This window comes from Ovis aries, chromosome 1, assembly GCF_016772045.2.
Source record: "Ovis aries strain OAR_USU_Benz2616 breed Rambouillet chromosome 1, ARS-UI_Ramb_v3.0, whole genome shotgun sequence".
NCBI lineage: Eukaryota > Metazoa > Chordata > Mammalia > Artiodactyla > Bovidae > Ovis > Ovis aries.
Window position 1 is genome coordinate 98,210,743 of NC_056054.1, and position 129,674 is coordinate 98,340,416.

At 41.1% G+C, this 129,674-nt stretch overlaps 1 protein-coding gene across 7 annotated transcripts; it reads left to right on the forward strand.

The window, feature by feature from the left end:
- The first annotated feature begins 38,101 nt into the window (after positions 1 to 38,101).
- On the forward strand, positions 38,102 to 110,037 carry CHD1L (chromodomain helicase DNA binding protein 1 like). 7 transcript variants are annotated; one of them, XM_012179755.4, is made up of 23 exons: positions 38,102 to 38,342; positions 61,040 to 61,152; positions 63,749 to 63,855; positions 64,427 to 64,541; positions 65,114 to 65,145; positions 69,780 to 69,861; positions 73,399 to 73,561; positions 74,823 to 74,978; positions 75,621 to 75,713; positions 78,725 to 78,821; positions 80,673 to 80,746; positions 81,018 to 81,128; positions 84,494 to 84,608; positions 85,230 to 85,383; positions 89,848 to 90,013; positions 97,366 to 97,514; positions 98,246 to 98,409; positions 98,960 to 99,156; positions 100,553 to 100,651; positions 107,654 to 107,724; positions 107,831 to 107,945; positions 108,683 to 108,791; positions 109,680 to 110,037. In XM_012179755.4, the coding sequence occupies exons 1-23, from the start codon at positions 38,210 to 38,212 to the stop codon at positions 109,744 to 109,746; spliced, it is 2,682 nt and encodes an 893-aa protein (XP_012035145.3). In that variant the 5' UTR covers positions 38,102 to 38,209; the 3' UTR covers positions 109,747 to 110,037. The 7 variants fall into 7 exon arrangements, with proteins under 7 accessions (XP_012035145.3, XP_060269619.1, XP_042109270.1 ...); XM_042253336.2 differs by lacking the exon at positions 38,102 to 38,342 and adding an exon at positions 38,514 to 38,705; XM_012179761.4 differs by lacking the exon at positions 38,102 to 38,342 and adding an exon at positions 60,810 to 60,925.
- Positions 110,038 to 129,674: the final 19,637 nt, after the last annotated feature.

Consider the following 129,674-nt stretch of genomic DNA (forward strand, 5'->3'; position numbering starts at 1 on the left):
TTGGTGATGCCATCCAACCATCTCACCCTCTGTCATCTCCTTCTCCTCTTTCCTTCAATCTTTCCCAGCATCAGGGTCTTTTCTGATGAGTTGGCTCTTTGCATCAGGTGACCAAAGTATTGGAGCTTCAGCTTCAGCATCAGTCCTTCCAAATTAATAATCAGGTTGATTTCCTTTAGGGCTAACTGATTTGATCTCCTTGCAGTCCACAGGACTCTCAAGAGTCTTCTCCAGCACCACAGTTCAAAAGCATCAATTCTTTGTGCCCACCCAGGGATGCCCCCTCTGCTATTTGGGCTTCCCTCATGGCTCAGCGGCTAAAGAATCTGCCTGCAATGCAGGAGACCTGGCTTCAATCCCTGGGTTGGGAAGATCCCCTGGAGAAGGAAATGGCAACCCACTCCAGTATCCTTACCCCTACCCCCCCCCCCCCCCCCGCTGCCCCACTCCAGTATTCTTGCCTGGAGAATCTCTTGGGCAGAGGAGCTTGGCCGGCTACAGTCCATCAATTTGTAAAGAGCCTGACACAACTGAGCAACTTTCACTTCACTTCAAATGGTTCTATGCTACTGATAGAAATTTTCTTTAAAATATCCATGCACTGACCTGGGTGCTGGGGTACAGTGAGGAGTGAGTGGATTGTTTTCTACTTAGAGGAGCTTAGAGTTTAGTAGTGGAGAAAGCAATGGCACCCCACTCCAGTACTCTTGCCTGGAAAATCCCATGGACAGAGGAGCCTGGTAGGCTGCAGTCCATGGGGTCGCAAAGAGTCAGACACGACTGAGCGATTTCACTTTCACTTTTCACTTTCATGCATTGGAGAAGGACATGGCAACCCACTCCAGTGTTCTTGCCTGGAGAATCCCAGGGATGGGGGAGCCTGGTGGGCTGCCATCTATGGGGTCGCGCAGAGTCGGACACGACTGAAGCGACTGAGCAGCAGCAGCAGCAGCAGCAGCAGCAGCAGCAGCAGCAGCAGCAGCAGCAGCAGCAGCAGCAGAGTTTAGTAGGGAGGACAATACACAAACATAATTTCAAAAAACTAAAAATACTTTTAAAAGGCTCTTTTTCTCACACAGTTACCTGTGCAATTAAAAACACAAAATATCCACTTTTAAAAAGTAACAGATTTTTTCAAATCATGCAGAAAAGACCAATGTAATGATATAGGACTTCACACAATGGGTCAGAATCAGGGTCCATTCAACCCAGGAGTCTGTTTTGACAGGTGTAAGGGGTTCTGGGAGAGGTAGGTTATGGCTGATACCATGCATCTTTGTGCACCCTGTACTACTGCCTGAGTCAACTTTACTGAAGATGATTTGATGCCAATAATACCAACACTGGGTTTTGACTTACCTCACCCCAAAAGTATCCTTCCCAGACCAATGGTTATTTTTCAAGGGTTTACCTTGTATGGTGCAACAGATGTAATTGGGAATGGACGCATGTAATCCTCTGAGCAACTTCATAATGTGTGTGTTTTGGAAGTGAAAATGCAGGGGAGTACACTGGCAGTCTGGCTTTGGGCCTAGGTGTCAATCACCATATATAATTCTCCTTTATGAGGATATTTTTTACTTCTAATTTAGTCACAAGTCCTTCCATTTCTCATCTCTCTTTTCTTTGCCTAAATCCTGCCTTTACAGTTTATACTTTCATTGAACTGCTTTTAGCTGATCATGCTGCTAAGTCACTCTAGTCGTGTCCAACTCTGTGCGAACCCATAGACAGCAGCCCACCAGCCTCTGCCGTCCCTGGGATTCTCCAGGCAAGAGTGCTGGAGTGGGTTGCCATTGCCTTCTTCAATGCATGAAAGTGAAAAACGAGAGTGAAGTCGCCCAGTCGTGTCCGACTCTTAGTGACCCCATGGACCGCAGCCTACCAGGCTCCTCTGTCCATGGGATTTTCCAGGCAAGAGTACTGGAATGGGTTGCCATTGCCTTCTCCTAGCTGATCATAGCTTGTCTTATTTTGACTACTTTAAAATATGTTTAAAAATAGACCTTTGGTTTGGGAAATCATTTGGCTTTGTCAGAAAGACTTCTGCCCACAATATGGTCTGAATTATATGAACACACAGACACATACATGCACAGTGGGAAACACATGGCATCAACATAGCCTAATGGGAGAATAAAGGGAAAGGAGTTTAAGGATAAAGTTTAAATTCTCAGTAATTTTAAAAAGTGGGTTTTTTTATGTGGTTCTGTCTTTTTTGATATGGTTCTTATTTATCAAAATACCATTTATCTCTCAAGAGTGATATTAAGATAAGCTAGTCAAAAATTTCTCATTTTTCTAAAAAAGCCACTATTAACTACTGTTCTGGATTCTTTTCTCACTTTGCTTCAGAAATCTTTTTTTTATCGTTTGTAGATTTTTTTTTTTTACTTTACAATATTGTATTTAACTAGTGTGCTCACCATCAAATACCACAAAATAGAATGCCTTTTGTCACCAAATATCTTTTCTTCTGTCTAACGCTACTTTCTCCTAGAAAGAAAAAGCAGGGTCTTTTATTTTTTTCAGTTACCTAAACGCATCTTCATTGAGATTTCAAAATATTAACCTCTCATCTTATCACTGCCCAAAATTTATGGTGGTGGAAGGGCCACTGAATACTAAAGAACAAGAAGTTCTGATATAATCATCCTGTCTCTTCTACTAGACCATGATTTATTGGGTATTGGAGAAGCAAGTGACTTCCTTTGCATCAGTGAGGTGCTCAACCACAAGACCAACCCATGTCTGAGGGAGGTAATTACAAGTTGCCCAGAGATCCCTGAATTTGAGATGGATTTGGCACCTGGATGGAATTTGGAGTTGTCTCCCTTGGGGTGGGGATGAGCAGAACAGAAGGAAGAAAGAATTTTAGTGACTAGAGGGGTGTCAGACTGCTAACTCTTCATTGAAATCTGTTTTTCTCGTATTATAGCATTATAGGACTGTAGGTGGGATGGGGCTACCCAAATAACAACTGTATTTCCCAGTTTCCCTTGCAGCTACTTGTCTAAGTATGACCAAGTCCTCACTTAGGAATGTGAAAAGAGGTGACTAGGCAAGTTCTGTCCAGCCTATTTAAAAGGCACTAGTTTGCCCTGGTTTGCCCTGAACTTCTGAGCTATTTTCTTACCTGTGGCCTAGAATATTGATAACTAGAGAGACCTTTGGAAACTATGTATTGAAGTAGGTCCATCATCAGATTGAGGCTCTAAATGACTGGATCTCCTAATTTGATCTATTAATCTTGGTCAGTTATATAAGAGATAAATAAATTGCTATTTTATTTGTGCTGTTGAATTTTCAATTTTGCTTTTTAAAACTGCTTTTACAACTTTTTACAACAATTAACTTTTACAGTTAATCTTAGCATCAATATTTTTTTGGACCTGTAGCTTTTTAAAGACTGATATCATTCATAAAAGTTTTCAGTTATAAATGTGAACTTACAATAGGTACTTTTAAACATAAAATTCTAAAAAGTGTTTTAATGCAACCATTTTATATACCGGGAGTGTAACCTAAAATTAACTTATTTATAAATTGGATAAATTTGAATTTACTAGAGATTTCTAGTTATAGGAAAACTGATGAATATGTTTATAAACTGAATGGTACTCTCTCCCTACTGAATCAGTTTTACCATTTCAGAATAATACAAGAATTACCTTTAAAAGTTGGTATTTTAAAATGTAATTTTATTTTAATGCTCTACTACTTTCACCATCTTGTAATTAATTACTTTCAAACTTGGCATGGATGTCGTTTTTAAATTCTTGTGAAACGTTTTAAACCTTAACTCAAATTTTCTCTCTATTTGGGCTAACTGCAAATTTGCAAGTGAGTATATACAAACTCAGATTTCCCTGGTAGCTCGGCTGGTAAAGAAGCTGCCTGCAATGCAGGAGACCCCGGTTCGATCTCTGGGTTGGGAAGATCTCCTGGAGGAGGTCATGATAAACCACTCCAGTATTCTTGCCTGAAGAATCCCCATGGACAGAGGAGCCTGGCAGGCTACAGTCCATGGCATCACAAAGAGTCCAACATGACTAAGCGACAGCACAGCACATATATATGCTCAGCTTTGACTAAAGTCTTTCTACAGGTGAAGGGCAGGCAGAGGACATGCTGGGGTGTCCTGTTTCAACTGTGTTTCCTATGCATCCAGTGCGGCATGCCATGCTCTTGTGCACAAAAACAAGCAGTGGAAGACCTTCCCTTTGTGATTTTCAGAGACGATTGGAAACACGGACTATAAACCCATCAAAAAGATTTAAAGATACTTAAAAATACCATTAAGAAAAAAGCAGGTGGAACGTCGCCAATGAAGAAATGGCTGGGTTCTGTAAAGTTAAGCAATTTTAATAAATTGTTGAAAATCGGAATACATTTCCCCATAGAAACAATATCTTTTCCCATGGTTAAGGCCCTGGAAATGTTGTGAAAACCAACTGAGGCACAAAAGAAAGTTAAAATTCTGGATCAGTAGGGAATGGAAATTTTGTGGTAATGGCTCATTCACATAGAGAAGAACAACAGTCGTATCAGATGAGCCTATGGGGCTCTTGTCTTTCCGTTCATTCCTCAGACACAGGGTCCTGCTGACCTGCACATCAGAGACTGTTGAGATGTGGTCTAGGGTAGGGACAGTGCAGATCATGAGAAGTAGATGATTCTAGGAACGGTTCAGAGGTAGAATGGCCGTCAAGATGGATGTGGAGCAGAGGAGTTGTACAGAGTTTTCTTGTGAATGTTCCCAGCCAATACCCACCTCTAGAAGCAGGCATTGTTTTCTTTTATCACCATAGATTCCTTTCATTTTTGTTTGTTTTTTTATTACTGAGGTGTAATAGACATATATTTAGTTTCTGGTGTACAGAATTTATACATCTGAATATATTTGTATATGGTGAAATGGTGAAATGATCACCACAATAAGTCTGGAGAACATCTGATACTTTAATTTGTTCTTGAACGTCATATAAATTGTACAATATATACTTTCTGTGCTTGGAATCATTACACAATGTAGTGTTTTTAAGTTTTATCCATTCTCTTATTGATGAATATTTGGATTATTTCCGCTTTTTGGTGTAATGAAAAAGGTGTTTTATTCTTAAACAAGTCTTTTTTTCTTTTTGAATTTCTAGTCTCAGTTTTCTTGTGTGCCCAAGTGGAATTGCTGAGTCATAGGTAGGAATAATGTTTAACTTTATAGGTAATAGGTAGGTATAATGTTTAACTTTAGTTGACACTGCCAAAAAGTTTTCCAAAAAGGTTGTGCCATTTACACACTCACTAGCAATATATAAAAATTCTAGTAGCTCCATAGCCTCTCAACACTTTGTACTGTTACCCATACTTGTGGGCATGTGGTATTATCTTATGGTGTTTTTAATTGGAATTTCCCTTATGACTGATAATATTGAACCTCTTTCCACTTAATTTCTTGGCCATTTATATATCTTCTTTGCAAAGTGTTTGTGAAAATCTTTTGCCCATTTTAAAAAAGCTCAGTGGTTTTAGAATTGAGTTGTAAGAATTCTTTGTGCAATCTGGTTTCAAATCCTTTGCAGATATATGTATTTCAAATTTTTTCTTCCAGTCTGTGACTTAACTTTTTACTTTCTTTTTAAAAATAGTCAATTATTATTTTTTTTTTTTTTTTGGCTGTGCTGAGTCTTCATTTCTGCACGTGGGCTTTCTCTTGTTTCCGTGAGTAGAGGTTACTCTCTAGTTGTGGCGCACAGGCTTCTCATAGCGGTGGCTTCTCTTGTTGTGGACAACACTCTAGGACATGCAGGCTTCAGTAGCTGTGATGCCCAGGCTCAGCAGTTGTGGTACATGGGCTTAGTTGCTCTGCAACATGTGGGCAGGGATGGAACTGACCAGGTTGCATTCCTGACAGGGATGGAACTCATATCCCATTGTAAATGGTATTATTTTTACATTTTCATATTTCAGTTGTTTGTTACAAGTATAAAGAAATACTATTAATATTTGTATATTGACTTTGTATCACATGGCCTTGCTAAATTCACTTATTCTAGTAGTTTGCATGTTCCTTGGATATTCTATGTACACGATCATGTCATTTATGAGTACAGTTTTACTATTTCCTTTGCAATTAAATTTTTTTCTCTCCTATTACACTGACAGGAATTCCAATACAGTGTTGAATAGAAGTGGTGATAACAGATAACCTTGTCTTGTTAGAGGGAAACATCCACTATTTCACCATTGTGATGTTATTTGTAAGTTTTAGGTAAATCATTTTTATCAAATTGAGAAAGTTTCCTTCTATTTTTAGTCAGCTAATAGTTTTTATTATGAATGGGTGTAAAATTTTATAAAATGCTTTTTCTTTATCATTTTTGGTTGTTGTTAAATTTTAACTAATTAATTTATTTTTATTTTGACTGCACTGGGTCTTCATTGCCATGTGGGCTTTCTCTAGTTTCATCCAGCAGGGGCTAATCTGATTGTGGTGCATGGGCTTCTCATTCTGGTGGCTTCTCTTGTTGCAGAGCACAGGCTCTAGGGTACAGGGGCTTCAAAAGTTGTGGCATGTGAGCAATGTGGTTATGGCACATGGACTTAGTTGCTCTGCAGCATGTGAACTCTTTCTGGACCAGGAGTCAAACCCATGTCCCCTTCATTGGCAGGCAGATTTTTAACCACTGGACCACCAGGAAAGTCCTTTTGCATATCTTTTAAGATGATCACATTGTTAAAATTATATTGAATGATTTTTTTAAGTGTTAAGCCAGTTATGTCTTTCTAGAATAAACTCACAAAACCATGATATGTATCATTCTTACATAACACTGTATTTGATTTGTTAGTATTTCATTTGGAATTTTTTTCCATCTATATTCTTTGTTTCTTTCTTTTTTAGTTTGGCCATGCTGGGTCTTCAGTGTGGTGCAAGGGCTTCTCTAGGTTTGGTGCTTGGGCTACAGAGTGCATGCTGGGTCGTATGAGTCAGTAGTTGCAGCTCACTGGCTTACTTGCCTCAAGACAGATGGGATTTTATTTCTCCTTGTGTGTGTGCTAAGTAGCTTCAGTCATGTCTGACTCTGTGTGACCCCATAGACAGCAGCCCACCAGGCTCCTCTGTCTATGGGATTCTCCAGGCGAGAATACTGAAGTGGGTTGCCAGTGCCTTTCTCCAGGGGATCTTCCTGACTGAGGGATACAACCCACATCTCTGATGTCTTCTGCATTGTAAGGCGGATTTTTAACTATTGAACCACCAGGAAGTCTCCAGGGATATTAGTCTGTAATTTTTTTCTTGTAATGTCTTTGGTAGGTCTTTGGCATTAAGGTTTGTTGGCTTCTCTGAAAGATTTTTTCTGGAATTGTTCATCACTTTCCTTAAAGTTTGGTAGCATTTACCAGTGTAACCATTTGGATCTGACATTTTTGTTAATGGAATGTTACAAATTATGGACTTAATTCATTAAAAGTTACAGGATTATTCAAAATTTTTGTAAGTTGTATTTTTCTAGAAAGTTTCCCATTTCATCTAGGTTGTCAGATTTATTAACATAAAGTTATTCATGAATCCTCATATAATTTTTTAATGTATGCAGCATCTATAGTGATATTGCCTCTGTCATTCCTTTTTAAAAGAAATTAATTAATTTACTTTAATTGGAGGCTAATTACTTTACAATATTGTGGTGGTTTTTGCCATACATTGACATGAATCAACCACAGGTGTACATGTGTCCCCCCTTCCTAACCCTCCTCCCACCTGTCTTCCCACCCCATCCTTCTGGGTTGTCCCAAAGCACTGGCTTTGGGTCCCTACTTCATGCATTGAACTTGCACTGGTCATCTATTTTACATATGATAATATACATGTTTCAGTGCTATTCTCTCAAGTCATCCCACCCTTGCCTTCTCCCACAGAGTCCAAAAGTTTGTTCTTTACATCTGTGTCTCTCTTGCTCTCTTGCATATAGGGTCATCATTACCATCTTTCTAAATTCCATATATATGCATTAATATACTGTATTGATGTTTCTCTTTCTGACTTACTTCAGTCTATATAATAGGCTCCAATTTCATACACCTCATCAGAACTGACTCAAACGAGTTCTTTTTTATAGCTGAATAAACCAGTCCATTCTGAAGGAGATCAACCCTGGGATTTCTTTGGAAGGAATGATGCTAAAGCTGAAACTTCAGTACTTTGGCCACCTTATGCGAAGAGTTGACTCATTGGAAAAGACTTTGATGCTGGGAGGGATTGGGGGCAGGAGGAGAAGGGGACGACCCAGGATGAGATGGCTGGATGGCATCGCTGACTCGATGGACGTGAGTCTGAGTGAACTCTGGGAGTTGGTGATGGACAGGGAGGCCTCGCATGCTGCGATTCATGGGGTCGCAAAGAGTCGGATACGACTGAGAGACTGAACTGAACTGAGCTGAACTGAATATTTCATTGGATATATGTACCACAACTTCCTCATCCATTCTTCTGCTGATGGACATCTAGATTGCTTCCATGTCCTAGCTATTGTAAACAGTGCTGCAATGAACACTGGGGTACATGTGTCTCTTTCAATTCTGGTTTCCTCAGGGTATATGCCCAGTAGTGGGATTGCTGGGTTGTATGGCAGTTCTATTTCAAGTTTTTTAAGGACTCTCCGCACTGTTCTCCATAGTGGTTGTACTAGTTTGTATTCCCACCAACAGTGTAAGAGGGTTGCCTTTTCTCCACACCCTCTCCAGCATTTATTGTTTGCTTTTTAATGGCAGCCATCCTGACCCGCGTGAGATGGTACCTCATTGTGGTTTTGATTTGCATTTATCTGATAATGAGTGATGTTGAGCATCTTTTCATGTGTTGATTAGCCACCTATATGTCTTCTTTGGAGAAATGTCTGTTTAGTTCTTTGGCCCACTCTTTGATGGGGTCGTTCATTTTTCTGGTATTGAGCTGCATGAGCTGCTTGTATATTTTGGAGATTAATTCTTCGTCAATTGTTTCATTTGCTATTATTTTCTCCCACTCTGATGGCTGCCTTTTCACCTTGCTTATAGTTTCCTTCATTGTGCAAAAGCTTTTAATTTAATTAGGTTCCAATTGTTTATTTTTGTTTTTATTTCCATTACTCTAGGAGGTGGGTCATGGCCTTGTCATTTTTGATATTAGGTATATCTGTTTTCCCTCTCACTCTTTTCCTTATTAATTCTGTCATTAAATCTTATTAATGTTTTTAAAGAACAATCTTTTGCCTTCATTGATTTTTTCTATTTTATATCTGTTTTCTGTTTCATTAATTTCTGATTTTCTTTTTATCCTCTTTTTGCTTGTTGAGATCATTAATTCATCAAGTTTCCATTAAAGAACTACTGCAGCCACATTTCACAAATTTTGATGTTGTATTTTCATTACTGTTACTTCCAAAATATTCTATAATTTCTATTGTAATTTCATCTTTGATGGATGAGTTATTTAGAAGTAAGTTACTTAATTTCCAGATGATTTGGGATTTTCTAGATATGTAACCAAGCAGGACCCTATGGGTCATTCTCCTGACAACCCCCTTCCTCATATCCTCTGTTTTAGCTCCTCTGAAGTATTTAGATAATTATATCTGACACACGTTTCCTAAGTTGCTTTACAGATGCTAAAACTCCCACCAAATGGAAGAAATTAACTTGATGACCATAAGCCTGTAACCTGTAGACCTACTGGGGCCTACGGATTGATAATGTTAACCCCTGTGACACCACCCTGTTATCTCACCATCAGCCAATCAGAGAATTCTGCAGGAGCTGGTCATTTACGATGGGTTGCCACTCCCTCACCTTGTCTTTAAAATTACATTGCTGAAACCCATCAGGGAGGTTAGGCTTTTTGAGCACTATTCCTGGGTTCCTTATATGCATGCATGCTAATTAGATTGCTTCAGTCATGTACAACTCTGTGACCCCATGGACTGTAGCCCGCCAGGCTCCTTTGTCTATGGGGATTCTCCAAGCAAGAATGCTGGAGTGGGTTGCCATTTCCTCCTCCAGGGTTCCTTATATGGCACCTTACAATACATGCTGCAATTTGCTTCATCACAACCTGGTGTCAGCAGACTGGCTTTCCTGTGTGTAGGCAAGTGGACCCAAATTTTGGTTCGGTAATAGATATCTTATTGTTGTTGATTTCCATTTTAACTTTTCTGTGGTTATTAAGAACACATTTCATGTGATTCTAATGCTTTGAAATTGGCTACTAGTTTTATGGCTCAGTATATGCTATATTTTGTTCATTGTTCCATACGCACTTGGAAAGATGATGCAGAAAGTTTCCTACAAGTATCAGTTAAGTTGCTTGGTATTGTTATTCAAGTGTTCTATATCCTTACTAATATTTTGTCTGTCTGTTCTATTGATTACTGGGGAGGTATGTTAAAATCTCCAACTCTAATTCTAGGTTTGTCTTTCCCATACAATTCTGTCAATTGTTTGCTTAATAAATTTTGAAGTTATATTATTAGGTGCATACACATTTAGGATTATGTATTTCTTCTATGGAATTTATCTTCTAATTATTATGAATTTCTTTTTTCCCCTCTGTTACTTCTTCCTTAACATCTTCTTTGACCATTAATAATATAACTGCTTCAGTTTTCACATGGTTGCTCTTTTCACAGAGTATCTTTTTCTGTGTTTTATTTGCAGTTACTTATATTTAAATCAATTATATTTAAAGTCTCTTGTACTCAGGATATTTTTGGGTCCTTTAAAAAAATAGTCTGAAATCTTTTTCTTTTAAAGAGCTATTATTGTTGTTTAGTCACTAAGTCGTGTCTGCTTCTTTTGTGACCCCATGGACTGTATTCCGCCAGACTTCTCTGTCCGTAGGATTTCCTAGGCAAGAATACTGAAGTGGGTTGGCATTTCCTTCTCCAGGGAGTCTCCCCGACCCAGGGATGAAACCCGTGTCTCTTGCACTGGCAGGCAGATTCTTTTACCACTGAGCCACTTGGGACGTCCTAAAGAGCTGCTGCTGCTAAGTTGCTTCAGTCATGTCCAACTCTGTGCGACTCCATAGACAGCAGCCCACTAGGCTCCTCTGTCCCTGGGATTCTCCAGGCAAGAACACTGGAGTGGCTTGCCATTTCCTTCTCCAATGCATGAAAGTGAAAAGTGAAAGTAAAGTCACTCAGTCGTGCCCGACTTAGCGACCCCATGGACTGCAGCCGACCAGGCTCCTCCATCCATGGGATTTTCCAAGCAAGAGCACTGGAGTGGGATGCCATTGCCTCTCCATCCTAAAGAGCAATTAGTCTATTTAAATTCACAATTACTGATATGGTTGGCTTAAAGTATACCATATTTGCCTTTTAATTTTTTCCATCTGTTACTTGTTTTTGTTGTTGTTGTTTCTCCTTTTCAGCTTGCTTTCAGGTTAGTCAAGTATGCTTTAGTTCTCCATTTTCCCTCTTTTATTGTCTTTTTACATATATACTGCTGCTGCTACTGCTAAGTCACTTCAGTCGTGTTCGACTCTGTGACCCCAGAGACGGCAGCCCACCAGGCTCCCCCGTCCCTGGGATTCTCCAGGCAAGAACACTGGAGTGGGTTGCCATTTCCTTCTCCAATGCATGAAAGTGAAAAGTGAAAGTGAAGTCGCTCAGTTGTGTCCAACTCCTAGCAACCCCACGGACTGCAGCCTACCAAGCTCCTCCGTCCATGGGATTTTCCAGGCAAGAGTACTGGAGTGGGTTGCCATTGCCTTCTCCAATATATACTTAGTATTACTCTAATGATTACAACATGCATCCTTTATTTATTACTTTCTATCTTGAAATGGTACTTAATCATTTGACAGTGTACTAAAGCCTTACAATAGTATAATCATAATTTTATTGATCTTTCCTGAATATTGTGTTATCAATGTCATATATGTTATGTCACCATGTTATGAACCTCATGATATATTGAAAGTATTGTTTTAAGCAGCAAATAGTCTTTTAAAAAGAGTTTGAAGTGAAAATTTTGAAATGTTACCATTTATACCATATAAAAATATCAAATTCTTGGGAATAAACCTAACAAAAGACATACAAATCCTCTATGTAGGAAGTGGAAAAAATATTGGAAGAAATTACAGAAACCTAAATTAGTGGCGTAGGATACCATGTTACAAGTCAATATTGCAAGGATGTCAGGTCACTGCAATTCAGTCTTCAGATTCAATGTAGTTCCAATCAGAATCTCAAGGTGTAGAAATGTGTGTGTGTGTCTGTAGCTGATTTTAAAAACTTAGCCTCAGTTCAGTTCAGTACAGTCACTCAGTCGTGTTTGACTCTTTGCGACCCCATGAATTGCAGCACACCAGGGCCTCCCTGTCCATCACCAACTCCCGGAGTTCACTCAGACTCACGTCCATCAAGTCAGTGATGCCATCCAGCTGTCTCATCCTCTGTCCTCCCCTTCTCCTCCTGCCCCCAATCCCTCCCAGCATCAAAGTCTTTTCCAGTGAGTCAATTCTTCTCATGAGGTGGCCAAAGTCCTGGAGTTTCAGCTTTAGCATCATTCCTTCCAAAGAAATCCCAGGGCTGATCTCCTTCAGAATGGACTGGTTGGATCTCCTTGCAGTCCAAGGGACTCGCAAGAGTCTTCTCCAACACCACAGCTCAAAAGCATCAATTCTTCGGCGCTCAGCTTTCTTCACAGTCCAACTCTCACATCCATACATGACTACTGGAAAAACCATAGCCTTGACTAGACGGACCTTTGTTGGCAAAGTAATGTCTCTGCTTTTGAATATGCTATCTAGGTTGGTCATAACTTTTCTTCCAAGGAGTAAGCATTTTTTAATTTCATGGCTGCAATCACCATCTGCAGTGATTTTGGAGCCCAGAAAAATAAAGTCTGACACTGTTTCCACTGTTTCCCCAACTATTTCCCATGAAGTGATGGGACCAGATGCCATGATCTTCGTTTTCTGAATGTTGAGCTTTAAGCCAACTTTTTCCACTCTCCTCTTTCACTTTCATCAAGAGGCTTTTTAGTTCCTCTTCACTTTCTGCCATAAGGGTGGTGTCATCTGCATATCTGAGGTTATTGATATTTCTCCCGGCAATCTTGATTCCAGTTTGTGTTTCTTCCAGGCCAGTGTTTCTCATGATGTACTCTGCATAGAAGTTAAATAAGCAGGGTGACAATATACAGCCTTGATGTACTCCCTATTTGGAACCAGTCTGTTGTTCCATGTCCAGTTCTAACTGTTGCTTCCTGACCTGCATACAGATTTCTCAAGAGGCAGGTCAGGTGGTCTGGTATTCCCAGCTCTTGAAGAATTTTCCACAGTTGATTGTGATCCACACAGTCAAAGGCTTTGGCATAGTCAATGAAGAAGTAATAGATGTTTTTCTGGAACTCTCTTGCTTTTTCATGATCCAGTGGATGTTGGCAATTTGATCTCTGGTTCCTCTGCCTTTTCTAAAACCCACTTGAACATCTGGAAATTCATGGTTCATGTATTGCTGAAGCCTGGCTTGGAGAATTTTGAGCATTACTTGACTAGCGTGTGAGATGAGTGCAATTGTGTGGTAGTTTGAGCATTCTTTGGCATTGCCTTTTTTTGGGATTGGAATGAAAACTGACCTTTTCCAGTCCTGTGGCCACTGCTGAGGTTTCCAAATTTGCTGGCATATTGAGTGCAGCACTTTCACAGTATCATCTTTCAGGATTTGAAATAGCTCTGCTGGAATTCCATATGTCATCAGGCAAATGCAAATTAAAATCACGATAAGATAATACTACGTATCTATGAGAATGGCTAAAAACCAAGAACATTCATGACACCAAATGCTGACAAGGCTACAGTGCTACAGATACTCTTTCATTGCTGATGGGAATGTAATATGGTACAACCACACTGCAGGTTTCCTACAAACTATGCATATTCTTACCATGTGTCTGGCAATTATGAGTGTCAGTATTTACTTGAAGGAAGTGAAAACTTTCATCCATACGTAAACTTGCACTCAGATTTCCATGCTGAGCCCCCAGCCTAAATGAGGTATGTGTGTGTGCTTAGTTGCTCAGTCATTTTGGACTCTTTGCCACCCAATGGACTGTAGCCCACCAGGCTTCTCTGTCCCTGGGGATTCTCCAGGCAAGACTACTGGAATGGGTTGCCATGCCCTCCTCCATGGGATCTTCCCAACCCAGGAATTGTACCCAGGTCTCCGGCATTGTGGGTGGATTCTTTACTGTCTGAGTCACCAAGCAATTGAGGTATAATTGACAAATATAAAATTATATATATTTAAAGTATATTCCATAATGATTTGCTGTATTTATACATTGTGAGATGATTACCACAATCAAGTTAATTAACACTTCCATCACCTGACATAGTTACTTTGTATGTGTGTGTGTGTGTGGTGAAGAATGCTTTACATTTACTTCCTTAGAAAATTTCAAGTATCCAATACAGAATTATTAATGATCACATATTATATACATATACCATGCTGTAAGTTAGATCCTCAGGACGTATTCATCTTATAATGGAATGTTTATACCCTTTGACCAACATCTTCACATTTCCTCTATGTTCTAGCCCCTGGTAACCACCATTCTATTCTATTTGTATGAGCTCAACTCTTTTTTTTTAGATTCCACATTCATGGTATGTGATAGCATACAATATTTATCTTTCCCTTCTGGTGTATTTCACCTAGCATAATGCCTTCTAGGTTCATCTGTGTTGTCAAAAATGACAGGATTCCCTTTTTATGGTTAAATAATACTCTATTGTTATGTGTATATAACATAGTTTCTCCATTTATATGTTGACAGACACTTAGGTTGTTTTCATACACAGCCTATGGTGAATAATGCTATAATGAATATGAGCATGCATGTCTCTTCCAGATACTGGTTTTACTTCCTTTGGATACACATGAAGAAGTGGAATTTCTGGATCTTATCATAGTTCTATTTTTAATTTCTTGAGGAGCTTCCATACTGTTTTCCATAATAGCAGTATGAATTTACATTCCCACCAACAATGTGCAAGAATTCCCTTTTCCCATAAAATTGCCAAAATTTTTTATTTCTTACATATATTTCTTTTGATAATAGCCATTATAACAGGTATGAGGTGATATCTCATTATGGTTTTGATTTGCATTTCCCTGATTGTTATTGGTTCAGTTCAGTTCAGTCACTCAGTCGTGTCCGACTCTTTGCGACCCCATGAATCGCAGCATGCCAGGCCTCCCTGTCCATCACCAACTCCCAGAGTTCACTCAGATTCATGCCCATCGAGTCAGTGATGCCATCCAGCCATCTCATCCTCTGTCATCCCCTTCTCCTCCTGCCCCCAATCCCTCCTAGCATCAAAGTCTTTTCCAATGAGTCAACCCTTCTCATGAGGTGGCCAAAGTACTGGAGTTTCAGCTTTAGCATCATTCCTTCCAAAGAAATCCTACGGCTGATCTCCTTCAGAATGGACTGGTTGGATCTCCTTGCAGTCCAAGGGACTCTCAAGAGTCTTCTCCAACACTACAGTTCAAAAGAATCAATTCTTCGGCACTCAGCCTTCTTCACAGTCCAACTCTCAAATCCATACATGACTAGTGGAAAAACCATAGCCTTGACTAGACGGACCTTAGTCAGCAAAGTAATGTCTCTGCTTTTGAATATGCTATCTAGGTTGGTCATAACTTTCCTTTCAAGGAGTAAGCGTCTTTTAATTTCTTTGGTAATGAGCACCTTTTTATATATCTGTGTGGTGTTGGAGAAGACTCTTGAGAGTCCCTTGGACTGCAAGGGGATCCAACCAGTCCATTCTGAAGGAGATCAGCCCTGGGATTTCTTTGGAGGGAATGATGCTAAAGCTGAAATTCCAGTACTTTGGCCACCTCATGCGAAGAGTTGACTCATTGGAAAAGACTCTGATGCTGGGAGGGATTGGGGGCAGGAGGAGAAGGGGACGACAGAGGATGAGACAGCTGGATGGCATCATGGACACGATGAACGTGAGTCTGAGTGAACTCCAGGAGTTGGTCATGGACAGGGAGGCCTGGCGTGTTGCAATTCATGGGGTCACTAAGAATTGGATATGACTGAGTGACTGAACTGAACTGAACTGACCATTTGCATATTTTCTTTGGAAAAAAGTCTATTTAGACTCTGCCTATTTTAAAAATCAGATTGTTTGTTTCCTTGCTATTGAGTTGCGTGAGTTTCTTATATATTTTAGATATCAACCCCTTATCAGATACATGGTTTGCAAATGTTTTCACCCATTCTGTAGGTTGTCTTCTCATTTCTTGGTTATTTCTTTGCTGTAGAGCTTTTTGGTGTGATGCCATCTTCCGGGAGCCAGTGTGAGGAACTGCACCTGTGGCAAAGGTCTTGAGGAAGGAGGCTTGGCATACACAAGTGCGGGATCGAGCCTCAGGAGACCCCCTGTTCCCAAGCATCTACCCCCAAAACCAGAGCCTGCCTACTTTACTGCTTTCTGCTCTCACCTACACCTCTGACTTTATGGGGGGCTATCCCCCACCACCTCTCTCTGTAAAGGAGTTAACTTAGGACTCCAGATAATAAATCTCCTGGGCATGACAAGAGTGTCTCAGGCCAAACCTCTCTGCTGGCAGACTAGCTTGTGTGACAGGATTATCCACACTCTTGCTACTACGTACATGATTATTTACAACCTATCAACCATAAACAGCACAGAGAGTTTGGAGTATTTTGAAAGTCTTAGTTAGCATTGGATTTTTCTAAAGATAAAACTCATGTTGGTGCAGGGTTTCATTGCTGAGTTAATGATTGCTGCCAGGCCTCCATATCCTTAGGCACCTGGGAGTATGTTAATCAATGTAATTGGAATGTAGAAAAGGAAATATAGTAGTTTTGATGTTAGCAATACTAGACTTTTTGAGTTAATGAATTTTCTCTTTTGTTATAGATCACTGTACTCCTCTTGCTTTGTTTTAAATCACTGTGTCCTTGCTATGTAAAAATGTAACTTTATCACTATCTTAAGACTAAATAGATCTTAAGGGGAACAAGTTTTCTGATCGATTAACCTTTATCAATGGAAAGAAAGGTGGGGCCATAAAAATGTTAATCGGTTTCCAGACCAGAAGATATTGTAAAACAAATGTAAGACCCTTGTAAGAACAAAGATATGCTGAGAACACATTTATCTCTATGTATAACTAAAAGTATAAAAGTGGATTTGGAAAATAAAGAAACGGACCAGTTCCTGGAAAGACTGGTTTCCCCCTTGTGGTCTTTTCTCATTCTCTTCTTTTCTGGCTGAATTCCCATCTGGAGCGTGGAGGCTCGCCATGTCTACTTACTTGCCCTGGCTTCTAAGACCCACGTGAGAGGGAGCCCAAGGCGGGGCACCCTCCGCTATTCAAGCAGGTGCGGGTGGCCTACATAGATGGTGCAAATGCCTTGTCTTGGAGTTTTACTGGTTTTTCATGTAAACCAAGTTATTCAGCCTCTTTTCTCCACTTATTTTCCTACTACACTATTTCTTTGTAATCTCCCTCCATATCCTTAATTAAGCAATTAATTCCTCAGATGCTGACTCCGTCCCTGCTTCAAATTCCTTGGATCCACCGGGGCTGTATCCCGGCAGTCATCCCAGTTGTTTATTTTTGCTTTTATTGCTTGCACTTTTGGATTATCTAAAAAATCATTGCCAAGACCAATGTCAAGGAGATTCTCCCTATATTTTTTTCAAAGAGTTTTATGATTTCAGGTCTTCTATTTCAGTCTTGAATCCATTTCAGGTTAGTTTTGTGAGTGATATAAGAGAGGAGTCCAATTTCATTTTTTTTGCAATGTGGATATCTAACTTTCCCAGCACCATTTATTGAAGAGAGTAACCATTTCCCATTTTATGTACTGGGCACCCATGTCAAAGATTAGTTAACTGTGTATATGTGAGCTTATTTCTGAGCTTTCTATGCTCTTCCACAGGTCTACGTGTCTCTTTTTATGCCACTACCATTGTGTTTTGATTACTGTAGGTTTTTAAATATAGTTTGAAATTGGGACGTGTAATTCCTCCAGCTTTGTTCTTTTTCCTCAAAGTTGTTTTGGCTATTTGGAGTCTTTTGTGAATACAAGTGTTTATAGCAGCTTTATTTGTAGTTGCTAAAACTTGGAAGCAATTTGGATGTCTTTCAGAAGGGAAATGGATAAATTGTAGTGCATCTGGACAGCAGAATATTGTTTAATTTTAAGAGGAAATTAAATACCAAGCCATAAAAAAGACATGGAGGAAACGGATATGCATCTTACTAAGTGAAACTAAAATGAAAAGACTACTGTGATGGTTAACTTTATGTCAACTTGACTGGGCTAAATAAGGTATACCCAGATAGCTGGTAAAACATTATTCCTGAGTGTGTCTGTGAGGGTGTTTCTTGATGGGTTTAGCATTTGAATTGGCAGATTGGGTAAAGAAGATCACCCTTACCCATGTGGGTGAGCATTATCCAATTCATTGAGGTCTTGAATAAAACATAAAGGTGAAGGAAGGGCAAATTTGCTCTCTCCTTGAGCTGGAATATCCATCTTTTCTTGCCCTTACACATGGGTGCTTCTTGTTCTTGGGCTCTTGGACTGCACTATGGCTTAAGTCACTAGGGCTTCCCTGGTTCTCAGGCTTTCAAATTTAGAACTATACCACTGGCTTTCCTATGCTCCAGCTTGCATATGGCAGACATTGGGATTTCTCAGATTCCATAGTCAATGAACCAATCCCTCATTATAAGTCTCTTACTCTCTCTCTCTCTCTTTATATATATACATATATATATATATATATGCACACATACATACATATATATGTATATTATATACATATGATTAGCTCTGTTTCTCTGGAGAATCCTGGCCAAAACAGCTACACACTATATGATTCTGACTATACAACATTCTGGGAAATGCAAAAGTATGAAGATACTTAAATGACCTGTGGTTGTCAGGGGTTTAAGGGAAAGAGGGATGAATGAGTGAAGCACAGAGGAGTTTTAGGGCAGTGAAAATACTCTGTGTGATACTGTAATGGTGTATCCATGTTATTATGTATTTCTTCAAACATATAGAATATACAACACCAAGAAGTGAGCCCTAATGTAAACTATGGACTTTGGGTGATAATGATGTGTCAATGTAGATTCTTTGATTGTAACAAATGTACCACTCTGGGGATAGTGATGATGAAGTAGGCTATGCTTGTGTGGGAGCTGGGAGTATAAAGGAAATCTCTATACCTCTTATCAATTTAGCTATGAAGTTAAAACTGCTCTAAAAAAGCAAAGTCTGAAAAAATGGAATCTTAAAAAAATTTTTTTCAGTAGTTCTCTTTGTTTAAAAAAAAAGAAGACATGCTGTACTAAACTACAATTATGTTGTGTTGGTGTAAGAATAGTCAAATAGTTGACTAGGACACCATAGAGAATCCAGAAACTGGTTCATGCACATAAAGACATTTGATTTATGATGAAGTTATCACTAGAAAGCAATTGGAAAAGTAGCTATCAATAAATGGTGCTGTGTGGAAAATACCCACAAAACTTGATTCTTATTTCATATTCTACAAAATATTGATTCCAATTTATAGACATAAATGTATTAGAAATCTTAGAAGGTGTAACCAAATAAGAAAAAGAAATGAGAGGTATTTAAACTGAAAGGAGGAAATGTCCCTACTTGCAGAGAATACATTCATCCATGTAGAGGATTCCAAGGAATCTACACAAAAAGCTACTAGAATCTACAAGTGATTAGCAAGGTCACAGTATTAAAAAGGTCAACATAAAAATATACAGAAATGCAGGTTGATTTTTGTTTATAAATGATTGAAATCCCAAAGTCAAAAACAGCACCAATAGCTCTTCATAAATGAAACAGGTATAATTATAATATAATATATAGGACCTTTATTTTGAAAATAAAAAAAAGAATGTTGATGAAATAAATCAGAAGACCTTAATGAATGGTGAGACATTGAGGCATACCATTTTCAATGACTGAAACATTCGGTATGGTTAAGATGTCAATTCTCCCTAAGTTGATATAATAATTTAATGCAATCCCAAATAAAATCCCAGCAGAATTCTTTGCAAATCTTTACAAAAGATAATTCTAAAGTTCATATGGAAATGTGAAGAAACTAAAGTAGTCAAAACAATTTTGAAAAGCAAGAACACAGTTGGAAGACTCACATTAAGATATATCATGAATCTAAATAGAGAAGACAGTGGTATTGGTAAAAGGAGAGACACATAGATGAGTGGAACAGAACAGATTCCAGAATTTGACCTTTTGTAGTGAGAATTTCTAATAATGTACTTTCACAGCTTTGAGAAATTTCATAGAAATAGCACCTGGAAAAACAGCATATATCAGGAAACTATATTGATGATTTTTTTCATGTTTTTCTTAGGATAATAACCTTGTTACAGAACCCAAGGCCAGACGCACAGGGAGTATGATGGGCATCATGAAAGCACGAAACTTGGAACACTGGGTCAGCGTTAGGTATGAACACTGCCTACACACTTGCTGATTGTTTCCGAGACTATCCCAAAAGAAAACAGCCTGGGGTAAAAACAAGGAGATCTGGACTATGTCAATGTAGCGTCTTGGGAAAGATGAATCAAAGAAAGTTTTGTAGTCTGCCATTAGGAATAAAAGCTGGACTCAGAGTGGACTCTGAACCTCAGTCCAATAGAGAATGCAGGTCCCCTGACCCATTGCACCAGATTTCATGTTCTGTTTTCATTCTCATTGCTCACTCCTGGACCTTTAGGGCAACAACCTTTGTAAATTCAGTCTATTGATTTTTAGTGAAGGCATAGAGGCAATTCAATGGAGAAAAGACAGTCTTTTGCACAAATGATCCTGGAAAAATGAGGCATCCATATGCAAAAAAAAAAAAAAAGTGACCCTTGACCTATGTCTCATAACTTATATAGAAAATGAATTCAAAATGGATAGTAGACCAGATATAAGATATAAAACTCTTAGAGAAAGTATTGAAGAAAATCTTCATGACCTTGGATAGGGTAAACATTTCTTGGATACAAAACCAAAAGCATGATCCATAGAAGAACAAATTGAAAAATTAGACTTTGTTAAAACTTTTTCTCCTCAAAAGACATTAAGTGAATGAAAAGCCATGGACTGGGAGAAAATGTACTGATCATTCATTTGACAAAGAACTTTTACTTGGAATATATAAAGAACTCTTAAAACTTGAAAAAAATATAATTTAGAAAAAGAGGGCAAAAGATTTGAACAGACACTTCCCGAGAGGGCTTCCCTGATAGCTCAGTTGGTTAAAAATCTGCCTGCAGTGCAGGAGACTCTGTTTCGATTCCTGGGTCAGGAAGATCTGCTGGAGAAGGGATAGGCTACCTACTCCAGTATTCTTGGGCTTCCCTTGTGGCTCAGCTGGTAAAGAATCTGCCTGCAATGCAGGAGACCTGGGTTCAATCCTGGGTTGGGAAGATCCCCTGCAAAAGGGAAAGGTTACCCACTTCAGTATTCTGGCCCGGAGAATTCCATAGACTGTATAGCCCATGGGGTTGCAAAGAGTTGGACATGACTGGGTGACTATAACTCATTCACTTTCACCAGAGGAGATACATGGATGGCAAAAAACACATGATGAACCCATTAATAATTACATAAATGAAAACTGAAACCAAATGGGAAACTCTTGCACACCTACTATAATGGCTAAAATTTTTTTTTAATGACAATACCCAGTGCTGGTGAGGATCTATAGCAACTTGAACTCTTCTGCCTAGCTTGTGAGAATGCAAAATAGAGTAATGATTCTGGAAAACAGAATCTGGTTGATAGTTTCTAAAAAACAAATACCTGCAATGTTACCCAGCAATCCTACTTCTATTAATAAGTATTTATTCTAGAGAAATGAAAACACATATCCACACAAAAATTTGTACACAGGTTCATAGCAGTACTATTCATAATGGCCAAAAACTGAAGACAACTCAAAATGTCCCTCAACAGATGAAAAGATAAACTGTGGAATTGTCATACAATGTAGTGGTACTCATCAGCAAAAAGAAATAAGCTATTAATACACAAACACCATGGATGAATCTGAAATGCATTATGCTAAGTGAAACAAGCCAGTCTCTAAAAGTAACTTAATGTATATTTCCATTTGCATGATATTTTGGAAAAGATAAACCTATAGTAATGACAAACAGATCAATAGTTTCTAAGGATTAGGGTTGGGTTAAGAAACTGATTAAGGAGTGTTAGAATTGTTCTTTATCCTGCTTGTGGTGGTGGTAGTTATAAGAATCTATATATTATTAAAACTCAAAAAACAGTAAACGAAAAAAAAATCTTTATCCATTCATCTGTTGGTGGATGTAAGTGGTAATTAAAAAAATCTAGAATAACCAACTGAATAACTATTTGTACTAAAATGAGTTCAATAAAGTGGCAAAATATATGATAACACAAACATATACAAACAAAAAGAGTGAATTTGCTATGTGTAAACTTTAAAACAATTAATAGATAAATAAGTTGAAATATACTAGAGGTTGGACTCTTCTTGGGTCAAACTGAAAGTCTACATAACCTACAGTTTAATGGGTGGTAGTGCAATAAAATAGGATAGTTGCTATTTATCCATATATTGTGCCCATATCTCTTATTTGTTATCTATAGTTCTGTTAGTCATAGCTGATGCATTCTTACTCTGAAAACAAACTTATTTTACCTTTTAAACCATATACTAAAGGTCACACTAACGTTATAATATTTTTATAAGTGGAATTTTAAACAATTCATTTTTAATTGAAGGATAATTGCTTTTCAATATTGTGTTGGTTTTTGCCATACATCAACATGAATCAGCCTTAGGTATACATAGGTCCCCTCTCTCTCAAACCTCCCTCACACCTCCTACCCCATCCTTCCCCTCTAGGTTGTCACAGAGCCTCAGTGTGAGTTCCTTGGGTCATACAGCAAATTCCCATTGGCTGTCTGTTTTACATAGGGGAGTGTATATGTTTCCATGCTACTCTCAGTTTGTCCCAACTTCTTCCTCTACTGTGTCCACAAGTCTGTTCTCCACATCTGTGTCTCCATTCAAGAAGTGAAGTTGCTCAGTCGTGTGCAACTCTTTGCAATCCGATGGACTGTAGCCTACCTGGCTCCTCTGCCCTGCCCTGCAAATAGGTTCATCAGTACCATCTTCTAGGTTCCTTATATATGCATTAATATATGATATTTGTTTTCCTCTTTCTGACTTACTTCACTCTGTATAACAGGCTCTAGGTTCATCCACCTCATTAAGACTGACTCAAATGTATTTTCTTTATGGCTGAGTAATAGTCCATTGTAGATTCATACCACAGCACAGCTTCTTTATCCATTCATCTGTTGATGGATGTAAATGGTAATTTTAAAAATCTAGAAGAACCAACTGAATAACTATTTGTACTAAAAAGAGTTCAATAAAGGGGCAAAATATACAAATTGGTATTTTTTCTATACATCAATTAAGAAAAGTAAGAGAATAAAAGATCCCATTAACAATAGCAAGAAAAACTAAACATCTCCTAAGAATAAACCAAAAAGTAATATGCAAGATCTATTTGAAGAAAACAGTAAACCTGACTAAAAGACATAAAATATGACTTGAATAAATATCTTGTTCCCAGAGAGGGAGTCTTAGTATTGTAAAAATTATTGTTTGCCTGTCAGCATTAATTGGTAATGTCAAGGCAACCCAGTCTAAATTTCAGTGGAATTTTTCATGGGCCATGATGAATTGATTCTCAAATTTATATTGAATACTAGAAATGAAAATATTTGAAAAAATTAAAAGAAATACAAAAACTGAAAAAAAATATTTAAAAACAAACTAACATTATAGTGGTTGAAGCAGTGTGGTATTACTTGTATAAAAAGATAGCCTCATGTATAAAAAGGAATTTAGTTTCAATAAAAATGCTATTTCTAATCAATGCAAGAAAAAATAAATTATCAATAAATAATGTTTATTATCTATTTGGGGAAAAAGTTAAAGTTAGGTCCTGATTTTGCACTGTATCAATTTCCAGAGATAGACATAAAACACAAAACTCTAGAAAAATAGGATAAAATATAGGAAAATATTTGTATAACCTGGGAGAAAAGAAAGGCATTCATAAATAAGACATAAAAATCTAAGAACAGTGAAGGAAAAGTCTTACACGTGCGAATTGAAAACTTCAGTATATAGATAATACTAAATAAGGAATTCAGGGATTTCCTAGTGGCCCAGTGGCTAAGATTCTGCATTCCCAATACAAGGGGCCCAGGTTGATCCCTGGTTTGGGAACTAGATTTCACCTGTCATAACTAAGAGTTCATATGCAGTTTTGAGGGGTGGGAGAGCTCCCTTGCATCAAGGTTACAACAGTGTCTCAGAATACAGATATGTGTGCAACACGTGTGCTTATTTTTCAAACCCAAGACCCAGCTTTGTTGGGTGAGGGCATGAGATGGCTTTGGGTTCTTGTCAACCACAGCAGAAGGTGGTTCTTAGGACTGTAGCTTCAGGTACCAAGTCCACTGTGTCTAAAGTTACTCATGTAGGCTGAGTCATGAGAAACATTTGACATCATGACTTTATTACTGAGATTTCCACATTTCTGTGGAAATGTGACAAAAGTTAAATTCCAGGGTTGGAAAACTTGAAAGACTTTGGGGATTAGCTATGCATAAACATTATACTGCTGGGTGAAGAACAGGAAGAGTGAAATCACATGTGACTAATTGTATGGCAAAGTATGACAAAGGACATTTATCAATAACTAAAAAAGAAAATAAACACAGTCCTGTCAACAAAAGATCTGTGGGCAAATTTTAGTGCATGGCTCCAGTTCACAACCTTTAGATTTTGTTCTCAAAGATTTCCTTAATAATAATTTCAGTGTTATTATGCCCTTACCCTTGATAGTAAAGGGTACCAACAATTTTCTGAAGTGACTGGGCAAGAGTCTTGTAAAGTAGACTTACTTTGTTGATATGCTAAAATGTGAAATGTCTTTATTTCTCCCCCTGGAATTCTGGATTTTATTTTTTTAATTTTATTTATTTAGTTTTTTAACTTTCTATTTTGTATTGGGGTATAGCCAATTAACAATGTTGTGATAGTTTCAGGTGAACAGGGAAGGGACTCATACATATATCCACTCTCCTCCAAATTCCCCTCCCATCCAGGCTGCCACAGAATAGTGAACAGAGTTCTGTGTGCTATACAGTAGGTCCTTGTTGGTTATCCACTTTAAGTATAGCTGTGCATACATATCCATCACAAACTCTCTAACTATCCCTTCCCTCCATCCTCCTCCCAGCAACCATAAGTTCATTCCATAAGTCTGTCAGTCTCTTTCTGTTTTGTAAGTTCATTGGTATCGTTTCTTTTTAGATTCCACATAAAAGGGATGTCACAGGATGTTTCTCCTTTTCTGTCTGACTTACCTCACTTAGTATGACACTCTCTAGGTCCATCCATGTTGCTGCAAATGGCATTACTTCATTCTTTTTAATGGCTGAGTAATATTCTGAATTTTTTGTTTACTATGTGTTATTTGCGTCCCTAGTGGCTCAGATGGTAAAGAATCTGCCTACAATGCGGGAAACCTGGGTTCAATCCCTGGGTTGGGAAGATCCCCTGGAGAAGGAATTGGCAACATGTTCCAGGATTCTTACCTGGAGAATTTCATGGACAGAGGAGCCTGGTGGGCACAGTCTGTGGAACTGCAAAGAGTTGAACATGACTGAGCCACTAACACACACACATTTGATCCCAAAGTTGTATAATTACATTGAAAGGCAAAATATGGTATTTCCTTTCAAGGGAGAAAGGAAACCCAATCTCTTTCATCCTAGTGCAGTGATTTTTATTTATTTTTTAGTTACTCACTGACCTAATCCTAATCTGGACCCAAAGGTCTAATTCCATGTGCTCAGGAAGAGATCTATCCAGATATTGACCCAGGATCACAGCTTTCACTCAGGCTCCATATCTGGCTCATTAGATGCTGCTAGCTGGTGTACTGCTGTGCTCCAACAGAGCAGGGACATATCAGACAGCAGACACAACTTTTTCATAACCTGTATTTGATCAAACATGTTTTGGTAGGGTTGGCATATGCCAAAATCCATCACTGGCATAGTTTGAATATCATTAATCTTTATTGGTTAGCTGTTACCAGAGGTTGTGCCTCCATGGTTTAAACAAAGCATTAATAAGAATACCATGTTTATAGAACCTGAACTTACATAACTTGAATGAAACAGAAACTGGGGTCACAGTTTATTCTGGAAGTCAACACTGACTCACTGGGAAACATTGCACAAGTTGCCCAAACTCTGTGTGCCTTAGTTTGGCCATTGTGAAAGATCCTCTCTATACCTCACAGTTGTAACAATCCCATGGACCGCAGCCCACCAGGCTCATGCCAGGGATTCTCTAGGCATGAATACTTGAGTGGGTTGCCATGCTCTTTTCCAGGGGATAACAATCCTAGGTCCTGGCTTTTAGAACAGGCACCTCATTCAAACATTCAATAATACTTTTTATGTAATAGACACTCTTCTAGGCACAGTCCAATTTTTAACATATCCAAAAGTGATATCATTTTCTTCTCTTCCTCAAACTAGCTTTTATCTCATCTATTTTCTGTCTCAGTGGTGGCACTGACATCCATCCAGTTGCCTGAGACAGAAACACCTGGGAGTCAGTCTCAGTGTTTCTCTTTCCCTCTCCTCTATCCAGTCAATGACAGTCCTCTCAAGTGTACCCTCACCAATTTAAAAAAATATTTTACTCCCTTGCTAACCCCACCTCAATGTTTTAGCCCTTGTGGTCTCTCTACCTTGAACTTGGCCCTTCATGATTTCACATAGCTGGCTTCTCATCATTCAGATCTTAGTGCAAATGCCATCTTGTTAGTGACATGTTCTTCAACTCTTTCTATACAGAGCTGCGCCTCAGCCCTGCTCTTAGTTGCATTACCTGTTTTCTTAACCATCTTATTAGCACTAGTACTACCTGATAACTCATTTGTAGCCCCAATTTTGTATGTCTCCATCACAGAATCTAAGCTCTCTAAGTGCAGGTACATTGTCTGCCTTTGCTGTTGTCGTTCAGTTGCTCAGTCGTGTCCAACTCTTTGTGACCCCATGGACTGCAGCATGCTAATATTGCCTGCCCTTCACTATTTCCCAGAGTTTGCTCAAACTCATGTCCATTGAGTCAATGATGCCATCCAACCATCTTGTCCTCTCGTCCCCTTCTCCTGCCATCAGTCTTTCCCAGCATCATGGTCATTTCCAATGAGTTCGCTCTTCCCATTAGGGGGCCAAAGTATTGGACCTACAGCTTTAGCATAAGTCATTCCAATGAATATTCAGGTATGATTTGGTTTAGGACCAACAAGTTTGATCTCTTTGCTGTACAAGGAACTCTCAAGAGTCTTCTCCAACACCACAGTTCAAAAACATAAATTTTTTTGTGCTCAGCCATCTTTATGGTCCAACTTGCACATACGTACATGACTACTGGAAAAATCATAGGTTTGACTATATGGATCTTTGTTGCCAAAGTAATGTCTCTGCTTTTTAATATGCTGTCTAGGTGTGTCATATCTTTTCTTCCAAGGAGCAAGCATTTTTCAATTTCATGGTGGCAGTCACCATCTGCAGTGATTTTGGAGCCCAAGAAAACTGAGATGCCGTGAGCTTAGTTTTTTTAATGTTGAATTTTAAGCCAGTTTTTTCACACTACTCTTTCACCTTCATCAAGCAGCTATTTATTTCCTCTTCGCCTTCTGCCATATAGGTGGTATTATCTGCATATCTGAGGTTATTGATATTTCTCCCTCAGTTCAGTTCAGTCACTCAGTGGTGTCCGACTCTTTGTGACCCCATGAATCACAGCACTCCAGGCGTCCTGTCCACCACCAACTCCCAGAGTTCACTCAGATTCACGTCCATCGAGTCAGTGATGCCATCCAGCCATCTCATCCTCTGTCGTCCCCTTTTCCTCCTGCCCCCAATCCCTCCCAGCATCAGGGTCTTTTCCAATGAGTCAACCCTTCTCATGAGGTGGCCAAAGTACTGGAGCTTCAGCTTTAGCATCATTCCTTCCAAAGAAATCCCAGGGTTGATCTCCTTCAGAATGGACTGGTTGGATCTCCTTGCAGTCCAAGGGACTCTCAAGAGTCTTCTCCAACACCACAGTTCAAAAGCATCAATTCTTCGGCACTCAGCCTCCTTCACAGTCCAACTCTCACATCCATACATGACCACTGGAAAAACCATAGCCTTGACTAGACAGACCTTAGTCAGCAAAGTAATGTCTCTGCTTTTCAAAATGCTGTCTAGGTTGGTCATAACTTTTCTTCCAAGGAGTAAGCGTCTTTTAATTTCATGGCTGCAATCACCATCTGCAATGATTTTGGAGCCCAGAAAAATAAAGTCTGACACTGTTGCCACCATTTCCCCATCTATTTCCCATGAAGTGATGGGACCAGATGCCATGATCTTCGTTTATGAATGTTGAGCTTTAAGCCAACTTTTTCACTCTCCACTTTCACCTTCACCAAGAGGCTTTTTAGTTCCTCTTCACTTTCTGCCATAAGGGTGGTGTCATCTGCATATCTGAGGTTATTGATATTTCTCCCGGCAACCTTGATTCCAGCTTGTGTTTCTTCCAGGCCAGCGTTTCTCATGATGTACTCTGCATAGAAGTTAAATAAGCAGGGTGACAATATACAGCCTTGATGTACTCCCTATTTGGAACCAGTCTGTTGTTCCATGTCCAGTTCTAACTGTTGCTTCCTGACCTGCATACAGATTTCTCAAGAGGCAGGTCAGGTGGTCTGGTATTCCCAGCTCTTGAAGAATTTTCCACAGTTGATTGTGATCCACACAGTCAAAGGCTTTGGCATAGTCAATAAAGCAGAAATAGATGTTTTTCTGGAACTCTCTTGCTTTTTCCATGATCCAGCGGATGTTGGCAATTTGATCTCTGGTTCCTCTGCCTTTTCTAAAACCAACTTGAGCATCTGGAAGTTCATAGTTCACGTATTGTTGAAGCCTGGCTTGGAGAATTTTGAGCATTACTTTACTAGCATGTGAGATGAGTGCAATTGTGCGGTAGTTTGAGCATTCTTTGGCATTTCCTTTCTTTGGGATTGGAATGAAAACTGACCTTTTCCAGTCCTGTGGCCACTGCTGAGTTTTCCCAATGTGCTGGCATATTGAGTGCATCACTTTCACAGCATCATCTTTCAGGATTTGAAATAACTCAACTGGAATGCCATCACCTCCACTAGCTTTGTTCGTAGTGATGCTTTCTAAGGCCCACTTAATTTCACATCCCAGGATGTCTGGCTCTAGATGAGTGATCACACCATAGTGATTATCTGGGTCGTGAATATCTGTTTGTACAGTTCTTCTGTGTATTCTTGCCACCTCTTCTTAATATTTTCTGCTTCTGTTAGGTCCATACCATTTCTGTCCTTTATCGAGCCCATCTTTGCATCAAATTTTCCCTTAGTATCTCTAATTTTCTTGAAGAGATCTCTAGTCTTCCCCATTCTGTTCTTTTCCTCTATTTCTTTGCATTGATCCCTGAAGAAGGCTTTCTTATCTCTTCTTGCTATTCTTTGGAACTCTGCATTCAGATGCTTATATCTTTCCTTTTCTCCTTTGTTTTTCACCTCTCTTCTTTTCACAGCTATTTGTAAGGCCTCCCCAGACAGCCATTTTGCTTTTTTGCATTTATTTTCCATGGGGATGGTCTTGATCCCTGTCTCCTGTACAATGTCATGAACCTCATTCCATATTTCATCAGGCACTCTATCTATCAGATCTGGTCCCGTAAATCTATTTCTCACTTCCACTGTATAATCATAAAGGATTTGATTTACATCATAATCTCAATTCCAGCTTAATCTTCATCCAGCTCAGCATTTCACAAGATGTACTCTGCATATAAGTTAAATAAACAGGGTGACAATATGCAGCTTGGCATATTCATTTCCAAGTTTTGAACTGTTGTTTGTTCCATGTCCAGTTCAAACTGTTGCTTCTTGACCTGCATACAGGTTTCTCAGCAGACAGGTCAGGTGTTCTGGTGTTTCCATATCTTGAAGAATTTTCCATTGTTTGTTGTGATCCACACAGTCAACGGCTTTAACATAGTCAATGAAGCAGAAGTAGATGTTTTCCTGAAATTCTGTTACTTTTTCTATGATCCAAAATATGTTGACAATTTAATCTCTGGTTCCTCTCCCTCTTCTAAATATAGCTTGTACATCTGGAATTTCTCAGTTCACATACTGTTGAAGCATAACTTGAAGGATTTTGAGCATTATCTTGCTAGCATGTGAAATGAGTGCAATTTTGTCATAGTGTAAACATTCTTTGGCATTGACCTTTGCTGAGGTCCAGCCTCAGCAGAGTCCAGGGATATCTTCAGGATGGACGACGTTGGCAAATGAAGAAAGATAGAGAAAGAGATAAGGCAAGAACGACACGGGGTGACCAAGCTTCAGTGAGCGAAGCCCATTTTACTTTATTTTTCTCGGGGCTTTTATACCCTGAGTTGTACATACAGCAAGGTGAAAAATGCAGAGTCAACTCAACATTCCATCAGTAATAACTTTTATAGATATCAGGTTCCTTCTTGTAAGAGTCTTATTTTTTGTACATCGTCTTCTGTTCCGGAGGCCTGTTGATATCCCATGACCTCTTCTTGATAAATGTTGGTCAGCCAGAACAATAATCTGTCCTTAAAGTGTTTCTTCTTAAATTTTTAGCCTGCGTCACCCTTAAAGTACGGAGGTACATTTTTATGGAACAAAGATTCAGCAGGTTTCAGCAAAGAAAGAACTTATTAACTCAAAGTCTGATGTTGCTAATGCTAAAGCTACTGCTTGTTATTTTTACATCTTGACTATATGCACTCCCAGGAACACAATGGATAAGGGATGTGAGAACTTGGCAGCAAGCATAGGCTCAACAGTGTTGCAAGAGTCTGGATAAACCTACCAAGTAAGCTAGAATGCTAACAGAGGGTTTGAAACACTCCTTTCATGCCCAGGAGATTTATTAACTAAAGCCCTAAGTTAACTCTTACCAGAGAAAGGTGGTCGGGGGATCGCCCCCTGCTAATGTCAGAAGAGCTGGTGAAAGACATAAAATAGTAAGACAGACAGATTCTTGTTTGGGGGTAGATGCTCGAGCAGGTCCAGGGGGTCCATCGAGTCCTGAGGCCTTGCTTATCAGGACTCTTCCGCATGACCTTGTCATGGGTCGGATGGCCCAGGGAGTCCCTCAAGTCCTGCGTGACCTTGTCATGGGTCGGCTCTCCCGTGCTGGCTCCCAGCAGTGGGTAATAAGCTGGAGGCGTTAAGGGGAGAGAAGGGGGAGAATGAGAGCTGAGGGCCGAGGAGAAAGGCATGTAGGACCTGTACCTTGGAAGGGGGAAGGGAGAGGAAAGCCTGATGTGATAGTAAGTCTCGGAAGGTGTGTGGAGAACAGACTGTTGAAGGGGCATGTCTAGAGAGTTTATTTGCTTTGGGTACGAGCTCTGCGATAGCAGCCATGGGCTGTATGCAGGGAGACCAGCCTTTGGTCACCATGTCAAGCTGTTTTGACAGATAGGCTCTGGGAGCCCAGGTGTCTCTGGCCCGCTGACATAGAAGTCCCGGGGCGGGTCCTTGGTTGCAATGGGCAAAGAGAAAGAATGGTCTGGTGTGATCTAGCAGGTGGAGAGTTGGCACTGAGAGGATGCTCTGGGTGAGCTGGTGAATAGGATTGGCCAGCGAGAATGGGTTAAAGAGGGGCTCATCCAGACATCATTTAGTTGCCTCATAGAGCAGCTTTGCAATGAGGGGGAAGTTAAGGATCCAGATATGGGAAAAGTTTTAGGAGGCCGAGGATAGACAGGAGTTCCCTTTTCGTTTTTGGAAGTGGAAAGTTAATTAAGGCCTGGATTCTATCTGGGGGAATAGTTCTCTGTTGGTGTGATATGGAGAGCCCCAGGTAGGTGACATTTGTCCATACTTCTTGGGCCTTGGATCAGGACACCCAATAACCCCAGGATCCCAGTCCCCCAAGGAGTTTGGCAGTATGTTGGAGGCAGAGTTTTCAGGCTGGGCTACAAAGGAGGAGGTCATTTATGTATTGGAGGAGATGGCTCAGGGCTAGGTCGAGGGTCTGTAGGTCTTTTTGTAAAGCCTTTCCAAAAAAGTGGGGGCTGTCTCTGAACCCCTGGGGGACAACTGTCCATGTTAGTTGTTGGGAAATGTGAGTCTCGGGGTCTTCCCAGGTGAAAGCGAAAAGGGGTTGGGGGAGAGGGTGGAGGGGGATGGTGAAAAAGGCATCTTTGAGATCTAATACCATGAAGTGGGTTGCAGTCAGGGGTATGGCAGACAGAAAGGTGTAAGGGTTAGGGACTACTGGGAATGTCAATGTGATGACCTCATTGATTTTTCTAAGATCCTGGTCCAGTCTCCAAGAGTTTGGTCCCTTACTTACTGCCAGAATAGGAGTGTTGTGTGGGGAATGGGTAGGAATTAAGATAGAGTCTTGAAGAAGATGGTCTATGATAGGCTTAAGTCCCTTGTGGGCCTCTGGGGTGAGAAAGTACTGTTGTTGGGTGACTATAGTCGAGGGGTCTTTTAGGGTAATGTGGACTGGGGGATGATGTTTGGCTATGGATGGGTGATCAGTGTCCCAGACTTGGAGGTCTAAGGCGGGTAGATCCAAGGGAGGGTCAGGGGTGAGGGATAGGGACAGTCTAGGTGCCATCTGCATGCAGAATATAGAGACTATATCGAGGGGGGATATGGTAATAAAGACCCCCAGTTTGGGTAACAAATCTCTCCCTAGGAGTGCCATCAGGCACTGAGGCATTATGAGGAATGAGTGTATGAGGGTTGATTTTCCAAATTGACAGAGTAATGGAGGGCTGATTTTTGACCTTAGGGGAACTCCAGAGACCCCCCTTGATTGTGAGTTCTGAGTCTTGAGTTGGGCCAGAGTAGGAAGTTAAGAGAGAGAAAGCTGTTCCAGTGTCTACTGTAAAGGAGGTCTTTTTCCCAGCCACTATCCCGTCCACCCTAAGTTCTGAGCTCGTGTCTGGGCCACAGGCCGGGCGCTGGAACTTGGGCCCCGTCATTGGAACAACTCTTGTAGGTCTGGACTGGGGTTCTGGGGAGAAGTGGAGATCCCCCCGGCATGCCAGGGTGTCCCTGTGGACACTCCACTCTCCAGGTCTGGGAGGTGGGGACCTCCCCAGGGGTGCCAGGGCATCCTTTGGGACAGTCCATCTTCCCGTGTCCCCTCTGGCCACAGGTCAGGCATGCTTTTGTCAGGGGCTGTGTGTGGGTTTGGGCATGTTTTGCCCAGTATCCTGACTGGTTGCATCGGAAGCAGGGTCTGGCAGGGGAGGGTCTTAAGCCCCGGTCTGGGGCTTGGGCGGGGGCTGATCTCTTCCTTTAATTGCTGCCGCCAAAAAGGGCATATTTAGCTTTTCTCTCACGGTCTTTTTCTCTCAGCCTCCTCCTCTCTATTATTGAACACCTTGAAGTCTACTTCTAGAAGACCTCTTTGGGGGGTCTCAGGGCCCTTCTCTAGCTGTCGAAGCTCGCGTCTAATGTCAGGGGTGGACTGGCTGATTAATTGAACATGAAGGTAGAGTAACCCAGCAGGAGTGGTGATATCTAGGTTGGTATACTTCTGGACTGCCTCTATGAGGTGTGCCAAGAATAAGGCTGGATTTTTGTCTGCCCCTTGGGTGATTTCCCTGACTTTATCATAATTGACATGAATATGAGTATTTTTCTGCATTCCTTCTAGAAGGCAGGTAATCATGTGATTGAATCTCCTGACATTGGGTCACCAGGCTGGTACATCCAGTGGGGATCTAATTGAGGCACCGCCTCATCAGCAACTGGGCTATCCCGGTCTTGGTTATGCAAGTGATGGGCATGGGCTTTCGCCACTTGCCAGATATGGTCTTTTTCATCTGGGGTGAGAGTGGCATTTAGGATATAATATACATCACTCCGTGTGAGGTTATAGGCCTGGGAGGGTCTCAGGAATTCTTTTCTGTATCTGGTAGGATTTCCAGAAAGAGATCCTAACTTTTCTTCTATCTGGCTCATGTCTGACAGTGAAAATGGCACATGGACTTGGGTGGGGCCCTCTGGTCCTGCCACCTCTCTCAGGGGAAACATGTGTTGGGTATGTGACCATGACCGTGTGGCAGGGAGGAAGGAAGGGAGGAGGGGGAGTCGGGGAGATGGGGTAGCAGGGTTGAGGGGGAGTCAAGAGAGGTTTCTGAGTCAGTAGGTGAGTTGCATGAGGGGGGAAGAGAGGGATGGCAGGGTGGCAGGTAGGGAGTAGAGCTCCAGGGATGCGAAAGGTCGAGATGGGCGGTTAGTTGAAGAAGAGCCCTTTTGCTTGGGAGGCAAAGTGCGTAGAAGGACCTCATAGGTGGAACAGGCCTTGCATAGGGAGGGCCCTCTCTGAAGGGCCCAAAAGGCTTGGGCATATTGGACCTCTAACCACTTGCCATTCTGTTTAAGGAAGTCGGTGAGATTTTGAAGAATGTTAAAGTCAAATGCCCCGAATTCAGGCAAGCGGTCTTGAGGCCAGATCTGTATACAGAGTTGTTTCAAGCAGTTAGCTTTGAGTTCAGTGAGTAAGAGTGATTTGAAACTTTCAAGAACACAGGCCAGAGGGGATATTTTGGGACAGATTGCCCAGACCCCATAACTGAAAGGCCAGCAGAGGCTCCTACTGAGAGTTTGGGTCGTCACTCGTAGTTGCAATAGGAGTTATGAGAAGAGAGCTCTGTGTTGAGGTGGAACGTTCCCCACCCTCACCTACAGAGTGGCCTTAGGCTGGGAATCCTGGGGACCCGGAGAGGACTGGGTTCTACAGCGGCTCTAGAACACTGTCCAGATCTTACCTTAATCTAGGGGCTGGCTTGAGTGGAGTGTTGCACGTAGAGCAGTCGAATGGCAAGACTTCCGTATTCCAGAGGTCGTCGGAGAGAGAGAGAGGGGACAGTGCTGGAGGCCTGGGGGTAGGCAAAGCACCAATAAAACCTTAGCACAAAGCTTGCACCGCTCACGAAGGCACTAGGTGTCCTCGAGGGGAATTTATGAGCCCTGGCAGAAAGTGAGCTCGGTGCGTGTTCCTGTTCCCAGACTCCAGGAAAAGGGAAAACAATGAGAGGGAGAAGGAGAGAGAGAGAGAAAGAGAAAGAGACAAGTGCCTCGCTCTCTCTGGGTTTCGGCACCAAGAATAAGAATAAGAATAAGGTATAGCTCCAGCAGAAAAGGAGAGATGACCTCAACAGAGGCAGGTTACCTTTATTCAGGCAAGGAGGGGTGACAGTCGGCCAAACGACCAGGCTGAGCACGAGAGGGATCAGGGAGGCATCATATTTAAAGGGAGGTTAAGCGATAAGGGAAACGTTAGTCAGGGTGGACGTTTTGGGTAATCTTTGGTTGAGATGGCATTTGTAATTGAACAGGGGGTGGGAGGTTTTGGGCAGGGGATGATAAGTCCCGGGTGGATGCAACAGGCCCAGAGCATCAGGGTGGGACTTAAAGTTCGGTTTTGTTTTCTCTGAAGTTAGATGATTCAGCAAGGGCCTTTGAGACCATTTTTTTTTTTCTAGGCCCAAAGGCTCCTTCAACTCTGTTTCTCTTTCAACTTAACATTTATCACTACCTGATTTTATTTGCTTATCACCAATCTCCTCCTTTTAAAACATAACCCCCAGTCATGTCCAACTCTTTGGGACCCTGTGGACTATAGCCCACCAGGCTCCTCTGTCTATGGGATTCTCCAGGCAGGAATACTAGAGTGGGTTGCCATTTCCTTCTCCAGGGGATCTTCTCGACCCAGGGATTGAACGCAGGTCTCCCGCATTGCAGGCAGACACTTTAGCCTCTGAGCCACCAGGGAAGCCCATTCACTTTCTCCTCCTTTTAAAACATAACCCTAATTTAAAATATAAACAATATAATTTACTTAATTGTTCTATAGATGGAATTAGTGGCCTTTGTCTCCAGGGCCAAAAGAGTTCTTGGCACAAAGATGTTCAGTCAAACATCTTTGAGACAGAATGACTCAAGACTCAACATTAGCTTTGCAATGCTTTGAGGATTTTTATGAATAAATCAACTGGAAGGCATGTCTTTTGTAGCAATTTTCACTCTTTAAAGGAGGTGGAGATGTGGGGAGTGCAACTTTAATCTGTATTTACTGACGGTGTTGAGTATTTTTATGAATAAATCAACTGAAAGGCATGTCTTTTGTAGCAATTTTCACCCTTTATTTATAGGGGGTGGAGATGTGGGGAGTACAACTTTCATCTGTGTTTGCTGAAGGTGGAAGCGCCAAGATTAACCTAAATGGGAATTTAGTATTTTTATATTACCCAGAGAATAGTATGTGGGTCCAGCTCTGCTGCTGCTGCTAAGTTACTTCAGTCGTGTCCGACTCTGTGTGACCCCACAGACAGAAGCCCACCAGGCTCCCCTATCCCTGGGATTCTCTGGGCGAGAACAATGGAGTGGATTGCCATTGCCTTCTCCTATGGGTCCTGCTTAGCTTTGTTCGATTACCATTCCAAGTCAGTTTCCTCAGCTGTCATGTAGGGACAATTATGGTACCTATTTATAGGATTATTGGGTGGGTTACATGAGAAAATCACAGAAAGCTCTTAAGGGAGTAACTCTAACTGCATCAATAAATGCAGCAATTTGTACACTACTAATCATTATGGGAAATAGATGGGGAAACAGTGGAAACAGTGCCAGCCTTTATTTTTGGGGGCTCCAAAATCACTGCAGATGGTGATTGCAACCATGAAATTAAAAGACGCTTACTCCTTGGAAGGAAAGTTATGACCAACCTAGATAGCATATTCAAAAGCAGAGACATTACTTTGCCAACTAAGGTCCGTCTAGTCAAGGCTATGGTTTTTCCTTGGTCATGTATGGATGCGAGTGTTGGACTGTGAAGAAAGCTGAGTGCCGAAGAATTGGTGCTTTTGAAGAGGACTCTTGCGAGTCCCTTGGACTGCAAGGAGATCCAACCAGTCCATTCTGAAGGAGATCAGCCATGGGATTTCTTTGGAAGGAATGATGCTAAAGCTGAAACTCCAGTACTTTGGCCACCTCATGCGAAGAGTTGACTCATTGGAAAAGACTCTGATGCTGGGAGGGATTAGGGGCAGGAGGAAAAGGGGACAACAGAGGATGAGATGGCTGGATGGCATCACCGACTTGATGGACCTGAGTTTGAGTGAACTCCGGGAGTTGGTGCTGGACAGGGAGGCCTGGCATGCTGCGATTCATGGGGTCGCAAAGAGTCGGACACGACTGAGCGGCTGAAGGGAACTGAAGTGAATCAAAATTACTACACCTTGCTGCTGCTGCTAAGTCGTGTCAGTCGTGTCCGGCTCTGTGCGACCCCATAGACGGCAGCTCACCAGGCTCCTCCGTCCCTGGGATTCTCCAGGCAAGAATACTGGAGTGAGTTACCATTTCCTTAACCAGTGCATTCAATCAAAGCTGATGCTGAGTCATGGTGACTTGCTGTCTAACACATAGCTTCAATTTGCTCTCTGTAATTCACTTGAGAAATCCATGGTGGCTATGACATTCTTCGTAAGTTTAATTTACTACCACTCAGAGGTTCTGGCCTACAGACTACAGGGAGTAAGTAAGGATTTCAGGGCCCAAACCAATTTATTAATACTGTAAACTGAACTCTACAATGTTGCCGAAAATCGCTGGAGGGCAGAGCTGTAACCCCAGAAGCCAACAGAGCACATTTAATGTTGTTTAAATAACAAGTGAATGACGAGCGTTTCAGGTGATCAGTCGTTTAGAACGGACATAAGCTCAGCCAGAGGCACACGTGTGAGCGGCCCCACGTGCACCCGGCTGCACACATTCAACAGCCGGTAGAGGGCCTTCGAGCACCCAGAACTCAGAGCAGGAGCGCCCTCTGGCGGCGGCGGCGTCCGGAGGTTCTGGCAGAGAGCGTCGGGAAGGAAGCTCGAGGGGCGGGGCGGCGGCGCGGGGCGGTGCAGGGCGGCGCTTCGCCCGGCTGGATGGAGCGTGCGGGCGCTGCGACCCCGGAGGGCGACATGCCCGACTTTCTTCTGGCTCTTCAGAGCGAGAGCCGAGCCGAGGCGCCGCGGGAGCGGGTGCAGGAGCAGGACTTGCGGCAGTGGGGCCTCACAGGTCAGTGGCTTCAGGCGCACTTTCGCCCACAGCGGCCGACTTGTTGGGACTCTCCTCGCCCGGGCCCCGGTGCCAGGAACGGTCCGGCGGCGCCGCGGGTGGACCTTCCCGTCGGTTTCAAACCTACGGACAGCAGGGCCTTCCCTTCCCGCCCTTGCGGCGGGGCTGGGCGGAGAGGAACCCCGCCTGGTGCCGGGTGGCCATTGCCCCGCCTGCGCTGCGCGCGCGGCCGGCGGACGCGGGAGAAATGGAACTCCCCGACCGCTGCTCCCGCTACCCGGCGCGCCGGCCCTGGGGAGGGGGAACTTGTTGAGGCCCCTGTCCCAGAGGTCTCAAGAAGCGGAGACCGTCCTGGCGCCCAAGGTTGTGGGTTTCAAGTTTGTGTTCCGGTGGTTTGGAGGCCTAGCTTGGGGCGTTTAATTAGTTGCTTCTGTGAAACGATCAGAACTCGTCTCCGAGCTTCAGTTCTCTTTTTCGTTTACCCGGCTCGCACAGTTCTTTCTCCACTGGTTAATTCTTCTCCAACGTGATAACTTGAAATATGCAACTAAGCAAAGTTCATCAGCGCTTTTTTGCGTGTAACTATTTTGTTTGTACTAGCCCTTTCCTAGAACCTTAAAAGCGCAAAGCTTGCATCCCCTTGAGGTCTTCAGGCAGGGAGGCGGAGCGCGTTTCTGGATGGAGACCACAGGATGGAGAGTTGTTTGTTGTTGTTTAGTCGCTAAGTCGTGCCTTATTCTTTTGCGACCCCCTGGACTGTACCGCGCCAGACTCCTCTGTCCGTGGGATTTCCCAGGCAAGAATACTAGAGTGGGTTGCCATTTTCTCTAGGGAACTCTCCCAACCCAGATATCGAACCCAATGTCTCTTGCGTCTCCTGCTTTGGTATCCGGTTGCTTTACTACTGAGCCACCCGGGAAGCTCGTAAGGAGTGTTATCCATTTAAATGTGAATTTATGGTCTGATGCTTGTGTGTTTGGTGTAAAGTTTATCTGTTTATAAAGCCAAAGTTTATACGTGCTTGTGTGTTTGCCTGTCCTTGCATGTGTTTTTGGGTATGTTATGATGTGTGAGAGAAGGCTAGATCAAATGTGCACATTGATACTGGACTGTTGATAATTCACCTGGAGAAATATACACATGGACCACATGTGTATACACATGTGCTGTTATAGTAAAATTGAGAAGATAGGTGCGAGATTGCAGGTTTACCTGAAAGAATTAGAGTGAGTGAATGAAGAGGTAAATAAACCAATACGAAAGTTTGGTGGTGCGCATGGATAAGTGCGTAGTGTGGAGAAAGGAAAAAGTAGAAAATAAGTATACTCAGAGGAATAACCATTCAATATTGTAACTTGAAATTCCTATTTCTGTTTGAATAAATTAATGTTCCGAGAAACTATTCTTTGGTTAAAAATGCTTACTGAATTTTCATTTTTATTTTTTGTATTTTTAAAAATTCTTTGTGTTTTTTTTTTTTTCTTCTGATTTTTTTCCTTTTTAACAGAATTAGTACATATTTTCTGTAAAACATTTAGGGTAATATTCTATGCATAAAGAAAAACAGTAATATACATAATTCTATGACATACTATCATGTTTCCTGCCAGTCCTTGGCATTTGCATGCATGCATATGTTTGTATATATAATTTCTTTTTCTCTCTCTTTTCCAGGGTGGGGCCAGGACTGAGGGAGAAGCGCAAAAATGGGCTTTCATTTTTATGAAACCATAAATTTTTTCCTTATTGTCATTTAGTCTTCTTCAGTATATTTAGTGCATACATGGTGCTAAGTCACTTCAGTCATATCCACCTCTTTGTGACCCTGTGGATTGTAGCCTGCCAGGCTCCTCTGTCTATGGGATTCTCCAGGCAAGAACACTGGAGTGGGTTGCATATTTAGTAGGTACAGGCTGATTTTTTCATTTTTTATTTTTATTTTGGAGATTAATCTCATTTATTTCATTTGCAAATATTTTCTTCAATTTTGAGGATTGTCGTTTCATCTCATTTATGGTTTTCTTTGCTGTACAAAAGCTTTTGAGTTTAATTAGGCCCCATTTGTTTATTTTTGTCCTTATTTTCATTACTGTAGAAGGTAGGTCAAAAAAGATCTTGCAGTGATTTATGTGAGTGTTCTTCCTGTGTTTTCCTCTAAGAGTTTTACAGTATCTGGTCTTTAATCCATTTTAAGTTTATTTTTGTGTATGGTGTTAGGGAGTGTTCTAATTCATTCTTTTACACGTAGCTGTCCAGTTTTCCCAGCATCACTTATTGAAGAGACTGTCTTTCCTCCATTGTATTTACATGCTTCCTTTGTCATAGATTAGGTGACCATAGGAATGTGGGTTTATCTCTGGGCTTTCTATCCTGTTGCATTGATCTAATATTTCTGTTCTGTGTCAGTACCATACTGTCTTGATTACTGTTGCTTTGTAGTATAATCTGAAGCCAGAGAGTCTGATTCTTCCTGCTCCATTTTGGTTTTCTCAAGATTGCTTTGGCTATTTGGGATCTTTTATGTTTCCATACAAACTGTAAAATTTTTTTTTTTTAATTCTGTGGAAAATGCCATTGGTAACTTGATAGGGATTGCATTGAAGCTGTAGGTTGCTTTGGGCAGTATTGATTCTTCCAAGAACATGGTATATCTCTCACCTGTTTGTGTCATCTTCGATTTCTTTCATCAGTTTCTTAATAGTTTTCTGAGTACCAGTCTTTTACCTCCTTAGGTAGGTTTATTCTTAAGTATTTTATATATTTTGTTGTAGTAAATGGGATTTTTTTTTAATTTCTCTTTCCTATCTTTTATCGTTAGTGTGTAGGAGTAACAGAAATTTCTGTGTATTAATTTTGTATACTGCAGCTTTACCAGATTCATTGATTGGCTCTAGTGGTTTTCTGCTGGCATCTCTAAGATTTTCTGTGTATAGTTTCATGTCATCTGCAGACAGTGACAGTTTTGCTTCTTTTTCTCCAGTTTGGATTCCTTTTCTTTTTCTTATCAGATTGCAATGGCTAGGGCTTCCAAAACTATGTTGAATAATAGTGGTGAGAGTGGACATCCTTGTCTTATTCCTGATCTTAGAGGAAATGCTTTTAGTTTTTCACCGTTGAGAATGATGTTTGTGGTGGGTTTTTCATATATGACCTTTATGTTGAGGAAGATTCCCTCTATGTCTACTTTCTGGAGGAGTTTTATCATAAATAGGTGTTGAATTTTGTCAAAAGCTTTTTCTGCATCTATTGAGGTGACCATATGGTTTTTATTCTTTAATTTATTAACATGGTATATCATATTGGTTTGCATTTGTTGAAGAATCCCTGCATCCCCAGGATAAAGCCGACTTGATCATGATGTATGATCCTTTTAATATGTTGTTGTATTCTGTTTGTTAGTATTTTGTTGAGGATTTTTGTGTCTGTGTTCATCAGTGATATAGTCTGTAATTTTCTTTTTTTGTGATATCTTTGTCTGATTTGGGTATTAGGGTGATGATGGCTTTGTAGCTTGAGCTTCGGAGTGTTCCTTCCTCTGCAATTTTTTGGAAGAGTTTGATAAGGATGAGTGTTAGCTTGTCTCTAAATGTTTGATAGAGTTTGCCTGTGAAGCCATTCTGGTCCTGGACTTTTGTTTGTTGTAAGATTTTTAATTATAGTTTCAATTTCATTACTGGTGATTGGTCTGTTTATATTTTCTATTGGTTTAGTCTTGTTTCAGTCATGGAAGATGGTACCTTTCTAAGAATTTGCCCATTTCTTCCATGTTGTCCATTTTATTGGCAAATAGTTGCTTTAAGTAGTCTCTTTTGATCCTCGGTATTTCTGTGGTGTCAGTTGTAATTTCTCCATTTTTCATTTCTAATTTTATTGATTTGAATCTTGTCCCTTTTTTCCTTGATGAGTCTGGCTAAAGGTTTATCAATAGCCAGCTGTAGTTTCATTGATTTTTGCTATTGTTTTGTTTCTACTGGGTTGGCGAAAAAGTTAATTCCGGTTTTTCCATAGTATCTTATGGACAGACTCAAAGGAATTCATTGGCCAACTCAGTATTTCATTTATTTCTGCTCTGATTTTTATGATTGGTTTAGGTATAAGGTTAGTTGTTTGAGTTTTTTCTTAGTTTCTTGAGGTAGGATTGAATTGCTATAAACTTCTTCTTAGAACTTCTTTTGCTTCATACATAGATTTTGGGTCATTGTATTTTCATTTGTTTCTATGTATTTTTAAATTTGCTCTTTGATTTCTTCAGTGATGTCTTGGTTATTTTGTATCATTGTTTAGCCTCCTTGTGTTTGTGTGGTGTTTTTTTTTTTTTACATCCAGTACTCTTGCCTGGAAAATCCCATGGACGGAGGAGCCTGGTAGGCTGCAGTCCATGAAGTCGCTAGGAGTTGGACACGACTGAGCTTTCACTTTCACTTTCATGCATTGGAGAAGGAAATGGCAACCCACGCCAGTATTCTTGCCTGGAGAATCCCAGGGACGGGGGAGCCTGGTGGGCTGCTGTCTCTGGGGTCGCACAGAGTCGGACGCGACTGAAGCGACTTAGCAGCAGCAGCAGCAGCCCCTGTTATTGACTTCTGGTCTCATAATGTTGTGGTCAGAAAAGATACTTGGTACGGTTTCAGTTTTTTTAAATTTACTGAGGCTTAATTTGTGACCCATGATGTTGTCTATCCTAGAGAATGTTCCATGTGCACTTGAGAAGAAAGTATAATATGCTGCTTTCAGGTAGAATGTCCTATAAATAGCAATTAAATCTGCCTGGTCTATATTGGCATTTAAAGCTGTATTTCCTTATTTTCTGTCTAGGTGATGTAAGTTGGGTGTTAAAGTCCCCTACTATTATTGTGTTCCTGTCAGTTTTCCTTTTTATGGCTGTTAGCATTTTCATTATGTATTGAGGTGCATAAATATTTTTGTGTTATATCTTCTTGGGTTTATCCCTTGATCATTATGTAGTGACCTTCCCTGTCTCTTGTAAGTCTTTTTAAGTCTGTTTTATCTAAGTATTGCTATTCCAGCTTTCTTTTGATTTCCATTTGCATGGCATGTCTTTTTCCACCCCCTCACTTTCAGCCTGTATGTGTCTTTAGGTCTGAAGTAAGTCTCTAGTGTGCTGTGTGCTTAGTTGATCCATCGTGTCCAACTCTTTACGATCACATGGACTGTAGCCTGCCAGGCTCCTCTGTCCATGGAATTCTCCAGGCAGGAGTACTGGAATGGGTTGCCATTTCCTTCTCCAGGGGATCTTCCCAACCCAGGGATCGAACCCAGGTCTCCAGCATTGCAGGCAGATTCTTTACTATCTGAGCCACCAGGGATGAACCATACATTCAGGTCTTGTTTTTGTGTCCATTCAGCCAGTCTGTTTCTTTTGGTTGGAGCATTTAATCCATTTACATTTAAGGTAATTATCAATATACATGTTCCTATTACCATTTTCTTTATTATTCTGGGTGTGTTTTTGTAGGTCTTTTTGTTCTCTTGTGTTTCCTGCCTAGAGAAGTTCCTTTAGCATTTGTTGTAAAGCTGATTTGGTAGTGCTGAATTCTCTTAGCTTTTGCTTGTCTGTAAAGCTTTTGATTTCTCCTTTGAATCTGGATGAGATCTTTGCTAGGTAGAGTAAAGTAGGTTTTTCCCTTTCATTATTTTCAATATATCCTGCCAGTCTCTTCTGGCCTGCAGAATTTCTTCTGAAAAATCAGCTGATAACTTTGTGGAGATTCCCTTGTATGTTTTTTTTTTTTTTTTGCATCTCCCTTGCATTAATATTTTTTCTTTGAATTTAGTATTTGTTTGTTTGATTAATATGTGTCTTGCCATGTTTCTCCTTGGGTTTATCCTGTACGGGACTCTGCTTCTTGAACGTGGATGGCTATTTCTTTTCCCATGTTAGAGGATTTTTCGGCTATAATCTCTTCAAATATTTTCTCAGACCCTTTCTCTTTCTCTTTTTTCTTCTGGGATCACTGTCATTCAAACGTCAGTGAGTTTAATGTTTCTGAGACTCTCCTCGTTTCTTTCCATTCTTTTTCTTTATTCTGCTCCTTTGCAGTTATTTCCACTATTCTACCTTTTAGCTCACTTATTCATTCTTCTGTCTCAGTTATCCTGCTATTGATTCCTTCTAGTGTATTTTTTATTTCATTTTTATTTATTTTAATTGGACAATAATTACAATATTGTGATGGTTTCTGCCATACATCAACATGAGTTGGCCATAGGTACACTACACACATGTACCCCCAACCCTGAACCCCACTCCACCCCTCGAGGCTGTTCCAGAGCACTGGCTTTGGGTGCCCTGCTTCATGCATCAGACTCGCACTGGTCATCTGTTTTACATATGGTAATGTATGTATTTCACTGCCATTCTCTCAAATCATCCCTCACTCTCCCTTTTCCCACTGAGTCCAAAAGTCTGTTCTTTACGTCTGTGTCTCCTTTGCTGCCCTGTATGTAGGATGGATCATCGGTGCCATCTTTTAAAATTCCGTATATATATATACATATATATGTATATATACGGAATTTTAATATATATATACACACACACATATATGCATATATATACATATGCAGTAGTATACAGTATTTGTCTTTCTCTTTCTGGCTTATTTCACTCTATCATAGGCTCTAGGTTTATCCACCTCATTAGAACTGACTCAGATGCATTCTTTTTATAGCTGAGTAATATTCCATTGTGTTTGTGTACCACAACTTTCTTATCCATTCATCTGCTGATACATACCTAGATTGCTTCCATGTCCTGCTGCTACTGCTGCTGCTGAGTCGCTTCAGTCGCGTCTGACTCTGTGCGACCCCATGGATGGCAGCCCACCAGGCTCCCCCGTCCCTGGGCTTCTCCAGGCAAGAACGCTGGAGTGGGTTGCCATTTCCTTCTCCAATGCATGAAAGTGAAAAGTGAAAGTGAAGTCGCTCAGTCGTGTCCGACTCTTTGCGACCCCATGGACTGCAGATCATGTCCTACCTATTGTAAATAGTGCTGCAGTGAACATTGGGGTACATGTGTCTTTTTCAATTCAGGTTTCCTCAGAGTATACGCCTGACAATGGGATTGCTGGGTTGTATGATGGCACTTGACTCCAGTACTCTTGCCTGGAAGACTGCACTCCATGGGGTCACTGAGGGTCAGACACGACTGAGCAACTTCACTTTCCGTTTTCACTTTCATGCGTTGGAGAAGGAAATGGCAACTCACTGCAGTGTTCTTGCCTGGAGAAGCCCAGGGATGGGAGAGCCTGGTGGGCTGCTGTCTGTGGGGTCACACAGTGAGACACGACTGAAGCAACTTAGCAGCAGCAGCAGCATGGCTGTTGTATTCTGAGTTTTTTAAGGACTCTCCACACTGTTTTCTCTAGTGGCTGTACTACTTTGCATTCCCACCAACAGTGTAAGAGGGTTCCCTTTTCACCACACCTTCTCCAGCATTTAGCGTTTACTGTAGACTTTTTGATGATGGCCATTCTGACCAGCTTGAGACGACACCTCATTGTGGTTTTGATTTGCCAAAGATGGAGAAGCTCTATACAGTCAACAAAAACAAGACCAGGAGCTGACTGTGGCTCAGATCATGAACTCCTTATTACCAAATTCAGACTTAAATTGAAGAAAGTAGGGAAAACCGCTAGACCATTCAGGTATGACCTAAATCAAATCCCTTGAGATTATACAGTGGAAGTGAGAAATAGATTTAAGGGACTAGATCTGATAGATAGAGTGCCTGATGAACTATGGAATGAGGTTTGTGACATTGTACAGGAGACAGAGATCAAGACCATACCCTTGGAACAGAAATACAAAATGGCTGTCTGGGAGGCCTTACAAATAGCTGTGAAAAGAAGAGAGGCGAAAAACAAAGGAGAAAGGGAAAGATATAAGCATCTGAACACAGAGTTCCAAAGAATAGCAAGAAGATATAAGAAAGCCTTCTTCAGGGATCAATGCAAAGAAATAGAGGAAAAGAATAGAATGGGAAAGACTAGAGATCTCTTCAAGAAAATTAGAGATTCCAAGGGAACATTTCAGGCAAAGATGGGCTCGATAAAGGACAGAAATGGTATGGACCTAATAGAAGAAGATATTAAGAAGAGGTGGCAAGAATACACAGGAGAACTGTACAAAACAGATCTTCATGACCCAGATAATCACAATGGTGTGATCACTCATCTAGAGCCAGACATCATGGAATGTGAACTCAAGTAGGCCTTAGAAAGCATCACTACGAACAAAGCTAGTGGAAGTGATGGAATTCCAGCGGAGCTGTTTCAAATCCTGAAAGATGATGCTGTGAAAGTGCTGCACCCAATATGCCAGCACATTGGGAAAACTCAGCAGTGGCCACAGGACTGGAAAAGGTCAGTTTTCATTCCAATCCCAAAGAAAGGCAATGCCAAAGAATGCTCAAACTGCTGCACAATTGCACTCATCTCACACGCTAGTCAAGTAATGCTCAAAAGTCTCCAAGTCAGGCTTCAACAATACGTGAACCATGAACTTCCAGATGTTCAAGCTGGTTTTAGAAAAGGCAGAGGAACCAGAGATCAAATTGCCAACATCCGCTGGATCATGGAAAAGCAAGAGTTCCAGAAAAACATCTATTTCTGCTTTATTGACTATGCCAAAGCCTTTGACTGTGTGGATCACAATCAACTATGGAAAATTCTTCAAGAGCTGGGAATACCAGACCACCTGACCTGCCTCTTGAGAAATCTATATGCAAGTCAGGAAGCAACAGTTAGAACTGGACATGGAACAACAGACTGGTTCCAAATAGGAAAAGGAGTACGTCAAGGCTGTATATTGTCACCCTGCTTATTTAACTTCTATGCAGAGTACATCGTGAGAAACGCTGGCCTGGAAGAAACACAAGCTGGAATCAAGATTGCCGGGAGAAACATCAATAACCTCAGATATGCAGATGACACCACTCTTATGGCAGAAAGTGAAGAAGAACTAAAAAGCCTCTTGATGAAAGTGAAAGCGGAGAGTGAAAAAGTTGGCTTAAAGCTCAACATTCAGAAAACAAAGATCATGGCATCCGGTCAAATCACTTCATGGGAAATAGATGGGGAAACAGTGGAAACAGTGTCAGACTTTACTGTTTTGGGCTCCAAAATCACTGCAGATGGTGACGGCAGCCATGAAATTAAAAGACGCTTACTCCTTGGAAGAAAAGTTATGACCAACCTAGATAGCATATTCAAAAGCAGAGACGTTACTTTGCCAACAAAGGTCCGTCTAGTCAAGGCTGTGGTTTTTCCTGTGGTCATGTATGGATGTGAGAGTTGGGCTGCGAAGAAGGCTGAGCGCCGAAGAATTGATGCTTTTGAACTGTGGTGTTGGAGAAGACTCTTGCGAGTCCCTTGGACTGTAAGGAGATCAGCCATGGGATTTCTTTGGAAGGAATGATGCTAAAGCTGAAACTCCAGGACTTTGGCCACCTCATGAGAAGAGTTGACTCATTGGAAAAGACTCTGATGCTGGGAGGGATTGGGGGCAGGAGGAGATGGGGAGGACAGAGTATGAGATGGGTGGATGGCATCACGGACTCGATGGACGTGAGTCTGAGTGAACTCCGGGAGTTGGTGCTGGACAGGGAGGCCTGGCGTGCTGCGATTCATGGGGTCGCAAAGAGTCGGACACGACTGAGCGACTGAACTGAACTGAACTGAAAATCACTGAAGATGGTGATTGAGTCGGACTGAGCAACTGAACTGAACTGAATAATGAGTGACATTGAGCATCTTTTCATATGTTTATTAGCCATCTATATGACTTCTTTGGAGAGATGTCTGTTTATGTCTTTTGTCCACCTTTTGACTGGGTTGTTTGTTTTTTAGATATTGAGCTGCGTAAGCTGCTTGTGTATTTTGGAGATTGTCACTTGTTTAGTTTGATATTATTTTCTCCCATTCTGAGGGGTGTTTTTTCACCTTGCTTCTGGTTTCCTTCATTGTGTAAAAACCTTTAAGTTTAATTAGGTCCCATTTATTTATCTTTGTTTTTATATCCATTACTCTAGGAGGTGAATCATAGAGGATCTTGTTGTGATTTATGATGGACAGTGTTCTGCCTGTGTTTTCCTCCAAGAGTTTTATAGTTTCTGGTCTTACATTTAGGTCTTTAATCCATTTTGCATTTTATTTTTGTGTATAGTGTTAAAAAGTGTTCTAGTTTTATTCTTTTACATGTAGTTGACCAGTTTTCCCAGGACCATTTGTTGAAGAGGCTATCTTTTCTCCATTATATATTTTTGCCTCCTTTGTCAAAGGTAAGCTCTGGATAGGTGAGTAGATTTAGCTCTGGACTTTCTAGTTTGTTCCATTGATCTATATTTCTGACTTTGTGCTAGTACCATACTGTTTCGATAGCTGTAGCTTTGTAGTATAGTCTTAAATTGGGAAGGTTGATTCCTCCAGTTCCATTCTTTCTCAAGATTGCTTTCGCTGTTCAGGGTCTTTTGTGTTTCAATACAAATTGAGAAGTTATTTGTTCTAGTTCTGTGAAAAATACCATTGGTAGTTTTGATAGGAATTGCACTGAATCTATAGATTGCTTTGAGTAGTAAATGCATTTTCACTATATTGATTCTTCTAATCCAAGAACATGGTATATTTCTGTGTTTGTATCATCTCTGATTTCTTTCTTCACTGTTTTAGTTTTCTGTATACAGTCTTTTGTCTCTTTCAATTCAGTTCAGTCGCTCAGTCATGTCCGACATTTTGCGACCCCACGAATTGCAGCACGCCAGGCCTCCCTGTCCATCTCCAACTCCTGGAGTTCACTCAGACTCACGTCTATCGAGTCCGTGATGCCATCCAGCCATCTCATCCTCTGTTATCCCCTTTTCCTCCTGCCCCCAATCCCTCCCAGCATCAGAGTCTTTTCCAATGAGTCAACTCTTCGCATGAGGTGGCCAAAGTACTGGAGTTTCAGCTTTAGCATCATTCCTTCCAAAGAAATCCTACGGCTGATCTCCTTCAGAATGGACTGGTTGGATCTCCTTGCAGTCCAAGGTACTCCAAGAGTCTTCTCCAACACCACAGTTCAAAAGCATCAATTCTTCGGCCCTCAGCCTTCTTCACAGTCCAACTCTCACATCCATACATGACCACTGGAAAACCATAGCCTTGACTAGACGGACCTTTGTTGGCAAAGTAATGTCTCTGCTTTTGAATATGCTATCTAGGTTGGTCATAACTTTTCTTCCAAGGAGTAAGCGTCTTTTAATTTCATGGCTGCCGTCACCATCTGCAGTGATTTTGGAGCCCAGAAAAATAAAGTCTGACACTGTTTCCCCATCTATTTCTCATGAAGTGATGGGACCAGATGCCATGATCTTTGTTTTCTGAATGTTGAGCTTTAAGCCAACTTTTTCACTCTCCTCTTTCACTTTCACCAAGAGGCGTTTTAGTTCCTCTTCATTTCTGCCATAAGGGTGGTGTCATCTGCATATCTTTGGTTGTTGATGTTTCTCCCAGCAATCTTGATTCCAGCTTGTGTTTCTTCCAGGCCAGCGTTTCTCACGATGTACTCTGCATAGAAGTTAAATAAGCAGGGTGACAATATACAGCCTTGACGTACTCCTTTTCCTATTTGGAACCAGTCTGTTGTTCCATGTCTAGTTCTAACTGTTGCTTCCTGACTTGCATACAGATTTCTCAAGAGGCAGGTCAGCTGGTCTGGTATTCCCAGCTCTTGAAGAATTTTCCACAGTTGATTGTGATCCACACAGTCAAAGGCTTTGGCATAGTCAATAAAGCAGAAATAGATGTTTTTCTGGAACTCTCTTGCTTTTTCCATGATCCAGCGGATGTTGGCAATTTGATCTCTGGTTCCTCTGCCTTTTCTAAAACCAGCTTGAACATCTGGAAGTTCATGGTTCACGTATTGTTGAAGCCTGACTTGGAGACTTTTGAGCATTACTTGACTAGCATGTGAGATGAGTGCAATTGTGCAGCAGTTTGAGCATTCTTTGGCATTGCCTTTCTTTGGGATTGGAATGAAAACTGACCTTTTCCAGTCCTGTGGCCACTGCTGAGTTTTCCCAATGTGCTGGCATATTGGGTGCAGCACTTTCACAGCATCATCTTTCAGGATTTGAAACAGCTCCACTGGAATTCCATCACTTCCACTAGCTTTGTTCGTAATGATGCTTTCTAAGGCTTACTTGAGTTCACATTCCATGATGTCTGGCTCTAGATGAGTGATCACAACATCGTGATTATCTGGGTCGTGAAGATCTGTTTTGTACAGTTCTTCTGTGTATTCTTGCCACCTCTTCTTAATATCTTCTGCTTCTGTTAGGTCCATACCATTTCTGTCCTTTATCGAGCCCATCTTTGCCTGAAATGTTCCCTTGGTATCTCTAATTTTCTTGAAGAGATCTCTAGTCTTCCCCATTCTGTTGTTTTCCTCTATTTCTTTGCATTTGTTTCTTTAGGTAAATTTAGTCTTAAGTATTTTGTTCATTTCAGTGCAGTGGTGAATTTGATTGTTTTCTTAATTTCTCTGTGATGTTTCAATTTTAGAGTATGGAAATACAATGGATTTCTGTGTATTAACTTTGTATCCTGTGACTTTACTATATTCATTTATAAGTTTTAGTAATTTTCTAGTGGCATCTTTAGGGTTTACTATGTAGAGAATCATGTCATCCACAATGAGAGTCAATTTTTTTCCAATGTGGATTCCTTTTATTTTTCTTCTCTGGTAGCTGTGGCCGGGACTCCAAAGCTATGTTGAAGAGTAATAGTGAGAGTGGCCACCCTTGTCTTGTTCATGCTTTTAGAGGCAATGCTTTCAATTTTTTGTCATTGAGGGTAATGTTTGCTGTGTGTTTATCATATATGACTTCTATTATGTTGAGGTATGTTCCTTCCATGCCTACTTTCTGGAGAATTTTTATCATAAATGGGTATTGAATTTTGTCGAAGGCTTTCTCTGCCTCTACTGAAATAATCATATGGTTTTTATTTTTAAGTTTGTTGAGATGGTGTATCACATTGATTAATTTGCAAATATTGAATCCTTGCACGAGAATAAAGCCCACTTGATGATACTATATGATCTTTTTAATATGTTGTTGGATTCTGTTTGCTAGAATTTTTGTAAGGATTTTTACATCTATGTTCATCAGTGATATTGGCCTTTAGTTTTCTTTTTTTGTGGCATCTTTGTCTGGTTTTGGTATCAGGGTGATGTTGGCCTCATAGAATGAGTTTGGGAGTTTTCCTTCCTCTGAAGTGTTCTGGAAGAGTTTGAGTAGAATAGGTGTTAGCTCTTCTCTAAATTTTTGGTAGAATTCACCTGTGAAGCCATCTGCTCCTGGGCTTTGTTTGTTGGAAGATTTTTTTTATTACAGTTTCTATTTTCATGCTTGTGATTGGTCTGTTCACATTTTCTGTTTCTTCCTGGTTTTGTTTTGGAAGGTTATACTTTTCTAAGAATTTGTCCATTTCTTCCAAGTTGTCCATTTTATTGGCATACAGTTGCTGATAGTAGTCTCTTATGATCTTTTGTATATCTGTGTTGTCTGTCTCAATTTCTCCATTTTCATTTCTAATTTCATTGATTTGAGTCTTTTTTTCCTTGACAAGTCTGGCTAACAATTTGTGTATTTTATCTTCTCAAAGAACCAGCCTTTAGTTTTATTTATCTTTGCTATAGTCTCCTTCATTTCCTTTTTATTATTTCTATTCTGATTTTTATGATTTATTTCCTTCTACTAACTTTGGTTTTTTTGTTGTTGTTCTTCTTTTTCTAGTTGTTTTAGGTTTAAGGTTAGGTTGTTTGATGTTTCTCTTGTTTCTTGAGGTAGGCTTGTATTACTATGAAGTCCCTCTTAGCACTGTTTTTACTAAATCCCATAGATTTTGCATTGTTGTATTTTCATTATCATTTGTTTCTATGCATATTTTTATTTCCATTTTGATTTCTTCAGTGATCTGTTCGTTGTTCAGAAGCATTTTGTTTAGCCTCCATATGTTTGTGTTTTTTATTCTTTTATTTTTTCCTGTAGTTGGTATCTTAACTGTGATCAGAAAAGATGCTTGAAATGATCTCATTTTTTAAAAAATTTGCCAAGGCTTAATTTGTGGCCCAGGATGTAACCTATCCTGTAGAATGTTCCACATGCACTTGAGAAAAAGATGAAATCCATTGTTTTTGGTTTTTGAGATATCAATTAGGACCAGCTGGTCCAGTGTATCATTTAAAGCTTGTGTTTCCATGTTAATTTTCTGCCTGGATGATCTGTCCATCGGTGTGAGTGGGGTATTAAAAGTCCCCCACTATTATTGTGTTATTGTTGATTTCCCCTTTAATAGTTGTTAGCATTTGCCTTATGTATTGAGGTGTTCCTATATTTGGTGCATATATATGTTTACAATTTTTATGTTCTTTTCTTGGATTGATCCCTTGATCATTATGTACTTCTTTGTCAACGTGTCCTTTGTCTCTTATAACTGTCTTTATTTTAAAGTCTATTTTATATGATATGAGTATTGCTACTTCTGCTTTCTTTTGGTCTCCATTTGCATGAAATATTTGTCTTAGCCCCTGACTTTGAGTCTGTATGTGTCCCTAGGTTTGAGGTGGATCTTTTGTAGGCAGCATATAAAGGGGTCTTGCTTTCGTATCCATTTGGCTAGTCTCTGTCTTTTGGTTCGAGCATTTAACCCATTTATGTTTAAGGTAATATTAATAAGTATTACCCTGTTACCATTTTGTTTGGGGTTTGTTTCTATAAACCTTTTTCGGTGTTTCCTGTATAAATAAGATCCTTTAGCATTTGTTGAAGAGGTGGTTTGGTGGTGCTGAATTCTCTTAGCTTTTGCTTGTCTGAAAGCTTTTGATTTCTCCTTCAAATCTGAATGAGATCCTTGGTAGGTAGAGTAATCCTGGTTATAGGTTTTCCTTTTTATCACTTTAAGTATATCCTGCCATTCCCTTCTGGCCTGTAGAGTTTTTGTTGAAAGATTGACTGTTTTCTTATGGGGAGTCTCCTTGCAAGTTGTTTGCTGCTTTTTCCTTGCTGATTTTATTATTTTTTCTTTGTATTTAATTTTTGTTAGTTTGATTAATATGTATCTTGGCGTGTTCTCCTTGGGTTTATACTGTATGGGATTCTCTGGGCTTCTTGGTCTTCGGTGGCTATTTCCATCCCCATTTTAGGGAAGTTTTCAATTATTACCTCCTCAAATATTTTCTCATGCCCTTTCCTTTTGTCTTCTTCTCCTGGGATGCTTATGATTCAAATATTGGGGTGCTTAACATTGTCCCAGAGGTCTCTGTGATTGTCCTCATTTCTTTCTATTCTTTTATCTTTTTTCCGCTCTGCTTCATTTATTTCCACCATTCTGTCTTCCAGCTCACTTACCCTTTCTTCTGCCTCAGGTACCCTACTGTTGGTTCACTCCAGAGTGTTTTTAATCTCAGTCATTGCATTGCTCATTGCTGACTGACTATTCTTTATTTCTCCTAGATCCTTGCTAAGCATTTCTTCCGTCTTCTCAAGCCATGTGTCTAGTGTGCTTATCTGTATCTCCATTTTGTTTTCAAGATTTGGATCCTCTTTACTATCATTATTCTGCATTCTTTTTCAGATAGACTCTATCTCCTCTTTGGTTTGGTTTGGTGGGTTTTTACATGTTCCTTCACCTGCTGGGTATTTCTCTGGCTTTTCATTTTGTTTGCTGTGATTGTGGTCTCCTTTCTTCTGGCTGGAGGGTTGTAGTTCCTCTTAGTTGTGGAGTCTGCTCCCTGTGGGTAGGGTTGGACCAGTGGCTTGTGACGATTTCCTGATGGGGTGAACTTGTGTGTGTGTTCTGGTCAATGGAGCTGGATCTCATCTCTCTGGAGGGCAGTGCAGTGTACAGTAGAGAGTTTTGGGGGATCTGTGGATTTGCTGTGGCTTTGGGGAGCCTATCTGTTAATGTTCAAGATTGTGTTCCGTTTTGCTGGAGGATTAGCTTGGGATGTCTTGCACTGGAGCTTGCTGGCTCTTGGGTGGAGCTTAGACTCAGTGTAGGTATGGAGGGTTTGGGGTGGGCTCTCATGTATTAATGTTCTCTGTTGTCAGGAGTTTTATGATGGTCAGAAGCTCTGGAGTTGAGCCTCCTGCCTCTGGGTTTCAGTCCTGACATCTTACAGTAGCATCAAGACTTCTCCATCCACATAGCACAAAAGACAAAACCCGTAGCTTAATGATGAAACAACTCTCCACAGCCAGGAATACCCAAAGGGAGTCACAGAGTTTATATAGAGAAGAGAATAGGGAGGAAGGAGAAAGAGGTGACCAGGAGGAGAAAAAAGGAGTCAAAAGGGAATAGCAATCAAGCCAATAATCAAATCCCAAAGTGAAAACGGGTACTAAAAATTAGGCTCTTAAAGATACAAAATGAATAACAAAAGATAGAAAAGCAAAAATTAAGAACCTGGAATAAAAATTAGACTCTAAAAAGCACAATGTAAAAATACAGAATTTATTTCAAAATTAAGATTTTTTTTTTGTAGAAAGGTGAAAGTAGGCTATAAAAAAAGCTAAAGGAGTCATAAAGAACTGTATTAGGACAGTATGAGAGAGAAAAAAGAAAAATAAGAGGGGAAGAGAGGAAAAAAATAGGAATTGAAATATGAGAAATTAAAAAATAAAATTTTTTAAAATTGAAAAATAATAATGAAGAAAAAAGTTTCTTTTAAATATTTCAATAAGAAGCAGAGGGATATATATGGTGGTAGGTAGATGAATGTTCGTGTGATTCCTCTGTGTTCCTGCTAGTCGAGTTGCCTACTCAGAAAGTCCTCCAGTATATCTAGGAATGTCTCTGGAGCTGTTGTGGGCAGTGTGGAGTCAGTTCAGTGTCAGATATTTCCTTGTTCCAGCTGTAGTTGTTCCCAACATGTACAGTTGCCCCCCAAATGCACAGTCTCAGTTTGACAGCGGGGTTTTAATCTTGCATCTGCTACTTCTGGGGCAGTTCCCCCTGCTTTTCTTTGCTTAGGTTGGCCTCCTCTATTTGCAAGTTTCTCTTCAGTGTCTGATCTCCACCCTGACATGAAGGGGTGAAACTGGCCACTTATTCAGGCTCACTTGGAGCTGTGGAGACGGAAAGTGAAAGTGTCAGTCACTAAGTTGCGTCCAACTCTTTGCGACCCCATGGACTGTACTTCAGGCTCCACTGTCCATGGGATTCTCCAGGCAAGAATACTGAAGTGGGTTGCCATTCCCTTCTCCAGGGGATATTCCCACCCAACCCAGGGATTGAACCCAGGTCTCCTGCATTGCAGGCAGCTTCTTTACTGATTGAGCCACGAGGGAAGATGTGGAAAGGCAAAGACACTGTGAACAAGCGCCACTGGCGTGTGTGGGGAGCCCTTGAAATGGGTGGATCAGCCAGGGATTGCCACAGGTGAAGGCGGTGTGCGCCTGCCAGGTCCAAGTGCTAGGGCTCCCGAGTGCAAGGTGCACCGTGAGGGCACCGTCCCAGATGGGCCATGCGTCTCCTCAGGGGAGTTGGTCTCAGGCTGTGATACCCTCTATAGCCCTGTGGTGTCCAGGATCCTGGGAACACATGGGTAGCGACTGGTGGCTTGCTCACAGCTTGGGGGAGATGCGGTGTTTGGGGCTGAGATTGCAGCAGCTCCTTGCTTTCTGCCTCTGGCTACTGCTCACCTGCCTCTCTGTCTCTGAGGAGAGTCTTCATTTATTGTGTTGTTCATCACTGTCTATTTCTTCTTTAATTCTTTAGGTCCTTGTTAAACATTTCTTGTATTTTCTCTATCCGTGCCAAGAAATGGGTCCAGCTCTGGAGTTTGCAGGCAGTTGGGTGGAGATGGGCCTTGGTGCTAGGATGAGGACCTCTGGGAGAGTTCACACTGATTAATATTCCCTAGATCTGAAGTTCTCTATTAGTCTAGTGGCTTGGCATTAGTGCCCCCACCACAGGGTCTCAGATCCAAGCCCTGGCCTGGGAACCAAGACCCTGCAAGTCATGTGGCACAGCCAAAAAAAAAAAAAAGCAATAAACAGAAAAAGAGCAGAACAATACCAAAGGACAAAAACTAAGATAAAATTTAAAACATATAGAACAAGAGAACAATAAAAATAAAAGTGGAACAAGACACAACCACAACAGCAAAAAAATAAAAAATAATATAAAAATAAAAGATAAAAAAGAAAAAGGATTCCCTGGTGCTTTCTCTAGCCATGGTGAGCTGTAGCCTACCCCTGCCCCCCAGGAGACCTCAACACCTCTCTGGTTAGGTCTCTGGACTGTCTGTGTCAGCCCCGCCTTTGCGTGTGTTCCTCTCACCAGCATCTGTTCCTGAAGCTGGCCTGGAGCATACATGCCCGTACAGGCCTCCATATGCATGCTCAAAGGGCTGTTGACCATTTTTTATTGAGGTTTGTTTTTGCTTTGTAGGCTCTTGCTTGCATTGAAAAATTAAATATGCGTCATGTATAATGGGAATATGTTTTCTGATGTGTTATTTGTCTTTTGATTTTGTTGCATGTGTGTATGTATATCAATGATGATGTTTAATAATTCTTTGTAGTCAGATCTTAAGTTTTGCCATTAGCATTCTGCTTAGAAAGGGCTTGGAGAAGGCAATGGCACCCCACTCCAGTGCTCTTGCCTGGAAAATCCCATGGATGGAGGAGCCTGGTAGGCTGCAGTCCATGGGGTCTCTAAGAGTCAGACATGACTGAGCGACTTCCCTTTCACTTTTCACTTTCATGCATTGGAGAAGGAAATGGCAATCCAGTCCAGTGTTCTTGCCTGGAGAATCCCAGGGACTGGGGAGCCTGGTGGGCTGACATCTGTGGGGTCACACAGAGTCGGACACAACTGAAGTGACTTAGCAGCTTAGCAGTAGAAAGAACTGCTATTCTGAATTTGTACTTAATGGCCTAAATGTTTTTATTCTAGTATAATTATGGTTTTTCATTTTACATTAAAATTTTCATTTCCCCAGAAATTTATTAGGAGAGAACTTGACTCTATTCCTTTCCCCCAAATATGGAACAAAGTCTCTGCTTTTTGGAAATTGCTGACTTAAATAAGTATTTTGTTCCGCAGTAAGCAGTCTTCTTCTTAATGGTGTCAGAGATACATCCCATTCATTTGGTGAACTTTAGAAACTCAGAATACCTTGGATCATAAAGGTGTGTTTGGATTGCATTTTTCTTTTTTTTTTGGAATATGAAGAAAGCTGACAGTTGGCCTCTTGGTTTTTTCCTTCTGGTAATTTATGGCATTTTCCTCTGACTGCTTTTAAGATACTTTTCTTTTAAGTTTTTAGAAACCTAATTATGATGTGTCTTGGTATATATTTCTTTGGGTTTATTTTTTTATTCTCTTTGAAGTTCATTCAGCTTTTTGAATCTGTAGATCTTTTGCCAAATTGTGGAAATTTTTCAGCCTTTCCTTCTTTGAGTACTTTTTTAGCTCTGTCCCATTTCTGATCTCTTTCTGGGATGCCAATGAATGAATGTAGATCTTTTGTTAGAGACTTGCAGTTCCTTGAAGCTCTGTTTTCAGTCTGTTTTCTCTCTGTTCAGATTGAGTAATTTCTGTGGTTCTGCCTTCCAGTTCACTGATTTTTTTCTCTTTTCTATTGTGCTATCAAGTGCATCTTCTGAGTTTTTTACTTCAGTTATTGTATTTGTTAGTATATTATTTTTCTTTGTACTTTCTGTTTCTTTACTGATGCTTTCTATTTTCTTTTTTTCAGTTATTTTAATAAGCCTGTTCATAGTTGCTTGTTTGAGGCACTTTAATCATTGCTGGTTTAAAATAAGTGTAACACCTGTGTCATCTCGATGTTGGCACCTCTGGATTGTCTTTTTTCATTCAGTTTGAAATCTTCCTGGTTCTTGGTATAATGAATGTTTATTAAAACTGGACTTTTTCTTTTTAATTTATTTTAGCTGCACAGGGTCTTCATTGTGGCACATGGGCTTCCCTAGTTGCGGTGTGCAGAGTAAGTTTCTGTATGTGCAATCTTAGTTTCCTCATCAGGGATTGAACCTAGGCTCCCTGCATTGGGAGCGTGAAGTCTTATCCCCTGGACCACCAGGGAAGTTCTTATTTTACATATTGAGACTCAAGGTCTCATTTAAACCTTTTGTTCAGTTGTCTGTGCTGCTCTAACAGGGAAAGATGGTTGCTGTTTTGTTACTACCAGGTGGAAATAGAAATCAGACTTCCCCTCTGAGCTTTTCTTAATACCTGGGAATAGGGAGGGGGTTTGTCCTTACTTCTGGGTGAGAATAAGAGTACTAGCTCCTAATCTGGTCCCCATGGGCACCATGCTAGGGGTGGTCTCATTAACCCTAGGCAGTGATAAAAATCCTGAGTCTCCACTGCTGCTGCTGCTGCTGCTGCTAAGTTGCTTCAGCTGTGTCCGACTCTGTGCGACCCCAGAGACGGCAGCCCACCAGGCTCCCCCATCCCTGGGATTCTCCAGGCAAGAACACTGGAGTGGGTTGCCATTTCCTTCTCCAATGCATGAGAGTGAAAAGTGAAAGTGAAGTTGCTCAGTCGTGTCCGAGTCTCCACTAGGCCTCCTTTAACACTGTAGGGCCAGTTGGGGAGGGGGCTCATATGATCTAGTAGGAATGTAAGTTCGGGCTTCCTATGTGGTCTCTACTGACACTGCAGGGGAGGGAAAAGTGAAGTGGGATGTTTTTATTATTGGTGAATGGGATGAAGATCCTGACTGCCTGCTTAGCCATCTCTGGTACCTTCCTGCTAGGGGTGATGGGAACTTCATTGAACCTCTTGAGGGTGGAGGTCTAGGCTCCCATTTGGCCTTTGCTGTTGGGGGTGGGGCCACAGATTTTTCCCTTTAGTGTTTGGCTTAACTAGAGTGGTTATTGTCCAAAAATTGTAAGTTCTGTCTCTCTAGGCTGTCTTTTTCCTTTGGCTATGGAAACAGGCATTTGTTAAACTTTTCTTTGCTGTGTACATTGGCATTTCTGGGTGGTTGGTTTCTTCACCTCTAAGTCTGGGCTATATGAGGCAAAAAGAAACCCAGGGAACTCATAACTGTTGTTTGCTGGCTCCCAAGGTTACTAACCAGTCTGCCTTCTTGGACCCCACCTTTTCAGAGTCATCTTATTATGTTCATTTTCTTTGTAATATTCAGAATTTTTAGTTGCATTATCAAGAGGAATGATGAAGAGAACATCTCTATCTCCCCAAAAGCAGAAGTCTCCAAGGTTCCTATTTTAATCTTTAAATTTTCTGGATTTTCCCACATACAATATGGGGATGATACCTAGCATGGGATTGTTAATAGCTTTAAATTGGGTAAATTAATGTACATTGTTTACTATTCTCTCTGGTATTTAGTAAGTGCTTAATATCAAAAATAGTCATCCTTTATCTGCCTTACTTGCCATCAGTATCTTTTTTTCACTTGTCACTTGCCTTTTTAAAAAGTTTTGTTTTTGTTTGCGCCGGGTCTTTGTTGCTGCGTGCAGGTTTTCTCTAGTTGCAATGCAGTCGCTAGTCGTGGTGCACAGCTTCTTACTGCAGTGCCTTCTCTTTGCAGATCCCGGGCTCTAGGGTGTGCGGGCTTCAGTAGTTGGCAGCACCAGAGTGCTCTCTATAGAGTGCAGGCTCAGTAGTTGTGGCACAGGAGTTTAGTTGCTCTGCACCATGTGGAGTCTCCCCAGACCAGGGATTGAACCCATGTCCCTGGTATTGGCAGGTAGATTCTTAACCACTGGACCACCAGGGAGGTCTGCCTTTTATTTTTATGGAGGGCTTTTTTTTTTTTTTAATGTACTAAATTATTGTTTCTTTTCTAAATAAAAATTACATATATAAAGTAAATATCTTTAGATACAAATTATAATTATATACCTACATAAAAAATAACTTGTTAATCTTTTAAATGTTTTACAATTGTATGTTGCCCAGTTTCTTTTTAAAGGTGATAAGTTCAAACCAGAGTTTTACTTTTGTTAATAGTTTTTCCATAAAGTATGTTTGGGGGTTTCCCCCTTGGGAAGATAGGGCTAGTCTCTGAAACTGGGTTTCCTCCCACCCCCACCTCAGAGAAAGAGAGGCAGCAGGAGCTCTGTGGATTTCAGACATCTATTTTCTGCTGTCCTTGTACATTGGTAAACACCTCCTGTGCAACACTGTTTCCGTTCTTAACAGCACTGCTTCTGGATTCAAACTTGATTTAATCTAGTCCTGTCTTGATTTTTTTTTTTCCTTTAGCATCTGATGGCAGATTTAAATGGTTGCAGTTAAGCAAGCAGACACGTGTATCACCCATGTGTTGTTGTTTGCTGTTACCTTGCATCAGTAAAACCTCATTTCCTAGAATGGACACTGGCATGAGACTCAGGCAGTCTGGAGGCCAGATCCCAGATTGATTTTCTCATCTGTCAAGTGGATCCTGTAACACTGACAGGCTGTTTTAGGGCTTTGACTATAGTGGTGGCAGAGTTTATTCAGAAAATAGTGTGGAAGTCAGCAAATATTTGCATATCTGTAACTTCTCAGCAAAAGATATGGCCACTAAGGCTTGGGGTAAGGGTAATTAGGCAGGGTTCTTTGGTTGAAGGTCTTGAACATAGCCTGTGTGTGTGCTGAAATGTCTGCTCTTCCAACTTACTGTTTGTTTGTTTGGCTTTTCATTTCTAGGGATCCGTCTACGCCCTTACCAGCTGCAGGGAGTCAACTGGCTAGCCCAGCGCTTCCACTGTCAGAATGGCTGCATCCTGGGGGATGAGATGGGCTTGGGTAAGACCTGCCAGGTATGTCACTGTGGAGCGAGTACTATTTACCTCTACTGAAATACCTCCTTACAACTCATTCCTGTTTTTAGCTGCCGACTATTGGGATGTATTTTTACACTAGGAGGTATACAGGTATTTTGATTCCTGAGCCTTTGTTAACGAGATCATGACCTTGGACCTGGCTTTTCTCATTATGGGGGTAGTTTTGAACTGTCACTTCCTTTGTTTTAATCTAACCCTTGACATATAGAATTACAATTAATGGGCAGGATTTTCTATATAAAGCAAGTATGCCTGTCCCAGGGATCAAATTGGCTCTTCCCTCTTTCGTAATACTTTACTAGTTAAATGGATCACTTCTAATATTAGTCTCCCTCAGTGGTGGGGCTACCTCCCATTTCTCTGGCATGCTAGAGAGTTACAGAGGAGGTACTCTGTTTTCTAAAATGACCTGGCCTTCCAGTGGTAGGAATCAGACCTACCTCCTTGGGTAGAATCAGATGTGACTTCCTTGGGCATGCATTACCAGGTTTTGTCTTGAGATTGATCCTGCCAGTAGCATAATCACAAGTACAGCTCATGTTGACAGAGGTCAGTGGTAGTCTTGGATTGATGGAAAGTCCAGACACAGATACCCCTTGGGTTCATCACACAAGGTTTATTCCTCTGTAGTGTACCAAAGAAAGTTAGTGCAGTCAGGGTATACAGCAGAGGCAATTGAGCAGAAACCATGGAAGTGTAAGTTTCTTGATTCCAAAGGTTTCATCATTGAACTCACAGAGTGAGTAAAGTTCCCAATAGTCCTTTTAGAAGGACTAACCTCTCCCCTTAAGTCTGACCTCACATAGTAAACATCAACCTGGAACAGTTCTGCTCAGAGTCTAGTCTGACCATGTTGAAGGTGAAAGTGAATGTTGCTCAGTCATGTCCAACTCTTTGCGACCCCGTGGACCGTACGGTCCATGGAATTCTCCAGGCCAGAATACTGGAGTGGGTAGCCTTTCCCTTCTCCAGGGGATCTTCCCAACCCAGGGATCAAACCCAGGTCTCCTGCATTGCAGGTGGATTCTTTTCCAGCTGAGCCCAAGGGAAGCCCAAGAATACTGGAGTGGGTAGCCTGTCTCTTCTCCAGCAGATCTTCCTGACCCAGGAATCGAATCAGGGTCTCCTGAATTGCTGGTGGATTCTTGACCAACTGAGCTATCAAGGAAGCCCCTGACCTTGTTGGCAATGCCTTAATCTAGATGTACCTCATTGATTTTGGGGTTATTCAGGATAGAGTATGACTTCTGAGCATGGTTCCCCAAGGTAGCTATTTATCACCCTCAGATGTCTCAGGCAGTAGTCCTGGTTCTAGTATATTCCTGAACTGAGAGATGTGGAACAAAGAGAAGCATCCCAGTGTTTCTGGGAGGCAGGCCAATGGACTCTTATAATTCAGGTACAGAGCCCACCACGTAGTCTCCTGTGCAGTATCCATTTATCATGGCAAGCTTTTAAAGAAACTTCTCTAGTCAAAAATGTGTACAGCCAGGTCCTAAAATAGGCTATTAGGCTTTACAGAGATTTCCAATTTAGACCCTGACGTGAGTTTATGAGGCATTCTTTATTGTTAGTTTTCCTCACTGGAATGTGTGCCCCAGGAGAGCTAGGAGTTTTGTTTATCTTGTTAACTGTTCTACACCAGAGTTCAGAATAGAGCCTGGTGAATAGAGGGTACTCCTAGTGCATGGGCTTCCCAGGTAGTGCTAGTAGTAATGCAATGCTTAGTCACGCAGTTGTGTTTGACTCTTTGCAAGCCCATGGACCATAGCCCACCAGGCCTCCTCTGTCCATGGAATTCTCCAGGCAAGAATACTGGAGTGGGTTGCCATGCCCTCCTCATGTTAGTGGTAAAGAACCTGCCTACCAGTGCAGGTAGACATAAAGAGATGCGGGTTTGATCCCTGGGTTGGGAGGATCCCCTGGAGGAGGACACAGAAGCTCACTCCAGTATTCCTGCCTGGAGAATCCCATGGACAGCGGAGCCTGGTAGACTGCAGTCTATGGGGTTGCTGAGCTGGATAGACCAAAGCAGCTTAGCGTGCAAGCATGCATGCATAAATCCATGTCGGGGGAGGTTAGGAAGGAAGGAAAACGTCCTCCTTTAGGAGACCTGGCCAACAGCAGAGGCCAGGGTGTGGTTGGTCGTCTTCAGTTGAATCTTGATTCTTCTTAGCATGCGTGTTTAGAGCATTCCTGACTTTGTGCCTTGTTTGCATTGTTTTCGTTGATTTCTGTTGTCTGTTCCTGATGCTTTCCTTTGTATGAAAGGTTTAGTTACATAAAATTTGAGCACTATTGCTTGTTGACTGTTGATGTAATTGAGTACCATAAATGTCTTTCAGCAGTTGTATCGAAGCTTACCTGATATCACTCTAGCAATGGATGACTCTCCTAATGTGTGGAAGATTGTACATTATTTGTTTGTAAAGCCAGTCTTGTTTAATAGATTGTGTTTATACTTTATTCTTTTTGATGCAATTATAGGTGTTCTCTGCAAGGTTGTGGGAACTTTATAATTATTTCTCTTGCGGAAAGGTGATCAAAACTGCCTTCTTTTTCTGTGTTCCAGACTATTGCACTCTTCATTTATTTGGCAGGAAGATTAAATGATGAAGGACCATTTCTGATTCTTTGTCCCTTGTCTGTTTTGAGCAACTGGAAAGAAGAGATGGAGAGGTACAGAGTAGATGTAGTTGAAATTTTTTTTTTACTTTTTTTTTCTGGGTACTGTGTGAAATATGATAAAACAACATATTGTCCCAAGCAGTGAGTTTATTTTTTCCAGAAAACTCTGACCTGAGGCAGTGTAGATAAAGAATGAGGGGCAGATGAGGGAGGGTCCAATGGATGTTTTCATTGCCTTTTGGCAATTTGAAGGTCAGTACTCATTTTTAGTAAATTTTGCTGAACTGAGGAAGAAACCATCCTTTTCATAGTGATACATCCTTTTCATAGTGATACAGTGACATTTCATAGGAATGTGGAAAAATATTTTTCTTTTAAGAATTAACACAAGGTCCTTTTAGATGTTCATCTGACCCTCCTCCCTCTTCACATGGGGACTTAGTCACCCTTAGGTTTACCCGTTACTCTAGTTGAGGTTTCAGGGTCTCAGGACTCGTTCTGGCTGCAGAGCATCCTGGGGTCTGTACATCTGCAATCCTTCCATGAAATGTCATTTTCCAGACATGCACCCCTTGTCCATGGCTCTGTGTTTGTGTTCATCTGCCTCTTTTCTTGGATTCAGATTTGCTCCAGGTCTTTCCTGTGTAACATATGCAGGTGACAAGGACAAGAGAGCCTGCCTACAGCAAGACCTGAAGCAGGAGTCACGTTTTCATGTGCTGCTAACTACCTATGAGGTATCTGTTTGTTTTTCTACAGCCAGAACTCTTAACCTGGTACCTTAGAAGTTGTAGAATTCTCTGGGATTATATTTAGTGTTTTTGAGGGCTCATGTTATTCTAGGAGGAAAGTCTGTTTTCGTTTGATTCTCACAGAGGTCCTGTGAGCAAAGGGAGTGAAAAACTATTGTTAGTTCAATATTTCTCCCTCTCTCTTGGTGGAGGGCTTCCCAGGGAGGCAGCACTTGAACTGTCTCTTGGCCGATGAGTAGAAGAAGATAGGATAGGCTGAGGCATCATCTGTTACTAGAGGATGGGAAAGGAAGATGAAGATACTTAGTTCCCGTCTCTGCTCTCCTTCTTCAAGCTAATAATGTCCGGACTCCTGTAAGCAAGCCCTTCCACGCATTCATGCCTCCCTTTGTCTGTAAGATACCGCCACCCAGAGGTTATGCTCAGAACTCTTTTACATAGTCAATCAATGAGACAGCTAAATCCGATAGTGTAGGAGAGTTAATAAAAGACTAGCTTATTAATGTCAGAAGTATATCAGTATCAGCCTTTACAATGTGTCTTCCTTAATTTTTCAGATTTGCTTGAAAGATGCATCTTTTTTAAAGTCGTGAGTATGTTGCACTACTTCAGAAATTGTCCTGAATGTGTCATGAGAGTTATGTCTTTCCTTCACATTTTTTCCCCTGGTTTGTCATCCGTGAGTCTTACCGGGTATGTGATATGGCAGGAGTCTTGCAGTCCAAGCGCATACTCCTTAGCTGTGTATGCGTAGATTCCCTAACTTAACCTCTGTGAACCTCAGCTTCTCTATCTGTAAAATGAAGACAGCTGCTGTGAGGATTAAGTGAGATAAGCTGTATGTGGTGGGCGGTTAGTAGATACCAGATTCTTTACATCACAACTTGTATAGATGCCTGTCAGGACTGCTGTGTGGAAATTCTACTACAACATAGGGGAATTATTTGAGCTTTTTTTCTGGAAATATCCTAAAATAGCCATCAGTGCTATGAAGTTAACTTTTTGTTTTTTTAATAATTTTGTTTATTTATTTTGGCTGTGCTAGGTCTTGGTTGCTGCACAGGCTTTTCTTTTCTCTAGTTGCGACAAGTAGAAGCTACTCTCTAGCTGTAGTGCACACACTTCTCACGTGGTGGCCTCTCTTGTTGCGGAGCACAGGCTCGAGCTGTGGCGCATGGGCTTGGTTGCATGTGGGGCCTTCCTGACCAGGGGTCAGACCTGTGTCTCCTTCATTGGCAGGTGGATTCTTTAGCACTGAGCCACCAGGGAGGCCCTAAAAATTAGCTTTTTAGAAAGGAATTTTTAAGTAAATTTCTTTCCAGTTATTGGCTTAGAGGTCTCAAATCAGCTCATAAAGTATAGGAAACTTAGGTGTAACTCCTGATACTATCTGGTACTTTATACAGTGGTAGGGATGCTGTGTTGCAGTATGTGGTTAAGCCAACAGTTACCTTGTAAATAAGAGCTCAGTTTTGGGTGAATAAGATACATTGACAGTTTCATTCTCATAGCATGTGTACTTCTGGTTAGGTGCGGTTTGTTTCTTCAATATTCAGAACTTTTACAGAGTGCTTTATCAATATTATAAATGTTATTTCATACCCAGGCTCTTCTGAGTTGGATTTTTATTTTCATCTTATTTTGAAACACTAAAGATTCAGTCATAGATTTCATGACTTCCATGTAGTGTTTTGTGTCATTCGTGTTTCATTTAAGTACACAGATTTGCTTTACTTTTCTTCAGAAAAGGATATGCTTTCCCTCTCACTTCTCTTTTATTGTCAGTATCCAACTTAATATGTATTAAAGATCTCTCTTCTGGAAAGACATTGTTCTGGGAGTTACCAGCAATACCAGGAAAGTAAACTATACAGTGACCCTGAAGCGAACATAAACTCCAATAGAGTTAATAAGAAGTATACAGATATCCATAATATTAGGCAATATATGGAAAGTCTCAAAAGGCAAGAAGATCAGGACATAGATGTTATTGGGTACTTTCCATAAATTGTGCTATTGAATCAGCATGAAAACCCTAACAAGTAGGTATCATCATCCATTTTATCAATGAGAATGGTAAGAGATTAGGTGTGACCCATCCCAGGGCACATGGCTAGTAAATGGCAAAGCAGACATCCAAACCCACTTTGTTGTAGAGCTTTTTAAAAGAGAACTTTACCAAGTATCTAAGTGCACTGGAGTTTCACATTTTCAGCAGAAATATAATCTTTCTATATTAGATTATTATCTTAAATCCATTCCAAGTGAATTTAAAAAACCAAGTAGTAAAGGGACATTTATAATGTTTACTCAGTATGACCCCTGAGAACACAGTTGTGTTCTTTTGATGTATTTGGCAAGGTTGTACTATGTATGACTGTACTGCCTACTGAGAACAGCCTGAAAGTGTAATGCAATCTCAGCCCTAAAGAGGCTTATTAGGGAGAGTTGAGACTGTGCATGTAACAATATGAAAAATAGGAAAATTTTTTGACAATAAACTTATTAAATCTTTGGATCAAGAGGATTAGAAATTACTTTTCCCACTCTCCATCCAGTCCTGGAATTCCCTCCGCCTCTTCCTGTCCAGGAAGCATCCCTTGGCATGTCCTTTAGAGAGTAATTTGACGACCTTCGGTTACTGAGCCCAAATCCACCTCCTTGTAGTCTTGATTCATTAAACACGCTTTTTATTGGTTGCTTTTGTATGTAAAAACCTGAATATTGAGACTTCCTTGGTGGTCCAGTGGCTAAGAAACCCATGCCTCCATTGCAGGGGCGTGGGTTTGATCCCTGGTTGGGGAACTAAGATCCCACATGCCACACTGTGTGGCAAAATAAATTAAAAGAATAGAAATTTTTAAAAAATGAATATATAGCTCTTGCTGCTGCTAAGTCACTTCAGTCGTGTCCGACTCTGTGTGACCCCATAGACGGCAGCCCACCAGGCTCCCCCGTCCCGGGGATTCTCCAGGCAAGAACACTGGAGTGGGTTGCCATTTCCTTCTCCAATGCATGAAAGAGAAAAGTGAAAGTGAAGTCACTCAGTCGTGTCCGACTGTTCGCAACTCCATGGACTGCAGCCTACCAGGCTCCCCCGTCCATGGGATTTTCCAGGCAAGAGTACTGGAGTGGGGTGCCATTGATACCGTAATGATCTTAACAGATTAATACCTAATCTGTATAGAATGGTAATTTAAACAGGAGCCAGGCACTGTCCTGTAGCCCCTTGAAAAGGGCTCACACCCTCGTCATGCCGTGACCAGTGTCCAAGATCAGCTGGACTCTTACTCCTCATGATCCTTCAGTGCAACTCCTGCTACGCGGCAGGAGTGATCCTAATTTCTGCCCCCTCTCTTGGACCCAGTTCTTCCCTCTACCTGCACCACTCAGTAGGTGAATGGGCCTAGCAGTCTGCTTCTGTACCCATTTTCTGGATTTTCTCCGTGGCCTCAGAGGAAGAAGGCTTTGTCCTCTTTTAAGGCCAACCTCTGCTCAAGATCTTCCTCTAATATTGGAGGGATTTTAATTTCCATATATCTTTCCAGTGTTCTGCTTTACTTGTATGTACATTTAGTTGTTTTTAATATGTAAGTATGTATGTGTTTTTGGCTGTGTCAGGGTCTTGGTTGCAGCCTGCTGGATCTTTCGTTGTGGTGTGCTGGTACATGGGCTCTTTTTGCGATGCGCAGGCTTCTCTCTAGGTGTGGCTCACAGGCTTCAGAGTGTGTGGGCTCTGTAGTTTGCGGCCCTTGGGGTCTCTAGTTGAGGTGCACAGGCTCAGTAGTTGTGGACCATGGACTTAGTTGTCCTGCAGCACATGGGATCTTAGTTCCCCGCCCAGGAATTAAACCTGCATTGGAAGGTGGATTCTTAACCACTGAACCACTAGGGAAGTCCCCTACATTTAGTTTTTTAAGTATAAGAATAATGTAATGGGATTACAGAACATTTTCGAATGAGGTAAGAGCCTTATAACTTCCACTTTATTATCTTTTGCATGGTTTTTATTATATAAATATATATAATATTTATATCTTTTTAAGTTATATAGGCCTTTTAAATTATAATCATATTTATCATTTAAAATGCTGTATTTCATCACCCATTATTGGACCTATTATTATCTTCATGTTTTTGCTGTTTTAGATAATGCAGCTTTGAACATATTAATACATACATATTTTAACTTTTTTTTGTGGGCAAAACAGCTTCCCAGGAGTATATACAGAGGATATCTTTTTGGGAATTTGTGGCCATAACTATTATGCTACCAAAGGGCACTGGCATAGCCACCAGTGACTTCCACGTTAACAGAGCCAGTGATGTATCTTCCTGTTGTAACATTTGAGCTGTTCACCGTGTCCCCATTCTTTATAATTTATCTAGTTATTGGTTGCACTGGGTCTTCCTTGCTGCTTGTTGGCTTTCTCTAGTAGCAGCGAGCAGGAGCTCCTCTTCATTGCAGGGCACAGGCTCCTTATTGCAGCGGCTTCTCGTTGCAGAGCACAGGCTCTCGGCACATGGGCTTCAGAAACTGTGACTTGCGCGCTCTAGAGTGTGGGCTCAGTAGTTGTGGTGCAGGAGCTTAGTTGTTCTGCAGCATATGGGATCTTCCCAGACCAGGGGTTGAACCTGTGTTCCCTGCATTGGCAGGCAGATTCTTTTCCACTGTACCACCTGGGAAGTCTACCATGTCCCCATTTTAAAATCACACTTTTTTTTAAGCTACTATGACATCATTGTGTCTTGACTTTTCTTCTGGGTCTGTATCTTAGTTCTGCCTCATACTAACTTTATGACCTTGACTGAGTCATCTGCCTTTCTGAGCTTTAGTATCCATGTTAGTAAAAAGGGCACAATAGTGTCTACTCATTTTATTTTTTCGGGTTAAATAACATACCTAAAAGCTCCAAGCTTTAGGTATGTTAAAGTGGCACATGTAAGTGGTCATAAGTGTTTCCTTTTGCTTTCTGTCTCCAGTGCCTTCTTTTCTACCTTCAATACATCTCAGAAAATCAATTCCCTTAATTTTACTACATTATCCAGATATTGCCTTATGTACTTGGTTGGCTCTTGGAGAAGGCAATTTGGGTGTGTTTCTAACAGAATGGCTTGATATTAGTCTTCCCAGAAAGAGTCTTAGTTTTGTAGTAAGACTTTTGGGTGTGAGATATGTGTTTGAGTTATATAAAACTGAAAACATGGATTTTTCCCTCACAGCTTCCCTTGGAGTGTTCTTGTTGTGGATGAAGCTCACAGGTTGAAAAACCAAAGCTCCTTGCTGCATAAGACTCTTTCAGAGGTAAACTCATAGGATACTTTTAGTTTGTATATCACTCCCTTTCAAAAAATGTTAATATTAGTTTGGTCTGTATAGAGCCAATTAAATTGACACATTTTTTTCAGTGAGATTTCTGCAGGGTTCAATGAACATTTTATGGTGACACAAGTAATACTTAACATGGCCTAATTTCTCTTGTCTTTTACATAGGAGATAATGTTTATTAAAAATCTGGATGTCAAATGAATAGGACTCTACTCCAGGATAATACATTGTATTTTTGCAAATGTTTCAACTGTCTTTTTGATTTTCAGTTTCTTTAAAAATAATCTTAATGTAGTTTTTCTGTCTGCAATAACAAACATATCTGACATATTTATTGTACAACTCCCCCATTTACCTGTTTAGAAAATTTGACAATTCAGAGTCATGAAGAGACTAATTTCATGCCATTGAATATTCCCTTCAGTCTCACCTGTCTTTGTCATGCTTCTCTGAGTATGAAACCTTTGATCTTACTCCATTCACTTCTTTGGCATCATTCTGACAAAGCAGATGAGAAATGTCATTGTAGACTTAGATTTGCCCTCTTTTCTGAGGAGCCAGTGGAAGAGCTTATGGGTATGAAGTGCCCTTCTTATTGTTGACCTAGTAAAGGCTTGTTAATTCCTGCGAGCTGGTGTGCAAATTTCTGGGGTCGTCATTGATTTTGGTCCCTTTCCTATAATAGATCAATTAATGAATTTAGAGGTCATTTGGAGGAAAGTCTTAGATCTGAATTCTTTATTTAGTGGTTAAAAGTTACGGTTTTTAGTGTTTAAGTGCAAATATGGCCACTATTATTATTATTACCCCGAACTCAAAGATTGCTGTCCCCTTGTAGGCCCCCTCTGCTCTGTGGTGTCCTTTGCCTTCTTTTTAAGGACTCTTTAACACCGTCTCTTTCCCAAGAGATTGTCATATCTGGCACCCAAGAGACTCTAAGATACTGCTTCATCAGCTGCTGTGCCAGTTTACTGATTTATAGTGGGAGAAGAGAAGCAGGTGCAGTAAAGGAAGCCTGTGTTTGGAGTGGGGAAGCTAGTCTGTTGCTGGCTCCAGAGCCTTTTCTTCTTTTTGGTAAGGAAACAGGCTCAGAGGAGATTGTTCTATGTTTTCTGAGTATTCCTTTTTAGGTGAGGTTTGAACTGCAGACAGCTAGTTGGTCAGGAAAAAACCACATTTATTGATTGGGCTGGGAGGTGGGGAGAAGGGTACTGCCTTTTATTTTCTCCTCTTCCAAATACTGTTTTCAGCTTGTTTGTAAAATTTGGAAGAAGCCTAAATGTCCATATAGGAATTGATTATACTGTACAATTTGTGGTATACCCAAACAGTATATTTACAGAGTAAGGCTGTAAAGATTATGAAAGATTATGTACAAGAATATTTAATAATGTAGAAAATATTTGCATAATGTTTTATACAAAAAAGCTTCCAAAATTTTATATATAAGCAGAGACTTGTCTCTAGGCTTCTTTTTCCCGATTATAACTTTTGATGCTGAAATGAACACTGCTTTGAATTAAAATATTAATCCATGTGATAGTGTAATTTCATTTTAGTGATTGACAACCTTGGTTATCCTTGTTGACTTCATATTTTTTGGCCGTTTTAGTTCTTTGAGCATGTTGTAGAAGTATTGGAAACATTCGTTGTTAACCATTTCCCATACTTGAAATATTGTGAATAGGTTGCACTACATGCGGCATGAGTGGGTGGGCATTGATAAGACAATTTAAAAAGAAACAAACCAAGTGAAAGTGCTCCCCCCAAAGATTTTGAAAACAGTTTTCATTGATTGTATCATTTCATTTATCACTTTTCATATCTTCTTATGACCCCCTCCAAAATCAAATTATAGACACACAAGAGGAAAAGTAAAAGCCACCAATAATCCTATTCCACTGTGTATTTTAACATTTGGTATATATGCTGCCACGTTCTTTGCAGCACATGTGTACACCCAAACCTAAATGTATATATGTGTGCATGCTAAGTTGTTTCAGTCATGTCTGAGTCTTTGCGACCCCATGGACTGTAGCCCTCCAGACTCCTCTGTCCATGAGATTCTCCAGACAAGAATACTGGAATGGGTTGCCATTTCCTTCTCTAATATTGTTTAAAAAATAAAAATACATTCAGTTCAGTTCAGTTCAGTTGCTCAGTTGTGTCCGACTCTTTGCGACCCCATGAATCTCAGCACGCCAGGCCTCCCTGTCCATCACCAACTCCCGGAGTTCACTCAAACTCACGTCCATCGAGTCGGTGATGCCATCCAACCATCTCATCCTCTGTCCTCCCCATCTCCTCCTGCCCCCAATCCCTCCCAGCATCGGAGTCTTTTTCCAGTGAGTCAACTCTTCGCATGAGGTGGCCAAAGTACTGGAGTTTCAGCTTTAGCCTCATTCCTTCCAAAGAACACCCAGGGCTGATCTCCTTCAGAATGGACTGGTTGGATCTCCTTGCAGTCCAAGGGACTCTCAAGAGTCTTCTCCAACACCACAGTTCAGAAGCATCAATTCTTCAGCGTTCAGCTTTCTTCACAGTTCAACTCTCACATCCATACATGACTATTGGAAAAACCATAGCCTTGACTAGATGGACCTTACTCGTCAAAGTAATGTCTCTGCTTTTGAATATGCTATCTAGGTTGGTCATAACTTTCCTTCCAAGGAGTAAGTGTCTTTTAATTTCAAGGCTGCAATCACCATCTGCAGTGATTTTGGAGCCCGAAAAAAGTAATATCAGAATTCAGTATATATATGTATATATGTGTATATATATGCATATATACACACATAATGTATTGCCATGTATTATATATATATATACACACACACACAGGGTACAGCTTTCTCTTTGTGCTGTATTATTTAACTCAAGTAGTATAAGATCTTGTTATGTTAGCTAAGAGATTGTCCTTTGCTTGACCCAACAACTGTTCTTACTGTTTTTCCTAACCTTTACTTCATTAGTCTGTTATTCATGGTGTTCTTATTCCTCTGCTCAAAATTTAACAAGTGTCTTTCCATTTTGGGCGGTATATAGTCCAGAAATGTCCAGAATTGTTGATGTCTTGCATTGGCTGCACGTGTTAAGTCTTACAAAAGAATGTTTTTAAAAAATATATCTTCTTTCTTGTAGTGGTGGGTCCTGCTGCTGTAGTTTTGGGCTTCTCAAACTGCATGAGTATATGCCGTGTGCTTGAATTTCCACATAGGTTGCATAACAGTAACCATTTTGAATACTCATCAGTACTTTCGCGTTCACAAAGTGATTTTACTTTATAAATGGTATCTCCTCCACAGGATTATTATCCCCTTCTTATAGTTGAAACTGAAGAGGTATTATTTCCTACATCAAACAGCTGTATACATTTGGAACCTGAGTTTTCTGATTTCATGTCCCTGAATTCATTTCATTCAGTCATGCCTCTCTCTGTAAAGGTTGTGATGGGTCATTCAGTCTTGCTTTTCAGCATTATAGATTTTCACTTTATTCATTTGTATATTTGAGTTCTCAGTTGTCTTCAGCCTCCTGTTGACTGGAACACCCATCCAGAACAGCCTCCAGGAGCTCTACTCACTCCTCAGTTTTGTGGAGCCTGATCTCTTTTCCAGGGAGCAGGTGGAAGATTTTGTTCAGCGTTACCAGGACATTGAGAAAGAGTCTGAGTCAGGCAAGTTCCCTTTTTACAAATCATGCCCAAGAGGTCTGGGCCCAGCAACTTCCCTAGGGCATAAGGGTTATAGATAGAAAAGAAGGAGAATCCATAACCAGAGAATCCCTTCTGAGGAAATAAAGAGCCACGTAAAAATAAGGTGATGGCAGAGTCCTCTTGTTGTTCCCAGTGCCTGCTGTTCATGATTCTCTTATTTGTTTGTCTAGTGTCTGCTGGTTTGCAGACTTTTATTTTCCCAACGTGTAATTTCTGTGAGGACTTGGATAACGTCACATGGTACTTCTTGAGGCAGAGAAATATGTGGGTGCCATAGTCTGAAACTGTCATTCAGGGTTCCATAGCACTGGTGTTTCCTTTAACACTTTTATCAGTGTATAAGAACCAAAAGTCTGGGCTGGATGGTGGTGGAAGTAAAGGAGGAAGCCATTCTGGTTTGTACAATGGTCATTTGTAGTTTTCCTCTCATGCCTTTGCTCCTCTGCCTTGTAAAATTGTCTGTCTGTCTATGTGATATTATCCCAGGATCGTTATTCAAAATAATTGATAGGCATGCCAACTAGTGGGTCTGTATGTACTAGCTGAGGATAAGTTGGAAAGGCTTCTCACAGCAGAAATCTCCATACCACAGACTGAATTTTACCTGGGGAACCTGCTCTGATTGTCCCCATGTTTAATGTTGCTATATAAAATATTCCAAGTCAAATATTACACAGGACATACTGATCTTTAAAAAATTATTTGTTTATCAAATTCAAATTTAACTGAGCACTTGTATTTTTTAATCCTGCATGCAGTGTAATTCTAGTTTAGGCTAGTTTTCAAAGTTCCTGACAGCTCAGGAAGGAAAAGGGGTATGGAAGTCAAAGAACTAAGTGTGAGTACTAGCACCTTTAGCAGCCAGCTGTATGACTTTGGATAAGGGATTTAACTTCTCTGAACTTCACTTAGTTATTCAAATGGGACAGTGTTACCAACTTGCCTACATTTCTGAGCTATTATGCTGATCAAATGCAAAAGTATCCTGGAAGAAGAATAGCTCTATGCAAATGAGATTATTAGAAAGAAACAGAAGAAGCTGGAAAGAAGAATCCAAGGAAGGACTAAATACTGTGAAAAATTACCTTGCTGGCCTAGGAGGCAGAATTGGTATGAAAATGAGAAACAAAAGTAAACTGTTGTATGTCCTCTGATAGTTCATTGCCTTGGTTTTGCTTTTGTCCCACACTACTTGTGTGTGTTTTTTTCTTTCCTTGTACAGCAAGTGAACTATACAAACTCTTGCAGCCATTTCTGCTGAGGCGAGTAAAGGCTGAAGTAGCCACAGAGCTTCCCAGGAAGACGGAAGTAGTGATATACCATGGCATGTCAGCACTACAGAAAAAATACTACAAGGCCATTTTGATGAAAGACCTAGGTAATCAGAGGGTACTTGTCCATTTAGAAACTAGTGAGGATGTGATTTTTATGCATTTTATAATCACACTCAGTTTGTATAGCAAGAATATGGGATGGGATTTCTTATTCTGAATAGTAGTCAGGTCAGCTAGAGTGAAACTGGCAGAGTACTTTGCCAGTCAAAGTATAACTCTGACTTTGTTGTTTGTTGACTTTGTGAGATTTCCTCCCCATCTCCCCACTCCTGGTTTTCCTTAAGGGCTTCCCCTGGTGGCTCAGATGATAAAGAGTCTACCTGCAATGCAGGAACCCCGGGTTCGTTTCCAGGATTGGGAAGATCCCCTGGAGAAGGGAATGGCAACCCACTCCAGTATTCTTGCTGAGAGAGTTTCATGGTCATAGGAGCTTGGCAGGCTACAGTAGGGTCACAACGAGTTGGACATGACTGAACAGCTAACACTTTTACTTTTCCGTCTTAAAACAAGATGATGGTTAAGAAAACTTCTTATCAGTGTGCTGTTCTTAATGCACTTCAGTGAAATTTGGGAGATACAGATTTGAAAGATACATTATTGAAATGAGTAAGGTTATGTATGGAAACTTGCAGGGTTTTTTGTTGTTGTTCAGTAATCCATCTCTCTCTCTCTTTGTAAAATTTCAGATGCATTTGAAAATGAGATGGCAAAGAAAGTTAAACTTCAGAATGTCCTGTCCCAGCTTCGGAAGTGTGTGGATCACCCATATTTGTTTGACGGTGAGGCAGTGCCCTTTTTTCTCAGCATTACTTTTTGTTGTCATCTTATGGCCAACCTCATAGAAAGTTCTTCAAAAGATTTGTCTGTATTTACTATCTATTTTTCCCCATTTTCTCTTGTTAATTTTTTATGTTGACTATCTAATATATTGTTCATATTCAGATTTCTTCAGTTTTAACCGTCCCTTATGACTTTTTCTTTTATATTTTTAAAGTAAATTTATTTTTATGTTAGATACAATGGGAAAACACAGGAGAATTTTAATCAGGGGAGTGATAGGATCTGATCTGCATTTTGTTATCATTTTGAGCTATGGACACTTAAAAAAGAAACAATAGCAAAAACAAAAACAAACACTACAACCCCCAAAACCGCAGGTCCAGAAATGATAGCATATCCATTCCCCCATCCCCTCCCAGCATGAACATCTCTTCCTTCTGCTGGAAGGAGAGTGACGTGTTTATCCTCAAGGGCAGAAACTGGAGAATGAGAGAATTCTATGTAAGTAGACCTCGGTAAGAGCTGGATAGGACTGAGCAGCTGAGCGCATGAACAGACCTTGTTAAACATGATTTTCATTTCGCTCAGCCTCCTCACATACTGTAGTTCCTTTTCCACAGCTGCTTCTCTTTGTTCAGTATAATTGTTTGTTGTTCAGTCACTAAGCCATATCCCATTCTTTGTGACCCCACGGACTGCCTCACTCCAGGCTTCCCTGTACTTCATTCACGGAGTTTGCTCAAACTCATATCCATTGAGTCAGTGATGCCATCTAACCATCGCCTTCTCTTTTGCCCCCTTTTCTTCCTGCCCTCAACCTTCCCCAGCATCAGGGTCTTTTCCAGTGAGTCAGCTCTTAGCATCAGGTGACCAAAGTATTGGAGCTTCAGCATCAGTCGTTCCAATGAATATTCAGGGTTGATTTCCTTTAGGATTGACTGTTTTGATCTCTTTGCAGTCAGAGGGACTCTCAGGAGTCTTCTCCAGCACTGCAATTCAAAAGCATCAATTCTTTGGCTCTCAGCTTTCTTTATGGTCCAACTCTCACATCTGTACGTGACTATTGGAAAAACCGTAGCTTTGACTATACAGACCTTTATCGGCAAAGTGATGTCTCTACTTTTTAATATGCTGTCTGGCTTTGTCATAGCTTTTCTTCCAAGGAGCAAGTGTCTTTTAATTTTGTGGCTACAGGCACCATCCACAGTGATTTTGGAGCCCAAGAAAATAAAATCTGTCACTGTTTCCACTTTTTTCCCTTCTGTTTGCCATGAAGTGATAGGACCAGATGCGATGATCTTCGTTTTTTTGGATGTTGAGTTTTAAGCCAGATTTTTCACTCTCGTCTTTCACCATCATCCAGAGGCTCTTTGGTTCCTCTTTATTTTCTGCCATTGGAGTGGTATCATCTGCATATCTGAGGTTGTTGATATTTCTCCTGGCAATCTTGATTTCATTATGATAGAAAAGCATTTAAATGTTGCCACTTTTCTGGGTCTTCATTTATTTTGGAGAGCTTCCTGTAACTTATGGGAAATCATGTGAATACTTCTCTCCTGTGAATCTGCCTGTGTCCATCTTTGTTCTTTTCAAATTCAAGATCTGGTCAGAGATTTTACGGTGCATTTGTCATGTCTCTTTATTCTCCTGTAATCTAGAAATGCTCCTCAGCTTTTTGGGGTTTTTTTACTTTTTCATTAAATTGACAGTTTTGAAGAATCACGGCTCTGTGTTTTATGGGCTATCTCATAATCTGAATTTTTTTTATGATTGGATGTCCCTTTGTCTTGAACCCACTCAGTGAACCTTTTTTGTCACCACCATTCCTAGTTCATCAGTGGTTTCTGTGTGTCTCAACTGACGGTTATCAGTTCACTTTTTTAAATTAATCTCTCAAAACCTTGGACACAGTTGATCACTTCTTGAAACGTTTTCCTTTGGCTTCTGGGACAATGCTTTCTCACTTTTCCATCTGCCTTATGTCTTCTCTTTCTCTGCCTCCTTTGTGAGGGAATTTCATCTCATGGATGTCTGTAAATTTCCCTCTAAGTAATAATTTAGCTGCATTCTACACATGATATGTAGTGTTTTCATTTTCATTCAGAAATTTTTTTTTTTTTTAATTCACTCTGATGGGTAGCCTGTGGGACAGTTCCAGGCATTTTATGCTGTGAGGGCTCTAGTATTGGTATGATCAATGCAGAGACTTTTCTGCAGTCATTTGAAGGAAGTCCTTGCCAAGTGGCCATATGAATTGTTTTAAAATGTCACAGACTTTTGGACTCAGAGGGAGAGGGAGAGAGTGGGATGATTTGGGAGAATGGCATTCTAACATGTATACTATCATGTAAGAATTGAATTGCCAGTCTATGTCTGACGCAGGATACAGCATGCTTGGGGCTGGTGCATGGGGATGACCCAGAGAGATGTTGTGGGGAGGGAGGTGGGAGGGGGGTTCATGTTTGGGAATGCATGTAAGAATTAAAGATTTTAAAATTAAAAAAATAAAAAGCTAAAATAAATAAATAATAAAATGTCACAGAATCTTAATGCGGTGCATGTCAGAGCTTTTCTTTTATGCAAAGAGCTGTTGGGAACATGTAGATTTCAAAAAAGGCCTTCCAGGTTATTTTGCTACCCTCAGCACGAGAATGACTGCTTTATATCTAACCCTATGTCTTGATTTGTTTTCTAGAGTGAGAACCTGAAGGTTTCAATTTTGGGTCTGTTTGGTCTTTAGCATTTCCCTGTGCTTCAGTTTCCCAAAGAGTGCCTTGGGTAAACATTTCTTAGACATATTGGATGTGCCAGGCTCTGTGATTGATGTCGGGTAGTGCTGATATCATAATATAAACAAATAATTATGAAATGCCTCAAAGAGATATGAGACTTGGGCCCATTATCAGTTAGAAGGATCTTGGCTTCTCTGTAGCCTCACCATCAGCTTCTCCATTCAGAGTCTGCCCCAACTGGGAACACATTTACTGGGAGTGGGTTCTTTCTTTTCCAGGTGTGGAACCAGAGCCTTTTGAAGTTGGAGACCACTTGATTGAGGCTAGTGGGAAACTTCACCTGCTGGATAAGCTGTTGGCATTCCTGTATTCCACGTAGGTGATAGGTTCATATTTTCTACCCTGAGCTGGTGATTGTTAAAACCAGAATAATGAGCAACTCACTGATTTCTTGAGACTAATCCCAGTTCTCCTTTTTTTCCAAGACCCTGATTCAGGTTCCACCTTTTCTGCAGCTACACCCTTAATCTCATGCCATCCACTCTATGATCTTCCTTTCCTTTCCTGAATTCTTACAGCACTTAGGATCCTAATCCAGCACTTGGCAGCTCTGCCTTAATCTGCTGTCTGGTTAATTGCTATATTAACTCTGTCACTCCAGTTGTATCGTTTAGTTCTACAAAGACAGAGATACCATCAAACGTTTCTTTTTAAAAGGCCTGCTGGTGTACCTTGCTTTGAATTGACACATATTAAGTACTTAGCAAATATTTACTCTTGTTAACTTGAGGGCTTGATTTGAACTCAGGGAGAACTTGGGGACTCTTTCCCTGAGATGCAAGTTGGGTATTGGAAGAATTAAGCCACTTTTGGGGCCCGTAAAGATTTAGCTAAGTGTTCAGTGGCCTGGTGTCTGGCCTGTATCTGATCCTCTGGTCCTCGGAGGTATAGAGCAATCTAGAAAAAAAACCCAGTTTTCCAAGGATTTCTAAATTGTCCCTTAGGGACAGCTGACCCAGGAAGGCCTGAACCAACCTAAAACCTCAGATTTGGCAAAAGTGCCCAACATTAGGAATCTGTAAGTCAAACAGCTGCATGCCTGATTGTATTTTACAGGCTATGATGTATCTCCTCTAAGTGCCCTAGTGTTGGAGAAGGACCCGTAAATAGCTTCTCTTCGACCTTTTCATTTCACAGGTGATGAAACAGGCCCAGGGAGGCTGAGTGGCTTGTCTGAGGCCATCACAGCCAGCAAATGACAGAAATGGGATTAGATGAGGATTGGATTTTAAGTTCAATACCTTTTCTACCAATTTGAGGCTAGAGTCTTGAAGGAGTTTGTCGTAATTGTTCATCTACACCTATTGAAAACAGATTAAATTAGTTTTCCTAATAGAATGTTGTTTAGACAGTGCCATACAGTACTTCTTTGTTTATGGAAACTTAATAGCTGATAACCATGGGGTTGTAGGTTTGAACTTTTTTTTTTTTTTGGCCATACCATGGAGCTTTTGGTTGAACCTGGCCCTTGGCAGTGAAAGTGCAGAGCCCTAATAATTGGACCACCAGGGAATTCCCTTGAATTTGTCCTTGACCTAATCCATTTTGCCACCTCCTTTCTTCTCTCTTCTCCCTATGTAAGTTTTCTTATGTACCATGTGGGATATGAAATGCCACCTGCCCCTTGCTTCTCTAAAGTGATGCTTCTCAAAATTTTCAACCAATAAAGCTATAAATGAAAGGATAGTGACTTTCACCCCAAAGTAGAGAAGAGCTATTGATTGCCAACCACAAGCTCTTTAGGGTCATCAGTTTTTGTTTCATTTTTTGTACATTTGAATTTTGCATTTTTCTCTTCACATATCTTTTATTTTGCTGTTAAAACTGTATGTTTCTTTCCGTTTAGTAATTGCCATCCTAGAAAGAAGCACCTTGGTTATCTAGGGTATCTTACACCCTCTGGTGCATTGACAGACTCCTGGGAATATCCCAACACTTACAGCACTAGTGAGAAGTACTGTAAGGGCTCAGCTACTGGTGCAGTTACATCCTTGTATAAAACATTTCACATTACTGAAGAAGGTTGTGTAAATGATTGACATTTATATTTCTACTTCAGGATTTCATTTCTTTGTAAACTTGCATTCTTCGCTAAGTTTCACCTACAGGAAATCCACCCTAAATACTATTGGAATTGGCAGTTTTTCCTTTTCTTTTTCTTGCCAGAGGCCATCGAGTTTTACTTTTCTCTCAGATGACCCAGATGTTGGATATTCTCCAAGACTACCTGGATTATAGAGGTGACATCCCTTGGCCATTACGTTACTCAAGACTTTTAGACTTAACAGTCCAGATGGGCCTGTGAAGACTTATCTGGGGTGTGGGGATGTTACAGAGGAAAAACAGTATAAGAATATTATTCAGAATCAAAGGAAGATGGCTTACAGTAGGGGCATGCCTGTATATGAGAAGAGACAAAGTTGGTGTTTGGTTTTGAGCAGACAGTGTGTTACTCCTCAGTGAGTAATTGAAAATGATTTCTATTTCTCTGTTTTCTCCCTCTGTGTGAAGGCTACAGCTATGAGCGTGTGGATGGTTCTGTGAGAGGAGAAGAGAGACACTTGGCCATTAAGAACTTTGGACAGCAGCCCATCTTCACTTTTCTCTTGAGTACCAGGGCAGGTAAGCCACATCCCTGCCCGCCACATCCCTGCCCGCCACATCCCTGCCCGCCACATCCCTACCTTTTATCCCTTGATGAAGGCAGACAAATTAAAGGGCGAAACAGTGCATTTAAATCCTAATCATTAGCGTATTTTCCCTTAATTCACTGAAAGGCGAGGTTTTTACTGAGGAGTGTAAAAAAAGGAGTGGGGGGAGTTGAGTTAGGTTATATCAGTTTATCACTGCACTAGACTTCTAGCATGGTACTCGTTTCTGTCAAACTGATTTAAGCTTTCATCTCATCAGAGAAGTAAGGCTAAAACCTGGGGTTGTTGGAAAGTAATTCTGATCTCTTGACCATTGACCTGTGAACATCCTGGAAGATTTCTATACTTTTGTATAGAAATTTTAGTTTTAGTCATGTTCAATAGAGACAGCTCTCCTTCCCAACCATGAATTTGGAAAACGAGATAGCAGCCTGCCTACTAGTTGTTCTTCTGACAGGTAGCTCTGAAAGTGTTGTGAAAGCTTAATAAAAAATCTGCTTTTAAAAAGTGTGATTGTAATGAAATTTCCAGCTCTTTAGAATTAATTGTAACATTGTCCATATATGACTTAAGTCATAAATATTTTATATGACATTTGTAGTGCCATACCACTTATGGAGTGCTTTAATTTACTTAAATAATGTCAGTTCTTGGAGAAGAAATTATTCTCATGTCATGGAACAAGCAGACCTTAAATTAATTTTGAATTCACAGAATCTTGTTTCTTTTTTTTTTTTCCCTCTCTCTCTTTTTTTTGGTAGACCTAAATCTTGATGGAATAGAATTAGGAGCTCTAAAAGGATGTATGTCCTCTATTGTAAAGAGAGATCAGTGTATTCATGAAAAGAGAGTTCAGTCTTATTTCAGTTCAGTTCAGTCGCTCAGTCGTGTCCGACTCTTTGACCCATGAATCGCAGCATGCCAGGCCTCCCTGTCCATCACCATCTCCCAGAGTTCACTCAGACTCACGTCCATCTAGTCTGTGATGCCATCCAGCCATCTCATCCTGGGTCGTCCCCTTGTCCTCCTGCCCCCAATCTCTCCCAGCATCAGAGTCTTTTCCAATGAGCGAACTAAGTGCCTGGTACTATAGGGTATTAAAAGTAGTGTTGAATATAATCCTTGACCATAAGGAGATTGTTTTACCTGTGTATGTCTCATCTCTGTATTACAGGGATATAGTGAAATTCATATGGTCCCGCTTGCTTCTAAGATCATAGACTGCACCCTTGATCTCAGCCACTTATTCATGTCACAGTTGTCTTAGGGTAGTCTTAGGAGAGACTGATTAGGTAACCTGATAATAAGTGGCTGAGACTGAGGGTGCAGTCTGTGATCTTAGAAGGAGAGCAAACCAGTCCATCCTAAAGGAAATCAGTCCTGAATATGTATTGGAAGGACTGATGCTGAAGCTGAAACTCCAATACTTTGGCCACCTGATGCAAAGAACTGATTCATTAGAAAAGACCCTGACCCTGGGAAAGATTGAAGGCAGGAGGAGAAGTGGATGACGGAGGATGAGATGGCTGAATGTCATCACTGACTCAATGGACATGAGTTTGAGTAGACTCCAGGAGTTGATGATGGACAGGGAGGCCTGGCGTGCTGTGATTCATGGGGTCGCAAAGAGTCGGACACAACTGAGCGACTGAACTGAACTGATGCCTTAATGATTTCAACACCGTCATACTCAGCAGCATTGTTTGAAACATCTGAAATTAGGAAGAAAGATCTCTGCTTTTCAACTAATCTCCCTGGCGTTCTTGGAATTAGTCAGAACAGAGGGATCTCATAGGAGCCAGAGCAGTCCTGAGCCTTTTCCAGACACCAGCTGTCCTGTTTGCTATCACATTTTAGTTGTTGATTTGCGTCATTACCATTTATTCAAGATTCTCTCCAACTTTCAAGTATTTCTGATTGAGTCATATTGCCACCAGGTGGCAGTGAGAGCTCATGAAAGTCTCAGACAAGTCTGGCTATAGCTTATTTATAAAATATCATCCTTTAATGAAGAAGAGCTGAACTTAACAGTAACCCAAGAAGAAAAAAAATTTTTTTATGAAATAAAAATTTCATAAAAAAATTAAAAACACTTCAATGAAATAAGTGCCTGGGAATATTATGGAATAGTGGGTAAAAAACATAGGCTCTGAAGTCAGACCATGTGGTACTGAATCTGGCTCTTTCTCTTCCTATCTCTGCAGCTCCCAGTCATCCCTTAACCTCTCTGTGCTTCCATTGCAACATCTATAAAATGAGTACCCATGATTGTTGCAAGGATTATAGGAGATAGCATATGTAAAGCACTTCAGAATGGTGCCTGCAGAAAGTAAAGCATAACACCTGGGTAGCTGTCATTGTTATTTAGTATATTAGCATCTCTCGGTAATCAGTCTTTATTATCTGTTTATTCCAACTTTAATCTTATATAAAGGCTTTAATTAGAATGTTCCTGCCTGACTTAAGATCTAGCTTAGAGGCAGTAGCCCATCTTAGTTCTGGCTCCTGGAACAAGTCATTTCAGGCTTGTTTGTTTCAGCAACGAGCTGTAATGACCCTGGCAAGAGGGAGTCCATTTTGTGCTTGTTTCCACATTAATCAAAGAGAAGGCTGTAATTTGTCTTCATAGTTCTTTTCATTAATTCCTGTAATCCAAGGAGCCTCCAAAGCCCTTTTCCTAAAGAAAGACTGGAAAGTTGTCCCAGGGAGTGTTTTTGTCCTTTGGTTGGTTTGGTTACCTTCTCCTTAATTAACGTGGAGACAAATAACAGAAGAGAATTACTGAAGTCTTCTCCAATCAGAGGGAGATAGCCCCCCTGCTCCGCTTGGGGGTGTAATACATGACATCTCCTCTTCTTATTAACTTGTGTCAGAGCCCTTGCTGCCTGGTTGTAACTTGCAGTGGACATTAAGAGGTCTTCTCTTGGTGCCCACAGCAGACCTCGCTCATATTTAAAACTGTTTCTGAAAGAGCGTGTGTCCTTTTCCACAGACTATTCTAAACAAACTTCAGTGAAAATTTTTAAACAGAAGAGATTTAAAATGGATTCAGGCAGCTAACTTAAGTACCTACTTTTGCTCCTTACCCCACTCCACTCATTTCCATTACTTGCAGTTGTTAAACTTTCCCGGATCAGGTAATAAGAGCCCATGTAGGACTTTTAACCACTACAAAGCTCTGTCTAGAGTTGAGGATGGGGGTGTCAGTTTGAAGGATGAAGCCAGTCATTTTGGCTGCTTTCAGTGTATCAATCTGAACGCTGTGGCCTTGTGTCATCCTGGTCTGGTCCTTAGCCCATGTACTTCTGCCAATGTTCTTTTTTGTATTTTTTTCAGGTGGAGTTGGCATGAACTTAACAGCAGCAGATACTGTTATTTTTTTTGACAGTGATTTCAATCCTCAGAATGACTTACAAGCAGCTGCCCGGGCTCACCGAATTGGCCAGAACAAGTGAGAGATTTAAGCATAGCTCTGGTTCCACTTCCTTGGCTCTTCAGTAGTTCTGGGTTTGGGCGGAAGGTGAAGAATGTGGCCTGGTGACAGTTGTAGACTGGGCGGTGAGAGACCGGTAGGTTTTAGCCCATCTCTGTTGCTGACTCCAGAGTAGTACTGGACTGGGGCTTGCTTTGGTAAAAAGAGCAAAGTCAAATTGTGAAAGGACTAGGAGGAACTTTGAGAAATTATTTAACATCCTTCCTGAGTTAAGGTGTGATTCAGTTTAAAAATGAAGTTATGGATTTATGGACCTAAGATAAAAAGATAAGTCTTACTCTCTGACCTGGTGATGATTTAGATCTAACAGAGGTTTTCCTCTACCACAGATAAGGAACCCCAATCATGACCACCTCGTCATCCCTCCCTTGACTCTTTTGGAAAGGTTCAGTGAGAATTAGAGGCCAGATTCTCTCTAACAAATAACTCAGGTTCACGTACAACAATCCCCCGTTAGTTGTACCCTGAACCTGGCATTTTAGGTTTGTTTCCTTTTTTGTGTCTTGACCTGGCATGCTTGTGTACTATTTTGCAGACCCTTCTATTTTAGCACATTAGTTTTCTGTGATTTCTCTACAGGTCTGTTAAAGTTATTCGGCTGATTGGCCGAGACACTGTGGAAGAGATTGTCTATAGGAAAGCGGCCTCCAAGCTGCAGCTCACCAACATGATCATAGAAGGGGGCCATTTCACTCTGGGAGCCCAGAAAACTGCTGCAGATGCTGACCTCCAGGTAAGACACACTGTTCTTCACTTTGGTTTTGTTTTTTTTTTTTTTTAACTTATTTATTTATTTGGCCTTGCTGTTTGCAGCATGTGGAATTTTTAGTTGCAGCGTGTGGGACCTAGTTCCCTAACCAGGGATCAAACCTGGGGCCCCTGCATTGGAAACATGGAGTCTTAGCCCCTGGACCACCAGGGAAGTCCCTGTTCTTCATATGAGAAGATGTCATGGTTTTAGTCAGTGCTTCCATGGATGAGAAAGTAGATGAGTTAAGCACCCACTCTCTCCTGCTACACATTTGTTCCCTAGCCAGATTCCTTCCTGCCATAGGAAGATCTCCTGGAGGAGGAAATGACAACCCTCTCCGGTTTTCTTGCTTGGGAAATTCCATGGACAGAGGAGCCTGGCGAGCTGTAGTCGATGGGGTCACAGAGTCAGACACAACTGAGCATGCATGCACATAATATCTGTACTACATGCAGGCTGCTGTGGGAGTGAAAATGAATATGATAAATACAGGTAGCAGAATACAGAATAAGGATGGACTTTGGATCCCTTTTACTTGGATTCAGATCCAAGCCTTGTCTCTTACTGGCTGTGTTGCTTTGAGCAGATAGCTTACCCTTTACTTTCTGAAAATGAGAATACCACAGGTTCCATCAGGGGCCTTAGGAGAATTAGGTAAAATAAACAACTCAGCATAATAAATAATGATTTATCTTGTGCCTCCATCTTAACCCCAGACCCTTTGATCAGTGCTTTGCATCATCTTCTTCACACTCAGGAGGGTAGACAAGATCAGGAATTCAGAATTATGCCGTAGGAAAAACAGATGAAAGAACTAGAGTTAATTGCTTAAAGGAGGAGACTCCAGCTAGGAAGCAGATGCAGGCTTGGAAGATGTTGGAGAAAACTCTTCTGGGAGAGGACTTGGAGATATTCTGTAGCAGCTCTTGGGTTTAAATTAGAACCCATATTATGATATAGCCCAGGTCCTCCCATTTTGACCCAGAGATGAGGGGCTGGAAGCAGAGAGACTGACTTCTGGGATACTGGAAAGATCCAGGAGTGAAGTGAGTTATAAACCTCTGACATAGCAGTGGGAGTGTCTGGTGTGAGCAACGTCACAGAAGAAATGACAGGAGCTGCTGCTTAGAGGTGGGAAGCTCGGGAGAAAGGGAAATGCAAAGATGTCTGTAAGGTCTTCAGCCTGGATAATGAGGAGGATAGAAATTAGGAAGCAAGAAGGTTAGGTAGAGATTTAGGAAGAAGAAGATAATTTAGGCTTTAGAGTTTGCAGTAAAAACGTATTAAAAAAAATACTGTTAGAGGAAAAGCTCAGAGATAAAAATTTCATTTGCAAAAGTTTGTAAGAGAGTAGACTTTAAAGGGACTAGTTTATCAAACTGAAAATACAACAAGTATTTAAAAGGAAAAATTACTATTAAAAGCAGAATTGCCAAGTGTTTGGTTAGTCTGGCTTTTCTCACATGGTTATATCCACAAAGACCAGTGCATATCTTTACACGTCTGCTTTGCAGAAGACAGGGCTCACATTGGTTTTGTTAGGAAGTCATTAACTTAAGGGAAAGGCTCAACGTTTCATTTATTTTGGAACTTGAGCTAGAAAGTAACCCTGGGTTTTGTATGTTTACTTGTTCAGTTCTTGTTTCTCTTCAGGTGCAAAGTGTGGTTTTTTCCCTTGTGTTTTTTTCTTTGGTTCCCAATTGATGTGCTCATGCTTGTCCATGCTGGTGGCAAAGCAGATTGTACGTGTGTTCACATTATCCAAGAGGCAGTTACAAATGTAAGATGGCAGCTTGAGAGAAAGGTATGGGCAGACTGCAGAGACTCTTACAGTTCTCCAACCATGAGTTCTCTGTAGAACCTTGTGAATAACAAGTTCAGTATTGGGTCTGGTGAGGGGAATGAATGGCTGAGCCTTGGGGTGCCCACATTCTGGGTGTGCGAGGAGGAGTTGTCGATAAGAAGCTTGAACTCTTTCCCAATTGGGGAGGGGCTCAGGGGATTCGGTGATGGTGTCTCTGTGACGTAGGCTGCTGAGTATGTCCGTGTGATTGTGTAAACATGTCTCTGTGCCATGGGCCAGATCCTAATGGGAACATAGACCCCCCCCCCCCCCCCCCCCCGCTAGCTGTTTGAGAGGGGCTTTGTCAGAATCTCTCCCAGCTCATGGTTAGTAGAAGGTTACTTCTGATTTTTCTCTTACCTACCAAGCCTCTGCAAGTTATCTCTTGTTGCCAGAAGCAAAGATAACACCCCAATGCCCTTATCTCCAGAGAAAGCAGGGTTTGTATAATAAAAAGAGTCTGATAGTCAAAGATGTGACTGTGGTTCAGTGAATCTAAGAAGTACTGGATCATAAAATCCTCAAAGAAGGAAGCAGATTCATTATCCTTCAGGAAGAAAATAATAGGAAACAGAGAGAGGCAGAGGCAGATGGAGTGAACATTTATTGAATGCTCACTGTGTGCTAAGTATCATATGAAGTGGTTCTTTCCAATTGTTTCTGTGATATGAATAACAGAAGAATGAGGTAGGCACTCTCCTTATTCCCATTTCAAATAATTTGCCCAAGAATGTTAGTTCATTAAGACTCCAATCCAAACTCTCTAACCTCCAAACACATGCCCTTGCCTTTAATTACTGTAATATATTTCTTCTCGTGGGCTTCCCAGGTGGTGCTAGTGGTAAGAACCCGCCTGCCAATGCAGGAGACATAAGAGATGTGGGTTCGATCCCAGTCGGGAAGATCCCCTGGAGGAGGGCATGGCAACCCACTCCAGTATTCTTGCCTGGAGAATCCCATGGACAGGGGAGCCTGACGGGCTATAGTCCATAGTATTATCATGAAAGGGTCAGACACGACTGAAGCGACTTAGCATGCATGCACATTTCTTCTCTAAAAATACATGTGGTCCCTTGATAACTGAGACACATTACAAGTGAAATGTAGACCAAAGGGAGTATCCCAGTATGGACCAGTCATTTTCATAAATAGTGGCTTCTATTTTTGGTGCCAGTTATTGAAGTGAAAGTTGCTCAGTCATGTCCAACTCTTTGCGACCCCATGGACTATACAGTCCATGGAATTCTCCAGACCAGAATACTGATGTGGGTAGCCTTTCCCTTCTCCAGGGGATCTTCCCAACCCAGGGATTGAACCAGGGTTCCCAAATTGCAGGCTGATTCTTTACCAGCTGAGTCACCAGGGAAGCCCAAGAATACTGGAGTGGGTAGCCTATCCCTTCTCCAGGGGATCCTCCCGACCCAGGAATCAAACTGGGGTCTCCTGCATTGCAGGCTGATTCTTTACCATCTTCCCACGTAGCTCAGTCAGTAAAGCATCTGCCAGCAATGCGGGAGACCTGGGTTCAATTCCTGAGTCAGGAAGATCCCCTGAAGAAGGAAATGGCAACCCACTCCAGTATTCTTGCCTGGAGAATCCCAGAGGAGCCTGGCAGGCTACAGTTCATGGGATGGCAAGAGTTAGATACAACTTAGCGCTATTTTTTCTTTATCAACTGAGCTACCCAGGAAGCCAGTTGCCAAAGTCAGTGGTTTTTTGTATATATCAAGGTTAAAAGTAAATGTATCTAGGTTTGTTCAATTCTTCCAGTGAGCTATCTAAATTTTTTTCCAGTTGTTACAGAGTATCATAAGATTTCCAAGTTATTCACAAAATAAGCCAGGTAGAGATAGCTAACCCAAAAAGGCAAGATGCAAATGAGCCGAAGTGTGAGCCTCAGTTAGCACTTAGGGAAGTACACAATTGAAAGGAGGAAACTACAGCTAGGAAAGATGATCTGAACTTTTTTAGGTGGTTCCTACAAGCCTAGGGAGAGGCTGAAGGCTCATTAGAGGGCAGGTAAGAGAAGCAGGGTAGTGCAATGCCAGAGGCATGTCCAGCAAGCAACATTAGAATTGAGAAACGGCTCTCCCATCTAATGGTCAGTTGTCACTGGTCTTTTGTGAAGACGGTTTCCACTGAGCACTGTGGTAGGAACAAAACTGCCAAAGGAAAGTCACTTAAGAAATATGCTGTGTAGCCTTCTCATTCCAAGAAGTTTGGCAGTAGGAGGGGTAGGAGAATAGCTAACAGGGTCTGTGACGTCTCACGTGACCGCTGGGGATGCCTGTGAAAAACTCTGTGAGAGGTGCTAAGATAATGCTGGAAGTGACTGTTATTCTTCAGAACAAAGATTGGAGGGTCAAATTTTCTGTTTATTGAGAATTGTCAAGGTTAGGCTCTGACTGTCATTTATCACCTCTCTGCTCATCCATCATCCAACTACAGAACAGCCCTGTTGGTGTCATCTGTCACAGGGAGGGAAGAAAGGCTGAGCATCAGGACAGGGATGCACCTGGTGTCTAAGCCACTTCGCAAATCACTGGTGCCCAATGTTTGTTTTCATGAAGGCCAACTGGACTTTCTTATTTTCTTCATTCAAGTTGAGCGAGATACTCAAATTTGGTTTGGATAAACTGCTGTCCTCGGAGGGAAGCACCATGCATGAACTAGACCTGGAGTCTATCCTGGGAGAAACAGAAGATGGCCACTGGGTCTCTGATGCCGTGCCTACAGCAGAAGAAGAAAGCAGAGAGCCAGAGGAAGGAAGTAAGTGGGGGGTAAGAACAGAGCTAATGGCATGGCCACCTAAAGCTAGAGCAGGAGATGGTCTCCATTTCTATTTCTGTAGTGTTTGGATTTCTGATTTGAAATGTTTTTTTCCACATGGTAGCTTTGTAAGGATGTTCCTTGATGTCTTAGGGTTATTTTGTAATGAATTTATTTGTCTGAAGCAGTGGCAACACAAATTCAGTGTGGAATGGGGTGAGAGGTCTGCTAGTCTTACTAGGCTTCTTGATTCGAGAGTACTTTATTCCATTCATGCAGAGAAGGGCAGTTGCTTTACCCAGTGCTGCTTCCTTTTTTTGAGTGAAGAGTAGGCCGGCATGACTTCTCGTTTTATGATTCTTTTTCTTTTCTGTAGGACCCTGAATTTCCATCACCTGCTTCATTCTTTCCCTTTGCCACCAAACTGTCAAGGCACGACCTCCAGAAGCAATGCCTTCCCAAATTGCTACCTTCAAGTACTTTCTAGTCTCTTCCTGTCAGTTCCTTAGCAGTTGCTTCTCTGATCTTCCCGGTTGCAGACCTCTCCTCATTATTTTCCCACTTGGAATGTGTCCTCCTCATGGGGGACAACTTTGATTTATGTCTGATGTTGTTAGAACCCTGCCGCCTCTTTTCCATGCAGTCTCTGCCTGACTCCACTGTGGGCTTGGGAGCTAATTCAGCTCATTTGGGATGTTCATTTCTCTACCTTCCTGCAAATTGAAGTTTGTAGTACTCTCTGACGCCTAGCTTTTTAGAAGGTATGGGTTCAGAGTGGCTTTGTTGTCATTGTTATTCCCTATGGTTTTTATAGGATGTTGGGGAAGATCAGAATGTAGACAGCTGGCATTATTCTCTAAGACACTGCTCTTTACTTTTCTCATTGTTTAGCTTTTACATTTTTGAATATTAGCATCCCGTTTTTATTCTTCAAGAACCCTTTCTGATTCTCTGCTTATTTTAATTGTGTCCTGTTCTGTTTGCAGGGATAGAATATCCTCTCTGAGGACTTTCATTATGGCTTTTTAAAAAAGTATTCCTCTGCGCCCTGTGTTGTGTATTTGTCTTGTCCTTGTTGGTAGTTTCTCTGAAATACCTGGTGTGCCCTGGCTGTCTGTTCTTGTCTGCAGGTGAAATGCAGAGCTGATGGGGAGGTCTGCCCTGAGCAGGTATGTGGATTCCTGGGGCTTATTCCAGCATCACTGGTTGGTGAGCTGGCCTTCTCACTGAAGGGGCCCTCCCAGATGTCTGTATTTAGAGCCTTTTCTCTGGGCAACTCCATTTTTCCAAAGACAAATCCTTTACTATCTTTCTGGAAGGTGAATAGGGTCTGGAGTAACCTGTTTGCTCAGATTGAGGAGATAACGTGAATGAAGGGGTTCAGGGTGCTCCTGTTACTTCTTTTTTTTTTTTTAATTGGAGTGTACTTGCTTTACAGTGTTGCGTTAGTTTCTGCTGTAGGGTGAAGTGAATCAGCCACATGTATACATATAGCCCTTCTTTTTTAGATTTCCTTCCCATTTAGGTCACCACAGAGTACTGAGTTCCCTGTGTTACACAGTCAGTTTTCATTAGTTATCTAAATATTTTATATGTAGTGGTGTATATATGTCAATCCCAGTCCATCTCACCACCACCTGCTTACCCTTTGGTATCCATATGTTTTTTTCTCTGTCTCTGTCTCTGCAAATAAAGATTATCTATGGCTTTTTCTAGATTCCACATACATATGTTGTGTGTGCTCAGTTACAACCCCATGGATTATAGCCCGCTAGGCTCCGCTGTCCATGGAATTTTCCAGGCAAGAATACTGGAGTGGATTGCCATTTCCTTCTCCAGGGGATCTTCCCGACCCAGGGATCAAACCTGCACCTTTTGCGTCTCCTGCCTCGCGAGACAGATTCTTTACCACTGTGCTTCCTAGAAGCATATATGCATTAATATACGATATATTTTTTTAGCTCCTGTCTGGTGTGCAGACTTTCTCTCAGTTATCCCTCCCTGCGATTCCTTGTCCATGGAAGTTCTGAGCTTTTGGAGGATTGAAAGGGTCTGTTCTCATAATCATCCCTTGACCAGGCACCTGTGTTTTACTTCTAATGTTCTTTTAGCTCTGTTATCCCTTGAGCCACTTAGTTTTCTAAACAGTTGTTGAACTTTTTGTCCACTGTCGTCTCATATATCTTTTTAAAATCTCTTCACTGCCATGTAGGTTTTAGGTGGGAGGAGAAATAGATGTATGTGGTCCTATTTTTAAGTTGCATTTTGATTATATTAAGTACTGAAACCTGCAGTCATTTCTGCACTCATTTAGATTAATTTCAGCTTATTTTGCTAATGTTTAGTAGAACAAAGTAAAATTTCACTGTTTTCCAGAAAGATAATTATATTTTTCAGTCAGTCCAACTGCCAAAGAAAATTATATATATTTTTTCAGGTCCAGTCTATGGTAGGTGGTTCCATTGGCAGAATATAGATGAGTGTCCATGCCTGTGGTCTCCAAACTTCTCTTGGCTGCAGAGTGAAGACAGAGCATGGTTAAAAGAATGGAAATGAATATGAAAGACTCATAACTACAGCATCCCCTATGAAAGTTAAAAAGCAGAATGGCTTTTATCTTGAATGCCAGGGTCTTTTTTTAAAGCACGCTTGTAAGTTGAGAATCACATGCAGCTACATATGTGGTCATATTTGTCTCTGCTTGGCTCTTTTTTCCTCACTTGTTGATAGAGCACCTCATTGAAAGCCCCCTGCTGATTTAATTAGCAAATGCCAATTAGAATTACAGCTGGTTGGATTTGGGTACAAGTGTGAAGCAGTTGATCTCTTGAGAATGAAAATGTTTTGCTTTTGTACTCTTGAGAAAAACATACTTATATTCATAGCTGATTTTATAATGCTCTGAAAATACATTCTTTGGTAACGTGTACTATTATATGCTTCAATTTAGAATCGTTGTCTTACCTCTCTCTAGTTACTAGGCTTGGCTTGTTATGACTTCTATCATGTGATTCACGGTCTTGGCATATTACCCAACCTCTTTGAGTCTCCGTGTCCTCATCTGTAAAGTGGTGCAGGTAGTGTATACTTTACCCTTTTACACAGTTGCAAAAATCAGATGTGATTATAAATGTGAAGGTGCTCTGACAGCATAAACTGCTATTCAAGTTCACACTATCACCATCCATGTTATTATTGTAGTTACTATTTGCTGGCCCGTTATCTTTCCATCCTTCTATAGACACAGTTGTATACTGAGAAGAGCACATTGGCAGCAGACTCAGAAAATCGTGCCTTCTCCACTTATTAGCAATTTGAACTGAGGAGGTGCTTAATAACTCAGTTCAGTTCAGTCGCTCAGTCATGTCCGACTCTGCGACCCCATGAATTGCAGCATGCCAGGCCTCCCTGTCCATCACCAACTCCTGGAGTTCACTCAGATTCACATCCATCGAGTCAGTGATGCCATCCAGCCATCTCATCCTCTGTCGTCCTCTTCTCCTCCTGCCCCCAATCCCTCCCAGCATCAGGGTCTTTTCCAATGAATCAGCTCTTCGCATGAGGTGGCCAAAGTACTGGAGTTTCAGCTTTAGCATCATTCCTTCTAAAGAAATCCCACAGCTGATCTCCTTCAGAATGGACTGGTTGGATTTCCTTACAGTCCAAGGGACTCTCAAGAGTCTCCACCAACATCACAGTTCAGAAGCATCAGTTCTTCAGCGCTCAGCCTTCTTCACAATCCAGCTCTCACATCCATACATGACCACAGGAAAAACTATAGCCTTGACTAGAGGGACCTTTGTTGGCAAAGTAATGTCTCTGCTTTTGAATATGCTATCTAGGTTGGTCATAACTTTTCTTCCAAGGAGTAAGCGTCATTTAATTTCATGGCTGCCATCACCATCTGCAGTGATTTTGGAGCCCAGAAAAATAAAGTCTGACACTGTTTCACTGTTTCCCATCTATTTCCCATGAAGTGATGGGACCGGATGCCATACTCTTCGTTTTCTGAATGTTGAGCTTTAAGCCAACTTTTTCACTCTCCACTTTCACTTTCATCAAGAGGCTTTTTAGTTCCTCTTCACTTTCTGCCATAAGGGTGGTGTCATCTGCATATCTGAGGTTATTGATATTTCTCCTGGCAATCTTGATTCCAGCTTGTGTTTCTTCCAGGCCAGTGTTGCTCATGGTGTACTCTGCATAGAAGTTAAATAAGCAGGGTGACAATATACAGCCTTGACGTACTCCTTTTCCTATTTGAAACCAGTCTGTTGTTCCATGTCCAGTTCTAACTGATGCTTCCTGACCTGCATACAGATTTCTCAAGAGGCAGGTCAGGTGGTCTGGTACTCCCATCTCTTGAAGAATTTTCCGCAGTTGATTGTGATCCACACAGTCAAAGGCTTTGGCATAGTCAATGAAGTAGAAATAGATGTTTTTCTGGAACTCTCTTGCTTTTTCAATGATCCTGCGGATGCTGGCAATTTGATCTCTTGGTTCTTCTGCCTTTTCTAAAACCGGCTTCGACATCAGGAAGTTCACGGTTCACGTATTGCTGAAGCCTGGCTTGGAGAATTTTGAGCATTACTTTACTAGCATTTGAGATGAGTGCAATTGTGCAGTAGTTTGAGCATTCTTTGGCATTGCCTTTCTTTGGGATTGGAATGAAAACTGACCTTTTCCAGTCCTGTGGCCACTGCTAAGTTTTCCCAATGTGCTGGCATATTGGGTGCAGCACTTTCACAGCATCATCTTTCAGGATTTGAAATAGCTCAGCTAGAATGCCATCACCTCCACTAGCTTTGTTCATAGTGATGCTTTCTAAGACCCACTTGATTTCACATTCCAGGATGTCTGGCTCTAGATGAGTGATCACACCATCGTGATTATCTCGGTCTGGGTCATGAAGATCTTTTTGTACAGTTCTTTTGTGTATTCTTGCCACCTCTTCTTAATATCTTCTGCTTCTGTTAGGTCCATACCATTTCTGTCCTTTATCGAGCCCATCTTTGCCTGAAATGTTCCCTTAGTATCTCTAATTTTCTTGAAGAGATCTCTAGTCTTTCCCATTCTGTTGTTTTCCTCTATTTTTTTACATTGATCGCTGAAGAAGGCTTTCTTATCTCTTCTTGCTATTCTTTGGAACTCTGCATTCAATGCTTATATGTTTCCTTTTCTCCTTTGTTTTTCGCCTCTCTTCTTTTCACAGCTATTTGTAAGGCCTCCCCAGACAGCCATTTTGCTTTTCTGCATTTCTGTTCCATGGGGATGGTCTTGATCCCTGTCTCCTGTACAGTGTCACGAAACTCATTCCATACTTCATCAGGCACTCTATCTATCAGATCTAGTCCCTTAAATCTATTTCTCACTTCCACTGTATAATTATAAGGGATTTGATTTAGGTCATACTTGAATGGTCTAGCAGTTTTCCCTACTTTCTTCAATTTAAGTCTGAATTTGGTAATAAGGAGTTCATGATCTGAGCCACATTCAGCTCCTCGTCTTGTTTTTGTTGACTGTATAGAGCTTGTCCATCTTTGGCTGCGAAGAATATAATCAATCTGATTTCAGTGTTGACCATCTGGTGATGTCCATGTAGAGAGTCTTCTCTTGTGATGTTGGAAGAGGGTGTTTGCTATGACCAGTGCATTTTCTTGGCAAAACTCTATTAGTCTTTGCCCTGCTTCATTCTGCATTCCAAGGTCAAATTTGCCTGTTACTCCAGGTGTTTCTTGACTTCCTACTTTTGCATTCTAGTCCCCTATAATGAAAAGGACATCTTTTTTGGGTGTTAGTTCTAAAAGGTCTTGTAGGTCTTCATAGAACTGTTCAACTTCAGCTTCTTCAGCATTACTGGTTGGGGCATAGACTTGGATTACTGTGATATTGAATGGTTTGCCTTGGAGACAAACAGAGATCATTCTGTCATTTTGACATTGCATCCAAGTACTGCATTTCGGACTCTTTTGTTGACCATGATGGCTACTGCATTTCTTCTGAGGGATTCCTGCCCACAGTAGTAGATATAATGGTCATCTGAGTTAAATTCACCCATTCCAGTCCATTTTAGTTCGCTGATTCCTAGAATGTTGACATTCATTCTTGCCATCTCTTCTTTGGCCACTTCCAGTTTGCCTTGATTCATGGACCTGACATTCCAGGTTCCTATGCAATACTGCTCTTTACAGCATTGGACCTTGCTTCTATCACCAGCCACAGCTGGGTATTATTTTTGCTTTGGCTCCATCCCTTCATTCTTTCTGGAGTTATTTTTCCACTGATCTCCAGTAGCTTGTTGGGCGCCTACTGACCTGGGGAGTTCCTCTTTCAGTATCCTACCATTTTGCCTTTTCATACTGTTCATGGGGTTCTCAAGGCAAGAATACTGAAGTGGTTAGCTATTCCCTTCTCCAGTGGACCACATTCTGTCACATTCTCTCCACCGTAACCCCCCTGTCTTGGGTTGTCCTGTGGGCATGGCTTAGTTTCATTGAGTTAGACAAGGCTGTGGTCCTAGTGTGATTAGATTGACTAGTTTTCTGTGAGTATGGTTTCAGTGTGTCTGCCCTCTGATGCCCTCTTGCTTAATAACTCAGGAGTTTTATAATTTTATTTATTTATGGTTGTGCTGGGTCTTCGTTGCTGAACAGGCTTTTCTCCAGTTGTGGTAAGTGAGGGCTACTCTCTAATTCTGGGCTAAGAATCAAAGCTGTATCTCCTGCTTTGGCAGGTGGATTCTTTACCATCTGGGAGCCCCCATGGAAGCCCTCAATTTTCTCTTTTTCTTAAATGGGGTTAATTATACCAAGATTGTGGTGAGGCTCATGAAGATGCTTCAGAGATCTACAAAGAAAGTTGTAAATCTAAGGGATTATTTTTGTGATTATTTCCTCATAGATTTTCTACCTGATCCTTGTAATATTACAGAAAAGGGGGAAGAGCTGAGTGTCAAAAGTCTTTTTGCAATTTTAAAAAAATATGCTGTTGGTTGCCTTTATTTAGGAGATCTTAATGTCAGTGAGATGTGTGCTGGGGAATAGTGTGGAATGAATGAGTGATGAGTGATCCTGGACTTGGCAGGCATCAAACTGAGACTTCCAGACCACCGGAAGATAGACCAAAAGGGCTTTAGCCACACTCACTCCTTTATAAAGTAAATATATGAAATCCCCAGATGGATCCCAAAGCCATCAGCATTAGTGGGATGGGAATTCCAGTACCTTCATCACAAGCTGTTCTTGGCCCATTTAGAATACAGGCCATTATCTTGTTCACCCTCCTTATTGCTTTGACTAGAATCAATCTAGTTTTCTTTAGTATCTGACATTTCTCTGTGTGTTTTATGTTTTTAGAAAACCACATGTACTTATTTGAAGGTAAAGATTATTCTAAAGAGCCTAGTAAAGAAGACAGAGAATCATTTGAGCAACTGGTGAATCTTCAGAAAACCCTTTTGGAGAAGACTAGTCAAGAGGGCCGGTTACTCCGAAATAAAGGCAGTGTAAGAACTGTTAATTTATGTGAGGATAAATTCTTCCAAAGTTTCAATAACAATGAACAGAAAGTGATGCTGAGAATGATTTGTTAAGAAATAAGAATGTAACTATTTGTTGAAAAAAAGTATAAGAAGATGGCATAAAAATAATAACAAGGAGGTTATATTTTCCCATTAATGCAAGTGATAGTAAGCCACCCTTGAAGGGATCACTGTCTTACATCAAAACACCATACCCTGCTGCTGACAGTCATGACCTATGTCATTAAGGATGGATGGCAATCATAAACGATGTCTGTAATGTCCATAGCATTTAGCAGTTAGTGTGTATACATTAAATGCTAGTTATTGTTAAGGTGATCATGATGTTGGAATATTGTTTAAGACTGAATAATAAAATACATTAAGGAATATTTCCATTAAAATTAGTTAAACCTAAAATGGCATCCTTTCAATTAAAAAACAAGTTATTTTCTGAAGTATCTTATTCCTAATGAAATTAATCAAAATGACATATTGCTATACTGACATGCCAGTGCTTTGGTTGAGTTTAGAGCATAGTATCCTGGTTACCATGCCTGCCAGATGTGTAAACTGAAGTATCTTGCCAGCACTTCCCACCACCCATGGTGAAATAGTGTGAAATATTGAGCACATTGGTCAATGTGATGACTGAGACTCATGAAGGAACAAGTAGACCCTGGTACCCCTGGTTATGAAGCTTGTTCTTCCTACAGGTTCCCATCCCAGGCCTTGTGGAGGGGTCCACCAAAAGGAAGCGAATTTTGAGCCCAGAAGAACTGGAGGACAGAAGGAAGAGAAGAGAAGAAGCAGCGGCCAAGAGAAAGAGACTGTTAGAGGAGAAGAGGAAGAAGAAGGAAGAAGCAGAACATAAGAAAAAGTGCGTGTGTGTTATTTGATGGTGTTATTAATAAAGCTGAGGGTCACAGTTGGTAAAGGGATCACTACTACATAGTGAGCCCACGGTCAAACATCACTTTAAAACTGCAGAAAGTGTCTGTAATGCTGGTAGTTCCCACTGGTAATAGAATACTTTTAATAAAGATTGAACTTTCACCTTAGCAGTCCATCTACTTAAGAGAACAGTCCCAAGTACCTCAGGCAGAGAAGATGCATTCAGCTGAAGCGAGAACATTTTAGGACTTGATTGCAGCTGTCTGACAAGAGTAGTTAACTTGAACAGTCCCTTTTAGTCACATGTTCTTAAAAACAGTGACATCTGGTGGCTACTCATTTTTGAAGTATAGTCAGGAGGCAGTTAGGCTAATCAGTAAGGCTTCTTGTTTATTTACAAACAGGCAGAAGGACAGGGTGAGTTTCTAATTGCATCTCCACTTGGCACTCACCGTTTGTGAATCGCGGCCCAGGATATGCTTTGAGGGAAATGGTGATAGGCCCAGTTAATTCCTCTCCCCTCTGGTTTCTCGAAGGATGGCCTGGTGGGAGTCCAACAATTACCAGTCCTTCTGCCTGCCTTCCGAGGAGAGTGAACCAGAGGACGGGGAAGATGAGAGCTCTGCCCAACTGGAGTATGAGGACCCAGACTCAACCTCCATCAGATATGTAAGCGGTGACGTCACCCACCCCCAGGCTGGGGCGGAGGATGCTGTCATTGTGCACTGCGTAGGTAGGTAGAAGTGGGGGCTTCAATCCTTAAGGTGCTAAGAACTTGGGCAGACAAGGCAGAGCCCTGTCTTAGGGGTGATTACTGGACTTAGGGCAGCCTTGTGTGGTCAAAAAGAGTGTGAACTTTAGAACCAGGAGACTAGGGTTGCTCAACCAGGTAAAGAGGAAAGGTAAGAGTCAAATACAACTTCTCCAGGCCTCAATTCCCTTATCTGTGTAATGGGATAATATCTGCCTTGTTCCCTGCCCAAACTTTTTAAGAGAATACACAGAGGCTACATCTGTAAGCCAAATAAATCCTTTGAGAAAAAGCGAAACTCCAAACATGTTGTTCCCTCATGAGCTTTGCACTTTTATTTTTCCAGGCAAGTTCCTCTTCCTGGAATGCTCTTTCCCCACTTAGCCACATAAAGCATTGTTCAGATGTCTACATCTCAGCGAGAGGTCTCCCCTGACTTCCCATACCCCGTACTCACCCCTGTTTTTCTCTATTTACTTTCTTACCTTATTTTACTTGATGACAGATCACCATGTGACATACTATGTATGTATTTGCTTGTTTGTTTCATTGAATGAACAAACAATGAAACAAGCAGATATATACATAATATATCATGTGGTGTTTCATTGAACTGGGCTTCCCTGGTGGCCCAGACTGTAAAGAATCTACCTGGAATGCAGGAGACTTGGGTTCAATCCCTGGGTCAGGAAGATCCCCTGGAATGGCAACCCATTCTAGTATTCTTGCCTGAAGAATTCCATGGACAGAGGATCCTGATGGGCTACAGTCCAAGAGACTGCAAAGAGTTGCACACGACTAAGTGACTAACACTTCATTTTCACGCTTTCACTGAACTAGAAAGTAAACTTCATGGGAGCAGAGATTTCCCCTGTCCCCTGACTGGTGTAACCCTAGAGCATAAAAGAGTTCTTGACATGTAATCCTGAGGAATATTTATAGTATGATCGAATGAGTGACAATACAGAGTATTAACCAGCTGTGTTAGTGCCAGCTTGAATAAGTCATTTAACCTTTCCACTTTCTTACCTATGAAATGGGAGTTGTAAGCTGTTGTGTTACCAATGCTTCAACTCCTTCTGGTTTTACACCCACTGTACATCCTTCCTTAGCCATCTTCCAGGAATTACAGAAGGACTACAGAGCTTCTGCTCTTTCAGAACACTGATTCTTTTGATGCTTTTCTGTTATGATGGCCAGGTATATTCCAGAAAACCTAAACATACTTGACAAGTCCAGTGTATATACGCTTGGAGATTAGATAGTCTTTTCTGCCCTTTGAAAAATCAAGGATACTTGGCATACCTTTTTTTTTTTTTTTCAATTGTGGACTGGATTTTGCCTCCTATAGAAGAAAATCTTCTTTTTCTCCTATCAGATGACTCTGGCCGCTGGGGCAGAGGTGGTTTATTCACAGCTCTGGAAACAAGATCTGCTGAGCCAAGAAAAAGATATGAGTTGGCTGGAAAAATGAAAGGTAAGTGAGCAAAGCAGAGAGAAGGGTTAAGGATGGAATAAGAGGGAGAGGACATTAGGTGCATTAAAAAGCACTAGATGAGGAGTCAGAAGAGCTAGTTGGAGTCTGAATTCTGTCATTAGTTAAAGCTAGTTGATACGTGACTTTGAGGCAATCCCTTCCCCCTCTCTGTACCTGTCTTCTCATTTGTAATTTGAAAATAATACTTTTTCCATCCACCTCATGGGACTATAATGAGGATAATGAATGTGTAGGTATTTTGATAAATGTCAGTCCCTGCATGCGTGTTGAAGTATTGGCTTGAAGTTCATTTCATTGTTTACCCAGTTCACTTTATCTCCTTGAGGGAATATCTCCTGGAAATGTCAGACACCAGTGGGAGAGAAATCAGACATACCACTGAAGGGCTAACAGGAGCTGGGTGCTGAGAGGAAGGAGATTGTATTATGAAGTTAGCACAGACTGGGGTGTAACACTCCCAGGAGACAGAAGCAGAGCTGTCTGGGAAAACGAAGGCTGAATGGTGTTCTCTCGGCAGAGAGAAGGGGCTGGGCACCTCCTTTTATGTGTGGAAATCACAAAGTGGCAAGAGGATTAAATGATTATTGTGATTGTTTCCTGTGGAACTTGAGAGGTTAAAGGATCTTGTCCAATAGAGAAGAGCTCTTCAGATTTCTTCGAGATTGGTTTTTCTGCTCACTTCTCTAACGTAGAAAGGGATGTAAGGACTTAGAGTGAATAGTCTTTCTACTAAAATACATTACAGGGTTTAATATGTGTTGCCATGATTAACCCAATCTAGATACTGACTGGGCAGTTTGAAAAGGAGAGAATTCAGGGGAGGCTGGAGCTAGAGATACAGACTGAGGAGTCTCCATTTGGATCCTTGTTTAAAACCCTGAAGGAGAGAGGATGGAGAAATGGGAGGGCAGAGAACACACCTCCATTTAGGAAAAGGAAGAAGGAATTGTCAGAAAAATAAGAGAACCTTGACAATGTAGTGTTTTGGGGTACAAGGGAGGAGAGGTGTCAAGAAGTGGTCTGTAGTGCCAGTCACTGAAGTGAGGATGAGCACTGGGAAAAGGCCACTGCATCTGCCCCCCAAGGGCAGTCACATCACCCTGGAGCATTTTGAAGAAAGTGTGAAAAGTAAAACCTGGTAGCACAGAGTTAAGGTGTCAGTAAGGAAACAGATAGGAGTGTGCACTCTTTTCTGAAGGAGAACTGGAATAGGGTAGAGCAGGGTAGATGAAATGTGGGCTTGAAGGAAGTCGTGAAAGTTATCTTGGGCCTGGAAGGATGGGTTGAGATTAAATAGGTGGAGAGAAAGGGTAGGAGAGTCCATAACCATATCTCATTCTTCTTTGTGTCTCCTGTAACCCCACCAGTCCCAGTATGGGGTATTGAATGACCCAGGTAGTTACACAGTGAATGTTTTAGGGGAATGGTGTATAGGCTAGACAGACTAGAGTAGAAAGTTTAGGCTGAGGAATAAAGTTAGGTTTTAAAGAAGAGAAGTTTGGACCACATTATAGAAGACTGCACATGACTTATGACTTGTCCAGGGAGATGGCATTCTAAGGCAGGACCTTATCCAGTGTCTAGACATGGGAGATTTGGGTAGAAGAATGACATAGCAGAGCAAATACTGGGTTGGCCAAAAAGTTTGTTCAGGTTTGTCTATACCATCATATGAAAAAACCTGAACAAAGTTTTTGGCCAGCCTAGTATTTTAGAATGACTTAAAAAGATTGGGGTATGCAGGATGGATTGAGAGGACAAAAGGTTCAAACTGAAATATGCAAGGCCTATTTCACATTAGAGAATTAACACATTTCTCTAGAGAATTTGATTTGGATGAGATAGGAAAATATACAAGTACAAATATGTATAGTAGAATACAGTATTTGAATAATTTAAAACAAACATCAGACTCTTCTAAAGGAATTTTAAGTTCATAGTGACCCACCCCCTCCCAGCCCAGATACTTCTGGGTTTTGCATTCACTCTCCAGTGCCTACAGGAATATTCCGTAGGCAGTGTTTGAGGAGCATTGAAGTAGAAAAGCATAAAAATTCAGGAGTGAAGGGGGTGACATGGTAGTGAAAGACATTCCTCTTTTTAATCCCTCTTTTTACCCCACGGATTAGACATCCCCACCTGAACAAAAGTGCCTTGGTGGGTCTTTTAGAAGACCCAGGAGGAGTCTCACCCACCACTGTAACTGGTAAGACACAGATGAATCTCCATACAGGCAAGAACCAGCAGAGTGTGAATCTGCCTAGACCCCTCTCACTGTAGTAGGGCAAAAAACAGGTGAGTGTTGCCCTTGCAGGTACTCACACGTGGAACTTGCCGAAGGCCATCCTTCCTGAAGGTAGATCTGGCACATCATTGGAGAAAACAGAGAAAATATGAGTTTGTTTGCAGCACAGGTGGTCAGGGAACTTTTCCCAGCACCAACCCTGGCCCGCCAAGGAAAACTGCGAGGGGCTGACTTTTCTGGCCGCTACCATCACCAGGTGGAACGCAGCTGGAAAAACCTGTTTCTCTCTGCCAGCATCTGGAGTACTAAGGTGGTAGCTCCCCACCTGGGCGGGGGAAGGATATTGGGAAAGAGGCAGATAAAAATTTCAAATGGTGTGAAAGGCACGTGCTCAGTAGAAAGTTCATGCAAGAGTACCTGAAAATTTCCCTGCAGGTGTGTGGCAATCCCAACACACTAAGTGTTAAACCCACACCTTCCCTCAGCTCTGCTGCCAGCTCCCTGTGCAGGCTCCCTGGTGTATCCATTAAAGTGAACTCTGGTAGACCAGGATCCTATTCAAAACAGGTCATGTTCCGTAGGCAAGGAAGAAACCACAGACTTGAGCTATAGCTCCACCTTCTGGGAAAAAGGTATCCAGCCAGCCTGGTAAATTGTAAAAATCAGAGAATACACAAAAGCTTAAAAATTTGGCCACAATACAGTATTGTAAAGTAAAATAAATAAATAAATAAATAGATGTAATCACCTGATTAAAAAAACAAAAAAATTTGGCCACAAGACAGAGCAAGAAGAGTGGAGCACAAACATACAGAAAAAACTGAGATAATACCAATACTATATAATGTAATACCCTGTCTGCTGCTGAAGGTAATGAGCACTGAGTTAAGGATATATCTGCTACTTCAAATGCAAAAGCACCAGTGCATAAGTACCAGGAATATGAAGTCAGGAAATATGGCATCGCAGAAAGAAGATGACAGTTCTCCAGCAGCCATGCTCAAAGGCACAGAATATTGTGATCTAACTGACAAAGAATTCAGAATAGCAGTTATGAAGAAACTCAGTGAATTACAAAAAGACTCAAAAAGGCAACTCAATAAAATCAGGAATAAAATATGTTAACATAGTGACTTCTTTTCAAAGAGATTGAAATTTTAAAAACCCAAACAAACTGTAGAGCTGAAGTCAGTGGATGAGATGAAGACTGCAGTAGAGAACGAGGTAGGCTTCTCGGGTAGTGCAGTGGTAAAGAACCCGCCTGCTAGTGCAGAAGATGCAAGAGATGTGGGTTCAACCCCTGGGTTGGGAAGATTCTCTGGAGTAGAAAATGGCAATCCATTCTAGCATTCTTGCCTGGAAAATCCCATGGACCGAGGAGCCTGGTGGGCTAACGTCCATGGGGTCACAAAGAGTCAGACATGACTGAACATGCATGCATAGCAGGGGAAACCATATGGAAGAAAGAATAAGTGACTTGTGGGAGATAGGAATTTTGAAATAACAAATTTAAAGAGTGAAGTAAGCCTGCGTAAGCTATGAGACTGAATCAAGAAATCACAGATCAGAATAATTACACTTCTAGAAGGAGAAGGGGAAAAAGAGTTTAAGAAATAGTAGCTGAGAGCCTTCCCAACCTGGGGAAAGACAAAACATACATGTCCATGAAGTTAATAGGTCACCCTGTTATCGCAATGCTAAACGACCTTCTCCAAGACTTTCAGTGATAAAAAAAAATCTTAAAGGAAGCTAGGGAAAAAAAGAATATAATGTGCAAAGGAACCCTTAATTGATTATCAGCAGATTTCTTAGCAGAAACAGGTCCTGAGAGTAGAATAACATATTTGAAGTGTTGAAAGATCAAAATTGCCAACCAAAAATACTTTATACAGCAAAATTATCTTTCAGCTATGAAGGAGAAATAAAGGCTTTCCCAGCAAACAAAAGCTGAGGGAGTTCACCACCACTAGACTTACCTTGCAAGAAATGCTGAAAGGAGTTCTTCAAGCCAAAATGAAAAGGCATTAATCAGTGATATGAGCACATGTTAAAGTATACAACACACTAGTAAAGGTAAAATATGTACAGTAAGGTTTAGAAAACCAACTTGGTGTTAAGATGGTGTGTGAACCACTCAACTATAATATAAAGCTTAAAGGAAAATAGTAAAAGTAACTACGCTACTATAAATTGCTAATGAATACACAACATACAAAGAGGTAAATTGTGACATGCATAATAATAAAAGGGAGGAGTGAAAGGGTGGAGCTTTTACAGGCAATTGGATATAAGTTGCTGTCCTCCTAAAATACACTGTTCTATCTATAAAATGTTTCATGTAAAGCCCCATATTAACCACAAAGTAAAAACCTAGATCAGATCCACAAAAGACAAAAGGGAATCAGAGCATACCACTGTAGAAAATAATCAGTTTACAAAGTTAGGCAGAAACAGAGGGAAAAAGAAACAGTGGAATTACAAAACAACTGGAATGCACACAGTGGCATTAGTAAGTCCTTGTATATAATTACTTTAAACGTAAATTGATTGAATTCATCAGTCAAAAGGCACAGAGTGTCTAGATGGATAAAAAACAAGACCCAATTATATATCTCAAAGTGAAGGGATGGAAAAACATATTCCATGCAAGTAGAAACCAAAAGAAAGCAGAAGTAGTTATATTTATATTGCAAGAAATAGACTTGAAGCCAAAAATGGTAATGAGACAAAGAAGGTCACTATATAATGATAAAGGGATCAATTCATCAAGAAGTTGTAACAAGTGTAAATATATATGCACCCAGCAATGGTGCACCTAAATATATTAAGCAAATACTAATACATATGAGGGGAGAAGTAGACAATACAACAATAATAGGGGACTTCAGTACCCCACTGTCAGCAATACATAAATCATCCAGACGGAAAATGAACAAGGAAAGGATGGCTTGAACCAAACAGTAAATCAAATGGACCTAACAGGTATCTATAGAACAGTCTATCCAACAGCAGCAGAATATAAATTCTTCTAAATACACGTGGAACATTTTCAAGAATAGATCATATGATAGGGCAAAAAACAGGTCTTAGCAAAATAAGATAATTGAAATCATACCAAGTAATCTTTTCTGCTCACAATGGTATGAAACTAGAAGTAAAGTGAGGAAAACTGGAAAATCTGTAAGATGTGGAAACTAAACAGTATACTCCTGAACAAACCGAAAGGGAAAGCAAAGAATTATCTCAAAAAAAATATGGAAGGACAACATCCCAAAACCTATGGGGCCCTGCAAAAACAGTTCTGAGAGGGAGGCTTACCACAATAAATGCCAATATCAAGAAATTAGAAAGATCAGAAATAATCAACCTAACCTGAGCCCTCAAGGAAATAGAAAAGAGAAACAAATTAAGCCCAAAGCTAGCAGAAGGAAGGAAATCAAGTTCAGAGGAGAAATAAATGAAATAGAAACAGAAAAAACAATAGAAAAGATTAATGGAACTAAGAGGTTTTCAAAAAGATAAACAAAATTGATAAATCTTTAGTGAGAATAAAAAAGAGAAGACCCAAATAAAACCAGAAAAGAAATTATAACTGACCCTACAGAAATACATAGAATCATAAGAGACTATTATGGATAGTTGTACACCAACAAACTAGATAACCTGGAAGAAGTGGATAAGTTTATGGAATCTATAAACTGTCAAGACTGAGCCAGTAAGAACTAGAGAATCTGAACAGGCCAGTGATGAGCAAAGAGATTGACTCAGTAATTAAAAACTTCCCAATACAGGAAACTTTAGGACCAGATGGCTTCACTGGCAGATTCTACCAAACATTTCAAGAATTAATGCCAGTCCTTCTCAAACTCTTCCAAAAAATTGAAGAGGAGGGAACTTTTCCAAACTCATTCTACAAGGCCAGTTTCACCCTGGTATCAAAGCCAGATGACACTACAAGAAAACAAAACTATAGACCAATATCTTTGATAACTTCAATGTAAAAATTCTCAATAAAATATTAGCAGGGACTTATTAAATTCAGGAACTTATTAAAAGGATTGCACACATGGAATTATCCCTGGAATGTAGGGATGGTTCAACATATACAAATCAATGTAGGGATGGTTCAACATACACAAATCAATAAATATTATATATCACATTAATAGAATGAAAGATAAAATTGATCCTCTCAATAGATGTAGAGACAGCATCTGACAGAGTACAAATTCGTGATGACATACCCTCTACAGATTGGTTATGGAAGGAACATACCTCAGTATGTTTTTTGTTTCATTGTTCAGTTGCTAAGTCGTGTTCTGGAGTGGGTTGCCATTCCCTTCTCTAGGGGATCTTCCTGACCCAGGAATCAAACCCCAGTTTCCTGTGCATCTTCTGCATTGCCGGCAGATTCTTTTACCACTGAGCCAAAAGCTATATACAAGCAGCCCACAGTATGCATTATATTCCACATAACTGAAAACTTTTCCTCTAATATATCAGGAACAAGACAGAGCACCACTGTTACCTATACCTGAGTAGCTTTGGAAAAGGCACAGCATAGGGATGATTCAGAGTAGCCCTTCCTCAGGGGCCTCATTCTGTAGTGAACTTTATGTTCTTTCTGTTGCTTCTTGTTTTACCTCAGATTTGAGTTTGGAAGACCCCTTCCTCAGGGGTCTCATTCTGTTGTGAACTTTATGTTCTTTCTGTTGCTGCTTCTTGTTTTACCTCAGATTTGAGTTTGGGAGGTGTCCTTTTATTTCCTATTGACGATAAAGAGTCAAGAAATGAAGGGCAAGATTTGGTAAGTGAAAAAAACCACATCAATTTATTGGAGCTAAACTTTGACTCCCATCACCTCCTCCGGAAACTGCCCCTGCTCCCACTCAGTAAATGATTGTTCCTCCTAGTTGGCCTTGATTGTGGCTCAGCACCGAGATCGCGCCAATGTCCTGTCTGGCATTAAGATGGCAGCCCTAGAAGAGGCCCTGAAGAAGATATTTTTAGCAGCAAAGAAGAGGAAAGGTAAGTCCTTCCACTTGTGCTCAGGAATAGATTAATTTGTTTCCAAACGTAGGATGTGATTTTTAAAGAGAGATGAGAAATGCCAAGATCCCATTCAATATGTGTGGTGAAGGGAAGCCCCAGTATGAGAGGCCACACAAGTAACGCTCTCCTCATCTTGTATTCTCAAAGCCCTTTTCCTTTCTTGATCACTTCTGTATCCTTTGTCTCTGGACCACCTGCATCCTCTGGGTATTTGTATCATGATTTTACAGACGAGGAAGCAGAGGACCAGAGATGAGGTAAACTGGCCAGATGCTGTTGGGAAACGCTTTTTATCCTGTCCCCTCTTAAAGAGTCACAGTCTACATTAGCAGACAGTTCTCTGCCAGAAGACCTGAGTTTAATTTTATTTCCAAACCCAGCATGTCTTAGAGTTTGTCAAACTGATTGACTTGTTAAAGAATCTTTGCTTTTTAAATTACATCTCAGTCATCAGTCATATTCAATTCCCATCGTACCCACTTATTACCAGACCCTGTAAGTAGGTCCTCATGTTCTATAGAATTAGTTTTCCCATGTTACAGTCACTCCTCATATAATAATCATATGCTTTGAGTGGCACTCACCAAGATTATATACATTTTGTTCATTGGAAACAACAAAGTGACTCAGAATACATTACATCTCCTATGTATATCTTATACACATTAGTCAATTCGATGAATGAAGGCATCATGAACTTTTTTTTTTAACAGCAAGTGTCCATCTTCCACGCATTGGACATGCCACGAAAGGTTTTAACTGGTATGGTACTGAGCGACTTATTCGGAAACACTTGGCTTCAAGAGGCATCCCAACTTACATGTATCCTTTTATTATCCTAATGGTGTACACTTTCAGCTCAGGAGGGGACAACATCTTGCATTTTTCTGGTGTCATTTTTTAATCCAAGGCCAAGTCCTCTTGTGCCATGTTTTTCACTCTACCTCCACTTCAATGAGAAAAAACTAAGAAGCATTTCCTACCGTGTATATATCCAAGGAGATAAACACACCCCAGCATTTCTACATGCCAACAGCTGAAAGATACATGAAGAGGGGAATTAATTGAACAATTGCCATTTGCTCTCATGTTGAATCTGTTTCACATCACTTCTCTGAAGATCCTTCAGGCCCACAGACCAGGGCCTAGTTCTAAGAACTTCACTCTGTTCACTAAAATAAGTAAGCAAACAGGTGACCTATTTTATTTCTGAACCAATTCAGTGTATTGTTAAGCAGTGTGAAATTCATTTTGACCGTGAGGGTATAATCTAGTTTTACTAGACTAGTATTTTCTTCCAGTGATCTGCTTGCTGTAAGTTAGCATTGTTTGAACCACAATACTGAATCCAGAATTATTAGAAGAAGCTGAATTTACTAAGTGCTATAATTATACAGAAACTTCCTCCTTTTACTTAATTACTGAAATTAATTCACTTGGTGGGGGTTTATTTAAATCACTGTAAAACCTTAGCAGAGAAGTTAGGTTTTATACATTTGCACAATTCAGACAGTATCAGAAGTGTTTTAGTATATCATCATAATTCTACAGTAATAAGTACTAACAATATTGAAAAGATTTATTATATGGTAAAAGGAAATTAAGGCATATGCCTCTGGAGTGATTATTTCAGTAATTACTAAAGAACTAATAGTTTTAATAAAGTCGATTTTAAAGTGATGAAAAATATTCCTTGACCGCCCTATTCAGCTACTATTTTCCTAGAAGCAAGGCTGCCATCCTTCATCTACAGGCCTCATCTTCATCCTCAGGATAGCTAGTATCTTAACAATCAGCTCAGCATCAGATCTAGCCTTCAGCAACCAGCTAAAAAAGCTAGTTGCTCAAAACCACTGTAATAGAGTATTTCAACAAGGAATCAGGATCTGGTAGGCCTCGGAGAGACTGTTTTCTGAATTCTACTTTTGTTCTCCTGAATGTGTTACTGGTGTGTAATACCTGTAATACAGCTATGCAAAAGTTATTTGGGAATATCCTTTGGCAGTTTGCCAGTGCCCCAGTATGCATAGCTATTTGTATAATAATAAATACCCTTTCTCTCTCTAAAGGTTTCTTTGCTTGCTTTCCCCTCAATCTAGTTTTCTTCCTCTCAGACTTGATTTCTTTATGGTGAGAAAGGTAAGTGCATTAAGGAGAAGGGAAATAGAACAGGTTGGCTCTGGGGGGAAGGAAATATCTTCAGTCAGTTCGTGTCTTGGAAAGACAGGTCTCTAGGGGAAAGACTGAGAAGAGAGATTGCTGATCCAGACAACCAGAGTCCCTCCTGCCTTCTGTTCATACAGTTCAGCATTCAGATCCAGAGGAACACATGTGGCTTCAGAGAAACCAAGAATCACCTTTCCCCCTCGCATTAAATTCAGTTCAGCTTCAAGAAATGAGGGGATTGTGAGGACTTCCCTAGTGGTCCACTGGCTAAGACGCTGCGCTCCCAATGCAGAGGGCTTGGGTTCAATCCCTGTCAGAGAACCAGGTCCCACGTGCTACAACTAAGAGTTTGTATGCCACAATGAAGATGGAAGATCCCATGTGCCTCAACTAACACTTGGCACAAAGAAATTTTAAAAAAATAAAAAGAAGGGAATTGTGGAAGTGGCACAAAACTGACAGCAAATGTCAGACTGCAGAGGGCAGAGGGATGAGAACCACCAGAGAAGGAGTTGTAGGAGATACCATAGTTCTTTACATCTGTGTCTCTTTTGCTGTCTCGCATATAGGGTCATTGTTACCATCTTTCTAAAGTCTATATATATATATATGTTAATATACTGTATTGATGTGTTTCTTTCTGACTTACTTTGCTCTGCATAATAGGCTCCAGTTTCATCCACCTCATTAGAACTGATTCCAGTGCATTCTTTTTAATAGCTGAGTAATATTCCTTTCTGTATGTGTACCACAGCTTTCTTATCCATTCGTCTGCCGATGGACATCTAGTTTGCTTCCATGTCCTGGCTATTGTAAACAGTGATGCGATGAAGATTAGGGTACACTTGTCTCTTTCAATTCTGGTTTCCTTGGTGTGTATGCCCAGCAGTGGGATTGCTAGGTCGTATGGCAGTTCTAGTCCCAGTTTTTTAAGGAATCTCCACACTGTTCTCCATAGTGGCTGTACTAGTTTGCATTCCCACCAACAGTGTAAGAGGGTTCCTTTTTCTCCACACTCTCTCCAGCATTGTTTGTAGACTTTTTGATAGCAGCCATTCTGACTGGTGTGAGATGGTACCTCACTGTGGTTTTGATTTGCATTTTTCTGATAATGAGTGATGTTGAGCATCTTTTCATGTGTTTGTTAGCCATCTGTATGTCTTCTTTGGAGAACTGTCTGTTTAGTTCCTTGGCCCATTTTTTGATTGGGTCACTTAATTTTCTGGAATTGAGCTGCAGGAGTTGCTTGTGTATTTTTCAGATTGATTCTTTGTCAGTTGCTTCGTTTGCTGTTTTCTCCCATCCTGAAGGCTGTCTTTTCACCTTGCTTATAGTTTCCTTCATTGTGCAAAAGCTTTTAATTTTAATTAGGTCCCATTTGCTTATTTTTGCTTTTATTTCCACTACTCTGGGAGGTGGGTCATAGAGGATCCTGCTGTGATTTATGTTGGAGAGTGTTTTGCCTATGTTTTCCTCTAGGAGTTTTATAGTTTCTGGTCTTACGTTGAGGTCTTTAATCCATTTTGAGTTTATTTTTGTGTATGGTGTTAGAAACTGATCTAGTTTCATTCTTTTACAAGTGGTAGACCAGTTTTCCCAGCACCACTTGTTAAAGAGATTGTCTTTTCTCCATTGTATATTCTTGCTTCCTTTGTCAAAGATAAGGTGTCCATAGGTGTGTGGATTTATTTCTGGGCTTTCTGTTTTGTTCCATTGATCTATATTTCTGTCTTTGTGCCAGTACCATCCTGTCTTGATGACTGTGGCTTTGCAGTAGAGACTGAAGTCAGGCAGGTTGATTTCTCCTGTTTGGTTCTTCTTTCTCAAGATTGCTTTGGTTATTTGAGGTTTTTGTATTTCCATACAAATTGTGAAATTTGTTCTCGTTCTCTGAAAAATACCATCAGTAGCTTGATAGGGATTGCATTGAATCTATAGATTGCTTTGGGTAGTATACTCATTTTCACTATATTGATTCTTCCAGTCCATGAACATGGTATATTTCTCCATCTATTTGTGTCCTCTTTGATTTCTTTCATCAGTGTTTTATAGTTTTCTATATATAGGTGTTTTGTTTCTTTAGGTAGTTTATTCCTAAGTATTTTATTGTTTTTGTTGCAATGGTAAATGGAATTGTTTCCTTAATTTCTCTTTCTGTTCTCTCATTGTTAGTGTATAGGAATGCAAGGGATTTCTTTGTGTTAATTTTATATCCTCCAGCTTTACTATATTCATTGATTAGCTCTAGTTATTTTCTGGTGGAGTCTTTAGGGTTTTCTAGGTAGAGGATCATGTCATGTGCAAACAGTGAGAGTTTTACTTCTTCTTTTCCAATCTGGATTTTTTTTTTTTTTTTCCTGCTCTGATTGCTATGGCTAAATCTTCCAAAACTATGTTGAACAGTAGTGGTGAATGTGGGCATCCTTGTCTTGTTCCTGACTTTAGGGGAAATGCTTTCAATTTTTCACCATTGAGGATAATGTTTGCTGTGGGTTTATCATATATGTATTTTATTATGTTGAGATATGTTCCTTCTATGCCTGCTTTCTGGAGGGTTTTTTTTTTTTATCATAAATGGATGTTGAATTTTGTCAAAGGCTTTCTCTGCATCTATTGAGATAATCCTATGATTTTTATCTTTCTATTTGTTAATGTGGTGTGTCACATTGATTGATTCGCAATATTAAAAAATCCTTGCATCCCTGGGATAAAGCCCACTTGGTCATGATGTATGATCTTTTTAATATGTTGTTGGATTCTGTTTGCTTGAACTTTGTTGAGGATTTTTGCATCTATGGTCATCAGTGATATTGGCCTGTAGTTTTCTTTTTTTGTGGCATCTTTGTCTGGTTTTGGTATTAGGGTGACGGTGGCCTCATAGAATGAGTTTGGAAGTTTACCTTCTTCTGCAATTTTCTGGAAGAGTTTGAATAGGATAGGTGTTAGCTCTTCTCTAAATTTTTGGTAGAATTCAGCTGTGAAGCCATCTGGTCCTGGGCTTTTGTTTTTTGGAAGATTTCTGATTACAGTTTCAATTTCCGTGCTTGTGATGGGTCTGTTAAGATTTGCTATTTCTTCCTAGTTCAGTTTTGGAAAGTTATACTTTTCTAAGAATTTGTCCATTTCTTTCAAGTTGTCCATTTTATTGGACATATAGTTGCTGATAGTAGTCTCTTGTGATCTTTTGTATTTCTGTGTTGTCTGTAGTGATTCTCCGTTTTCATTTCTAATTTTGTTGATTTGATTCTTCTCCCTCTTTTTTTTTTTTTTTAATGAGTCTGGCTAATGGTTTGTCAACTTCATTTATCTTCTCAAAGAACCAGCTTTTAGCTTTGTTGATTTTGGCTATCGTCTGTTTCCTTTGCATTTATTTCTGCCCTAATTTTTATGATTTCTTTCCTCCTCCTAACCCTGAGGTGCTTTATTTCTTCTTTTTCTAGTTGCTTTAGATGTAGAGTTATTTATTTGATTTCTCTCCTGTTTCTTGAGGTAGGCTTGTATTGCTATGAACCTTCCCCTTAGCTCTGCTTTTACTGAACCCATAGGTTTTGCGTTGTTGTGTTTTCATTTTCATTCATTTCTATGCGTATTTTGATTTCTTCTGTGATTTGTTGGTTACTCTGCTGCTGCTAAGTCGCTTCAGTCGTGTCCGACCCTGTGCGACCCCATAGACAGCAGCCCATGAGGCTCCCCCGTCCCTGGGATCCTCAAGGCAAGAATACTGGAGTGGGTTGCCATTTCTTTCTCCAATGCATGAAAGTGAAAAGTGAAAGTGAAGTCACTGAGTCGTGTCCAACTCTTAGCGACCCCATGGACTGCAGCCTACCAGGCTCCTGCGTCCATGGGATTTTCCAGGCAAGAGTACTGGAGTGGGGTGCCATTGCCTTCTTCGTGTTGGTTATTCAGAAGTGTGTTGTTTAGCCTCCATATGTTTGTATTTTTAATAGTTTTTTTTCCTGTAGTTGACATCTAATCTTACCAGATTGTGATCAGAAAAGATGCTTGAAATGACTTCAGTTTTTTTGAATTTACCAAGGCTAGATTTATGGCCCAGGATATGATCTATCCTGGAGAAGGCTCCATGGGCTCTTGAGAAAAAGGTGAAATTCATTGTTTTGGGGTGAAATGTCCTATAGATATCAATTAGGTCTAACTGGTCCATTGTATCATTTAAAGTTTGTGTTTCCTTGCTAATTTTCAGTTTAGTTCAGCTATCCATCGCTGTGAGTGGGGTATTAAAGTCTCCCACTATTATTGTGTTACTGTTAATTTCCCCTTTTATACTTGTTAGCATTAGCCTTACATATTGCAGTGCTCCTATGTTGGGTGCATATATATTTATAATCGTTATATCTTCTTAGATTGATCCTTTGATCATTATGTAGTGTCTTTTGTGTCTTTTCATGGCGTTTACTTCAAAGTCTATATTATCTGATATGAGTATTGCTACTCCTGCTTTCTTTTGGTCTCCATTTGCATGAAATATCATTTTCCAGCCGTTCACTTTCAGTCTGTATGTGTCCCTAGGTTTGAGGTGGGTCTCTTGTAGACAGCATATATAGGGGTCTTATTTTTGTATCCATTCAGCCAATTTTTGTCTTTTGGTTGGGGCATTCAACCCATTTATATTTAAGGTAATTATTGATAAGTATGATCCTATTGCCATTTATTTTGTTGTTTGGGTTCCCATTTTTAAACCTTTGCTGTGTTTCCTGTCTAGAGAAGATCCTTTGGCATTTGTTGAAAAGAGCTGGTTTGATGGTGCTGAATTCTCTGAGCTTTTGTTGTCTATAAAGCTTTTGATTTCTCCTTCATATCTGAATGAGATCCTTGCTGGGTACACTAATCTGGGTTGTAGGTTTTTCTTCTTTCATCACTTTAAGTATGTCCTGCCATTCCCTCCTGTCTGAAGAGTTTCTATTGAAAGATCAGCTGTTACCCTTATGAGGATCTGTTTGTGAGTTATTTGTTGTTTTTCCCTTGCTGCTTTTAATATTTGTTCTTTGTGTTTGATCTTTGTTAATTTGATTAATATGTGTCTTGGGTGTTTCACCTTGCATTTATCCTGTTTGGGACTCTCTGGGTTTCTTGGACTTAGGTGGCTATTTCCTTCCCCATGTTAGGGAAGTTTTCAACTATTATTTCAAGTATTTTCTCATCGCCTTTCTTTTTGTTTTCTTCTTCTGGGACTCCTCTGATTCAAAATTGGGGCGTTTCACACTGTCCCAGAGGTCTCTGAGGTTGTTCTCTTTCTTTTGATTCTTTGTTCCTCCCTGCTTTATTTATTTCCACCATTCTATCTTCCACCTCACTTATCCTATCTTCTGCCTCAGTTATTCTACTGTTGGTTCCCTCCAGAGTGCTTTTGATCTCAGTTATTGCATTATTCATTATTGATTGACTCTTTTTTATTGCTTCTACGTCCTTGTTAAATTTTTCTTGCATCTTCTCAATCCTTGTCCTCAGACTATTCATCTCCATTTTGTTGTCAAGATTTTGGATCATTTTTACTGTCATTATTCTGAATTCTTTCTCAGGTAGACTCCCTATCTCCTCCTCTTTGGTTTGGTTTGGTTTAGCTGCCTCTTATTGTGTTCCTTTCCCTGCTGAATATTCTCTGCCGTTTCATCTTGTTTAGGTTGCTGTGTTTGGGGTGGCCTTTCTGTATGCTGGTAGTCTGTGGCTCCTCTTTCTTGTGGAGGTTCCTCCTTAGGGTGGGGTTGGATGAGTGGCTTGTCAAGGTTTCCTGGTTAGGGAAGCTTGCATCGGTGTTCTGGTGGGTGGAGCTGCATCTCTTCTCTCTGGAGTGTAATGAAGTGTCCAGTAGTGAGTTTTAAGGTGTCTATGGGTTTGGTGTGACTGTCGGCCGCCTGTATTTTTGTGCTCAGGGTTATGTTCCTGCGTTGTTGGAGAATTAGCTTGGTATGTCTTGCTCTGAAACTTGTTGGCTCTTGGGTGGAGCTTGGTTTCAGCGTAGGTATGGAGGCTTTTGGATGAGCTCTTACTGGTTAATGTTCCCTGGAGTCAGGAGTTTTCTGGTGTTCTCAAGTTTTGGATTTAAGCCTCCTGCCTCTGGCTTTCAGTCTTATACTTACAGTAGTCTCAAGACTTCTCCATCCATACAGCACCAATGATAAAACATCTAGGTTAATGGTGAGAAGGGTCTCCACAGTGGGGGACAGTCAGAGAGGTTCACAGAGTTATATGGAGAAGAGAAGAGGGATGAGGGAGTTGGAGGTGACCAGGAGGAGAAGAGGAGGAATCAAAAGGGGAGAGAGCACTCTAGCCAGTAATCAAATCCCTATGTGCTCTCCACAGTCTGGAACACTCAGAGAGGTTCTCAGAGTTCCATAGAGAAGAGAAGAGGGAGGAAGGAGATAGAGGTGACCAGGAGGAGAAGAATGGGAATCAAAAGGGGAGAGAGCAGTCTAGCCAGTAATCAATTCCCTATTTGCTCTCCACAGCCTGGAACACTCAGAGAGATTCATGGAGTTCCATAGAGAAGAGAAGAGGGAGGAAGGTGATAGAGGTGACCAGGAGGTGAGGAGGGGGAATCAAAAGGAGAGAGACCAGTCTAGCCTATGATCAGTTGCCTAAGTGTTCTCCACAGCCCAGAACACCCTAAGGGATTCACAGAGTTAAGCAGAGAAGAGAAGGGGGAAGGAGGAGATAGAGGTGACCTGGGGGAGAAAAAGGAAAGTCAAAAGGGGAGAGAGCAATCAAGCCAGTAATCACACTTCTAAGTAAAAATGGATACTAAAGATTGCATTCTTAAAGGTATAGAATTGATACCAAATATAAAAAGCAAAGATTAAAATATATCTAGGAATTTCTCTAGAGCTGTTGAGGGCAGTGTGGAGTCAGTTCAGTTTTGCGTAGTTCCTTGTTCCAGCTTATACTTCTCAAGGTCTATAGGTCCCTTCCAGTGTAGCCAATGCTAACTCCAGGGTTTTAATTTGTTGCACCTGTCACTTCCAAACCTCGTCTTTGTTTATTTTGGCTTCTGTTTTCAAGTCTCTTCAGTATCTAACTTCTGACCTGATACAAGAGTGGTCATTTATTTAGGCTCACTTGTTCAGCTGTGCTGCAGGGAGGGAAGAGCACTGCAAACAAATATCACTGGTGTGTGTGGGGAGTGCTTGCAGCGTCTGGGCCACACTGGGTTTGCCCCCGCTCATGGCATATGTGCTTTCCCGGACTACACTGCTCAGGCACCAGGTTGCTCTGCAAGGGAACTGTCTAAGGTGGGCCCTGGGTTGCGTGCACTTCCCAGATGTATACTGCTCAGGTTCTGGTTCTCGGGTACTCCACAAAGGCACAGACTCAGTTGGCCCTGTGTTTTGTGCCTTTCCCAGGTCCGAGCAGCTCAAGCGACCAGGTGCTTGGCCAGCGGTGCATCTTATCACCTCCCCCATCCCAGCCACTTGGTTTCCTGGGTGCACAGCGGGAGCACCTTCTCAGGTGTGCTGTGTGTCTCCTCTGGGGAGCTGATCTGGCTGCAACCCTCCTGGTGGATATTAGCCATCCAGGATCCCAGGATGACTTGATTAGCAACTGGAAGCCTGCTCACAGTTTGGTAGAGGATGCCCCTTGCCTTCCAGCTCTGGCTGTTGCCTGCCTGCCTCCCTGCCTCCAGCAGGGGATGGGCCAGTCCACTGCCGAATAGCTCTCCTGTGGTATTCGCTCAGTCCTTTTTCCTGTGAGCAGGCTGGCAGTGCCTTAGGTTAGAGCTTTTTGAGGGAACGTTCTCTCTCTCTGTCTTTCCTCTCTATTTTCCTCTCTCTGGCTATCCCATGGTTTGGGTTGCTCTCACGTTAGCTCCCTCAGATTGCCCTCAGGGCATTCAGGCCTGGTCCTTATGCGTGCAGCCCACGCGTCCCTGTTCAGCCCCCGCTTGCTGGTGGCAGACGTGAGCGTCTGGGCTACTTCTCTGCTGGGAGTTGGAGTTAGGTGCGTAATCTTTGGGCTTTATTTAGTTTTTCCTCCCAGTTCTGTCACCCTCTGAGATTCCAAAACCCGACAGACCCACCAGTGAGAGGGTTTCCTGGTGTTTAGAAACTTCTCTTTTATGACTCCTTCCCTGGGATGAGTCTCCATCCCTAACTCTTTTGTCTCTCTTTTTATCTTTTATGTTTTGTCCTACCTCCTTTCGAAGCCTTTTCTGGGTGCCTGGAGTCCTCCAGCATTCAGAAGCTGTTTTGTGGTATTTGCTCGGCATTCAAATAATCTTTCAATGAATTTGTGGGGGAGCAAGTGGTCTCCTCATCCTATGCCTCTGCCCTCTTAGGATGGCCCCATTCCTTAACATTTTTTTCCTAAAAAATTTTATTTTTATTGCCTCCTATCTGTTCCTGTTACTCTACTCCGTATAGTCAATGCTATGGTTTTTGCCAGCAGTCATATATGAATGTGAGAGTTGGACCATAAAAAAGGCTGAGAGCCAAAGAATTGATGCTTTTGAACTGTGGTGCTGGTGAAGATTCTTGAGAGTCCCTAGGACAACTAGGAGTTTAGTCAATCCTAAAGGAAATCAACCCTAATATTCCCTGGAAGGACTGATGCTGAAGCTCCAGCTCCAGCTCCAATATTTTGGCCACCTGATACAAAGGGCCAGCTCATTGGAAAAGACCCTGATACTGGGAAATATTGAAGGCAGGAGGAGAAGGGAGTGACAAAGGAGATGGTTGGATGGCATCCCCAAATCAATGGACATGAGTTTGAGCAAATTCCAAGCGATCGTGAAGGACAGAGAAGCCTGGCATGCTGGAGTCCTTGGGGTTCGCAAAAAGTCAGACATGACTTAGCGACTAAACAACAAGAATCTATTATTCTTACCACCAGTCCTTGACACTTGGGTGATTATAATAACTTTAACCTCTTGACTGGCATCTTATGTCTTAGAAGGAGAACTGGAACTCCAACAAGGGAGAACATAGAAAAATTTAACCTAATGCACAAATAAGCTGCCTGGTGTTCAGAAGCAGCCAAAGTCCAAACAGGTAAGGTATAAGCAGATGCAAAGAAAACTTGATTGTTTGAAAGCTGTATACCCTCCTGAAGAGCTGTACTTCCTTCAGGTAGCAGTGTGTAAAGCTAGCCATGGAGGTTTCTGAACATCTGAGAGGGGCATCAGAGCAAGGAACTCACTCCCGAAAGGAGCATAGCTGACCTTTTTCAGGGACACAGGCAATATTTTGAAAAAACAGGGGCTTCTTTTTCACCCTATACTGTCTCCCTTGCTCCAGCCACATGGGGTTTTTCTCTGGATCAAGGCTCTGGTCATGACTGTCTGCTCCCTGAGGGAGGCAGGGGGGAAACAACACCGAAGTAGATCAGAAAACTCACATAGCATCATCTCCCTTAAACATGGGCCCCCTGTTAGTGGCACCCCCCTCCCCCCCCCCGGTTTCCCTTCTGACCTCTCCTAGCTCAGAGTCAAAAATGCTGCTCTGCTCTATCTTCGTATGTCTTTCCTGTCTCATAATTCCCTTGCTCTTCTCATCAGAAGGTATCACACTCTGGGAAGGAAGAATAAGAGAAGCTACCTACTTTATTTATCCTAAGAGTTCTGTTCTGTTTCTTCCGCAATGTCTTTGATGCCATCTGGCCCTCCCCTCTGAGGAGGCCAACATAGGTCCATGAGGATAATACAAGATTTTGTTCACTGGTGAGCTTTTGTGGGGAAGTTTATACCCTAAACATCAATAAAATTCCCTGCTTATTGAGATAATGAGGAACTTAACTTTGAAATTTACTATGTGTACCATCTCATATATTTTCTCAATTTTTTATAAACTTACCTTCACTTTGTAACATGCCTGTGACTTTACTTTTCGTTCCATCAACCTAAACTACATTCTATTAAGTTAATTAATCCTTGAATTAGAGCTTGAATCAGCCATTTTAGACCCCAGCCCATCTCTATGCCAATGTGTTTTCTGTATTTTGCTGGCTACTAAGTGAAGAATAAACTCAACTCTAGCATTACATGTCTTCCTCCATAATTTAACCTTATTTCCCAAAGACATTCCACAGTTGCTTCCTTGGGCCTTTGCTCATTCTTGGACCGTCTTTATCCTCTAAACCTCTTCCCTTATTTCCAGCACCCTATCATCCCCTGTCCAGTCTAATTCTTTAAGAATCCAGAGAAATCAAATCTCTCTGTACTTGAATTACTAATGATAACTGGATTTGTGGCACTTAATTTTTAACCTCATATTTTTCTCATTGGTGTATTTATTTAGTTCTCAGCCAAATCCTAGGGCCTTTGAGAAAGGTGATTTTTCATTTATTTTTCATATCACACAAATCAATTAGTAAGTACTCAGATATTGCATTGGAATGGAATGTAACTGGCTAGCAACTTGGGAAGAATATTAGACCTCCTGAATACATTGTAAACTCCAGATGGCTTAAGTACTTAAATATAAAACTTGAGAATGTAGAAACTTGTCATTTTTATGGTATCTGACTAGCAACTGCCCTTTGAAACTTCTCTCGACTTCTCACTAAAATATCAATGGCATTAAGGTGAAGACTCACAATCACACTGAAAATAAGACAACCAACCAACCAACCAAATGCCAGAATATGAGAGGAAATGACACTAGTTATAAGGCAAAGCTGAACTGAGACTTCATTTTAGGAAACAAAGATTGCTTAAAAACCTAGGACCTTCACCAGCTAGAAAATGAGCAGCCATCCTTCTATCCTTTCTTTACGTTAAACAAAAAGGTCAACTGCCACACATGCCTGCCCCGTCTCTTCTGTGAACTCTGTCCCCACCAGCCTTCTCAATAATATTATCCTACCAATTACTGTCTCTTACATACTCAGTTTCTTCTTTGACTTAGAATGTTTCCATTGACTTATAAACAAGGTCAAGTCACTCATTAAAAAGAACTCCCTAAATCCTTATTCCCTCCCTGTCACAGCCAAACCTTAAAAGTGTTGTTCATCTACAGTGTTTTATTTCTTCACCTCCTACTCCCTCTTTAACCCAGATCATTCTGACTTTCTGCATCCTCACTCCGCCAAGAGTCTGTTTGGATTAGGGCCTATCTTTTACTTAATGCCCCTTTAAAGGCACTGTCTACAGAGGAACTAAAAAGCCTCTTGATGAAAGTGAAAGAGGAGAGTGAAAAAGTTGGCTTAAAGCTCAACATTCAGAAAACAAAGATCATGGCATCTGGTCCCATCATTTCATGGCAAATAGATGGGGAAACAGTGGAAACAGTGTCAGACTATTTTTCTGGGCTCCAAAATCACTGCAGATGGTGACTGCAGCTATGAAATTAAAAGACACTTACTCCTTGGAAGGAAAGTTATGACCAACCTAGATAGCATATTCAAAAGCAGAGACATTACTTTGCCAACTAAGGTCCATCTAGTTAAGGCTATGGTTTTTCCTGTGGTCATGTATGGATGTGAGAATTGGACTGTGAAGAAAGCTGAGCGCCGAAGAATCGGTGCTTTTGAACTGTGGTATTGGAGAAGACTCTTGAGAGTCCCTTGGACTGCAAGGAGATCCAACCAGTCCATTCTGAAGGAGATGAGCCCTGGGATTTCTTTGGAAGGAATGATGCTGAAGCTGAAACTCCAGTACTTAGGCCACCTCATGCAGAGCTGACTCATTGGAAAAGACTCTGATGCTGGGAGGGATTGGGGGCAGGAGGAGAAGGGGACGACAGAGGATGAGATGGCTGGATGGCATCACTGACTCAATGGACGTGAGTCTGAATGAACTCCGGGAGTTGGTGATGGACAGGGAGACCTGGCGTGCTGTGATTCATGGGGTCGCAAAGAGTTGAACACGACTGAGTGACTGAACTGAACTGAAATTACAAATAGTCATATTTTGAGGTCCTGGGGATTAAGGCTTCAGCATACCAATTTTGAAAGGCACAATTCAGCCCAACACACTCAGTGGTTAACTGTTGGAGTTCCTCAAGGCTAATTCCCAGGCCCCACTCTCCTCTCATTCTGAACTATCTATCAAGGCTATTTCATCCACTTAGATCTGTGAGTTAGCCTCTCAGGTCTCCAGCTCAGCTGTCTCCTCTGAATTCCAAGCCTATTATATTCAGCTGCCTACTTGACATCTCCTCTGAATATTTCAAAGGCACCACAAATTTACATACCCCAAATCGAGTTAATATCAGTCCTTTCCCTTTCTTCCAAACAAATATATCTATTCCGTGTAAGGGTGACCTTTGATATTTCATCCCCCATAAATTCAACCTATCATCAAGATCCTGCAATTTAACTTCCTAAGTATCTGTTGAATTCATCCACTTTGTTCCTTCTCCACCATCATCTTAGTGTAAACCATTATACTTCACCTGGACAACCACAAAAGCTTTCTGACTCTGTCCTTGTGTTAACTTTAGTTCTCCACTCTGACTGTTCACAGCCAGCATAGTCTTCTCAAAATAAAATCTATCCTGTCATCACTCATCTTAAAACTTACTATGGCTTCTCATTGTTCTTCAGGTAAAAACCCAAATCCTTAATATAACTTAGTATGAATGTTATGCATCCATCGTTTGCAAGTTGCAAACAATTTGTACTGAAAATAGAGAGGACATACTAGTTCCTGCCAAAATGTCACATTAACCTGGGTACCTTCCAGAATCAACCCTGGAGGAACTAAAAATGGAAGCATGAGATCTAAGAAATAACATAGACCTGAAAAATACCAGCGGCATGGAAAGTGTTTTGAATTGGTGTATAGGGGTAGTTGACTGACGTGGTTGTGGGGAGCTGTTCAGAAAGAGCTGTTCTAATCATGCCACCAGCCTTCCAATCTGACCTTTCCTTTGATCCATTTTTTCCTGACACCTCTCTGCAGAAATCTGAGACAAGGACCCAGATACCCACTGGGGTAAAATCAGGGTAGGACAAAAACCTCTTGGGGCCCACAGACTGGGAGTGAGCAGCCTTGGGTATCTACTCATCTCTCCTTTCCCTTTGAATTCCAGGGCTGGTAGAGGACAATCTAGGGAGTGCTTCCTCCCCCCAATACTGTTTTCCTATATGAAAGTTCAAAGATGCAGTTCAGATCTAAGGAACTACTAGGTAGAATAAAATTTTCTTTAAAGCATGACAGTGGATCTGTGATGCCTGAGGCTCTCTGCCCTAGCGCTTTTTCCCCTCCTCTCTTAAGCTGAGGATCTAAACTTCTGGGCTGAGAGATGAACATCTAGCCTTTTCCACTGCATGTTAACATATAGAGTAGTCAAATATCCCTAGGGGATTATAGCTCATAACTGCATATCTGAGGATTTAAACAGCCTTAGTGGAAAACATTAATAACATTAAAAGAAATCAGAACAGGGACTTCCTTAGTGGTCCAGTGGCTAAGACTCTGTGCTTCCAATGCAGGGCACCCAGGTTTGATCCCTGGTCAAGGAACTAGATGCCACAACTAAAGTTTCCACATGCTGCAAGTTTGCCTGCCACAACTAAAGATTCCACATGCTACAGTGAAGATCAAAGATCCTGTATGTTGCAACTAAGACCTGGTGCCACCAAATAAATAACTATTTTAAAAAATATAACAGAAAAACTAAGAATATAATAAGCCGGGGGCCAGCACGAGGAACTCCGCCCATGGCAAATAAGTAAAATAGAAATATCAGAGACCTAAAGGAAGATTATCAGCAATATGAAATTGCAGTATTGAAGAAGTCAAATGAAAATATTACATATGAAAAATAGATGAAAAAAAGAACTCAAGATTGGGTAAATAGTGGAATAAATACAGCAGATGAATGACTTCAAGTTTTGTTTTTTTTTTTAAATTAAACTGAAGAATTCTTCCAAAAGGAAATGGAAGAATAAAGAAATGCAAAAATAAAATTAAATATAAATAAATGATAGAGACCACTTTCTCATAACCACAGGGAGGAATCAAGATGGCAGAATAGAAGATGTAGAGCTCACCTCCCACAAATACATAAAAAAAAACACCAACACATGGAACAATTCTCATAGAAAACCTGCTGAACTCTGGCAGAATATCTCAGACACCCAAAGATGCAAGAAAGATCTTCACATAACTGGATAGGATGAAAGAGAAAGGGGGTGGGACCTACCCCACTGGGAGGCAGCTGGGAAGGAAGAAAGGTTCCTGCATCCTAGGAAGCCCCTTAACATGTAGGGAGATCAGCCAAGACAGACAGCTTCAGAAGCTCAGAAGAGAGTACAGCAGCCAGTTTGTGGCAGAAAAGAGAGAGACCTGCATAGATGCTCCATGCTACTGCCCTGAGTTCCCCAGCCTGAGATTCACATCTCCTGCCTACACAGAAGAAGCCGATGCCTGCTATAGAAGGAAGCACACATGTTAAAGGGTGTGGAGCGAGGGGTGGGGCACACAATAGGCACCTCACTCCTTGTGTGCTCACCATGGGCAAAACACCACCATTGATGACCCATTATGCCTGAAGGGAGGGGTGAGGCCTGCCATAACAGCCTCTTTCTCAGCACACTGTGCATTAAAAGGATCATTCACCATGATCAAGTGGGATTTATCCCAGGGATGCAAGGATTTTTCAGTATCTGTTCCCTGACATCAGACTATACTACTGAGCTATAGTAATCAAGAAAATATGGCACAAAAACAGAAATATAGATCAATGGAACAGGATAGAAAGCCCTGAGATAAACCCACACACCCTATGGTCACCCAATCTATGACAAAGGAAGCACAGATATACAATGGAGAAAAGACAGTCTCTTCAATAAGTGGTGCTGGAAAAAACTGAACAGCCACATGTAGAAGAATGAAATTAGAACATTCTCTAACATCATACACAAAAATAAACCCAGAATGGACAAAGACCTAAAGTACTAAATAGCATTAAACTCTTAGAAGAAAATGTAGGAAGAACACTCTTTGACATAAATCACAGCAAGATTTTTGACCCACTTCCTAGAGTAATCAGAATAAAAGCAAAACAAATGGTACCTAGTTAAACTTAAAAGCTTTTGCATAGCAAAGGAAACCCAAAGACAACCCTCAGGATGGGAGAAAATATTTGCAAACAAAGCAACTGACAAGGTATTCATCTCCAAAATATACTAACAGCTCATGCATCTCAGTATCAAAAAACAACCAGTCAATGGGTGGAAGATCTAAATAGACATTTCTCCAAAGAAGACATACAGATGGCTAAAAGACATGAAAGTATGCTCAACATTGCTAATTTTTAGAGAAATGCAAGTCAAAACGAGAGTGTGGGGAAAAGGGAGCCCTCTTGCACTGTTAGTGGAAATGTAAATTAATATAGCCACTATGGAGAACAGTATGGAAGTTTTTTAAAAACTAAAAATAGAACTACCATATGACCTACTACTGGACATATACTCTGAGAAAGCCACAATTCTAAAAGACACATGTATCCCAATGTTCATTGCAGCACTATATACAATAGTCAGGACATGGAAACAACCTAAACTGTCCATCAGTGGATGAATGGATAAAGATGTAGTACATATATACAGTGAACTAATACTTAGCCATAAAAAGGACCAAAATTGCATCATTTGATGAGATGTGCAAGGACCTAGTGGCTGTCACAGAGAGTGAAGTCAGAAAGAGAAAGACAAATACTATATATTAATGCATATACATGGAATCTAGAAAAAATGATACAGATAAACCTAGTTCCAGAGCAGGAATAGAGATGCAGATGTACAAAACAGATATGTGGACACAGTGTGGGAAAGGGAGGGTGGAATAAATTGGAAGATTAACAGAAATACACTACTGTGTGTACAATAGATAGATAGTAAGAACCAGCTGTATGGCACAAGGAGCTCAGCTCAGTGCTCAGTGATGACCGAGATGGGTGGCATTGGGAAGGGAGGTCCAAGACAGAAGGAATATACATACGTATACATATATCTGATTCTCTTCATTGTTCAGCAGAAGCTAACATAGCATTGTAGAGCAATAATGCTCCAATAAAAAAATCTTAACAAACACAATGAGAAAACAGCCATTTCAACACTGGAGATAGTATATATGAAGATAATTAAATATCTACCTCTCTCATAAGTTTTATGCCAGAATCATAATATGGTTTGCACATACATGGAAATTAAGTCAACTAACATTTGGATTGTCAGTCAGCAAGAACTGCACACGTGCTGAACAACAATGTATTAAGTGGCCAAACCCAGATCTCGTGCATTGCAGGCAGACGCTTTACCATCTGAGCCACCAGGGAAGCCTCCCTTGTTATAATAAGATAATAATATAATAAGATAATAATAATAATAAGATAATAATACATGGAAAATGCATGCCAAGGAAATATAGCCAGAATCGGGATTGGCAAATGTTAATTTTAAATTCAATAGAATTCAAGACAAGGCATCAAAGAAAATTACCTCACATTGATACTTGGTATAACACAAATACAGCTGTCCTTAACTGTTTTGTACTTAATGACTATAATTTCAAATTATTTCTCTTGCTATATCTTTGACTGTGTGGATGACAATAAACTGTGGAAAATTCTGAAAGAGATGGGAATACCAGACCACCTAACCTGCCTCTTGAGAAATCTGTATGCAGGCCGGAAAGCAACAGTTAGAACTGGGGTCCACATGGAACAACAGACTGGTTCCAAATAAGAAAAGGAGTACCTCAAGGCTGTATATTGTCACTGCTTATTTAACTTATATGCAGAGTACATCATGAGAAACGCTGGGCTGGAGGAAGCAGAAGCTGGAATCAAGATTGCTGGGAGAAATATCAATAATCTCAGATATGCAGATGACACCACCCTTATGGCAGAAAGTGAAGAGGAACTAAAGCCTCTTGATGAAAGTGAAAGGAGAGTGAAAAGTTGGCTGAAAGTTCAACATTCAGAAAACAAAGATCATGGCATCTGGTCCCAAAATCATGGCATGTATTTTCACTTCATGGGAAATAGATGGGGAAACAGTGGAAACAGTGTCAGACTTTATTTTTGGGGCTCCAAAATCACCGCAGATGGTGATTGCAGCCATGAAATTAAAAGACACTCTTTGGAAGAAAAGTTATGACCAACCTAGATAGCATATTCAAAAGCAGAGACAATACTTTGCCAACAAAGGTCCGTCTAGTCAAGGCTATGGTTTTTCCAGTGGTCATGTATGGATGTGAGAGTTGGACTGTGAAGAAAGCTGAGCGCCAAAGAATTGATGCTTTTGAACTGCGGTGTTGGAGAAGACTCTTGAGAGTCCCTTGGACTGCAAGGAGATCCAACCAGTCCATTCTGAAGGAGATCAGCCCTGGGATTTCTTTGGAAGGAATGATGCTGAAGCTGAAACTCCAGTACTTTGGCCACCTCATGGGAAGAGTTGACTCATTGGAAAAGACTCTGATGCTGGGAGGGATTGGGGGCAGGAGGAGAAGGGAACGACAGAGGATGAGATGGCTGGATGGCATCACTGACTCAATGGACGTGAGTCTGAGTGAACTCCGGGAGTTGGTGATGGACAGGGAGGCCTGGCGTGCTGCGATTCATGGGGTCACAAAGAGTCGGACACGACTGAGCAACTGAACTGAACTGATATATATGTATATATATATATATACACTTGTAGTTTTTGTTCAGTAACTCAACTGTGTCTGTGGCCTCAAGGACTGCAGCACACCAGGTTTCCCTGTCCTTCATCATCTCCCAGAACTTGCTCAAACTCATGTCCATTGAATTGGTGATGCCATTGAACCATCTCATTCTCTATTTTTCCCCTCCCCTCCTGTCTTCTATCTTTCCCAGCATCAAGGTCTTTTCCAGTGAGTCAGCTCTTCGCATCAGGTGGCCAAAGTATTGGAGCTTCAGCTTCAGCATCAGTCATTCCAATGAATATTCAAGGTTGACTTCCTTTAGGACTGACTGGTTTGATCTCCTTGCACTCTAAGGGACTATCAAGAGTCTTCTCCAGAGGCAGTCCTAAGATGGCAGATGAATAGGATGGGGAGACCACTCTCTCCCCCACAAATTCATTGGAAGAGCATTTGAACGCTGAGCAAACTCCACAAAACAACTTCTGAACGCTGGCAGAGGACATCAGGCACTCATTGTCTTTGAAAGGAGGTAGGACAAAATATAAAAGAAAAAGAGAGACCAAAGAGTTAGGGATGGAGATCTGTCCTGGGAAGGGAGTCCTAATAGAGGAGAAGTTTCGAAACACCAGGAAACCCTCTCACCAGCAAGTCTGGGGGAAGTTTTTGAATCTTGGAGGGCAACATAACTGGGGAGGGGGGGAGGGATAAATAAATAAAACCCACAGATTACGTGCCTAAACACAACTCCCAGCAGAGAAGTACCCCAGACGCTCACATCTGCCACCAGCAAGTGGGGGCTGAACAGAGAAGAGTGGGCTGCATTGCTTAGGGTAAGGACCGGGCCTGAATGCCCTGAGGGCAATCTGAGGGAGCTAAGGTGAGACAGCAACCTAACCGTGAGATAGCCAGAGTGGGGGGGGGGGCGGGGTGTGGGGGGAGAAAAGGAAAGAGAGAACTATCCCGTGAAAAGCCCTAACCTAAGGCACTGCCAGCCTGCTCTTATGCCGACCTTTATGGCAGAAAGTGAAGAGGAACTAAAAGCCTCCTGATGAAAGTGAAAGAGGAGAGTGAAAAAAGTTGGCTTAAAGCTCAACACTCAGAAAACGAAGATTATGGCATCTGGTCCCATCATTTCATGGCAAATAGATGGGGAAACCATGGAAAGTGTCAGACTTTATTTTTTGGGGCTCCAAAATCACTGCAGATGGTGACTGCAGCCATGAAATTAAAAGACGCTTACTCCTTGGAAGAAAAGTTATGACCAACCTAGATAGCATATTGAAAAGCAGAGACGTTACTCTGCCAACAAAGGTCAGTCTAGTCAAGGCTATGGTTTTTCCTGTGGTCACGTATGGATGTGAGAATTGGACTGTGAAGAAAGCTGAGTGCTGAAGAATTGATGCTTTTGAACTGTGGTGTTGGAGAAGACTCTTGCGAGTCCCTTGGACTGCAAGGAGATCCAACCAGTCCATTTTGAAGGAGATCAGCCCTGGGATTTCTTTGGAAGGAATAATGCTGAAGCTGAAACTCTAGTACTTTGGCCACCTCATGGGAGGAGTTGACTCACTGGAAAAGACTCTGATGCAGGAGGCAGGAGGAGAAGGGGACGACCGAGGATGAGATGGCTGGATGGCATCACTGACTCGATGCACGTGAGTCTGAGTGAACTCCAGGAGTTGGTGATGGACAGGGAGGCCTGGCGTGCTGCGATTCATGGGGTCGCAAAGAGTCAGACATGACTGAGTGACTGAACTGAACTGAAGGCACTGCCGGCCCACTCACAGAACAAATGACTGAATGAATACCAGAGAAGAGCTAGCCGGCTGCAGACTGGCCCATTCCCCGCCAGATGTAGGGGGCAGGCGGGTGCCAGCCAGAGCCGGAAAGGGGCAAACTTGGCTCCAGAGAGGGCATCCCCTACCAAACTGTGAGCAGACTTCCAGTCTCTAACCAAAGACTTCCTGAGATTCTGGATG

What these genes read in the sequence shown, in the direction of transcription:
- CHD1L (XM_060413636.1), top strand. Translation starts at nt 38,210, where the DNA reads ATGGAGCGTGCGGGCGCTGCGACCCCGGAGGGCGACATGCCCGACTTT. An exon ending in TCTCTTGAGTACCAGGGCAG is followed by an intron (nt 81,129 to 84,493) that starts GTAAGCCACATC and finishes TATTTTTTTCAG; the next exon opens with GTGGAGTTGGCATGAACTTA. An exon ending in CAGAGAGCCAGAGGAAGGAA is followed by an intron (nt 90,014 to 97,365) that starts GTAAGTGGGGGG and finishes TTATGTTTTTAG; the next exon opens with AAAACCACATGTACTTATTT.